This window comes from Trifolium pratense, linkage group LG4, assembly GCF_020283565.1.
Source record: "Trifolium pratense cultivar HEN17-A07 linkage group LG4, ARS_RC_1.1, whole genome shotgun sequence".
Lineage (NCBI taxonomy): Eukaryota > Viridiplantae > Streptophyta > Magnoliopsida > Fabales > Fabaceae > Trifolium > Trifolium pratense.
In genome coordinates, this window is record NC_060062.1 from 53,865,773 (window position 1) to 53,984,395 (window position 118,623).

Sequence of the window (118,623 nt, forward strand, 5' to 3'; positions counted from 1 at the left end):
GAATTAAATAAGTCAAGGTGTTATGTATTTGAAACTTGGTGTGTGCTGTTTATTTAGGTGTGATGTGTAATGTTTAACTTGATGTGGTGTATGTTGTTTAATTTGGTGTGGTGCAGAGCCGTCCCTAAGATTTTGTGTGCCCTATACAAGTTATCTCATTTATTTTATAAGTCATATAAAAATATATCATGTGAAAGAAAAGTTAAAGATTATACTTTTAATCGTTAAAATCTCTAATCCTCTTTGTATCCCTATTTGGTACTCTAGGTTTTAATTCTCAACAATCAAACGCTAGTAGTTACGATAATTTAACAAATTAGATTAAGTCCAATTCTTTGGCTCATGATCCCTTTTATCTAATAAAATACCCTAATTCCTTAGATGAAACTAATATTATCATAAGTGTTATTGAACGTTAAATTCTCAATCATATCAACTAATCCTTTATTCCTAAAGTGATTACGATTGATAAACAGTTAATTTAGTTTTAGTAATAAAACCTAGGATCAGTAGTGAATTACTTCTTGAAATCAATTTGATATTGGCCAAATAAAGAAAAACATTAAAAACGAAATTAACTGAATAACTATTAGTTTTGATTGTATAAATAAGAACATGTAGTTACATGGTTAAAATAGTTCTACAGAAAATCATCTACAATCCCTAATCTGATGAGATTAGTTACTCATAATAATAATTAACATAACAAAAGAGTTAAGAAAATTATACATGAATAACCGATGAAAAGCACGACGACTAAACCCTTTAATTTGGTTTCTTCTGTTACTCTCTCCAAGAAGTGATTCTATTCTCATCATAGCTGCTGCATTAATATACTAAAAAAAAGCCAAAATTGTGTCCCTATCATGACACCTTGTGTCCCTATGTAGTCTATTTTTAATGATGTGTCAGTATATGAGAGGTAGAACGCGTCCATGTCATATGCCTGGGCAGCAGCAAATCACGCCACTATTTGTATAGTGTAAGGGCGCGAGAAAAATAGAACATCCAGCCTTGATTTAGCTCAAAATCTTGCATTTTTCTAAGTCTTTTTCCTCCTTTGATCTTTAGTCTTCAACTCATTTAGATGTCAATTTCTTCGTAAAATCTTCTCTTTGACCATGTAATAATTCTAAAAACTAACTAAAATACTATAAAATAATATTTAAAAATACCCAAGTGACGGAATGTCATCATGTATACTGTTTAATTAGGTTTGGTGTATTGTATTGAGAACTTTAATTAGGTGGTTTATAGGATTCCTAGCCGCTGTCAGCTGCTGCTGGTTGAGTCCTTTAAAACCTTGCCTATTGATGTAAGCTTTGATTAATCTGTGAACTATATATGAATGTTTATTAATATTAATCTTTTCAAAATTTAATCAGAGAGTAGTTAAAGTTTGATTTCTGAAATTTATCTAAAAGTAACGAATATTAGACGTATTGACACGTCAACAATTTGTGAATATGAAACATCATACCCTAAACCCGACTTTTAGCATAAAAGCCCGAGCTCTATATCACATTTAAGGGATACTCACATCCAAATAAGATAGAGCAACATTTTATACGCCAACCAGCATAATGATTACAACATTTTATAAACACTCACCATAAACTGTCCAATTTAAAACGCTAGATCATGCTTCAAACACGACTCACCTCATCACATCAAATAAAATTCTACCTCCTGAGTTATCTCCTGAGTTAGTTGTAATGTCATCAAGTTATTGTTGTAATGTAAGGAATGAAGTTAGTTGGTTTGGTTATAACCAAATTTATATGAATGAAAGAATTTAGTTCTTTAACATAAAGGTACTAATATTTAGTTTGTATATTTTGCACTAAAATTCATGTGATTAATAGTAGTTTAAAATATCGACAATATATTGCATGAAAGGTACTTAGAATATTAACAATAGGCATTGACCACAAATGGTTCATTACACTTTTAGTGCTTACATCAAAATATACTCAATAGCACACTATTTTGGTGCATAATACATTAACTAAACAAATAACTACCCCATCACAACCCATTAAATAAGAATCAACAACAAAATAACAATAGAAAGAAAACAAAGAAAGCACATAAAACGTAGAGAAAACAAATGGTAGATGGACCTACCTCAGATTTTGAAGACGATTCAACCACACGTGTGTGAGCTTCAACAATTTTTCATCTAGGGTTTCACAACAGGAACACAAACATGATTTTAATTCTTCTTCTACGTTTCGATTGCGAGTCAGAAACACGATTCTTCAACACTCTTCGAAGATTTTGATTTTGATTTCTGGGATTGGGAAGATTGAGAAGTTTATCGCGCCATGGGTTCTGCGTTTTGTGTTTTATGGGTTCTGCGTTTTGTCTTTTAACAAGCAGATGGTGTTTAATATGATTTTTCTTTTTCTATGGGTTTAGAGCAACACCTTTGATTTGGAGAACGACAGCAAAAGAGAAATACCCACACATACCAACAAAAAACATCCCTTTGCCGGTAAAGCACGGATTATGCGACAGTGTTAGGCGGGTTAATAGAAAATTAGGTGCCTAAACATGTGAACACATGTATCTTGTTTTAATATATCACATATAAATGATAAGTCATTCCCGTGAGTTTAGCTCAGTTGGTAGGGATATCGCATATATTATGTATGAGCCGGAGTTCAAATCCCGACACTCCACTTATTCATCTTTAAGGTGGATCTTTTAGCCTTCTACTAGATAAAAAAATAAATTAATATGTAACCAATTAAATTAAATTAAAACATTCGGTGAATATATCCACCTTCTTCTCCGGCAGCGACAACTACAGTAGTTTGCTTTTCATGTTATCATGGGCCTTCCGCCCTTTCCACAACATTCTCAAAACTATCTTCCCGTTAACAACACATACAACTTCCTCCTCCTCTCTCTCTTCAACAACACTGTCAACACTCATGAGTGAATTTCTCAATTCCCAAATAAACCAACAAATCAACTTCTTCAAATTAAGCAATCTAAAATTGTCTACAACTTTACCACCCAAGAATTCATGGGAAATCTTCTTCAAATGAAAAAATTGAGATTGCAAAGAAAGGTGGTAAGATTTTGTTTGTGTGCAGGAAAAACAAATTTTACTATTTTTAAGAATAAAAGAACAAAAACTCATGATTCCAAATTCTTTCCCCAATGCAAAATGCTAAATGTAAGTCAAATATTTAGTGGAAAGCGTAACAATAACATATAGTTTGTTGAGAGAGAAATTCGTTAAATCGAAAGAAAAAAAATGATCTATTTGATAAAAAAAACAAATATTTGTTGAGATATTTATGTCAAATTAAAATTATCATTTAAAGATAAAAAGAAACAAATGTTTGTTGAGATATCCATCCAAATTAAACAATCATTTAAAAAATTTAAAATTAAAAAAAAATTGAGAATAAAGGTGGAGTTGACATGGGAAGGACCAGGGGTGCTAATATAATTTGGATGTCTAGTGTTTCTTTAATGTTTAAATGCTCTTAATAAATTTTAAAAAATATATATTAAAATCTTTTCCAATTTTTTTAATTAATTTAGGCAGTAAATTTTCTAATTAAAAATATATATTTAACACTTCTAATTTTGCTTAAAAATATTTAACGTATGTAATTACCTTATATTTATTAATATATTCAACACTTTTCTAGGACTTCTATTTTACCTTTTAGCAATAATAGGTGTAGAAGCTATTTTAATCATAAAGTTAGCAATAATAGCTTTAAAACTAAAATTAAAATTGTTTGGTAAATCTTACTTTTTTGATAATATATTTTAATTTTTCTTAAAATATAGAAGCCGTTTTTTTCTTACTAGAGCTTTTATAAATTGTTGTTTGACCTAGCTTCTTACTTCTTCAAACGATACTTTAGAAAACGTAAAATTATTAATAGCTAACAAATTATAAAATAGTTTCTTGCTCAAGAAATGAGAAACGATTTTTTTAAATGGTGAGAATTTTGGTCGTATTTTTTCTACGTTAGCATGAAACAACTAAGAAACAGTTTGATTATCTAAAAAATGGTGAGAAAACAACTACAAAAAATGGTGAGATAATCAAACTGTTTCTTAGTTGTTTCTAGGGCTGTCAAAATGGGTCGGGCTACCGGGCCGGCCCATTAGGCCTATATATTTTCACGGGCCGGGCTTCATAAATAGCGGGCCGGGCCTTATCGGGTCAGGCCTTATCGGATCAGGCTTTTTCATGGCCCGTCATGGGCCGGTCCACGGGCTTTTGGGCCGGCCCCTTAAAGAATTTTAAAAAAAATGTTAAAAAAAAACAAACTGAAATTTTGATTTTGAAACAAAAAGATATATTTTTTTTTAAGAAGAAACAAAAAAAAGATATTTTGACCCGTTAAGTTTGTTATTAGTAGGATAATTATCTTTTAAATTTAAAATAAGTTAGTTTTTATCTTTTTTAAATTTATTTTTCTATTGTAAGCTTATTTAAAGGCAAACATATTTAGAGTCAATTCAAGTTATAGTTTATCATAAAATTTTGACTAAACTCAAATGAATCCTCCATTATTTTTTAAGCATCCCAATCACAACGGTGGCTTCTGAATCTTCTTTTAGTATCGGAGGCCGTATCTTAAATAAGTATAGGAATTACTTACTCCCAAAAACTGTGCAAGCTCTCATTTGTACACGTAATTGGTTGCATGATTTTAAGGAAATCGGACCTTCTGGTAAGTTTAATTAATAATCTTTTTGTTTTATTTGCAATTTGCTTTTTAGTTGTTGACTTATCAAGTTATCGTGTATTATGAATTGCAGATATACCAGAAGTCGAGGAGATACCATTGTATGAAAAATCAAGTGTTCAAGAAGAGACTCAGGCCGAGAAGTTATTTAATTTATAATTTACGTTATGCATTTTAAATTGTTAGGTTAAAAGTTTAGTTTGTGATGTAAGCTTGAAATTTATTAGCTTTGAGGGTGCACTTTGTGAATTTATTATCTCTTGACTTTTGTGTGGATATTTTGCATTATTTATTATCTCATAAAATCATGATACCCATTTTATTTTATGGATACTAATTTGTGTGTCATTCATACATTTTAAAAAAAAAATTCTGCTTTTGTCAAAACAAAAAAAAACTGCTAAAAAATAAAATAAAATTAATGGGCCGGCCCATCGGGCCATGTAGGCTTTTGTTTATCGGGCCGGACATAACGGGCCGGGCCATAATGTTAACGGGCCGGGCCAGGCCCTTTAAATGTTCGGGCCCCCCGGGCCGGGCCAGACCAGGCCGGCCCATTTGACAGCTCTAGTTGTTTCATAATCCTAGTTAGCGAGTGAATCAATGTAAAAATCTTTTGGTTTTTCTTTGGGCCCGTTTGGAATAGTTTATTTTTAAACTTATACAAAAAAAAAAAAAAACTTATGCAAATAAATAAGTTTTTATGCCTTATTATAAGTTTGTTAAAGTAGTTTATGAAAAATAGCTTATAAAAATATAATTTTTATTAGTAAAAACTTATAAATTAACATAAAAACATTTTTTTTTTGCATGAGTTATTTTTCATAAGCTCAAAAATAAGCTATTTCAATCGTCCAATTATCTATGTGCATGTGCTTTTAACTTATCTTTCTTTTTAACGGTTTATTTGAAATGAGAATATCTGGAGAGGTAGTCTAGTTTAGCGGATATCAATATGGAAAGATAGTCTAGTGTGAACTGTGAATGTCGTAGATCATAATAGCAAAGATGCCATGCACCCATAAGCTATGCACAAAGAGAAGAAGTCAACCCCAGGTTATCAGTGAAACCACCAACAAAAAGTCACCTTTGTTATCCCTAAAGAAACCACCAACCTCGATTGCATACAATTAAAAATGTCTAGAGATGATAGCTGAAGCTGCATTCCAATAATGGAACTTAACCAAGACCAAATAGATAAAGCATAGATACAGTCAAAGAATAAATACATTGTGTTAACGTTGTTTCTTGTTGATTAAAACACAAAGAGCACATTGTTTGGTTCAATAGAGGGGGAGGGGAGGGGAGGGATTTTTATAGAGGGGGAGGGAGGGAAGGGGAGGAGAGGGGAAATTTTTAATTACATATGTGTTTGGTTCAAAAGAGGGAAGGGGAGGGGAGGAGAGGGATTTTAATTATAGATATGTTTGGTTCGCGAGGGGAGGGGAGGTATTTTAAACCTAATTTACCTTTTCATCCTTATAAACATAGAAGAGACTCCTGATTTTATAACATTCTGTGCAAATCGAACTATATATTCACAATAATTTCTTTAACTTTATGATCATCTAACAAAAAAAAATATAAAATTTTAAATTATCTATAAATACATGAAAATAATTTATTGATGATTATTAACATAAATTGCAACTGTACAATTTTTTTTTTTACAATAATTTATTGATGATTATTAACATAAATTATTGATAAAGTATAACAATTAACAATAATATATAATGTTTCAGTAATAATATATCATTAAAAAGAATGTAATAATAAAGGAGTATAATGTTTATAAAAAAAAAAAAAAAAGTTAAACAAGCAAAACGTTGCAAACGTGATGCAACGTAATAACAAACAAAATTAGTGTTGTATAAAAAACAAAATAAATGAAAATAGAAATAAAAAAATAAACAAAAAATTGTTGATGCCACGCAAAAGAAAAAAAAAATTATTCTGAAGAAATAAAATACGTAGCATGATGAATAATAAAGAGAGATAATTAATCTTTAAATTTTTAATAAGGATAGTTTTGGATTTCAGTACAAAATTAGGGATACTTTTAGGTGAATCTTCGGTACACATGTTATGTGGATGTGTACCGGTACACTGCTGATGTGGTTAACAAGTAATATAGTAATTAATGCAGATTTGCCAACAAAAAAAAATTAATGCAGATTTTGTTTCTTTATTAAGTTTTTTATATTAAACACTACTTTTTAATATTGGCAAATATATCCTTCCACAATAAATCAAATCATGCATCATATCTTTCAACTTATATATGATTTTCAACAAATTCAAATATTTTAATATTATTCTAATATCTTATAAATAATATTATTTTAGTATTTTGTATTTTCTTAAAAATTAAAATATGATTTTAATAACTTTTTTAATTATTCAAACAAAAAAAACTTTTAAAATTATTAATATGATATATCCAACTACGATTTTAATATTTCAATATTATTACCTTTCAATTTTTTTTAATATTATTAGTTTATAAAAATTAATATACATTTACCACCTAACCATTAGTGCATATAATTATTAAAAAATATTTATTTTTAGTAAAAAAAACTTAAATTTTTTAATATGTTTATATATTTATTGTAATATTGTTAATTTTTAGTGATTCGTTATATTTTACAGGGTTAAATAAGTTTGTTATCGATACAAAATTACTAAATTTATTTTTTCATCTTCATAAGAAAATGTCATGTTTTGATCCCCACAAAATGTTTATGCATGCAATTTTGGTCATGTTGTAAAGTTGATGTATATTTCTGATGATTTTGCAAATATGTATAGCTCATTATAAAAGGTTTGTCCAAAAGTTAGGAGCACAAAATTTGATTTCTAGGTCAAAATATTTGTTACTTTTATCTTGATATTTTGATTTACAAAATTCATATTTAATTCGTCTCATATTAAAAAATACTAAATTTTGTAAATGAACTTTTGAAATTGTTCTAGACATGCTTAATTGTCAAAATTTAAATTCATAAGTTATTGTTAGTCCAATTAAGTGATATTGAACGACTTGATTGAGAAAAATTGAATTCCTTAATAAAGTAAGTATAATTAGTTAAGTTTGCATATGAACTATGTTTCAAGTTGAAGGGTTTGATCTAAAAATTTTTATTTCTGTTGACACAATTGACATTATTAGTCGAGACTTAATAGTCATTTCATTTGAACTATGTTTTTTAAGTCATAGTTAATCTAACTAGTTGAGGTTGAATTGTTTGATTTCAGAATTTGAATTCTTAAGTGTTTCTCATTTCCACTTGGTCAAGTTGAATAGTGAGATTGAGAATGTTTGATCTCCTTAGTTCCTTTTAGTCTAATTGGTTGTGACTTAACAATCATTTCATAATAACTAGGTTTCTGGTGTAATAGTTCGTCCAACAATATGAGATTGAACTGTTAGCTAGAATGTTGAAATTCAACTTTTTAAGTGTTTATCATTTCAATTAGGTCAAGTTGAATAGATTAACTGTGATGAATTGATTCCCTATGTCACAATTGAGAAAATTAGTTGAGACTTAACACTCATTTCATATGAATTACGTTTCTTGAGTCATAGTTAATCTAACTAGTTGATGTTGAACTGTTACATTGTCGACATTTAAATTCTTAAGTGTTTTACATTTCAATTTGGTCAATTTATTTCTTTGGTTCTTATCGGTAGAATTGGTAGCAACTTAATAATCCTTTTCTGATAACTAGGTTTTTGATTCACAGGTAATCCAATTAGTTGACATCGAAATATTATATTGCTAAAAATTTAAATGTCATGGGTCTCGTTCCAATTAGGTGGTATTGAATTGTTTGAGAAAAAAATTAAAATCAAACACGTACAATATAACTGAAGTTGTCCTGTCAAGTCCCTTAAGTTTTAGCATATCAAACGCACCCTTAATCATGGTTGGTAGAATTACTTTTTTTTTTTTTTAAGAATCACACACTACATGAAAATCTCAATTTTCTAATAAAACTTGTTGAGGGATTAAGTAAAAAATATATATTTGAGAGTTTTCCAAAAAAAAACGGTACCGTATATATAATATTTGAGAGAGTTTTTAAAAAAATATATAACATTTGAGATATTTGAGAGTTTCTACCAAAATTACCCTTTATTACAAATATTTCTTCATCTCCCCTTCACTCCATCTACTTCGAAACAAACATATCCTAAAGGAAAATGTTACTCCATCCGATCCTATATATAAGAAAAAGTTTATTTTTTAGATTCATTGTAAAATTGATGTATCTAGATAACATTATAGTCTAGATACATCAACTTTACATTGAATTTAAAAATAAACTTTTTCTTATATATAGGATCAGAGGGGGTATTTAGTAAGAATTTTTTGATGCAAGAAAGAGACGAACGATACCCACAACCTAAAACAAAAAAACCAACCGCCGGAAATTGAAAAACCTTGAAATTGCATATATGAAACAAAAATATGAACTTTACAAGAAATTGAAAGAAATGCTTCAAAACGAGTGGTGCTATAAGTATAAAAAATAATAGAAATTGGTGAAAAGCAAAAAAAACACACATATTAAAACCCTTTTGTCAATTTCACAAAAAAAAAAAAACCCTTTTGTAAAAAAAAACCATTTTGAAATTTTTGTAAATTAAAAATCTCATCTCATCTAAAACATCTCATCTCTTTTTATTTTATTTTTTTTACAAAACATCTCTATTTATTTTGACAAAAGGCAATTTAGGAAATTTCTTTAATTTCCATTTTAAAATTTTTGTAAATTAAAAGAGTAATTTAGGAAATTTCTATTTAAAGATGTCTTGAAATGACATGTTAAATTATTATTACATGTGGACCAATTAAAATTATACACCTTAACAATGTACCGGTACACGTCCACATAAGATGTGTACCGGAGTGCTCACCATAATTTTATCAATGTAATTAAATTTATAATAACCTATCTCACCTTCCCTCCCCTCCAAATTCCCCCAATTTGGGGGGAAGCAAAAAGTTGCCATATGAGGGATTTTGCTCCCCTCCTCTCCCCTCCCCTCCAAAAAAATGAAACAAACACATAAAATCTAAAATATTCTCCCACCTCACCTCCCACCTCCCTTCCCCTCCCCCTCCCCTCCAAAACCCCTAACCAAACAAACAGGGGTTTGCAATGTGTAATGTTTGAACGGGAGGTTGGCCAAGAATCTGACCAAAAGTTGATGCAAGCACAGTTGCCTAATAACCAAGTGGAATTTTCCAAGATATCAGAGTGAGAATTTTTAATATTTCTCCAAATTAATGGAGGAGAAAATGTGATGAGAGATAGTTCCCCTCTTTGTATAACTCTACTTTTGAGCAGAAATATTGCCCAATCTTTTGAAGAATAAAAAAAACAAACTATTTTAAATTAAAATTAAAGTATTATCTTTTTAGCTCACCAAATACATGTAATAATATAATAAAGAGTGAATATCCATTTTCGTCCTTCACAAGTATCTGACGAGACAACTCAGTCCTTAACAAAAAAACTCAAATTCATTTCATTTCTATCATTTTGATACTGGAGATAAATTAGTCCCTCTATTAATATAACGATAATTTGTCTCCAGTATGAAAATGTTAGGGGCTAATTTAGTTTTTTTTATTAGGGATTGAGTATCTGTTTGGTTTAGCGTTTAGCAGCCATGGACGTGCGTTTGGAAAAGCAAACGTGATTTTGTGGTGTGGGAAGATGTTTGGCGATTAATTAAGAACGTGATTCTCCAATCCAAAATCAATTCTAGATGAAGCTGCCTTTTGTAGCTTTTGCGTCTGGCAAAATCAATTTTATGCTCCTCATTTGCTAATTTTCCTAATTTACCCATTTTCTTCGTTGTGTTTTCCGGCTTTAGTGTTAATTTGCTACAGTAGCTCTCTCTCAAGGATAGGAAAATTTCTCAACGCACCTCAACATTTCTCCCCCACTCCCTAGCGCACCTAAAAAAATTTGGAAAATACGTTCCGAACTGTTTTTTAGTGTAAAATTTACACTATAAAAAATTCGGAAAATGTTTTCCGAATTTTTTGGGGAGTGGGGGAGAAAGTGGGTGGGTGCGTTGAGAAATTTTCCAAGGATAGAGTTGACTATACTTTCAAAAAAAAAGAAGTTAGAGATAACTATGATTAATCGGGCTTAATTGACCCATCTGTTTAACCGCCAAGTCCAAAGCCCTGTCCTTAAATACAAAGTAAAACAATAATGATTTTTTTCTTTACTTTTTTGAGAAAAATAATTATTATTTTTTACTTTAAAATTATTTTTGTTAATTTATATTTATTAATCAATGGATGATATTTCTATTTATTAATTTTAAAAATTAAATAAAAATTATACAACATAAATTTCAATATATATATTTTTTTTTGGTACATAAATTTCAATATATATTTAAAATTGAATAAAAAAATTGATCTATATATATACACACATATTTTTTTTGAAGAAGCTATTCACATATGTTAAAACCCATTTTGGTCATTTACACACTCAAAAGCAATTTTGACACAAAATATCCAAACAACATCTTCATGCAAATCACTTCTGTTGTGAAGGTATCCAAACATAAATTACTTTACATTTAATTCACTTTTACTCAAAATCAATTTTCCAAAATCAATTCAGTCAAAATCAATTATCGTCACCGCTAAACCAAACATACACTGAATTGTCCAATCAAATTTTTTAGGAATCAAAATGAATTTTCACTCAACAATAAAACATATAATTTTATGATTATCAACTTTGTGTAAGTATTTTCCATAAAAAAAAAAAATAAAAAAAAAACTATGTGCAAGTATTAGTTCAAAATCAATTATTGATATATAATTTCAAATTTGTATTTAATATGATTTAAATTTTTGTATAGCATATAAATTTTGTATGTAATTTATATATTATATTTTTTTTAACAACCCATCCCATTTTTTTTCTTCATTAGTTTTATCTTCACTATTATACCTATTTGCAATTTTGCAAAGACTTTTTATTAGGTCAAGAACAAAGACTATTTTTATTTTACAAAAATGTTATTTAAACATAATTTTATAACAAAAATACAATAAAACTACATTTTTTAATTTTTTTAAATATTTTTTGCACGTTTCGACATCCATGTCTCTGACATTATAACATATCTATTTATTTTATATATGGATATGATTAAATATATATCAAAATAAAATCATGGTCGTTATCTACATACTCGAGTGATCAATCACATAAACTGATAAACAAAAAAATCACTAGTATATATAATAATCATCATGATCATATTCAATCTCGCCTATACCAAATGTACAAACCCAAATACAAAAAGAAAAAAACAAAGAGAACCAAATAAGATAAATAGATAGGAGTAAATAGAATTCCTAACACCCTAAACCATGAATTCAAAATATAAAAAATTTATTTATAGACCCTCATAGTTCTAAGCTAAGACCATGGAGACGAAGATTCCAGCAATAGCAGCAACAGACACAAAGGTATTAGAGATAGAGAATGCAGCTGATGGTGAGTCAGCTCCTGGTTGTCCCGGTGTAGCACCACCTGGGCCTGATGCTGGGCCATTTGGGCCTGTAGGTGCGGGTGGGGATGAAGTGTTTGGGCTTGGGGATGAAGGAGAGGGTGCTGGAGAAGTTGTTGAAGGAGAGGGTGTTGGTGATTTTGTGGAGGGTGATGGAGCTGGTGATAGTGATCCGGTAGGTGCTGGTGCTGGTGCTTGTGCTAGACATGATGTAGCCAAAAGCCCCAATATCACAAACAATTTGATTGCAACAAAACCCATGTTATATATGTTTTCTGAGATAGAAGAATGTTAATTAGAAATTTATAACTAATTAAGAAGGGATGGAGAGAATATATAAGATTGTGATTCCTCCAGATATATGGTTTGTTGGATAATTAAGTTTGTAATGTTCAAGTGCATAACTAGAGTATATATAGTGTACAATGTATATATGATATTGCTTGTGTGATGTAATTTTTGAGTGATAAACTGATAATGGGTCAAATACGTGTATAAAAAGAAAGAAGGGGTCAAATTATTTTATTGGAAAATGTTAAATAGTTTTCCGGTGTACTAATTAAACACATAAATGAGGAAATTTTATCTTGAAACTCGTGCATTCAATGCATTGAAAGTGTAAAAGTTGTTTTTATCAACGTTAACATTATGTTTTATTTATATTTTTAATATGTTTAACAAGTGCACCAGGTGCACCGCTTAACATTACCCTCATTTATTTCAATTTTTCCTTTGCAGGTGTTTGCAAGTTAGGTAATACGACAAGCTGTATATACGTACGGTTGATGACTCATGAGGTGTTGTTTGTTTGTACGTAACGCAGAATTTCCCCGTTTGGTATAACCGCGTTTAACCTTTCACACTTTGATTTTTCTACAAGTTGTTTCTAGATTAATATTTGCAGCATATTCAAATATTGATTTGTTCATGTAAAAGTTGTATGATCGGTGGATAAAGTCCAAACGCGGTTCCTTAACATGCCATTTCAAATTGCTGACTGCCGGATGTGGTCAGTTAACTGAATTAAGCAATAAGCTAACTTGTGTGATTTTTTTTTCTATTAATTTAAAGTGAATCATCTATAAGAGTGATCATCTATTTTATTTTCTCACAAAAAATACAGAGTTCATATTAGTTTCCGTGAGAAGAAAAAAAAAAAGTCTGCAACTTTGCAAAAATAAATCAGAAAAGTTAATCTGTGAATTATTTTGTACTATAACTAGTTTAAAGACCCGTGCATTCGCACGGGTCCATTGAATTTTATTTGATATTTAATGTAAAAAAATTATTTAAAATAAAATATTTAAAAATTTGTTATATAATATTGTTAAAATATAAGTGGAATTATTGTGTTAATTATTTCTTATAAACTTATTTATTTAATTTTTTTGTTTCAACGACAAATAAAATAATGGTTCCTTGTATATTTTTAATCAAAAATTAAAAATTTTATTAGAAATATTTAGGGTAATTTAATAAGTTTGATACTAAATAAATTTATTATAGAAATAATAATTTTATTATATTATTATTAACAGTTAGCAGTAAACTTTGTAGTAATATTGTTTATAAAAAAAATTGTTTATGTTTCTTTTCTTTTTTTTTATGAAAAAATTGTTTATATTTCTTTTTATTTCAGAGTATCGTTCTTTTTATTATTTCTATATTCCTATTTTTATGGGGTTTCTTCTTATTTTTTTCTATATTCTTTCTATATATTTTTTATTGACTAAAATTTCTATAATTTTTTTATTGTTTTTTCCTCTATTTTTATGTATAAATTATTCTGTTTTGTTCCTATCGATAATTTGTTTTGTTTCTATTTTTAAGCATATCATCTTTCTATATTTTTTAAAATTTTTTTTAGTGAAGGATATAAAACTTGCAATGGTTAAAAGTAATAAGGATAAATTAGTAACTTTAGTTATAATCGATTTTAATATATTAGTAATACATACATCAATGTGACATTGACTGTAAGTGGCACTATGAAAATGGATTATTTATTATTTAGTATATCGCTTATATTAAATCTTCTCTAATTTATTAAATTATAATAGATGATAAGACATTACAATATTACAATTGAATTTAAAGTAACAGAGAAGAAACAATAAATCTAATTTATAAAATGATATATAATATTTGGTATGTTATAGAACCAACGAACTAATTTGAATTTCCATCCCACATGGAAGATTGTTATTCTTGAAAAGGGAATCTCAATGGTTTTTACACCGCTTAGGATGGTTATCATTGGCTTAACCGTAACGAGTTTACTATCAATACAAATGAAATTTCTTGGAATTGGCTGTGGCACATTTCGGCGCCGGAAAAGATCAAGTTCTTTCTCTGGACAGCTCTACAAAATGCGCTCCCTACTAAATCAATGCTCTCTCACCGAGGAATGCTCCAAGATATCTTCTGCCCTAGGTGCAGCATGGACGAAGAGACAACGCTGCACTATTTAAGAGACTATGAATTCGTGAAGGGCTTATGGAAATCATTTGGATTCACAAACCAAACTTTCTTCCAAGAAAATAACTTATATAGCTGGTTGCGACATAATATCGATGGGTCATCTGTTTTCCCGTTTCTAGCTACAGTTTGGTGGTTATGGAGAGCAAGAAATCATATGTGCATGGAAAACAAGGTTATGTCTTACTTTACTCTCAGGATGTACATCAACAATTATGCACATCTTCGTAAAAAAAGCTTTTTCAATCTTAATGTGAATCTGGACACTCGAATGGTTCGCTGGAATGCTCAGGGGGTACAGGCATGATCTTGAGCGTTGATGGATGTAGTATCGGTAATCCTGGAGTTTCCGGTTTCGGAGGCTTGATTCAAAACTCGGATGGTGAGTGGGTACAAGGTTTTGCTGGTAATATAGGAATCTCAAATATCCTTCACGCGAAATTATTGGCAGTTTATCACGGTTTACCTTTGACTTGGGAGCTGGACATCAAAGAGCTTTGGTGCTATTCTGATTCTAAGACCATTATCAAGTTGTTAGCTGATCCTGTTAATGATTGGCACCACTATGCAGCTATTACAATATCAAGGATCTCCTTGCTAAGGATTGGAGGGTTAAAGTTGTTCACACCTTTCGAGAGGGCAACGTCTGTGTAAACTATTTAGCCAAACTTGGAGCACGAAACCCTGAAGTTTATTCTCCTATAGCTATTCCACCTAGTGGAATGAGTCTCCTCCTGCTAGCTTATGCTAGTGAGACTTTATTTTCTAGATAGTTTGTTCGTTGTTTGTTTTCGCTTTTCTTTCTCTCCTTGTACTAAAAAGAACCAAGAAACTAATTAAATCATTTGATACATAAAAATTTGAAGGTTCTTCGATCATGAACATACAAATAGTAATTATACTAGTTGGTTCTAACAACAATCAAAGAGCCATAAACATAAATAATATTGATAACTAAGCCATAAAAAAGAATAATTTACGCAACAATTGAACTAATATGCCAAAAATATACTTATTTTCAACACTCAATCAAAACATGCATAATCGTTGGAGCAAGTGTGGAAAATTGGAGGAAAATTGGTATAGATATAAATTCATGTGTTAAACTAATTGTGTAGTCTGAATTGAAAAAACTCATTTAAATTTCACATTGGAAGGAACAAAGGATTCATGGGTAACTTAAAGAGTTTGATTTAGTAGTATAAAGACATGTCTTAGATTTGGGAGGTCCTAGGTTTGAGCCGTGCTAATTCTCTTGGAGGGAAGCAAATATTATCTATGTAAATGCTCTAAGAACCATAAGGTCATCTAGGGGTGGACAAAGCCCGTAAATCCGGCCCAGTCCGTTGTACCCGAAAAATGAAAACCGAATTGGGTCGGATTTTGGCGGTTAAACGGGTTAACAGGTCCAAATCACGGGTTCCTTGACTACTGTCGGTCGGGTTCGGTCCAAGAATTTACACCTATGGGTATCCGAACCGACCCGTAATATAATTAATAGTACTAGAAATTCATGTGACGCTGCATAAGTAGACATGTGAGTAGGCTTTTGTTGAGTAATAATAGTTGTATATCACTACTTTCTCTCCTTGATTAGTGTTTCCGATTTTAAATATCATAAATTCAATAAATTGATTCTCTCTCTCCTTGTTGGCTTGTTCTCTCTCATTCTCAATTTTCAATTTCAATTCTCATCTCCAAAAACAAATACAGTTACACATCAAACTTCTTTCAAGCTTCAATGATCTAACAAGTTTGAAGTAGCAAAATTTTTCACAAGAAAGGGGGGATTGAATTGTGAACCTATTAAAATTTACCTTTTAAAAATATAACTCAACAGAAAACGTTAGAATGATCTCAGAAGGATCTGGTTAGCAGTAAAACTAATTCAAAGTGAATCGTGTGCTTAGTGTTTGCTCAAAATAAAAGATAAGGGAAGAGAGAATCAACACACAACAATTATACTGGTTCATCCCGAATAGTATGGGTTACGTCCAGTCCCTCACGCTCCGTGAGTATCCACTATAATCTTGAGATACTAGTAATCTCAAATTACAAACCTCCTTGATCTAAACCAAGATCAATAACCTTAAGCCCTTCAAGCTTAATATCTACCTCAGTCCTACAAACTAAGGTGTCACTCAATCAATAGTTACGTATTGACTTGAGCCAATCTTTTTACAATGAATTGTTCGGATCGCAAACTTTCAAATGAAGAGAAAATCAAGTTGAAAACCTAATAGAAGAATACACTCAGTTCACTCAATGATATACTGATCCAAGTATGTGATGTTAGAGAGCTGGAGTGAGAGTGGAAGAGTTTGATGACTTGTTCGAAAAAGACAAGTGTAGATCTTGAAATTTGTAGTTGAAACTCTTGAATCTTCAAAGCACCCAAGTGTGCTATTTATAGATGTTGTTTGTCCTTTGTTTCGTGGTCTCCAAGCAAGTTGGAGTGTTGCCAAAGACTAGCCGTTAGTCTTTTAAAAAATTAGATCAAATATTATTCGAATAATATTTGATGAGAGAGAATGTGCTTCTTGAGAATGTTCTTAAAATGATGATGTCATGAGGAGCGTGAGGTTGAGCATCTTTGAGCTATATGAACTTGTTCTCCAAGATTAAACATTGTTGAAGCCTTGGAGGATGAATTATAACAGCTGGATATAGTTGGAGAGAATCTTTCGATCAAGAGCAGGAAATTCGCTTGATTCTGGAACGTTCTTAGATTGTTTTCCCAGAGTATTTTCTGATTCTTGGCCTAGATCAAATAGAGAGGTATGCTTTGCTTGTTTTGTTTTCATGGGCATCAAGATATTCATGATGATCATATGATGATAGCTGGTCTTCTTATCCTTTTACTATTCATGTGTACTTGTAAAAGTACAAGTATCTTTTCCATTGTAGAACAAGGACACAGTAGTTTATTCTTTATGAAGTCCTTTGAGAAGTACCATTTCAAACTTGTTGTCTCCTTTTTCATTGGTCCATAAATGTCTTCAAATAATCTCTGAATAGAGCATGTGAGCTTGAGAAATAAATTGTCAAAGATATATTCATGTTTATTCCTTAAACATTACCAAATAGGAAACTTTCTTTTGCTATCATTTAATCTTTTCCTTAAATGACTTATATCCCTGTAGAGATTCTCTTCAATAAAGTCCTTTGCAAAAGTGCTTATTTGTCTCTTGTTCAGATGATATCAATTAAGTGCTTATTGTTAATGTATAGCTTTGCACGTGAGAAAAAGTGCAGACTGGAGAATGTTCTCTGATCATTCTCATAAACTTGCAGTTTCAATCAATTTAAGTGTAGTGGTATATAATAAATGAGCTTTTGTTCCTGTCTATATTAATCACTCAAAAGCACTTGTTAGATCACAAAAAGATCAGAATTCACTTAAAATATAATTAAGATGTTTGTTATCTTTAAAACATCAAATTAGGATTTTGCCTCAACAAAGTTCTCTCAGAGAAAAAAAATATATGCGGACCAACAAGTCTCATGAATCATCTCCATGAAGTTGATTTTTGCAAATGAAAGCCAGATCTAAGAAGCCACCGCATGTTTTCCCTCTCATTCCTCCTTCTCTCAATTGTGTTTAGTTGTAATTTTTATTTTATTTGTTCAGTTTTTAAAAGTTGTAATTTTTTGTGATGAATTTCTTGGTTTTCTCATTTCTTCTATTCTCTGATAATATTTTCTGGATTTTTTTTTTAAAGATCTATTTTGTCTGAAACCGCTTGAATCCACCCGTTAGACCCAAACCCGTTTAACCCGAATCCCAACAATGGTTCGATATGAACAACACTTCTTCACCCGTGGATTGGGGCGGTTTGAGGTTTTGGGCCCATACCGTACCGACCCAAACCGATCCGTTGTCCACCCCTAATTTGGACCGGGCACCATCCCCCACCCTAAATATTTTTCATAACAAAAAAAAAAAAAGATTTAGGGGTATCACTATTGATGCATCTAATAAAATAAGCAGCAACAACAACAACAACATGGTTAAACTAGCTATATGCATGAACTTGGTCTATTTAGATCGTGATGGAGGTAGCAAATATGAGTATATAAAAGGTTGATCAATCGTTGAATATAAGAAAATCTCTATTTCTTAGTAGAAAAAGCTTTAGCAATTTGAAATTCAACATCAAAATAATTAAAATCTGATAAATAATTATTTCACCAAGAAATTAAATTTATAATCATTATATTTTTTGAAAATTAAAAAATCTGAATCCGTCAAAAAAAGAAAGAAAATTAAAAAATCTCAAGAAAAGAATGTGATTGGTTAGGAGGAAACTCCAAGAGAAGAGTATAATATGGTTTTTAAGAATCCATAAAGTCCTTTCAATATTTTAAAATTTAAAAAATTTGTGTTATATTTTGGTAAAAAAAAATTGTGTTATAAATCCTTTAAAAATAAATACAATTATAATCTTTGAGATTATTTGTTTTTGCTTTTACAAAATAGTCTCTTAAAATCTCGATTGAATACACATAAGTTTCATAAATTGTTTGTAAAATATAAAATAAAATTCAAAAATGAAATAAAAATTCATAAATTTTACTCCCATGCCCTTGAAAGTTCATGGACGTAAAACAACCCATCCAATGTCTTCGCGCTAAAAAAAAGCGAACAGATTCAACTAATTCCATTTCTCTCTTACCCTTTCCTCACTCTTCCCAACCAAAAATTCTGTTTCCAAATTCCAACTCACAAATAAATAAATACCTAATCTAGAAACTTCACTTCCAAACGCGCTTTCACGCGCCGCCATAATCCACTTCGTATTCCGTTGAATTCAACACCATGGATCAACCGAAGCCGGAATCGGAAATCGTATCTCATATCGCGAACGGTGACTCCGCCGCAGTCAATGGATCTGGATCGGGATCAGGATCAGGATCTGGATCGGAATCGCAAGGTACAGTATCTTCGTCCGGTAGCTTGAAGAAATCGGTACATTGGAGTCCTGAATTGGTTACGGAAACGACATTTACGTCTTCTCCTCGAGGACAGCGTTCGACTTACTTCAATTCTTCTCCTTCTTTCAATCAATCTCCACCTCCGTTCAATGTCATGGGTTAGTATTCCGCTGATTTTGAATAATTGAATTTGATTTGCATGTGTATTGTTTTGTGTGTGATTGAATTTTGTTATTGATTGTGATCAGAGACGGTGGTGACTGTTCGTAATGTGCTTGGAAGATGGGGTAGGAAGGTGGGAGAGGCAACTCGAAAGGCCGAGACTCTTGCTGGAAATACTTGGCAGCATTGTACGTTTTCTGTTTGTGTTTAGTCCTTTGTTTATTGTTGTTACTCTGTTTCTTAGTTCTGAAGTAGATGTAAATTGAATGATACATTGGAGTAACCAATTAAGAAAATAATTATTAGAGTTGTACAAATTCAAGTATGATTGAGATTTTTATATGTATTTATTAGAAATGTTAACCAAGGCATTGGGCTCAATTAGCTAGGATGAATCGTTCAGGAATTTGATTCATGGTGGAAACAATTCTTAGTCAGACTTTACTTACCTCATGTCTGAACTCTGGATTACCGGGCCTCCATCCCTTGAGTATAAGATGATTAATACAAAATAAAAATAAAAATGTGCATTTGGTTTTTGTGATTACTGATTAAGGACCGCAACACGGTTCATCATATTGTGGGAATTAGTCTTTTTGCTAGACTCAGCTACCATTGGTCCCTTTATAGAAGAATGATCACATATTTATGATAAAATACTTGTCAGTAATAATGTGGTCCATAATTTTAAGGGGGTATATGTTAGTAATAATGCGGTCCATAATTTTAAGGGGGTCTATGATTTCTTGAGTTATTTTAACAGTGTTCAAATGTTCATGATCGTTTTAGTGATTTTCTATTTTGAGTTTTGGGTTGGTTTGGTCTATCCATATAAATGTTAGTGATGAATTCTCCAATGTTAGTGATCTTAGAAGCTGTTGTCTGATGTTGTATAACTTAATTGAACGTTTTCTTTGTGTCATCATTTTCTTTGTTTCCCGAGCATATTGTTTTGCTGTTTCTGTTTTACCAATCAATGAACTTGACGGATCTTCTTTGTCTTATATGCTTTTTTTTTGTCACTATCTCATTATCCACATGAATGTTCTGTATTAAATAACTGAAGCCTGCTTTTTATGTTACTTTGGTTTAAAGTGAAAACAAGCCCTAGTATGGCTGAAGCTGCTATGGGAAGAATTGCCCAGGGAACAAAGGTCCTGGCAGAAGGTGGATATGAGAAGATATTCCTTAGTACATTTGAGACTGTTCCAGACGAACGGCTTCAGAATTCTTTTGCATGTTATCTATCCACATCAGCTGGTCCTGTAATGGGAGTTTTGTATATATCCACAGCAAAGATTGCATATTCTAGTGACAATCCTATTTCGTACAAATCTGAGGACAGAACAGAATGGAGTTATTATAAGGTACATACTCGGTGCTCAATCATAGAAAAGGGCAAGAATTGGCATTACATCATGAAATGCTATTTTCCACGACAAAATTTTGGTGTAGTCTATCTGAGTGGCTTCATAATATTTATTTGAGCTGTTTTATGTTTAATTTAGTGTTAATGATGAGAAGTGTTATTAAGTTTGATCTTTTTTACTTCTTATTGATATGCATCGCAATATTAGGAAACATTAGTAGAGTTATTTTGTTTTAGGAAACATTAGACAATTAGTGTGGTTTTTAATTCAGTTGATTTGTGGATTACTCTTAAATAGTACTTTTTTTTAACCAACTCTTAAATAATACTTAAAAACTGAGAATATCTATTTATTTTCCTTCTTTATAAAATAATAATCCTAATTACCTTAATTTTTCTGTTTTCCAAAACTTGCAACAACTTATTTTTCACATCCACTTGCCTTCCGTTTATTAAAATGCAAAGCCAGTTAAAACAATTTCAGTTAAGCTGGCTGTATTACCAACATAAAGGCAGTCTTAATTCTGAGAATTAATGGAAAATGACTGGTTTTCCTACTATCTACCACTACCACTCATTTTATCAGGTGTAATTACCAATTTCAATCATTTATTGCTGTTAAACTCCTTCTCTCACTGTCACAGTATTTTCCCAAAGCACGTGGCCACCTCAAGGTGAAACCCGGATTAAAAGGAACTTATTATTAGAGATATAGTTGCCTCATTTAGTTGGCCAGCTTCCAGTTCAGTTGTAGAAAGGGTTAGTTGCTGTATAATTTGACAGGTATATGTTACTTTGTGGTAATTAGAGAAAATAAGGCATAGTCTATGAACTGAGGTTTTTTGGAGGTTAAAACCCTTGTAGTTCTGCATTTTGTTCTGTGATTAAGTAGATTATGCCCTAATTATTTGTAACTGTTAGCTTTTAGTTCATAGTTTGTCAAAGGGTTGTAAGTTCTAACAGCTTCTGTTAGATTTAGCCGGCTGTTTTAAGTCTTCTTCAACTGTACTGCTGACTCCATAAATGTAACAATTTGTCACCGAGTTCAATAGAATATGAAATACACCATTCTTCAAGGATTTCTCTCCTGCATTTTACTATCCTTTACTATATTTCTAGGATCATGCTCAGATGCTCCAATGTTATCTAGAGCTGGTGTTCTGGTATTGGCTTCCTCGGTAAATCAAGGTTCCTCAATTCTTTAGTCCGTTCCTTTATGTTTCCTCCACACATGCTCACATCAACTAATCTCACAAAAAACATTTCTCAATCTGGTCTCTCAAGGCACTCCAATGTATGCAACTTCTAGTGACGGATTATGGTGTTTCTGCTTCTGATTTACCCACTCTAACTGTTCATGTTACTACAACTGGTTTTTCAAATACAGTAGCCACTACATACAGTCTATGACATTGTAGGCTTGGACGTTCACATTCTACCCTAGTTTAATTTGTTTTCAAACTTTAAAATATGTCATTTCTAATAATAAAGGTGCTTGCAGTTTTGTACTGCATGCTGCATGGGCAAAGCACCTTGTTTTCTCCGTTGCTCCAGCTACTTAGTACTGCACAACCTCTTGAACTTATCAGTTATTTGCAGGGGGCCTGCACTTATGCTGGCATTCTCTGGTGGTTTTTCCTTATTGCATTTCCTTTATTGATGCCTTTTTGGGATCATTTATCTTATAATCTATCTCTACACACATCGCCACCAAAATGGGATCATTGAGTGCAAGCATTGACACACAATTAAAGCTTGCTTATCTTTCTTGACTCAAGCTTCCTTGCCCTTCAGATTTTTGGTACCATGCATTCCTCGCTATAGTTTTGTAGTTTAACTTACAAATCAATTCCCTAGTATATCTGGAACAATACATTCCTTACACAGGTTAACCTATCAATTTTTTTTTAGAAGGCCAGGTCTAACTATCAATTGATTCCCTATTACATCTGTAAAAGTTGATGTTTCCTTTGTTAATTTATTTCACAAGTCCCCTTACTATACCTTTCTATAGGTTGTTGTTGTGCACACTATCGTTATTTGTGTCCTAATCCTAATCATCACAAGTTAAAATGTTTATCCCCAAAATGGCAGGGTCAGGGTGTACAATTCTAAGGTTGTCTTGTTTAATAAATTTCGGTTCCCCTATTCTTCATAGGCTAGATTCACACCTCTTCCTCCATAGACCTCTGCTCTATCTCTATTTCTGTCCCTCATCCATTTCAGTTACAAGAACTGTTTGCTTTTGTAACTGATAGCAATTAGTTTTGTGTCTATTACAACTGTAACATCATTTAGTAGTTTTTGTTAAAGGAGAATGGAGTTACTTGAGTTCCAATTTTCTATTCCTAGGGAGAGGTTGCATGTGCTGCAAGCTTTCCACTGCTGTCATCACTGGCGGTTACAAACAATTAGGAGTTGGTTAGGAAGTAATGATTCTCTACTTTTATTTTCCTGTTATTGTGCACCTTGGCTTGAGCTATATATATCAGCCTTCTACCCAAATTACATTTCATGAATAAGAATGAGCTTTTGTTAATTCTTCTCCCTTCATTTCATTCATCTGCATTCTCCTGTTAGAGTTAGTTAGCTGTCTTCAGCTGTAATGCAAACTCTATTGATGTTAGAACTGACCACTGAAATTAGTAGAATATAAATAATGTTTCTCAGATTGCTCTCAGGTTTCTTACTTTCTCACAATTTTATTTTACGGTCTTGGTTGGATTCCTTCGGTAAGAAATTCAAATTACACAACACTGTCCCAATGACTTACGAAGTTTAAAAAGATTAATCCATGCTTAATTCTTACATGCTACTAACATATATTGCTCAGAACATGTTGCATAATAACATAACACTTACTCCTCTCTTTTTCATTTCAATTTTTGTGATCTAGAATAATATTGCATCAAGTGATATATTTCCCATTGATGTGGCATATTATGATGATTGCAGGTAGTCATTCCACTACATGAGCTAAAAGCAGTGAATCCTTCATGTAATAATGCTAATCCTGCTGAAAAGTACATCCAAGTGATCTCTGTCGACAATCATGAATTTTGGTTTATGGGCTTCTTGAACTATGATACCGCTGTTGGCTTCCTGCAAGATGCACTTCAAACAGGCAAAGTAATATTGTCAGAAGCATAGTCTGTTTATACATTCTAGTTTCAAACCAGCAAATATATGTCATGCCTTTATACTGTAGGCTTGGAATTGTTGATAAACCAGCTAATTTTTGGCATTTTTGTTGATATGAATTTACTGTAGGATTCATACCTCGGACCATTTATGGGGATCGATTGGAATAGTTAGAAAAATGGTGTCTGGATTTTCTCTGTTTCTCGTATTGTTGCGTCAGATTTGTAACGGAACTAGTTAGCAATTATAGTTGGTGAACTATTGTTTTCCTCTGTTTAAAGGTTCATAGCTTCATATTATGGATTGGTTTCATATTTTTATGGGAATCTTTTTCCAAAGAATTTTGTTGAGATGGAGTTTCACGCCAGAATTTAATTTCTTTTTTTGGGGTGGAAGGAAGGGAGACGTTTTTAATTAATAAGTGGTACTAATGACTATTTTACAACTGTTTCTTAGGGATTTAAACTTGATAATTTGAGGTTACAAATTACAATGCTAAACTATTACCACTAAGTTAGTATCTCAAGCGTGTGTAATGTGAGGATTATAGAAATTATGAATTTTTTCTTACTTTATATGTTTTTGTTTAACTAGCTCAATTAAATACGTCAAACTATAAAACAAAATACTCAGTAAATGTTACCAAAGTTCTCTGAAAATGGCCGTGTTTATTTCTCAGAAGTTTTAGGACTGTGACTGAGATTCTACTATTTGGCCATCCAGAAACAGCAATACTTATTACTTATTAAGAATACTGACAAACAAAATGCTTGGAAATCAAATGCATAGATATTTCTCAATTTTAGTCTTTTGATAACTTGATTATCCTTTATTAAAAGTATGAGATAAAAAGCTTTCAAAATTATCCTTTATGGGAAAAAGAAATTAAAAGAACTGGAAAATAGAGAGTAAAGAAACATTATTTTTATTGTGTATAATGATGTATGTCGTGGATGGTTCCCCCCCACCACCCATTTCTCTTCTCACTTAAAAAATTCCATTTTTTCCACTTGAAAAATACTTCGAGTTGACTTTCTCGAATTTTTTTGCCTTACTTTCGGGGGGGAGACGAGAAACATGGTGGGGGTGGTGGGAGAGAAACCATCTATGTTGTTGTTTTCTTAATTTTGAGTAAGACAAAAAAAAAAATCATTCTTGTTGGGTTTTTCTTTTACTTTGGTGTGGGTTTGGTTTGGTAAGGCTAAGCGGGTTCAATCAAACCTTACCCGCCTATTTTTTCTTTCTAGATATGTTTTCTGGACCGTGGTTCAATGTAGTCATAAATTTATCGATTACAGTGTAGTCGGTCACTTGTTGACCGTCCCATTAAGATCAAACGACTTAGATATAAAATATGATCTTAAAACTCGAGTCGTCTGATCAGACGGTACATATTTATTGACTGCATGTAGTCAACTTCACAGAATCCAAATCCATTTTTTTTAGTGAATTTCTCTCTCCTCCCCCGAAATCTCTCTCGTGTACCGTGAAAATTCAAAAATACTCCATTTGAGTTTTAGAACTCGAAATGTATCTTTTGAGTGTTCAATTTTTAGGACGCAAACTGCATGAATACAAAAAAACATGGTGCATAATACATGAACTTTTCATTTGAACATATTTAACAACATAGTACACCGACATAACATAAGAATCAACAACATAAATATAAATTAAAAATATCAATTAAACACAAATAAGATCATGGATCAGCTAAATTAATTACATCTTAATTGAGTTCAACTATGCACACCCCGATTTCATCAAAGGTCCCTTAAACAAATCAAATTTGAATATGGGTCCGTTTGGATTACCTTTATTTTTGACCTTATGCAAATAGATTATGCAATAAAAATTAGGTTTTATGTTGTTTTATTTTACAGTAGGTTTTATATTATTTTATAAGTTCACACTAATGAAAATTGTATTTTTATAAGCTATTTTATCAAAAACTACTTTGACAAACTTATAATAATACATAAAAATTTGCATAAACTATTTATACAAGCTCAAAAATAAGTTAATCCAAACGAATCATAGATATCATGAAGCACAAGAATTAAGTAAAGATAAAGATAAGTGTATTTAAAAACAAACAAGAAATTAACAGCCAGTAAAAGATAAGTAAATTAGTAAAAAAAAAACCTATAACTAACCACAATAAGTGGGTAAAAAAGAACAACTCTTACTAGTGTAAGTGTAACACAATCAAAGGTCAATTTTACCGGTGTCCTCGATTTCATAGTCAAACAAACTCAAACTTGTTCATTGTTTCCGTCGTCTCAGTCTTTTCTTTGTTCCTTCCGATCCTCCACCGTTCCTTCCTTCACTTCATCTCATACATTCCTTCCGATTTCACACTCTTTAATGGCTTCAATCTCTCACGCATTCACCACCACCAACAACAACCCTTCCCTTAATCTTCCTCACAACCGTTCCTCTTTACTCCGTCTCTCTTCTCACTCTTTCCCCCGTAGATTCTTCAACAATGTCCGCATCTTTGCACAACACACTAATTCTACTTCAACTTCCATTGATTTCAATGATCCTGATTGGAAAATCAAGTTTCAGCAAGATTTTGAGTCACGTTTTCGTCTTCCTCATATTACTGATATTTTCCCTGATACTCCTCCTATTCCTTCTACCTTTTGTCTCAAAATGAGGTTTCTTTCTTTTTTCAGTTAACTTGGATAACTTAATTATAATGAAATTTATTTATTATATGTTGTTGTAATGCATGTATTTTGTTTTTATAGAACCCCTATTGGTAAAGATATTCCAGGTCATTATTCATTGGATGAAGAGTGGCATGGTTACATTAATAACAATGATAGAGTGCTTCTTAAGGTATGATTGTTTATGTTCTTCTCTTAATTAATGTTGTTTTATGGGCCGGTTTCGATAAACAACTTATTTGCAGCTTATAGCAGTAGGGCTTATCATGATAAGTGCTTATGTATAAGCTATTTTTATAGCAAAAGATCAAATAAAGATCATTTTTTTTATATATGCTATTAAGCTAAGTTCTCCGAAACAGTCTCACAAAACTTATGTCGGTAGATAAGCTCAAACAAACCGATCCAAAGAGAGCCTAAGTTAAGTTTGTTAACAGTTAATTAGCTTAATCAACACATGTTGTTTTCAATAGTTTTTTGTGGAATTAGGAATTATCTTTATATGTTAGGACACACTACACTACTATTATTAGAAAAACCTAAGTTTTAGGTTGTTAAGAGATGTGACTTAATGCGTCAAAAAAACAAAGAAAGAAAAAGAGATGTGACTTAAATAGAGCTTATAGCGTAGACAATCATCATTCATCACCTTACAAGTTGGTTTTGTTGGATTGAAAACCTAAAAGATACCAAAGTTATCCTAGATCCGTGAAGTAGTGTATTAGGGGAAATTCAAGTCTCATATTGGTTAGAGATATGACGTAGTAGGGCTTGTAAATTTTAGACAATTGTCACCACTTGTATCGTCTATGCATGTGAGATGTATTGGGAATAACTCAAGTCTCACACCGACTAGAGATATGACTAAAAGAGGGCTGATAGATCTTTACACAATCCTTATCTTACAACTCAGTTTTGTTTGGTTGAGTTAAGCCAAAAACCTAAGAACTGTATAAGACTTCATCCTGAATTGAGAACTTAACATGTGCTTCGTGATTAAGATGCTTAAAAGACTTTACAAGATCATGATGTGATTCTGAATGCTGATTTTCTGTTTGTTTTGATCTTTCAGACAATAAACTATTCGTCGCCTAAATCTGCTGGTGCTGAGTGCATTGATCCCAATTGTACTTGGGTTGAACAATGGTAAAGCATTTGTTTCTGCAATTTTAAACATGAATATAGTGTTTGATTAAGCATATATCCGTCACTTATTAATGAAACTATTTTAGTGTTTGATTAAACATATATCAGTCAGTTATATATGATTGTTACTTAGAAGGTAGGTTTGAAATGCTGTTTAGAGAATGTATTTTTTCAACATTTGGTTGCTCATACTATAATTCTTAAAATGTCTTACTAAAATCACGCTGGATGTAATATTGGTGGTAAACCTCCTTCTTGGTTGATTGAATTCTGGCGTTGTTTAGTAATGTATAGATACAAATAAGAGAAGCCTTATTCCACTATCTTGATGAATAACTTTGTTCTATTGGGTTCTACCCCAAAACCTACAGGTCTTCTCTCTACATTCCGAAACCACCTAAGCCAAGTTTCCACTATCTTTTTCTATGATAGGTGCTACCTCAGCTCTCTCTAATGTTGTCATTTCTAACTTTATCATGTCTAGTCTAGTAGGGTTACCACATCCAACGCAACATCCTCATGTCCGCTACGCTTATTTTATTCTCGTGTTGGTTCTTTATTGCGCAACACTACATCCCATACGACATTGCCGGTCTTAATAAAATTTGTTGGACATTAGAGTGTGTTTATGCATAATCACCTTAGAGCTTCTTTAATAATTAACTTCTATTTCTAGGTTATAAGATAGTTGTGTTACTTTTATTTTCTGGTTTCAATATCCTAGTAAATATTATTTACATTTAAATGTTGTTTTTCGATTATTAGTTTATATGGTCTGAGTTTTCTGAAATCTTGGCAGGGTTCATCGAGCTGGGCCCCGGGAAAAAATATACTATAAACCAGAAGAAGTAAAGGCTGCAATTGTCACTTGTGGAGGGCTTTGCCCTGGTCTTAATGATGTCATCAGACAGGTTAGTTTTTTGTCAAGTTATTTTTCAGAAAGCTTTAACTTTTTCTTATAAAAGAGGGAACTCTAACATGTGCATTTGAAATAAAGTTAAGATAGGGAAAAGTCGTTGGAGAAAAGTAACACTCTAATTTGTACTTATTATATTTATTATTTTCTTGACTATTACTATTAGTCACCACTAAATTGTTTTGCAGAATAAAATGCTAATGTGTAAGCTATTGACCAACCGACTTGAAATTTATTTTTTGCTTTGATATAATCGTCTTTAATATGTTATTATGACGTGCAGATTGTAATCACACTTGAAATATATGGTGTAAAAAAGATAGTAGGGATTCCTTTTGGTTATCGAGGATTTTCTGACAAAGAATTGACAGAAGTTCCGGTAAGCTCGTGCATCCCTCCTTGCCGTTTTTGGTTTTACATCAGTTGATTATCTAAAGAAATAGTTTGTCGAACACGAGTTCCCAACGACCTCTTTAACTATAGTGTGCTATCATTCACAGCTTTCGAGGAAAGTAGTTCAGAATATTCATCTATCTGGGGGGAGCTTGTTGGGAGTTTCAAGAGGAGGACCTAGTGTCAGTGATATAGTGGATAGTTTGGAGGTAAGTGATTCTGATCGATCTAATCCATTAAAAACTACTTGATGATTTCATGGGATACATGCTGGTATTATATAATTTTGACTTATATTATCGTATTATTGATTTTCAGGAGAGAGGGATCAACATGCTTTTTGTATTGGGTGGAAATGGCACACATGCTGGTGCAAATGCAATTCATAATGAGGTTATTAATCCTCTAGACTTTTGATCTATTTCGAGTTTCTTGTGCAAAAAAATATGTTGGAATCATACTATTCATTGAAATTGATGAGATTTTTTATTTTTTCAGTGCTGCAAAAGACGGCTCAAGGTATCTGTCATTGGAGTACCGAAAACTATTGATAATGATATTCTATTGATGGATAAAACTTTTGGATTTGATACTGCCGTGGAAGAAGCACAAAGAGCAATAAATTCTGCATACATTGAGGTAAATTACATCATATTCTCTGTCACTCAACTCAGTGCAGTAATTGTTTCTATTCAGTTCACATTAAAATATTAGTGTTTCTTACCTCATTTTATTAGGCACACAGTGCATATCATGGAATTGGGGTTGTGAAGTTGATGGGCCGTAGTAGCGGGTTCATAGCAATGCAGGCTTCCCTATCTAGTGGACAGGTTGACGTATGTTTGATTCCTGAGGTATGTATGATAAAAATTAATCGGACGGTCTGACTTTCTTCATAGTAATGATAAACTGATACGAGTTTTGGCTGTGGTTCAAAGGTACCTTTCAATTTACATGGCCCTCATGGTGTATTGAGGCATCTTCAGTACCTTCTAGAAATGAAGGGATCCGCTGTAGTCTGTGTAGCAGAGGGAGCTGGACAGGTGATTTTCGATTTCTAATTAACAAATTAGCAAGTTGTAATTCATGTCATTACCTTACAATATTGTCAAATAGCGGTTATAGCGTAACGGAATTTCAACAAATTGCTATCGTTCTGCAATATGCTATTTAATACAAAATGTTTAATAGCAGCTATAGCACGGTAGAGTAGCAGAGTTTGAACAAACTACTGTTTTCTGCTATCCGCAATTGACAACAATGTTCTCTAGCAACCTTACCAAAAATTATTACTGAAATTTCTTTGAAGACTTTTACATTCAAACATAGAAACTGGCTAACGGATAATTTTTTTTGCAGAACTTACTTCAAAACACTAATGCTAAAGATGCATCAGGAAATATTGTATTTGGAGATATTGGTGTATATATTCAACAAGAGGTTTGTATTAATGGTTTATGGTGCTCAAAATAAACTAAGGTGGTTGATATATGATGATGGAATGTATGTACATTGTTGAATTTGACAACTTATGAAATGCTGGCAACTTTTGTATTTCAGACAAAAAAATATTTCAAGGAGATCGGTGTTCATGCTGATGTAAAATATATTGATCCTACATACATGATCCGTGCATGTCGAGCAAATGCATCAGATGGAATTTTATGCACTGTACTTGGACAAAATGCCGTTAGTCTCTCTCTTTCTCCCTTTTGTAATTGTTACGATGGCAACAAAGATATTTGAAACTGTGAAATTATGTCGATATTGATTCATTGCTATTGCATTGCAGGTTCATGGTGCATTTGCAGGATATAGCGGCATTTCAGTAGGCTTATGTAACACTCATTACGCTTACTTCCCAATCCCTGAAGTAATATTGCATCCCCGGTTGGTGGACCCTAACAGTCGAATGTGGCATCGTTGCTTAACTTCAACCGGCCAACCTGACTTCATCTGATAATTACTCTCCCTTTCCAATAAATTCAAGAGGTTTTCGATTTCAAACCTCCAAAGAGTATTATATTATAGGAAGATAGCTTCAAATTATGTCTAGCAAATTTGTCGAAACATTCATATGTGAAAATAATAGGAAGAAAAACATTTTTTCCTTGGAAAAATTGGTTATTTATTTGTATAGCATGGCAGTTTCATAGTACTGCCTTCTGGCATTCAAATCACCATTTTAGTTGTATCATCACCAAGCAATATATGCTTAATTTTGATTGATTTGTAACATTTATTTCTCCCATATTAAGGGCTAAATTTTAATGGAAGTACATATGCTCATGAACATGTGTAGTCTTTTGAAATTCATCAGTATAGTTTTTTTTTTTTTGTTAAGTAGCCTAGTGGCTAGAAATTTCACCTTTAAGATGGATAAGTGAGATGATCGGGGTTCGAACCCCGGTCCCCTGCATATATAATGTATTGTCCCTACCAACTGAGCTCAGCTCACGGGGACTTCATTAGTATAGTTTTTAGTGTATAAATAGATGCACATATTTTAAGAATTTGTGACATATGCTTTTATACAAGGGGACCAATCTTGAAATTCTTGCATGGATAACACCTCATTCTTATGCTCAACCAATTAAAACACTACACCACATTAAAACTAAAATAAATAAATAAATTAAAATCATCTCTTTTATTAACTAATCATTCTCCCCGTCAAAAAAAAACTAATCTCTCTCTCCCCGCTCCCCACTTTTTTCTACTTCTCCGTCTCAAAATAAATGACATAGTTGACTACTGTCATGTTTGCCAAGGTACAACTTTAATCGTTAATATCGTATATTATATTTTATTAAAAATTATATATTTTGAAAATATTCATCGAGACAAATCAAATAGCATCTCATATGTTAATTTTTGCATTTATATATTAACAGAAAAATATGGTCAAAGTAGATTAAATGAATAGTATACAAAGTGAAAAATAAATCATTTATTTTGGGACGGATGATGTATCTTTTCCCCTTTAAATCCTCTTTTTCTTTCCTTTTGTTTTTAATTAAATCAGTTGTTTGGTGAAGATTCGTAGAAAAAAGCCATTGCGGCACCGATCTTCTTCTTCTCTGCTGCTCTTCTATGTACTCTCAGTTTTTCGTTTCTATTTAATTTTGATTTTAAGAAAGGTTACTTATTTGATCTCACTCTTACAATTACAATGAAGGTTATTCATTTTGTGGATGTGATACAAATTGAAATATGGCGACGATTGATTCATGATGAGAAATTAAGGGATGTAGTTTTGTCAGAAAAAAATTAAAATTGATGGGGGCAGTGGTGATACTTAGTGGGTAGTTGGGTGCAATCATTTTTACTTTTGAGGGTTGTGTGATCGGTTAAAAATAAGGAAAATGCTTACTAGTGTCCGGACACTAGTTAAGGATCTAAACATGGTATAAAAGTTTTAGAACTTGTGTAATCTTACTTTTTTAAAAGTACAAATAATGTTCTTTTCAATGTAAAAGTTACGGTATCTGTAATTAGTGCCACGAGGTAATAGTTAAAAATAAAAATGACCCCTTCGTAAAGAGGAGATTGGTGAAAGAGAAAGGTAATAAAAAGAGGAGATTGGAGAAAAATAGAAGAAAGTGGGGAGAGCAGAGAAAGAGAATGTTAGTTAATACAAGAGATTATTTTAATTTATTTATTTATTTTAGTTTTAATGTGGTGTAGTATTTTAATTGGTTGAATGTAAGAATGAGGTGTTAAGGAAGTATCCATGTCGGAATTTTTCATGTAGATGCTTCCTTTATTTAATTTTTTTTGTTAGTAGCTTAGTAGTTAGACTCACACATTTAAATGTGGATAAATGTGGAATTCGGGTTTCGAACTCCAACCACTCCAATTATATGTGTACTAGCTACCATTTGAGCTGCACTTATGAGACAAAATAGAAAATTTTAATTTGTTTTTTATTTAACAATGTATGATATTTTGGCAACTTTTGTATTTCAGACAAAAAGGTCTTTCAGGGTATGTTTGGTTGTGAGAAGAAAATGAGAAAAGAGAAAAAAGGCGAGAGGGAGTTTGAGAAGAGAGAAACATGTGAGAAATAGAGTAGATTTAATGTGTTGTTTGGTATAAGAGAGAAATTATTATATTAATTCTGCTTATAAAAAAAATTATTAGATTCATTTTTATCATGTCCTCAAACATGTTCATTTAGTGTCGGTATTGAAAAATTCAATTAGGAAATCAATGAAGAAGATATTGTGGTGGGATGGGTGAAATAGAGAGGAGTCGGTGAAATAGAGATAGTATTTTATTTCTATGTTTTATTGTATTTTTGCCAATTTATATATGTACCATAGATTTAATATAACGGCCAAGAATAAAGCAGCTGAGGGTGTTGCAAGAAAATTTGGCAGCTGATGATCCAAATCGAAAAGCATGCAATTGTTGATTATTATGAGCATTTTGTATCACAAGTTCTTTATGGGTTGGGATTTAATTTCTATGGAGGAACCACTAATACTCTCAACCTTTCTTTATATATCTTGCCAACAAACTCTCTTTCATCTTATTTGGACTGAGATATGTCGACACAATGAAGAATAAACATCTATGTTTTAACAGACTTGACGATTGGTGAATTGTGGACTAGTATAGGTTTACCCAATTAAGAACACGTCCACGTCATAATATAGACTTGGTGATTAGTGGACTGTGGATTGATAAAGGTCAATCTGATGAAGAACAAACGTCCACGCCATAATAGACTTGATGTTTGGTGGATTATGGACTGAGATATGTCGATCCAATGAAGAATAAACATCTACGCCTTAACAAGCTCGACGTTTGGAGGATTGTGGACTAGTATGGATGATCATACCATATACACTCTACTACACTTTAACCATCCATATCACCTTGAGCTCCACCTTATTGTGTCTAACTCAGCTGACCATGAGCTTCACCTTCAGCATGCCTAGCTCAGCTTGACCATGAGCTCCACCTTCAGCATTTCTAGCTCAGCTACACCATGAGCTCCACCTCCAACATGCCTAGCTCAGCTCGACCATGAGCTCCACCTTTAGTATGTCTAGCTCAACTCGACCATGAGCTCCACCTGAATCATGCCTAACTTAGCTCGACCATGAGCTCCACATTCAGTTTTCCTAACTCAGCTCGACCATGAGCTTCACCTTCAACATGTCTAGCTCAGCTTGACCATCCATGACATGTTGAGATCAACTTTCATCATGACAAGCTCATGATGGTCATTTGGATCATGTTAAGCTTCACCCTTAGTTCGACTATGCAAGTAATTTAGACCTTGTCTTGGATTGACACACATTCTATACGAACATAGTAACGTGAACTAGTTGTTCTCCATCTCCATCTGATCTACATGGACAAGTGACGTGATCTGTGTGTGTTTCAACTCCACGTGACCTGTACGAACGAGCTGCATATATGAATATTAATGTCATAGCTTATTGGGCTTGGATATCCAAATCTTAGGAAAGACCCATTAGGTCAAGGAATGAATAACTATAAAAGGAGGCACTTAGTAAGGAAAAAGGAGGCATATATATCCATTTTATTGTAAGCAATGTATTAGTGTATTTGAACTGTAGTAGTACTCATGGAATCTCAAGAGCAACCCATCCATTATATTAATCTTGTATTTACATATCTGAACATTATTTCTCTCTCATTTTCTCACTTATCTATATGAAATATGTCTAAAGTTACTAAAATGTAGAGACACAGTTTGAAAATTTAAATTCCTTTAATTCATTGATGGCTTAATTGTATATTTAATCCCTTATGTTTATTTTAGGTTTTAATTTGGTCCATCAAGTTTAAAAAGTTTCAAGTTGGTCCTTTATGTTATTGATATCAACATAAGTTCGTTATTTTTGTTAAAATTTGAGTTAATTTCTTCTAACTTTTCGTTAAATTTTGAGTTAATTTCTTCTAAAACTTTCACATAATATCCTTCTAAGTTGTCCGTGTACGCAAATCTATTAGCCACATAGACGATTTAAACAAAAATTTGACGAAAATGACCAAAATGAAACGTTTTAAACGTAAGGGACCAAATTAAAACCTAAAATAAAGATAAAGACCAAATATGCAATTAAACCTTCATTCGTTGGATAAAGGTAAGGAAAAAGTATAAACTCAAGTTAGTCCTTTAAATTTTAGTAGTAGGAAATTGGCTACCATTTGAATGGTTTATAAATAAATGTAGAGAAATTTGTCCCCATAAACTAAGCTCAATTGATATGAACATCATATTATATATGTAGGAATCACAGTTTCAATCAAACACTTCATTTATTCACCTTGTTAAAGTATAATTCTGACTATCCATCTACCTTTTTTCTTTAAGAGAATTTGACTTCTTTAAAATAACTTTGTTATATATGTTTCCTGTGTATTTGTAATATGCACACTTAATGTAGTAATATGCAACAGTATTTGAAGTCAAGTGCATCCATTTTTTTATGATACATCCACTTATTTATTTTAAAAAGTAAATTTTTATCCATCAAATTACTCGATAAAAAAATATAAAATAAAATAATATGTCTTTCTCAATGGAAAAAGAAAACATGATTGACCGAAAAATTCTTGAATATGAATTTGGAAGATTCATAAATTGATTCTTCAACAACTATGGTGAAGATGAAAATTCAGAACACAAACTCCTAAGCAGAATCACATTCTTTTCTTTCATAAACAAATACGAAGCTCGTGATAACATTGTCATTCTGCCACGTCAATTAATCAAACTATATAAACTCAAAATTCCAAAACAAAATCAATAAAAAAATATAATAATTTCTCACAGTATACCAAAACCATAAGTAACTAGGTCCTAAAATTCAATCACAATTGGTAACAATCATAGCTAATTAATTAAATTGGAATTAATCTCTAAGCTAAACAACACATATCATAATCTTTAATTAAATCTAAAAATAAAATCTGTCTTAAAGAACATTCTTAACGTTCTTCATCATCATGGAAGTTAGAAATCCTTAAGCAACTTACGAACCTGTTCCAACGTAACAAACAGCACAACCGTAAAAGGTCCCTGCCTTGTAATCGTAGGAATAAAGCCCTTATAAAGAGCCATAGGACCCTCAGCACGAATAGTCTTCAAAGCACAATCAATGGCACCGGAGTAAGGTGGCGCCGATCCGGCCTCCACCTTCATATTCATCACTCTTGTCTTAATCACATCCACCGGATTAGATGCAACCGCCGCCACAAAACCTGCCGCAAAACTCGCTGTCACGTGGGTCCCTAGCCCATCCTTCATCCATCCCTTTTCCAATATCATTTCCTTAAATTCATCATATGACGCCAGCTGTGACGCCGTAACTAACATGGCGCGGTTAACCGTGAGAGATGAACCGCGCCATAAACTAGTAACTCCCTCGTCTTTTACCATCCTTGTGATGGCGTCGACAACGGACTTATAGTTTCTTCTCTGGGCTGACGGAAGTCTTCCGTCAGCCTGCATCCTAACCATTGCCACATCAGCTGGATTACCGACCATCGCGCCAATCCCACCGGCAAGCAGCCCCGCCGCAATTTTTCTCGTCAACGGCAAAGTACCGCCGGAATTGGGATCCGACCATTTTTTCTTGAGCATTTCATAGAGTCCCATCCGGGTGGTCGAATAAAGAACCTGGCGGAGGACGGTGGCGGAAACGCCGGAAAAAAGTGCAGTTACACCTTCTTGTTGAACTAATTTAACACCAACCGAAATTGGACCAACACGGGGTATCGCCGTCGCAGCAGATGACTGCGACGGAGGAACATAACCGTGTTGGAAAGCAAGTGCAGGTCGAATATTGGGTATATTGGGCTTTTGAGTATTTTCACCTTGTAATTGCATTCGAACCTTGATGAGATCAAGAGGGTGTGTAGAACACCCTGCAATGACAGAGGCTATGCCTCCTTCGACGAAACCCTTAACACCCATTACAGTTTTTGTGAAAAAGTCAGAAACTTTGAAAAAATCAAAGGAATTAAAGAGATGGGTTGGGTTTGATTTTGTCAAGAGAATTTATCGGGAATATATATTGTGAAAGAGAAATAATAACACACGTTTTGTTTTTTGTTTTAGTGATTTAGGGGAATGTAATGTAACGAAATTATAGGGAATCAAATTATAGGAAGATTGTAAGAGAGGACTAATTGGAATTTAGGTTGGGAATGAAGATCTATGAAACAAGATTTACTAACGTTAGGGGTATATGAGACATGTGACAGAAAGAAGAAACGTTGTTGGGACAAAAACGAGAAACATAAAAAGGTTTGTTTGTGTTGGAGTTACAACATTGGGTAAGGGGTTTTTTATAGCAGGTGTGTTTTAAAGGGAAAAGAATGATTGTGGAAGCTGGCACTGTCACGGTCACAAGCCACACACAAGTACACAACCACAAGGTAACAAAATAGAAATAATAAATTCTTTCAAAAAAAAAAATTAGAAATAATAAAAATATCTTTGTCAAATCTTGCACTAATTTGTTTTAAAAAATCAAATCTTGCACTAATATTTATTAAACGCGTGGTAGGACCTTCCAATTTTATTTTTGGTAATTTTGGATTTTTTTTTGGTTATAATGAAGCCAAAGAGGATCTAACCTAAAATCTCATGCATACCACCAAAATTTCTTACCACTAGCTTAAACATTCTCTTTTTAAAAATAAAGGTCTTACTAACGAGTACTCTTTAAGTATTTTATTTAAAAAAATTATTTATTTAAAAAATATCCAAAATAATTAAGTGTGAGTGAAAGACAAACGGACAATAAGTTGCGCCGCTAATCCTTTTTAAATGGCGATATTGCTATGCATGATCCTTTGAACTATTTTTAAAAGGTCAGCGGCATTTGGTGCTAGGAAGCCAAAAGTATCAAACGCGAATGGTGTATATAAAAACATGTTGATTGTCAGAACACGTTTTCTCATGTTTGGTCAGCGGCATTTAGTGCTAGGAAACTCCAATCAAGTCCACAAACATGTTGACTTCACAAATTTGCATAAAAAAATTCACAAAATACTATTTAAGATACTTAAAAGATTCATTAGCATTTTTTTAAAAATGAAATGGCTTAAACATTCTCCTATATATATATATATCATAAAATAAAATCATGCTATATAGTATTTGGGAGAAAGAAAAAAAACCATGTTATATAAATTTGATGAACTATCATGAATTTTGACTAATATATAATGTACTATTGGAATGTGTGTAGATTGTGTTGCTTGCATTATTTTAACTCCTATGGTGCATAATGAATTTCATTTTCTGAATTGGATATTATTCTAAAGTTCTTTAAAAAATGGAAAATCCCTGACACCAAATTCGTCTACCTGATAATAGGTTTAAGATGTGTAAACAAATAGTCAGATACTCAGGTTTGATTTGTTTGATTTTGTGTATTTCAAGCAAATTTGTGGCAGAAAAATCATACAAAACATATGTCTCAACTTTTTTTTTTCAAAAAAAATCGAACCTAAGACCTATAGCATACTACCCAAATCACTCACCACTGGACCGTCTAGTGACTTTAACATATGTCTCAACTTTGTCTCAAATTATTCCATCGATTTGTATGAAAAATATTCCACACAAAGTTCAAATGAGTTAGAGATCAACGCTACATAAAAATATTATTATAACCGTTTAAAAATCGTCAACTTCAAAGGTATTTTATCTATGTATTTTATTCATAAAAATTAAGCGACTACTTTTTTATCAAAAACTTCTTGAAAATCTGTTTGGTGTAGCTTCTCCTTTTATCGAATAAAAAGTTTGAAATAAGTTAGGTTAAACGTTACCTTATATTTGATGGAGTAATTTAGATTTGATGGAGTAATTTAGAGTAAGTTTTATCTAAAAAAAATTTGACAAAAGTTTTTTTTTTTTTGTCAAGTAGCCTAATGGCTAGAAATTCCACCCTTAAAGTGGGTCCAACCAATTGAGCCAAACTCATGCGACTTGACAAAAGTTTTATCTCAAATTTAAAAATCGAAATGGATTTAATATTTTTTTTTTTTGGTGTTTTTACAAGTGACGCAACACTTTTTTGTCAGGTGATTTTAAATCTGACAACATGTTGCAAATGTGCACATTAAAAATTAAAAATGACACCTAGCTGGATTTCACAATTTTTTATTAATTGGATGCATTTGACTTGATGAAAAGTCAATAGCGGTAGAGCCGTAAAAAAAGCCCCATATGAAAAGGTCCTTTTCTTTTCCAGCCCCAAAATATTAGGCCCCCATTAGTAAATTTGATTCTATTTCATATTAGGCCTCTTTAGTTTGACTCTGGTCCCTAGATCATCTTCAATTGTATAGTATCTATTAGGTACTTATGGTACTTATTAGGTACTATCATTAGAGTACCACCAATTTGAGTATATATTAGGTATCACTTCTAAAATAAGAACTCTCTCCTATTGGACCCATCTTATTTTTCATTAAAATATTCTTTTCATTGATCTACTTTATTTTATATATTCAATTTTAATTAATGAATATTTATAAAAAAAAAAACAATTTTTTTGGTACATCACAAAAACACAATATTTGAAATTATGTAATGTTATTTTAAATTATTTTTTAATTGTGTAATTCTTAAAATTATGTAATGTTATTTTAAATTATTTTTTAATTGTGTAATTCTTAAAATTTGGCAATATTATTTTAAATTAAATTTTGAATTTTAATTATTTTTTCGAATTATAAAAAAAATAGTACATATTAATTTTGTAATTTTATCATTCAATCAATTTATATTATAAAATAGATAATTAAATAATAAGTTATTGTAATGATGTGAGGTTATTGATGAGACCAATTTTAGAATTTTTTTTAAGAAGTGCCTCATTGGAGGGGTTGAGTACCTATTAGGTACTATTATTAAAAAATAATTAATTAGTGATGTGTCCATGTGAGACCCATTTAAATACTCAAAGTTGAAGTGCTCCATTGTGGATGATCTTATGAGGTTTATTATCGGCTCACAAAAATATAAAAACAAAGCAAAAATATAATATTAATTTTTTGAAATAAATTTTGAGAAAAACTTCTAAACTTTTTTTTAATAAAAAAATTCCGCAACTTTTTTTCTCGAGAAAAATGCCATAAATTTTTTCCCGGAAATTTTCCGAAACAAATTTTGAAATAAATTTCGAGAAAAACTTCGGTACTTTTTTGACAAAAAATTTCGGAACATTTTTTTTTTCAAGATAACTACAGAACCTTTTTCTCAAAAAAAATTCGAGGATTTTTTCCCGAAAACTTTCGGAAACTCTTTTCTCAAAAAAAAATTCGATGATTTTTCTCGAAAACTTTCCGAAACAGTTTTTTCTCGGGATAACTCAAAAAAAAATTCTCGAAAAAAGTTTGAGGATTTTTTTCTGAAAACATTCCGAAATTTCTCGAGATAACTCTAGAACTTTATTCTCGACAAAAAATCGAGAATTTTTTCCCAGAAACTTTCCGAAACTTTTTTTCCCGAAAAATTTCGATGATTGTTTTCAAAAACTTTTTTCTCGAAAAAATTTCAAAATTCGAGAATTTTTTCCCAGAAACTTTTTTTCTCGAAAAATTTCGATGATTTTTTTAAAAAAAAATTTTCTCATAAAAATTCAAAATTCGAACTGGCCGTATAATATGGGAGTTGGATTAAACGCAATAACCACTTGCGTGGGCAATTATTCACCGTAGCCGTTTGATATAAAATTAGTGACTAAAATTATTTATAGTTATTTTTTATTAATATGTAGTATAAACTTTCTGATTAAAGATTAATGGATGTATGTGTGAAACTGCATGTTGTTTTAATAGGAGTAAATTATATTCATGTGATATGTGTGTATATGATTAATTTATGCATGAGTATTAATTGAGAGTATTTACTTACTTATAAGAGGGAGGGGTCTTTAAATCCGTCCCTGTGTAGTCTACCAAATATTTTCATGTTAATTAATTATTACATATATATGGGTTGGGCATGAATACTTAAGAGAGGCTTATAGAATTATATCTGTTCAATATAAATGTCCTTTAAAATTGAATATTATTGGCATTTGGAATTGGAGGAAGAGATCATGGTCAAAATGAATAGAAAAATTGTGGTTGACACAACACAATAATACTAGCAATTTTTGAGAGAAGGAACTAGTAAACGTCCATTTGAGGGGATGAAATGCTATTCCTTGACTTTACTTTGCCACTAGAAATACGAAGAAAAGAAAAAGAAAAAAAAGAAGGACATCAACTTCACTACATCCAGAAAATAGACACATGCTTTGGTCAGAGCTGCAACTAGATGAATAGCTGGATAAAATATAAAGTGTTGATTGCAACTCTTCAATTGCCTCCGTAATTAACATAAAGTAAACCATGAATCCGTGGATAAGATAATACGATTCTTTTAGTTTAACTAATATTCTAGGTTTAATTCATCACTTACGGCGTTAAATATCTTAGAAATAATAAATTATCCAAATATATAGCTCCGTTGGTGAGTTGATTTATATTGGTAGGACTGATTCAAAAGAAAAAGTAGACGATAGAGAATTTGCAATTTTGAATTTTGTGGACAACACTTTGCAGCTTGTGGAAAAATCATGATGAAAAACAAGATAAACACGCGTATTTGTGGCGCGCGGAAACACCAAACCAAAAGATGTTTGATTTGTAAAATGTAATTACCGAACATAACAGTACATAATATTAATGTATTGAATAAATTTTATACTTTTTTTTTGTGCAAAAAAGTGCAGAAAGGAGCACCTTTAAAGCAGATTAACTAAAAAAATATAGAACAAAAAGAGAGATGGGAGACATAGTTTATCATATCTAATCCCTTATTTTTTAATAGATCAACCGCACCATTAGAAAATTTGCCTAATTTTTTCCTCAAATTTTACTCATACCCTCACTTATTCGAGGGGATTAAGTAAGATTTTCCTATAATTATTTAGAGATGATTTTTATGTCAACGTGATCTCACATCGAAGTGAAAAAGTTCTCTATTATTTTAGAAACGTTAAAGATACTTGCCACTCCAATTGGTTGATTGAAATTGCAATGAAAGGACGACAATCTTTGTAGAGACATGCAATGGATATTGTGTTGTCGCCCTACATACATTTGATGTTATTTGGTTGGAGAAATTTAGTCATATATGATATGATACTCCCTTGACATTATTAATGAAAGGATGACTTTGATTCATTATGCATGAGTCTTTATAAAAAAAATTAGCTTCAAGAGCTTTGATAAGCATGCCTTAATTTCTACCATTTTCATAATTTGTTCCCTTGAACAAGAGAGTTACACAAGTACAGTGTCACTCACTCCAATATAATCAATCATTATAGCCAAAGTGCTTACAATACAATGTGTTTGTTAACCGTAGAATCGCCTAAAGAGCACTCAAAGTATTGATAAGGCTTAATTAGTCAAAAGAGTCCTAGTCTTTAGCATTGTTTGTTAGCTGATTTTACTCAGGTTTGTTAGTCAAGTTTAGTCAAGCATTGTTTGTTAGCTGATTCTAGTCAGAGCAGTGACCTGAGAGATGGGTTCATAAGCAAATTTTGCCGCAACCTCCATACCAAAGTTCGACGGCGACTACGATCATCGGAGCAAGTAGAGATGGGATGACCGCAGTGCAAATAAAGAATCTGGATGAGATGAAGCTAAAGGATTTGAAGGCTAAGAATTACTTGTTTCAGTCAATTGACAAGTCAATTCTGAAGACGATCACGCAGAAGGAGACATCTAAACAGCTATGGGATTCCATGAAGTTGAAGTGTCGCAGAAATGCTCGAGTGAAGAGAGCACATCTCAATCGTCTACGCCGAGACTTTGAGGTCTTAGCAATGAAGCAGGGTGAATCGATCACTGATTATTTTGGTCGAGTAATGACGGTTGCAAATGACATGAGGAATTATGGGGAAGATGTGGATGATGTCAAGATCGTTGAGAAGATTTTGAGAACCCTCACTGATAAGTGGAACTACATTGTTTGTTCCATTGAGGAATCCAAGGATATAGATCAGCTATCAGTGGATGCCTTGCAAAGTTCTCTGCTCGTTCATGAGCAAAAGTTCAAAGTAAGTGGAGAAGATGAACATGCTTTGAAGGTAACTCATGAACAAAGCTATGGTGGAAGAGGACGAGGAAGAACTGCTTTCCGAGGAGGCCGGGGACAAGGCAGAGGCAGGAGTAGCCAACCAAGGAGTAAGGAAACGGTTGAATGTTAAAAGTGTCATAAGCTTGGACACTACCAGTATGAGTGCCAAGCAAATTATGCTGATTTGGAGGAATATGAAGAGATGGTGCTAATGGCGTATGTAGACACGTTTGGAGGGGATCGAGATGTTGTGTGGTATATTGACTCTGGGTGCAGCAATCGCATGTGTGGTGATTCATCACTCTTTTGTGAGTTAGAAGAAGGGTTCAACAAGGTCGTTAGATTGGGGAATTATGCAAGCATAAACGTTGTTGGAAAAGGAAGTGTTCGATTGGGGAATTATGCAAGCATGAACGTCGTACGAGATGTATATTATGTGCCTGGTTTGAAGAATAATCTTCTCAGTGTTGGGCAGCTGCAAGAAAGGGGTTTGGCTGTACTAATGCAGTCAAATGAATGTCGGATTTATCACCACACAAAAGGTTTGGTATTCCAAACCAACATGACAGCAAATCGAATGTTTGTGTTGTTATCAAGCACTCAATCAATCAAAAAAGAAAACAAGGAAGAGTGCTTCCAAGTAACCACTGAATACGTGACTCACCTTTGGTACCGAAGATTCGGTCATCTCAGCTACAAAGGGTTGAAGACTTTGCAAACAAAAGGCATGGGAGAGGCTTGCCAAGTTTCTCTGAGGGTGAAATTGTGTGCACAAATTGCTTGAAAGGGAAGCAACATCGTGATGTAATCTCAAGGAGGAGCACATGGAGAGCATCAGAAAATTTGGAACTTGTTCATGCTGATATTTGCGGTCCGATTTCTTCGTTTTCGGAGGGTAACAAAAGGTACTTCATTTGCTTTATTGATGACTATAGTAGGAAGGCATGGGTGTATTTTCTTGCTTATAAGTCAGATGCATTCACTACCTTTAAGCTATTTAAAGCTCTTGTTGAAAAAGAAATTGACTTGTCCATTAAATGTCTAAGAACTGATCGTGGAGGTGAATTCACATCAATTGAATTCAAGGAATATTGTAAAATGAATGGAATCAAGAGGCAATTAACTGCTGCATATACACTGCAGCAAAACGGAGTCGCCGAGCGGAAGAATAGAACCGTGATGAATATGGTGAGGAGCTTATTGGTTGAGAAAAATGCTGCAAGAAAATTCTGGGCAGAAGCGGTAAACTGGGCATTCTATGTTCTTAATAGATGTTCAATATCATCAGTGAAGGAAATGACACCAGTGGAAGCTTGTTGTGGGGTGAAGCCTTCAGTGTAACAGCCCGGGCCCCTTTTCTACGTATTTAGTAGGCAATCCCGGCTGTCACCTCACGATCTTCTCCACCCCCCTCTCTAGTGGAGTTTTTGCCTTTCGTGGGAATCGAACCATGTACCCTGGGGTTCAAGTACATGTTCAATCCATTCCCACTACCAATTGAGCTACTATCACAATTGGTAGTGGGAATGAATTGAACATGTACTTGAACCCCAGAGTACATGGTTCGATTCCCACGGAAGGCAAAAACTCCACTAGAGAGGGGGGTGGAGAAGGTCGTGAGGTAAAGCACCGGGATTGCCATGATGGGGCCCGGGGGCTGTTACAAAAAATGCGCCTTTTTTGTAGCAGCCCGGGCCCCTTTTCTACGTATTTAGTAGGCAATCCCGGTTGTCACCTCACGATCTTCTCCACCCCCCTCTCTAGTGGAGTTTTTGCCTTCCGTGGGAATCGACCCACGTACCCTGGGGTTCAAATACGTGTTCAATCCATTCCCACTACCAATTATTGGTAGTGGGAATGGATTGAACACGTATTTGAACCCCAGGGTACGTGGTTCGATTCCCACGGAAGGCAAAAACTCCACTAGAGAGGGGGGTGGAGAAGGTCGTGAGGTAAAGCACCGGGATTGCCATGATGGGGCCCGGGGGCTGTTACAAAAAAGGCGCCTTTTTTGTAACAGCCCGGGCCCCTTTTCTACGTATTTAGTAGGCAATCCCGGCTGTCACCTCACGATCTTCTCCACCCCCCTCTCTAGTGGAGTTTTTGCCTTTCATGGGAATCGAACCATGTACCCTGGGGTTCAAGTACATGTTCAATCCATTCCCACTACCAATTGAGCTACGTAGCCCAATTGGTAGTGGGAATGGATTGAACATGTACTTGAACCCCAGGGTACATGGTTCGATTCCCACGAAAGGCAAAAACTCCACTAGAGAGGGGGGTGGAGAAGATCGTGAGGTAAAGCACCGGGATTGCCATGATGGGGCCCGGGGGCTGTTACATTCAGTCGAGCACTTGAGAGTCTTTGGTTGTATAGCATACGCACATGTACCAGATGCTCGATGTAACACCCAAACCCGTTATTTAATTAACTCTGCCTTTATAAAATCTTTTTCGAAAATACGCAGCGGAAAAATTGAAAATCTGATTTATAAAGCGCTGGTTTGAATATCACAAACTTCATTCAAAGATAATACTAATACATTTGTCTAGTAAAATATTCGAATGAACTAAAAACAAAACCTCGCATCAAACGATGCGTTATTAGTTATACAAAACGGATACTTTTCAAATGAAAGCTTAAGACCAACAGAGTATACTAAGAGGACTACATGCATATACATATAAAAACCCCTTTTTCCCGTGTCTCAATCAGAGCAGAGCTTCACCATTGCACTCGGACGAGGCTAACACATAACCTGTCAACCTGGACCCCCAAAGGTCCAGCAATTAACACAAAGCAGAGAGTTAGAAAACATAAACATAAATATAAGTGTGAGTAGTATACTACACACTTCACACGCTATCATACATTTCTAACTCACGCACATACATCGTCAAATACGACTACCAATCAATCATTCATTTACAAACACACCAATCATATAGTTTCACGTCTTCTCGGACACTACCAAAGTGTTCATTTTATAGTCATGACGGACTCTACACTTGTTCATTTTATAGTCATGACGGACTCTACACTTGTTCATTTTATAGTCATGACGGACTCTACTCACATACCAAGTCATGGCAACAATCACAGTATTAAACAATTAGTAAATACCAAAGCTTAACACATACGGAAAACACATTACAATCCAATCAGATATTGTCACATAACAATTATCAAATACATGTGCATTTACCCTAATGCATCTAATGCCAATTATCCAATGTCATGTCATCCCTAGACACGACTAATGCATGTGGTACCAATTTACATTGTTCAGATTTCAGTCATGACGGACTGTTCAGATTATAGTCATGTACGGACTGTTCAGATTATAGTCATGCACGGACTGTTCAGATTATAGTCATGCACGGACTCTACCTCAGTTTTACATCATGCAGGATAAGCGTCTCACCAATGGTGGACCAAACCAGTTTTACATCATGTTGGATGCTGCTATTCACCCCATTTAAGATGAACCCAGTTTTACATCTTGTTGGATGCGTCGGAACTTACCGAACCACCTTATCTCCCTTGGATAAGCTCAATAACAGTTTTATATCATGTAGGATATGGTTATCATCAACCATCTCTCCCATAAAGAGGAGTCACACAGTTTTATATCATGTTTGGATATGGGCTCCAGATCTCGGATAACATAATCCCATCTTCGGCCACTTTTCATAAACATAAACCATTTTCATCAATTATTGGAATTCACATGATTCCCATAACACAATTATTCATGAATGCATGATTACTTTTAAACACATCAAATACATGACGCTATCTAGCTCGAAGCTATTCATTCACTGATGCGGAAACACAATTCCAACATCTAACACATTAGGATAACACAATATCCTATCACTCAAATCATAATTATTCACATGATAATTATCTGCATAACCATTTTTATACACATAAAGTTTCATTTACACTTATGTCATAAAACACACATCATTTCCTTAACATTGCAAATTAATGTTAAAACATAAACATAGTCACTTGAACTACAAGTCATTGCATACGCGTGCGAATCATATAACGATTAACAATAAGCATTAACAACATCAACATGTATCAACAAACATGTAAGGATACCCTTAAACCATGTTACAAGTGCCTAATTGCACTTAAAACAATTATCAAAACGTTGCTGTCACAGTGCTGTTCGCTAAGCGAATCCGTAGCGAACACGTAGCGAACCCGTAGCGAACACGTAGCGAACAGGTAGCGAACTACATCAGAGGGTTACAGGTACATGGCGAACAGGTAGCGAACCCGTAGCGAACACGTTCGCTGTAGCGAACAGGTAGCGAACCACACCAGAAAATATCTGTTCTTGAGTTTCTAAGGCGGTTTAACATGAAATCCACTCAAAAATTCATCCAAACATGTTATAAATTCGTATAAACAGCCATTCCAAACATATATGGTATCAAGGAACATTAATCATCTCTTCCAAACATCCAAATACCTCAAATAATCAAAATCATGCCAATTTCTTGGGTTTTAAGCAAGTTTAACAAAACATGCAAATCATTGATCAAACATCTACATATACCCACTTTCAACTCCCCAAAGTTGTTTACCTCATCTACCATGAGTTCACTACACATGTTAGGATCAAAAGAATCCAATTCCCATTAAGAAAATCACCCACAAAACCCACAAGAAAATAGAGTGGAAAGAGTTTGGGAATGGAGGAATCGACATCCTCCCCTCTTTCGAATCACTCACGAATATGTAATCTAACTCTCGTACCTTAGCTCGACGAATTCACAAGCTTGCTCTTCTCTTTCTCTCCCACGAGCTCCTCTCTTCCTCATGAGCTCCTTGCCCTAGCTAAGCTCTTGAACTTCTCATGGATTTGTAACTTATGAGACTATTCACCCAAACTTATGCTACTTATAGAGCTCCCATTGTTCTCATGGATCAAAGCCCACTTGGCTTAGGCCCAATGCCTATTCCACGCCCAAAGGCCCAAACAACATAACTTCTCGCTCATTAACTTACGTTCTCGCTAAATGATTATTCGCCGCTTAATAATTTAATTATAAATCACGCCCTCGCGTAATAAAATAATTAAATAACGAATACTAAATTTTGGGTCGTTACAACTCTACCCCCCTTAAAAGATTTTCGCCCTCGAAAATTACCCGACCAAAACACAACTCCGGATAAACTCCCTCATCCGACTTTCTAATTCCAACTTGCATTCTAACCAACGGGTTTTCCTTAGTCATAACACCTTAACCGATACGGTCTCTTACACAAACCCCGATTCAAAATCACACTTCTTCCGAATTCATACCAACAACACATACAAACTCCAAATCATACCAAGTTTGACAAAATCAGTCAATCCCAATCGACACAATCTCGTCTACTCATCAACAATAGATCAAGGACAGCTAATCCCTTGATTTGTCGATAGATAGTCAACAATCGTGATGATGGCATAAACCATTCTCATCAAACTACTTAAAACTTTCTCTTAACATCTTACGGTACTCGCAGCACCACTCCAAAACAAAACCACTTAACCCAAAATACTCCGAAAGACCCTTCCGTTGCATACTTCACAACTTTTCAAACTCCATAAGTTCTTGACTGCGTCGAATCTCACTCCAACCATTCATTCGGTAGCACAACTTCTACACTCATTTGTTGTCCAACTTCTCAAAGTTCTTAACACATTCCAAAAATATATTATCTCCAATCGTCAAATTCTTTTCCTTCGAAATTCCCAAATCGTTTCGTCGAACCCCATCATAACTGTTTTATTTTCCAAATAATCTCTTATCCAATTTCTGACTTCATTAACATGACCTTCCCGATATCATTTCCCGTCGAAATATTCTTATCCAAAATATTACCTTAAGTCACTCGTCGACTAACTATCATTTCATCGTCCATGATGAAGATATCCAAAATATTTTATTTCCTTACCACATAGTATTACTATACTACTCCAACATATACGATGTTCCCAACATCACTTAGTCTCCACCGACTTTTTCCATTCCATAAATAATTTTCCAATTGCTACAAAACATCTCTGATACTTACTTCAAGCATCACTTCCAAATTCTCAACACACATTTTCCAAACACAACAATCACTTATGTGTGAGATAGTCCTTTCCGCAAATTCTTACTTGACATAAGTCACTTTCTTACGTCTCTCTAATACTCGTGCTCGACACGTTTCCAAAGGCTAACCTTCTTATCCCTAAACATCCAAAGGTAACACTTCGCACTTAGTTTCTCAAATCCTTCCAAGAAATGACTACTCGGTTCAAACATACTCAACCTTTATAAATCCTTCCTAGGCTCTTCTTGATCACCTAGTAATTCTGTATTTAAATCTCAGCTACTAACAAAAGTTGATTTCCAAACAACCATGATCTCCGTCTTGTTGATTCCAACACAACTCTCATCAGATTCCTCTGAAAACTTTTCATCAACAAAGCTTCCATCTTTATCACTCTTCCTCCTCTTTGAGGATGAACCATCAAGTGAAAGACAACCAAACAATGGAACATTCTTGCTACGAGTTTCGCTAGAAACACCACCAGTCCCACTTATTGTAATCGGGTTTTCGGTTCCCTAACCACACCTTCCATCCTTGACATCAATCTCCCATTTAACTTAACCCTCAAGGTATCCACCATTCGCATACTCGTCGTATGATCACCACTTGGTTTTCTTACCCTTGACGCACACGTCTTCTCCGTTTCCCAGCAACGGTGTTCACTTAACATTCAATCTGCTCCATCGTTCCCCAATGGCCACATTCTCCCTACGGCTAAACAACTTCATTCCGACTCACTCCGAAATGATCATCTGATACTTCCTCCAAAGTATTCTCCAAATAAGAACTCCACTTCGAACAATGCTACTCAATCTTAAACAATCCACTTCAAGAACATCTCTATTCGTCCTTACTTCTCGCGTTCGAAACATCTTGGAGAGACAAAATCTTCTCCCCCACTTATCTCAAACCCACCTTTATACTTCCACTAGAACATCCGGTGCTCACACCTAACGGTTCTATCGTCTCTAAACATACTCTTCCTAAGAAGAAACTAGTATCGACATCGTTTACACGCATGTCGCATACAAGGGACAAAACCTAACCCACGATACCTAAACACTAACACAAATTCATGCAAGCATTCAAGTAACCTATACTTCTCAAAGTTAGGAAATCAAAACAACACAAGAAAAATGAACATTGCATAGCAATAATTCATATTCACATTCATTCTAGTCCTAGCAAACACAAGAAGACAAGAATTTCACATCTAATCAACTTAGGACAAGACATCAACAAAATAAAATTCTTGTCTAGCTCCCTCGCTTAGCAAACGCTAGCGAGCTCCCGGCGAGACAAGTCAAAACATTCACAGGACTTAGCAAGACTTAGCGAGACTCAGCGAGGTTCATTCTTCGCCTAGCGAGCACATCCAAAAATCTGGGTGCTCTGCTACGGTTTTGAACTTACGCTCACTAAACTCTCGTTTTCTCGACTCACTAATCCACAAAATCCAAAACTTCAAGCATATAACATCATTATAAACTTGAAAGCACAATTAGAATCATGCATCAACAATCACGACATAGAATTATGAGATCTTCATGTTTTTACTCATAAAACACATAGCAATTCAAATGCCTAGTAATCATCTAGCACATGTTATAAACAAACATATAACAACACATATTAGGATCTACTTACATCCTACTCCTTTCTCACTCTAGTGAAAAATTCATTTTCACTTACTCAAAAGGAATTAATCTTATGTTTTCAACAAAATCTTCATCACATGCAGTTTTACATCATGCTGGATCATCAACTATTAGCAATAAGCATCTACAAACCAAAAGTTCAAACCACACAAATTTTTTTTTTTAAAACTTTAAGCATAAAAATACTCAACCACTACTTGACTTGATAACTTATAACAATGATAAGTATCAATCGCATCAAGTACACACAACAAGAAAAGACAGACACAACTGGCACACACGCTTACTCGATCTGACTGCACAGACCGGCTCTGATTGACACATAACCTCACAGTCCGAAGACAACTGCTCTGATACCACTTTGTAACACCCAAACCCGTTATTTAATTAACTCTGCCTTTATAAAATCTTTTTCGAAAATACGCAGCGGAAAAATTGAAAATCTGATTTATAAAGCGCTGGTTTGAATATCACAAACTTCATTCAAAGATAATACTAATACATTTGTCTAGTAAAATATTCGAATGAACTAAAAACAAAACCTCGCATCAAACGATGCGTTATTAGTTATACAAAACGGATACTTTTCAAATGAAAGCTTAAGACCAACAGAGTATACTAAGAGGACTACATGCATATACATATAAAAACCCCTTTTTCCCGTGTCTCAATCAGAGCAGAGCTTCACCATTGCACTCGGACGAGGCTAACACATAACCTGTCAACCTGGACCCCCAAAGGTCCAGCAATTAACACAAAGCAGAGAGTTAGAAAACATAAACATAAATATAAGTGTGAGTAGTATACTACACACTTCACACGCTATCATACATTTCTAACTCACGCACATACATCGTCAAATACGACTACCAATCAATCATTCATTTACAAACACACCAATCATATAGTTTCACGTCTTCTCGGACACTACCAAAGTGTTCATTTTATAGTCATGACGGACTCTACACTTGTTCATTTTATAGTCATGACGGACTCTACACTTGTTCATTTTATAGTCATGACGGACTCTACTCACATACCAAGTCATGGCAACAATCACAGTATTAAACAATTAGTAAATACCAAAGCTTAACACATACGGAAAACACATTACAATCCAATCAGATATTGTCACATAACAATTATCAAATACATGTGCATTTACCCTAATGCATCTAATGCCAATTATCCAATGTCATGTCATCCCTAGACACGACTAATGCATGTGGTACCAATTTACATTGTTCAGATTTCAGTCATGACGGACTGTTCAGATTATAGTCATGTACGGACTGTTCAGATTATAGTCATGCACGGACTGTTCAGATTATAGTCATGCACGGACTCTACCTCAGTTTTACATCATGCAGGATAAGCGTCTCACCAATGGTGGACCAAACCAGTTTTACATCATGTTGGATGCTGCTATTCACCCCATTTAAGATGAACCCAGTTTTACATCTTGTTGGATGCGTCGGAACTTACCGAACCACCTTATCTCCCTTGGATAAGCTCAATAACAGTTTTATATCATGTAGGATATGGTTATCATCAACCATCTCTCCCATAAAGAGGAGTCACACAGTTTTATATCATGTTTGGATATGGGCTCCAGATCTCGGATAACATAATCCCATCTTCGGCCACTTTTCATAAACATAAACCATTTTCATCAATTATTGGAATTCACATGATTCCCATAACACAATTATTCATGAATGCATGATTACTTTTAAACACATCAAATACATGACGCTATCTAGCTCGAAGCTATTCATTCACTGATGCGGAAACACAATTCCAACATCTAACACATTAGGATAACACAATATCCTATCACTCAAATCATAATTATTCACATGATAATTATCTGCATAACCATTTTTATACACATAAAGTTTCATTTACACTTATGTCATAAAACACACATCATTTCCTTAACATTGCAAATTAATGTTAAAACATAAACATAGTCACTTGAACTACAAGTCATTGCATACGCGTGCGAATCATATAACGATTAACAATAAGCATTAACAACATCAACATGTATCAACAAACATGTAAGGATACCCTTAAACCATGTTACAAGTGCCTAATTGCACTTAAAACAATTATCAAAACGTTGCTGTCACAGTGCTGTTCGCTAAGCGAATCCGTAGCGAACACGTAGCGAACCCGTAGCGAACACGTAGCGAACAGGTAGCGAACTACATCAGAGGGTTACAGGTACATGGCGAACAGGTAGCGAACCCGTAGCGAACACGTTCGCTGTAGCGAACAGGTAGCGAACCACACCAGAAAATATCTGTTCTTGAGTTTCTAAGGCGGTTTAACATGAAATCCACTCAAAAATTCATCCAAACATGTTATAAATTCGTATAAACAGCCATTCCAAACATATATGGTATCAAGGAACATTAATCATCTCTTCCAAACATCCAAATACCTCAAATAATCAAAATCATGCCAATTTCTTGGGTTTTAAGCAAGTTTAACAAAACATGCAAATCATTGATCAAACATCTACATATACCCACTTTCAACTCCCCAAAGTTGTTTACCTCATCTACCATGAGTTCACTACACATGTTAGGATCAAAAGAATCCAATTCCCATTAAGAAAATCACCCACAAAACCCACAAGAAAATAGAGTGGAAAGAGTTTGGGAATGGAGGAATCGACATCCTCCCCTCTTTCGAATCACTCACGAATATGTAATCTAACTCTCGTACCTTAGCTCGACGAATTCACAAGCTTGCTCTTCTCTTTCTCTCCCACGAGCTCCTCTCTTCCTCATGAGCTCCTTGCCCTAGCTAAGCTCTTGAACTTCTCATGGATTTGTAACTTATGAGACTATTCACCCAAACTTATGCTACTTATAGAGCTCCCATTGTTCTCATGGATCAAAGCCCACTTGGCTTAGGCCCAATGCCTATTCCACGCCCAAAGGCCCAAACAACATAACTTCTCGCTCATTAACTTACGTTCTCGCTAAATGATTATTCGCCGCTTAATAATTTAATTATAAATCACGCCCTCGCGTAATAAAATAATTAAATAACGAATACTAAATTTTGGGTCGTTACACTCGACGAACAAAGCTTGAAGATAAAAGTCGTTGTTGTGTTATTTTTTGTGTAAGTGAAGAATCAAAGGCATACCGACTTTATGATCCTACCTCCAAGAGGATTATTATCAGCCGGGATGTCGTCTTTGAAGAAGACGGGCAATGGAATTGGGAGAAGAGATCTGAAGAAGATAACATGTTTGATACGGAATGGGAAGATGAGAAAAGTGAAGAAAGAGAGGAATCGAGTGATGTTAATGAAGAAGAAAATGCGGCTGATGTTAATGAAGAAGAAAATGCAGCTAATGGTAATGAAGAAGAAAATGCAGCTGAAGGTAATGAAGAGCACCAGGGTGGATGAATGATTATGTCTCTGGTGAAGGTCTTTCCGATGAAGAGGTATAAACTCAGTTAGTCTTGTTTGCTCATGTCGTTCATTCTGATCCTACTTCATTTGACGAAGCAGTAAAGGAAGTGAAATGGAGGGCAGCGATGGATGCAGAAATGAAATCAATTGAGAAGAATGGAACATGGGATCTCACGGAGCTGCCGAAAGAAGCGAGAAAAATAAGAGTCGAATGGGTGTATAAATCAAAGTTAAATGAGCTAGGAGAAGTAGAAAAATACAAGGCTCGCTTGGTCGCCAAAGGGTATGCTCATGAATATGGAGTTGATTATGAAGAAGTGTATGCTCCTGTAGCTCGTATGGACACGGTTTGAATGATTTTGGCACTTGCTGCACAAAGAGGTGTGTATTTCAGCTAGGCGTGAAGTCAGCCTTTCTTCATGGGAAATTAGCTGAGAATGTATACGTGGAGCAGCCAAGGGGTTATGAAATAAAGAATGAGGAGCATAAGGTATATAAGCTTAACAAAGCTTTGTACGGACTTAAGCAGGCACCGCGAGCATGGTTCAGCCGAATTGAATCATACTTTAGAAAGGAAGGCTTTGAGAAGGAGGACAGTGAGCAAACTTTGTTTACCAAAGTCAAACAAGGTAAACATTTGATCATTAGCTTATATATTGATGATTTAATTTATATCGGAGATGATGAAAAAATGATGTCTGAATTCAAAGAGTCCATGATGAAGGAATTTGATATGTCAGACTTGGGTAAGATGAGATATTTTCTTGGTATTGAGGTAGTCCAATTTGATGGCGGTGTTTTCATCAGTCAAACGAAGTATGTGACAAAAGTGTTGAGAAGATTTGGAATGGAGCATAGCAATCCTGTTGAAAATCCAATGGTGTCAGGATTTAAAATCTCCAAAGATGAAAATGGTGTTGAAATGGATGGTTCTTTTTTCAAGCAGCTGATTGGAAGCTTGATGTACTTGACTGCTACGAGGCCAAACATAATGTATGCGGTTAGGTTATTGAGCAGGTATATGTCAAGACCTACATAAGTTCATTATTCGGCGGCGAAGAGAATTTTACGTTACTTGCAAGGTACAACAAAGTTTGGCATTCTTTACAAAAGGGAAGGAAATTGTGAATTGATTGGATTTACTGATAGTGATTATGCTGGATCGGTGGAGGATAGAAGAAGTACTTCAGGTTATGTTTTTATGTTAAGCGGAGCTGCAGTAGCTTGGTCTTCTCGAAAGCAACCGATAGTAACATTGAGCATGACAGAAGCTGAATTTGTAGCAGTTGCTGGAAGTAGTTGTCAGGCAATATGGATGCAAAGGGTGCTGAAGAAGATAGGCTATAAGGGCAGTGAAAGTACTGTCATCTTTTTGTGACAACAGCTCAACAATTAAGTTGTCGAGGAACCCGGTGATGCATGGCAAGAGCAAGCACATTGATGTGCGTTATCATTTCTTAAGGGAGCTTGTGAATGATGGAGTTGTACAACTTCAGTTTTGTGGTACAAGGCATCAATTAGCAGACATCCTCACCAAACCGCTGAAATTGGAGTCATTTCGGTAGTTGAGATGGAAGCTTGGAGTCTGTGATTTTGCAGGAGTTAACTAGCTGCAAATGCAGTCTAGTTCAAGGGAGGGAATGATAAGGCTTAATTAGTCGAAAGAGTCATAGTCTTTAGCATTGTTTGTTAGCTGATTTTAGTCAAGTTTGTTAGTCAAGTTTGTTTCCTTATTTTTAGCTAGAACGTGGGTTGTAGCCTGTTACAACACATATGTTTTGCTTCTATTTATTTTTGCATTTCATGTTGAATAAATAAGTCATTCCCATAACAGTTACTTGCTTTCTCTATAGTTCTTATTGCATCTAACAAGTATAGCCCCATGAATTCTCTCTCTCTCTCTCTCTCTCTCTCTCTCTCTCTCTCTCTCTCTCTCTCTATATATATATATATATATATATATATATATAAAGTCAGGATTAAATAACACCGACTAGTTTGACACCAAATGTTACACCTCTCAATAACGTTTTAACCGATATAAATTTTATAAAATCCACCGTTGGATTAAAAGTTTATATCATATAGATCATTTGTGTAAAATTTCAGACAAATCCAAAATCATTTGATATGCTATTGCGACACATAAAGATTAACGACATATAAAAAAAGACACAAACCGTTAATTTATATGTATCTCAATAAAATATCAAATATAATAAATAAAAATTAGTGAGTGATTGTTTAAAAATTGTCATTCAAGCATAACTCTGTGGAGTGCTATTTTCGCTTAAATATATTTTAGTGATGTGTAACAAGTGTTCTTCCGCTGGAAAGGATTAATCCAATGGAAATCAAGACTAAAATATATTTATGTAGTTGGGTCCTGTAAACATTTTGAATTGAAAACAAAAGGAAGAGAAGTAATGTCTTGTTGTTTGTCCAATGGGATTGTCATATTTGTCTTATCATGCAATTTGCTATATTAGAAGCCACAAATATTTTGTTTGAATACAACTTTGCTTGAGATTTATTTCATATAAACTCTCAAATTGGTTTGGAAAAGATCATTAACATGAAATTAATCCTCAAATGATTATTATCTATGTTCTTCAAAGTAATACCATAGCAGTTTGGTCCCACTATCAATAACTTTTTGGTGTAGTAAAATAGTATTTCATTCAAGGACTAATTTGGTTTTATATTCTTTTGAATAGGGGTGTGCATGGTCGGATATTTTCAAAAACCAAACCATATACAAACCAAAACCACTTAAATGGATTAGGATTCATAACCATAATCACATTTTGCTACAAACCGGTTACATAACCGGTTATAAATTTGGTTATGGTTGCATAACCGGTTACTTTTAAAAAAATTGGTTTAAATTCAGTTATTTTCTTAAATCTGATTATTTATAAGTCCAAATTTAAAACTAGTTATTTCTTAGTTTAAAAATCAGTTTTTTTTTTTTACTAATAGTTTAAAAATCAGTTATTACTTGAAACTGGTTGTTTCTCTCTCAAAATTATTTTTTAAAACCAAATTTTACTGTAACAAGAGAAAACTCAAACTTTGAATTTAAAAAATGAATTAAACCAAAAGAAAATTAAATATATCTTTTTAATGACAATTTAAAGAAGAAAAAAAAGAAAAAAACTAGCTGGACTAAATTTTGCCAGGGATCTCCAAAGCCATGAATTATCGCAAAAGAAAAACAATTTGAACTTATCTTTATTCCTATTTTAATAGCTGGACTAATTTTTGGTTAGAATTATACTTTTTAAACAAAAAAAAAAAAAAAATTGATTTAAAAAACTAATAATATAAAAGTATGTTAGAACATTTAAATGCTCTAAATATCTTCCCTCTATCATAATGCATTGTTACTCAATTATGTTATCTTAATAATATTTGATCTGCTTTGTTCAGGTTCGTACCGGAGCAGCACAGGTCGAAGGAGGAATTCATGGGCTGGTTTCTTACGAAAAGAGATCCTTTTGAAGAATGAAACCATCATAAATGGTTGAAGACAAACAAGGTGATTCACATAATGATGTTGAGGTAGTTAAGGTTTAATTTTAGATTACTAGGACTATTTAATCTACCTGTAATTTATATGTTTATGTTCTTGTATATATAAATAGAACTATTATAAATAAACTTGATTTGATAAACTTAAATTGTTTCACAATGATTTGGTAAGATTTTTTTTCCATAGATAAAGTGACAATTATTATTTGAAATTCACACACATAACTGCAAGATATCATTATTAGTTGTTGTCATATATAAGTTTGATTTAACTTAAAATGTGACATAGAGCGAAGAAATGTTGCTTCTCAATAGTGATATAGAAGGGGAAGGATTTCAAGCAATTATTTGATTTATGCTTCAGACGCACGTATAGTTCATCGCCCGCTCAATCACCTCGTCCGTGCAAGACGCACGTACATTTGGGGGCTAGATATTATTATACCAAGAAGCCTTTAATGGTTATTGTTGTTGTGCTAAACGATGATGTTTATGCAAAGATTGTTTTGATCGTCGGCCAAAGGAAATTAGTTTTCAAGCCTTTCGCCCTTTAGTCTGGCCTCAGGCTTGGGGGCTGTGTACTGGGCGAGTTTCCTGGGCTCAATGGGCCCGCCACGGTCATGGTGCTAGAGGCCCAATAGGGCGCAGACTGCTCATCCCAAGTGGATATGGATGAGACCAAGTCATGAGCCAATGGGTATGCCCGTAATAATAGGAACACATGAAATTACTTCCTCTCTCATGATCTCCACATTCCCCTATATTCTCTCCTTGACTCCCTCAACTATCTAGCCCACTACTCTCATCAGACTTTTCTATATATAGGCCTATGGTCATTAAGCCTAGGAAACATTTTTCCTTCACTAAATTACTGATAAAATCTATTATCAGTACCTAGCACCCAGGTAGCCTATACTCATAGATAGAATATACCATATGACCGGTCATGACTAGAGACCTTCCCTGTCGAGTCATAACATCACCGGTCAAGTCTCATAACTTTAGCAAGAACAAGGCTTTTAATGTTTTTTTTAAAATAATTTTATAGACAAAATTGACCAATAAAAAATACATTTTATAACTAAATTAACTACTTTAAAATAAATGATCAAAATAACTAATTACTAATAAAATAAATTTTACATAAAAAGCAACTATTTTCATAAAGTTACATTTCTATTCACCATGACATTGGACTTAAGTGGTTAGTGTTTTCCCCATAAGACGGATCGTTTGGAAGAATCCGAGCTCAATTCTTAGTGGAACAATTTTTTGCCAAAATTTACATATCTCATAGACGAACTCTGAATTACCAGAGCTCCTTCCCTTAAAAACCAAAATGTAAATACTAAAAATAAAATCACATTTCTACTTAAACATTTATCTGTTTCCTACGGGTTTTTATTTTTCCATACACGTGTTTGTGTTGTGGTGTTCAATAATATCTGATTTGTTATTATAGAATAAACTGGATATATATTTAAAGCGCAATTTTGAAAACGTCAGCGTCGCTTTGGCCGAGTGGTTAAGGCGTGTGCCTGCTAAGTACATGGGGTTTCCCCGCGAGAGTTCGAATCTCTCAGGCGACGTTTTTGTTCAATTTTATTTTATTTTATTTTATTTTTTAAATTAAAAAAAAGTATAAATATTAATAATTGGGAAGTAGAGAAGAGCAATGGTGAGAGATGCATGTGGCAGCAACGATACCCAGCTATCATCATCACCGCATCTACGTTTCAGTCTTGGCCATAGCTAAGTTGAAAATAACGACGATGGCGAGTAGCAGCAGTAGAAATTCTTCAGGGGAATTCACGACAATCAAAGAGAGAATCAGTTTCGAGAAAGACATCAAGAAAAGCAAGTTCATCGCCATTGCTGGCTCCGTCTCTGACGACAAATCCGCCATGTCTTTCCTTTCTCAGGTCATTTTCCTCAATTCCTCCAATTTTTTATCACTATTTCATAACATGCTAGTTAATTATTTTGATCTTATTATTATTAGGTCCGGGATCCAAAGGCTACACACAATTGCTGGGCTTATAAGGTAACATAAATTCTGTTTTTTTTTTTTTTTATGGTGAAATGAAAATTGCTGCAAATGGTGTGAAATGATGATACTGATTTTGTGATTGTCAATTTATTAGCAAATTTCACCTTTTTAATGTATCTGGGCTGGACTTCTCTGGAGTGGTTCATGCTTCACTAGAGAGAATCGAACCTGAGACCTTAAGGAGGAGCACAACTTTTTTTAGCATCTAATTTTATAGCTTTAGGTTTATTATTTACCATATGCTCTAGTGCTGTTAATATGCTCTAAACTAGACTTCATAAATAAATGCTTCAAGTGTGTTGCATTCTTCATAATGCGTTCGCGTGTGATTTGTGTGTGAATGAATGACACAAACCCTTCATAGAAGGTGGGGAGAGGAGAGTGTGTACGAATGATGCTGAGCTAAATGTTATATTTTAATTTAATATTTACTTATTGAATAATGTTAATTTAGTGAGCCACCTCGTAGCCTTTAATGACACAAGTTTACGGAGGACTATTTTGACTGACATTATAATATCCAGGATGCATTTGCCAATTTGCAAAATTTTACAACTATTTTGATCTATGTTCACAATTTTAAAGACAAATTTTCCTATCCACTCTATTTTTAATAGGTCGAAACACTGAATAAGTGATGTGTATTTTGGAATTAAGAACCTCTGATAGTGTCCTCTACCAGAAATGCTCTTATTCTCAGACTCACAAGGTGTATCTTCACTGGTTGATTTTTGTTTTTGCGTTTGGATTGGAACACAGAAGAGGCATAAATACAATTTAAGCTAGAGAAACATAGTAGTGTATGATGTTACTAATGAGTTGCTACTACTTGTGCACACTTCTTATCTTATCAATTGTTCAACAGGTGGGGGATCAATATCGGTCCAATGATGATGGTGAACCTTCAGGTACGGCTGGGAAACCAATATATTCTGCTATTGCTACTTCAGGAATAGATAGAGTAATGGTGGTTGTGATCAGGTTAATACTTTAACAATCTTATTTTAACATATGTATATCAATGTCAATTAATTGAAGCTAGTGGCTTCTGGTAGTTTGCATCAGTTCCATATCGACTTTTTTAACCCTTGACAAAGTAACTTCCATGTGTTTTTGTGGATTGTTTCGTAGATTTTAAGGGTTAAGCAGTTCATCCTTTGATTTTGGATTTAGAACATGATATGTATTCTGATCTATATCGAAGTTCAGGTATTTTGGTGGTATCAAATTAGGCACTGGAGGATTGGTCAGGGCTTATGGAGGAGTTGCATCAGAATGTCTGAAGAATGCTCCGACTTGCCTTGTGAAAACAAAGGTGGTTCATTTCTTAACCTGTAATGCATCTTTGGTTTTGTCTATACCTAGAGTTTCACTTTCTTGAAGGTTTTTGGAACTAGTGTTACTCACAATGTGTGAATTTATGAATAAAATTATGAAATATGTAGGTACCAATGGGTGTCGAAGTTCCATTTGACTTACTTGGAGTGCTCTACCATCAGGTTTGTTCTTGAATATTTATATTGATAACTCCCTGATTATGATTATGAATATCCTTCTTATAGTGTGACTTGGGTAGGATAATAGAAGAGTCTGATGACAAGTTTGCGATTTTCTCAAAAATGTGTTACTTCGGATGTTTATATATTTAACTGTTATATTTAATGAATTGTACATCAGTTTTGAGCAGCAAAACTTGATTTCTTATATCCGTTCCTTGTTTTCCTGTCTGTCATGTCTGGATAGTGTTCTTATCTTTTGCTCATTAGGATTTGTTTGGAAGCGGACTTTAGAAGTGGAGGGAGAAAAGAGAAGGGGTTGTAATATTGTGATAAACCTTTCTCTTGGTTGGGCAATATCGGAGTTTTTAAAAATCATCCTTTATTGTTTTTTGAAGTCCCCCCAAATTGTTTGATTCTTTACATTTGAACAAGATAGCAGTCTAGCATCCCTTCCTTTTCTATCATAACTCCCAATCAAAGCCGAGAGATTTTCTGGTGGAATAACTCTAATTCAGTAATGTCTATATAACCTAGCTTCTGGTACTTGTGCCAATAGTATTTTAAGATGGTCAGAGTGTAACTGTATAAATATGGGTGTGTGTGTGTGTGTGTGTGTGTGTGTGTGTGTGTGTATGTGTATAAACAAATCTAAGTTGCAATGTCATTACCATTGTTGTCAAATAGCTGAGACAGTGGCACTATAGCATAGCAGATTTTGATGAATCTGCTAGCGACGCTATCCTAGTTTCTCTACACAGTTTCTGCTAGCTGATGCAGTGACGGAAAAAAATTTAGTGTTTGAAAATATTAAAATGAAGAATCTGCATGTGCCAAACATGACCTATTTCATAATAGAAAAAATGAAGAGTCAGTGAGTATTACTCTTATATTCATCGTATGTTAGGTAAACGTCCAATATGTAATCTATACTCTGCATTCATTGTCTTTTATATTTGTATGCAGTATGCCTTTTTAAATATATAATTGACTTATTTCAATTGCTATGTGGCTTCCGCTATTTTCCCACAACGCTCTGCTATTATTTTATTTTTTGTGTTCCGCTATTTTCCGCAATCTATTATTGATAATGCTAGTCATAATAACAACCGCTAGAATCTCTTTCTCTTATTGCAAAAGTTGTATGGTTATGTGTTTATGTTAAATGTGTACGCATCTTATGCTCGTTAATGTCATTTTCAGCTGCAATCTTTTAATGTTGAAGACATGAAGCAGGATTACGATACGGGTAAAGATGACATATCCATGGTTACTTTTAAAGTTGATTTTGACAAAGTTGAAAACTTGGAGGATACACTGAAAGCCAATTGTAGCCGAGAATTGAAGTTTTATAAGCACTGAGGCTTTGAATTATATTTTTCATTTAATATTTTTTCTCATGGTGGATGCAACTTCATTTGAAGATGTGATTAAGCACATGCTGTCTCGTACATATTAAAGTTTTGCATTATGTGCTGCTAATAGGACTAGTTTCCTGGTATGAAACCTTGTTTACACAATGGCTTTAGTAATTATTGTAATTTAGCAACTTTGTTAAACTATTTGTAAATTCAGTAGAAACTTTTACAAGAGAATATAATTGGGATGATGCTAATTGTCAACCATTCTTCTATTACATTCTTAAGATAAGATTGAGCGTCTGTAATTGATATGTTGCTTCTAAGTTTAAGTGTAACGGAATATTTCACCGTATTCTCGTTTCTTCTATTTTTTTAACCATAGTTGTCACCTTTCTTTTCTTCTTGGTCTATTAGAGAGTTGGTCTATTAGAGTGTACTTTAAGGTCAATTTTCTCCTATTACTCAATTAAATGTAACCTGGTCTTTTTGGGGTTTAATAGAAAAAATCTAAACACATTTTCCAAAATGCAACTTTTTTTGCAACTTAAGCTGAACAATACCTTGAGAATCAACATATATTGTTATAGTTATAAACGATATAGACGGCGCATTTGTTTTGTAGTTCTTCTTTTACTGGTCTTTGTTCGTCTTGTGTAGAGACTTGGTTTTTAATAATATATTTTCCGTTCAAAAAAAAAAATTATAAACGATATAGACGGTTGCAGTTAGTAACTTCACTTCAAAAGTAGATTGATGTCTTAAACAACATGCTTTTGGCATATGTTTTCCTCTACTTTCTGAAATTGAAAACTTGTTTAATTACCTAATGGATGGTATTTACAAAAATTATCCTCATTATCTAAACTAGATATGCAAAGAAAAAGCCTCTCATAAGCAGCCACCATCTTAGTAGCAGTGAACAATTGCAAACCTCTTTCCCTAGCAACTTGACCTTTGTTATTTAGAATTTCCCTTCCACCAACCCATGAATCATATAGTGCTTTCTTAAGAGAAATCACTGTTGGAGAAAATGTGTAACCCATTTCATTGCCAACAATTACAGACCCTACAATGCTTGCAAGTTTAGTAGCCATTACTGGCTTACCACTTAATATAGCTTCTAGAAGAGTGTGATCCAAACCTTGTGCTCTTAAAGTAGGGTTTACAAAAATATCAATAGCATTATAGAATGAAGCAAGGCCACCTTGTTCAAGGGGTCCTAAAACCAATACATTTGAACCAAGTTCTCTGTATCTTGCAGCCCAAGGTCCATCTCCAGCTACTAGAATCATACTATTCTCTATAAAAGTGTTGTTTTCTTCAATTATTTGCTTTAAGGCTTCAAACATCAAAGGGTGTCCCTTGTCTTTTACTAACCTCCCTGCTAGTCCTATCACCAATGACTTAGAATCTGGAACTCCATGTTTTTTCTTGAATTCATTTCCTTTGGAAATATCTGGCTTGAAAACTTGTTGATCAACACCGTTGAGAATAATATGAACCCTTTCTTCTGGAATCATGTAGACCCGCTTTAGGATATCACCGGCATGATCACTTGTCGCGACATGATGAGCGTAATTTGTGAAGAACTTGATCTCTTCAACAACTTTTATTGTTCTTTCTTTCATTGCATTTGTTTGTGATTCTTGGGGAGGTCTTAGAAGTTCTTGAATGATGTCGGAGTGAATAGTCTCGTATGCAATTCCATGCCATGTGACAGCTAAATTCGTGACATATCGAGATCGTGTGTACCTAAGGCCAACACTTTCGGTGTGAACAATGTCAAATGGTCTAATGGTTGAGTTTTGTAGTTGAAATTGCTCCCAAACTATGGCTTGGTCAAGGTAACCAGCAGGTGATGGTTTCGAGAAGTGAAAATGTAAATCGTCAATGATTGAATGGTTTGAGAAAGTGGGGGTTGTTGAAGTGGTGAATATATGAAGTTCATGGCCTCTTTTGGCAAGGGCAAGATGAAGTGTTAAAGCATGGCGTTCAAGTCCACCTGCATGAGATCTTTGTGGCCATTTCTTGACAAAAAGTGCAATCTTAAGCAATTTTGGAGGTGGGTTTGATGGAAAGATTAGATTGTTCCATGCTAAAGGATATGAAAGGAGATTAATTAATTGATTTTGATTTTGTAGTGTTGTTTGGTAAGGAAAAGGTGGATAGCATTGGCTACAACAATGAGTCCAAGAAAGGAATAAGATGATAGAGCAAATGGAAGAAATGGTGACAACGTAACAACATTTTTGAAAGCTAAATACATAACTTCGATCCTTTGCCATGGAATATAAGATGAGAATAAGGTTGTGGTAACTTAGTTTTGTGTAATTAGTTTTAAATACACTCAAAGGGAAACAAGAAAGTATAAATGAAGAAACCTATCACATGGTCTTTGGCTCTCAGCAAAAATAAAAAATAAAAAATATTGTTGACTTTGAGAATTGGATTTGCTTAAACGGCAAATTTGCTTCTCCAGTTGTCATTTTACAGCCATTGTCTATACAAAATTTTCCACATAAAAAAAATGTGTTTCTAGTTCCCAACAGTTTTAGCATGGGAAGGTACATAAATGAAAAGGAGAAAAAGGAGATATGTCGATCGAATTCGGGTGTTTCTAGCTTGTTCGCCTGTTTGAATTTGGAAAACATGGACAAAAATCAAGCTATTTTAATTAACTGTACAAGCAAAACTGCAGAAAAAATACAACAATATAATTACTACTAATTTACTAAATACATTAATGTTGGGTAACGATTACATTGTACACAGATTTTGCCTCTGCCAGAATAAAGCAAGCCTGATCGGGAATGCAATACAACTAAACCCAACCCCCCAAAGGGCAAGGTTTAGCATAGAAAACTTCACCAATACTAGTTAAAAACCATTCAGCTTTCAAGGGTCATGTTCTCACATCTTTTAGTGCACCCCCTTTTTCGAGTTCATTGACCAAATCTCTAAGAGATGGAACCTTAGAAGCCAAGGTTCTATATAATCTAGAATACCGTGCTCGAGTGCCATCTGCAGTCCTTGCTAGGGCAAGCAAGCTTAGAGCCTCAGGTAGTTCAGAAAATATTTGTTTCATTTCGTCCAAGCTAACATTTTCCAAAACAGAGGGCCTAGGGGCAACCCTCACAATTTCACCACCTTTAGGTTCTTGAACTCGAGCTTCAGCTTTAATGACTAGTTCTGAATTTGAGTTTGCTCCACATTTTATTATAAAAGGTGTGGCAGTGCCTGTGTTAAATTGTAGCACATTCCACTGTGCAACGTCAATTTCAGATCCGGTGCCTAGATCTGTTGATGGATTGCGACCATGAGATAGATCTTGATTGTGGTCATCTTCTTCAGGAATTGACTGTATCATAACAATAGAGGATTTAGGCATCACAAAAGAAATCAATCAAAATTATTTTTCATCAGTTAAGTCCCCGGTAGTTTACAAACTCAACTCTAGTCCCAAACATTAGAGCAAACAACTAGTATTGGTTTATTTCAGCAAAATCATGGTGATGATACTTTAAAGGGTATTACCAACTCGTAAACACCGGTGAAAGGAGGACGAGATGATTTACACAAAAAGAGAATACAGTAGACCTAACACTGCATACCTCAACCATGCTGCAAGCTTCAGAAATCTGGCTCTCAGCACATGGATGATCAATTTCAAGAAGTGAAGGCATCTGTTCTTTTAGTTCATTAAGAGAAGCGAGCAATGCTCTTTTCTTACTTTTGCTTAAGATGTTCACAGAAGATTGCCTGGTTATATCCTGTTTAAAAAATACCTAGAAATTATTGATATTATCCAGTAAGTTTACAAACTTACAAAAATGGATTTGCACAAATAATATTAGAACCTTGATCTGCTTTAATATTCCATCGAGTGAAATGAGAGATGCTAATCGTGCATCTTCAGCTGCAGTAGAAGGATTTGAGATAGGCGATCCCCCATTTTCCAATGTCAATAAAGCTACATCACTTCTCATTTGTTGCAGAATCTGATAGTAAAAAAAATGAAGGACTTGATATAAACCAATGATAATAAGAAACTCGTCTAAGAAAACAGTAGTGCACCAGTACCGATATTTAAATGATTGAAAAATCAGATATATATGTATATACCATATTCATAATTCAAATTCTTTATTATTTTTTCCCACTTAATAAAAAATCATATGACTTCAACCAAGAGGAAGTGGTATTTGGGAGGGGAACTAGGGAAGAAGCTCAAAATAAATCCATGTTGCAACATTGCCTATATGCACTCAACAGTGTGGGTTTTTGGTTCCTTGGCTATGCATTCCTATATTTTATGATATTCGAGTCTGTAATTCGTTTTATCCCAATTTTTCAGAACTAAAATTTCCAATTTCTTCCCTGTTTAATGGCAACCTTCATCTAGTAACTAAAGCAAAGACAAAGGCTTGAACTCAGTGCAGAAACTCATGACATATGCAAAGGTAAATTCATATAAAACGAGTACAGACAGCCATGCATATTAAAAAGTTGAAAAAACAAAGCACCTTCCTTCTTTTATGATCAACAGATTCTAGAGCTGAACGCAACTTGGATACTTGTGCTGCATCTTCAGCCTCTTCTGTTGCCAAGGTACCAGCAATATCCTGATTAAAAAAAAAAAGCACAGCTGGACATTATTTAAGGAGTATAACATCAGAAAATGCTCAAGTATTAAGAGGAATAACGGTAAAATGTTTCATTCTTTTTTCTTTCTATCGAAGGTATACACCCAATTAAACAAATAATAATGCAAATGTAACTCATGGATGGCAACAAGAGATGAATGCAACAAATTTAAAGAAAACAACTTTGTTAAATTCTACGCAGCTTTGGGAACTCAAAAGTACATTCATGTAAAAGATGTCAAACCAAGAAATTAAACCGTTGATTTGGACTGTTGTTATTGCATGATGAATGTGATAAACATGGTTTGTAAGCTATGAAGCCCATATACATACGATACAACACAGATACAATAAATATTTAAAAATCATGATGCAACACGGTCAAGATGCATTAAAAAAAAAAGTGCATTTGTGAGAGAGAGAGAGAGAGAGAGAGAGAGATAACATAAATGCACGATGTTTGTTAAGAGACGCTCACATTGCTAATTACTCGTTAACATATAAACAATCAGTAATCAGTTTCTGATGATCGCAATTTTACAAAAAATAAAAATAAAACTTGTCATAGTAACAAGTATACATATTTATATATCTTTTCCCCACGTATACCGGAATATTATTTTTTTACTATGAATGTGCAACAAAAACATACAATTTTGTGTCTATAGTTAGTAAGATGTGTCATCTCCAGATGACAACTGTGTTTTTAGTTGAGAAGAAGTATTGAAGATGTATTTGAGAAGTAATGGTGGAAATATTTTTAGAAAATTAAAATTCTTACAATTGGGAGTTAGACCTAACTCAACCTTACAAAACCGACTTGTAAGTTAAGGATTGCCTCTACTTATAAACTCATGTCCAGATCATCTCACATTCGATGTGAAACTTCTTAACACTCCCCGCATGCCCAACACTATTGGGCTTGATGCGTGGATATAAATGGTGGGTGGCCCGATAGCGGAAACCTGATAGCAGGTGGCCCAACAGATCTTGGAGAGGTTCCGATAACATCTTACAATTGGGAGTTGGGCCTAAATTAGCCCTACAAACCGGCTTATAAGGTGAGAATTCCATCTACTTATAAAAAATGTCCAAGCCATCCCACATTCGATGTGGGACTTCTTAAAAATAATTATCAGATGCTTTCTACATACATCGGTGTCGGATATGTGTCAGAAACACATACTTTTTTGTTTTTGAAGTTTTCCTCTAGTAATCAAGAAATTGAGATGTGACTTTATAGTCAATATATGCAGATCTAACATGAGGCGCACCTTTAAGTGTTGTAGCTGAGAAGTATATACACGTTTTGAATATTCAAATAATAGCTGGCCAAGGGCATCAGTGTGTGGAGGCAGAGCAGCACCAAGTCCAGCCATCCAACCATCCATAATCGCTGTTGAAAGAAGTTCTAACTGACCAGTTGACCCCCCAGACGCATCATTTCCAGAAACAGATAGAAAGTCAAAGCTCTCTGCAAGCCACGATCTAATTTGGCGCTGCAGCTCACCTGCCGGAGTATGTACAAAGAGTGCAGCAAGAGCCTTGTTACCTATTGCAAAACTTTTGGCTTCCTCAGTAATTTCTCTAAGCTTCCCACCAGTCACCTGCTGTCTCCAGATTTCCTGTGCAGTTTATTTCAAATTGTAAATAAAATAAGGTAAAAAGAAGAATCAACATGCAACAAAAGTTCTAAAAATTGATGTACTTTGTAGGTATTATACAAAAGAAACAAGACAATATGCAACCAAAGTCCCAAAAGCTAGCAAGAAATTTTCTTTAATTGTTAGGATGATAATATAATTATGTAAGATACGGACACCAAGAAATAATTAAAAAAGGCTATGTTCACGGAGTTTGAAAATAAATCATAGGAACTATTCTTTAATTCCTCAATAGTTTTTTACGCCTCATTAACTAAGCACTTCTTTAGTCGGAAAAGGCATAAAGATTTATATAATAATAATAATAATAATAATAATAATAATAATAATGATAATAATAATAATAATAATAATAATAATAATAATAATAATAATAAATTAATAGGTAATAGCAGCTACCTGATCAATCCCACGAATCTTCAACACAACGGATGAAAATTTGGACTTCTTTTCTGGCTTTAAATTCACTTTAAATCCCTGGATCTGCTCATCAACATATTGTACAGGGGACCTTCCAGGACTATTCCCTCGGCTGGAACTTCTACTGCGGCCTGCATTAGCCTTCTCAAGAAAGCACTCGACGGGCAAGACCTTCCAAATTAATGCAAGATTCACCAAATTAAAACAAGGTATGCCACTATACCGGATTAAACACCGCAAAATACAGTCAAAACCTTATGATATTTTTTTAAAGAGAAATCCAACAACCTCTACTTGTCATTACCTTAATTGATTGCAATTCCGGGGACCTTGCAAGTAAAGATCTTATATACAGAATTCTAACACGTGAAACAAGCATGGTGTCCATTACTCGCTTTGGTTCCATTTTCCTAATAAAAGAGAAAACAGCATCCCTGATTTCAGCAAGTATCTCATGTTCTCTAGAGGCACCAGCTTTGATGACAGCAGCCAGAACCTGCACCAATTTTAAATACAATCATAAAAGTCTAGCTGGAGATGAAGATTAAAAAACTGTCAGGATGGGAATTGGTGCAGCCATTTTACTAAGAGCCAGAGCAATCAATATCAATGAATTGGTGTCTTTACTTCAGTGTCTTTTGCAGACAAAATTATACCTACGACCTCTCTTTGATGCCCAATACACACTTTTCTATACCACCAGCATTCAAACAGTTTTTATTGGTTTTGGGATCAACGGGTTTTTTGAGTTAAACCTTTTTGGTTCCTAGTTCAATTAGTTAAACAGGCCAGTCTTGTTCAGTTTCGAAAACATGGTTACCGAATAGTTTAAGCTTTTAGGATAGTTGGGATATATACCCAAAAGCCTAATCTCATTATTTTCCCGAGGCTCGGGCCCGACACATTAAAGATTCAGAATATTATATAACTGGAAAGAACATATCTACAAATGCTATAATAAAGCTATTTTCAGCAAACTGAACCATCTTGATCTGGGTAAAAGTCATTCAGGGCATAAATAGATCACTGGTTCATACCAGCATCAAAAGCTTGTTTGCACCATCAGAAATGGCAGCATGACCTTCATATTGATCTGGGTCAAAGTCATTCAGGGCAGTAGTAAGATATTCACCCGCAGGGGTAGTCTTGACTATTTCAGAGCCAGATTTAACCAAAGCAACTGTTCCATCATTCTTAGCAGCAGCAGTCAAAGGTGAAGAAGGAGCATGTGTAGAATTTGCTACTTTGTTGTTGCTAGTGCCATTCCTAATTCAAGCCAATCAGAATACAGCCATTAATTATATACTGGAAACAAAAGGAAAATGCAAATCATCCAGGTAATAAAATAGATTCTACCTTGTCGTATTCTGAGGCTGAATATTTACTGATTCACGAGATAATGGACTTGATGGCTGAAAAGAAGGTGCCAACTTTAGCAAACCAGAAATACAGCACATAAGGATGACTATCAATATAAATAGTTAAACTTTCGATTGTATGAAGTTAACCAGGTATATAGTGAAACTTTCCTACCATAGGTGACCCAGTCACAGATGCTTTCTTCTCAGTCAATCTATCAAACAATTTCTCATTTTCTTCATGCAACCTCTGCAAAAATTCAAACATAAAATTGAGCACCTCACAAAAAAATAACAAATTACACTTGGCAAATCAAATCCAAAACATCTAAAGAATCCAAAATTTTAAGCTTATGATTCTTGGTTGCATATTTAGCTTTATTTTGTTCCGTTTCGTTCCAGATATGGTGCCACCAGGGCAATGAGCCAATCACTAAATCTATACTCATTTTTGTTCAATAGCTTTATTATCTATATTGTTTCTTTCATTTACAAGGTCATCATATGTACATCACTTTGCATCTATAAGATGTCATGTGCAGAGTGCTAAATAAATTATGTTTTTATAAAAACGAAACTTTCATATAAGCAAAAAATAAATAAAGTTGGAGATCAAAGAAGTAAAAAAAAATAACCATAATTTAATAGAGAAAAAAAATTGGTAGACTACTACTATCAGACACAACTGTAAAGCATAGCAGACCTCAATCAGAGCATCACGTTTCTTGAGTTCCTCTTCTAATTTTTTGGCTACCACGGTGCCATCTCCAGTTGTTCTGGAATCAGATAGAGCTGCAGACCCTGTCTCTGAAACAAACGTTGAACTACTTTTGCTGGATCCAAGTGCTTCGCTGAGCTCAGTTTCAAGGGTTCTGATTTTAACCTGGCTCGGAGACGAAAAGCAGAGAAGGTTACATAAATAAATCGGTCGACAAGAATGAAGAATGATGATCACATACATAATTACATCTAGGAGTAAAGTTTAACTCAATTTGTTTGCACTATAAATCAGATAATTCAGAAAAGGGTGTGACGGATAGTGTTCAAACTCCTCAATGAGATAAATATGTGTACAGTGAAGAGACCCAAACTGTGGCATAAGTGGTGCTCCTACAGCGGTTTTGCTAGGAAGGCCATTCGTGCATAAATTTGATGATATATAAGCTTGGCAGAAAGGAATACAAGCAACTAGAGAGAGAGAGAGAGAGAGAGAGAGAGAGAGAGCAAGAACAAAAGTTATGAAAAATGCAGAGTTGGGAGAAAATGTGAAGAATATAAGGTTCAATCATAATTATAAAAATGTAAGATAAAGCATCAAGTGAACAAAATTGATTTAGACTATTTGTTACATCCTGTCAGGAAACTGTAGTTATTAAAATAATAAGAAATTGGACTTATGCACACCATTAAGTTTGTGATGAACATTTCATGTACACAAAGAGAGAACCAACCTGCAAATTTTGGATGGTTGAATCTTGCTGTTGTATCTGCAATTTTTGATCTTGTTCTAACTGTAATAGCTGAGCAACTTGATTTCTAAGCTGAGTACTTTCTTCTTTCTCAATCTTATACTTATCTGAAAGCAAAATATGCTCTGACTGCAAGAGATAAAAGCAATAATATAGCTCACTGACAAGCCTGAAGCCTATACATTCAAAGCTAATAATAAAGTGTTGATAGAAGAGTATGAATGTATACAGATATTAGGGATCATTTTTCAACACACCATCTAAGTCTCTTGGGTAAACAAAGTACACATGCCATTCATCTTTGAGATCAATTCATAGAATTGGAAAAAAAGAGAATTGGAAAAAAGAGAATACATATAAAAGTTAATATCAGAAGAATAAAAATAGACAAAGCGACCTCCATCTTTTTCATAAGAAACAAAAGACAATCATTAGGATCAAGAAAGAATACTCATTAAATGCATCCACTTATATGAGGGAGAGGTGGATTTTTAGCTAACATAAATAAGGGTATAAAAGAAATTCTAATTATTAATACTCGTGATAACACTACTACCACTATCCCTTATTATAAAACCCTCCAACAAAGTTCACAGATAATAAGAAAAGTAGTTGTAGTAATAAATTGGTAAAAAATGTGTTACTTTTACATATTCACCCCTACACTATTGATATCATTATCATAAGATAGAGAGAACATTTTCCTTTTCCAATAGTAAATTAAATAGGGGCGTTTTTGTAAAGAAATCATTAATGAATGAAGAATTTTACTCTTATATTAAGGGATAGAGGGAGTATTACTAACTATGAACCTATATTCTCAAAAAATGTTGTACAAATGTTCTTGTTCTTCTAACATTTTGCAGCATGAAAAGAAAATAGCACGACTCAATGGATAAACACAAGTCAAGCATGCAATATTTTGAAGAAAAAATTTGTCAAACCACCAATAACCTGTTACTGCATAAATTGCCAAACCTTTAAATCGGTCTGCAATGCAGAGGAAACTTTCCATGCCTTTTGCACTTCATTGAAGAGTAAAACGCACTGATCATTAGCATCTTTAAGTGCTTGCTTGAGTCCCAGACCCTCTTGCTTTAGATCGTGAATTTCTTTTTCCTTCTCATACAACTCCTTACGGGCATCGCTGGCCTATAAAATCATGACAAAAACAATGCAGAATATAAATAAGGATGTTATAATCATCAAGTCCTAGTTTAAAATAGGCATCATTCTATCAAGTATCCACATGCAATTTTACCATAATAATAATAATAATAATAATAATAATAATAATAATAATAATAATAATAATAATAATAATAATAATAATAATAATGATAATGATAATGATGATGATGATGATAATAATAATAATAATATTAATATTAATAATAATAATAATAATAATAGTTATTATTATGGTTTTAAAATGATCCCATAAAAAAGTCATACAGATGGATAAAACAACATTAAATTTTTTTTTTTTGAAGAAGCTAAATTAGCCCACTCAAACTGGCACCAGAGAGAATTGAACCTCAGACCTCAAGAGGAGCACACTCCCATGTCCCAAGCCAATACCAATGCACCAACCCAAGTGGGTAAAACAACATTAAAATTAGAAATGGGAATGGGAACTTACAACATCTTTCCATTTTTTTATTGTATCTCGGTTTCCAAGACTTAAGACAGAATTTCGAGCTCTAGCAGAGAAATTGAGAGACATCAATGTTTCTGATAAATTTGAAACACTTGGACAGACATTCACAATCGTCAGAGTTTTTGAACTCCCACCTACACATCAAATAAGACACTTGAAATATATGCAAATGGAGTATATATAAGCAATTGTATTTATTAGTTTGTGTTGAGAAGGAAAAGAAATACGACAGGTGATGGAATCAATGTGTCTAAATTACAGACCAGAATCATAAATGCAAGGATTTACGGTGACCAAAACTTCCATAAGTACGTAATAGCACAGAATCATGACATTATTTCTTGTCAACAGATTTGAGGAACTCTCAATGACTTAGTGAAGACTGAAAATCTCCGTCAATTGGTCATTTGAAAAGACAAAAACTAGTGGTAATGTCCTGAGATATGAGCCATGTTTAGATAAACAGCTTAATTAAGCGCTTATAGCATAAGTGCTTATCATAAATTGCCTATGTATAAGCTATTTCTATAACAAAAGATAAAATAAAGTCAAATTGTTTTCATATAAGTTATAAGTTATTTTCATAAGCTATCTTAGAGAGTTTATGAAAATAAACTGAAAACAGCTCATGGACATGTCATAAGTTGTTTTCATAAGCTCTACCAAAGAGTCTCATGGTCTTATCCTTAACGAAATAGCAATCTATCTCAATGCGTTAGGTCCTTTCATAGAACACTGAACTTGAGAAGAAATGCAAGATAACTTAATTATCATAAATGATTTTCATCTACACAACACCCCCAAGCCTCAATTCTATCTACTGCTCTTATTCTCTTTTCTCTTTGTTCCTCCTTTGTTAGGGGTTAATGAACTCCTTTGACCCCATTTTGTTCTTCGTTTGACTTTCTTTCCCAATTTTGTGCACCCAATCTTCCTAGTATTTTGAAACTTTCGTCGGCTTCTCTTATACCTGAAGGACAACTTTGCTCCTATCTTCTGGCATTGGCATTTATGGTTTGTTGTTGCCAACTTGACCTTTCAATTCCAGATTGTTTACCGCCTCCGCTCTTGACTCGAATTACTTACTTGGCCTCTTCTTTGGGTGCTGCTCTGAATTCTTTATCAGTTTGTGCCCATGCCACAGGTTCCTGTTAGCTCTCTTATTGGATACTGTACAGCTTCTGAACTCACTATTGGCACCCCACAGGCACAGGAACAGCTTCAAGATCAGAGCACTGATACCAATTAATAGAACCCAGTATTGTATTAGAGAAAATCGGGAAGAATTCCCACGAATGCATAACAAAATAGCAGATACTTGAGGCTCTGGCCACCTCCCAAATTCCCAAAGGATGCAGCTATTTAAAACTGACTAGTTGATCGCCCTCTAACCCTTGCCTCTTATTTATATACTTCATTACCCACTTGCCACCTTATGGTAATTCCTAACCGACTAACTAATCGGGATTAACTATCACCTAACTAGCATCGTGATAGAAAGGCAAATTCTGTTTCTAATACATCATCATCTGATAACTCAAACACCAAATAGATGCTGAAACAAGTTCATAAATAGAAATAAGAAAATATCAATACCAAGTGAATCTGCTAGAAGTTTTGTCAGCACTGAATTTTCATAAGGAACAATATCCTTCTTTGATGTTAAAGAAAACAAAACATCTCCCAACCTGCAAAGACATTTCAAAAATGCCACAATGAGTTATACAATGAAATTTGACATGCAGAAATTGCCCAAAATTTCAATAAAAATTAAGACAGAAATGTGTGTGTGTAATTTTGATAATGAAGGGGGAAAATGCTTCAAAATTACATACGCCGAAAGTGACTTCATAACATGCAGCAAATCTGTGACACGCTCACCACTATCGTCTTCTGTTATTGAACCTTCACTTCCAGCCAAGTCAACCAGATAAAGTTTGCTATATGAATTCTCACCAGTGATCGAATTGTTATAAAATATGTGTATTGTGACAATCCTGACAAAGCAAAACATGAAATCCAGAGAGCTAAATTAGAGTATTTCCCTCGCTAGAAAACCAGCTACACATGCACACAATTATCAAAATTGTAACATCTACCAAAAACTTATACAACTATTTTTCTGATAGAATATCAGAGTGATACAGTACAAGAAAATATTAACCTTTTAAGATTCTGTCCTTAATATTTTCTTCTTCCCTATTGTTGAGTTACAAAAAGTATAAATGAAAATAAAGAGAAAAACTTAGCATTGTAATTACATCCCTCAAATAAATACTCAGCTGTCCATTTGATTGATCATTCCAGTTGCAATTGTAAAAGTATGCTATCAATATAAGTTTATCATGCAACTTAAAACATAATAAATAAAACCATGGTACAATATAACCATGGCCACACATGATGTGGGCAGAGAATTTAGACCATACAAATGAGATACGTTGATCTTTAATAAATCATTTCCCCGATTCTGAAAAGCAGTTTTTAGAACTGTAGAGAATTCCAAAGGGTTATCGACATTTTCCTGCACCAGTTCTACGGAACATTCAGCCGATCCAAAGCCGAGTTTTGGCATGTTTTTCCCTGACTCCAAAAGTAGATCCCTAGTCTGAAAGCACATAAAAGGGGTTTGCACAAAAAATTAATAAACACAAGTGAACTAAAAACCTGGATGCAAACCAGAGACATGACAAATGATGTGCATGGTAAGTGAAAGAGACCTGTTCATTATAAAGTTCACAAACTGTAACACAAAATTTATATTGAGAAGTGGAGGTTGTATCCAAGTTGGCTAAATCAAACAACTCCTCAAAACACCGAGCATATAAACCCCGATCATAGCTCGATCCTTCCTGTGAATAATCAATGAACATCAAAGAAGCAATTGATCAGACCAAACATTATTAAATGTAAAAAGAAATTAAAAATTAAAAATTTCAACAATTGGGCAGCCATTTCAATTTTTACAGAATACTGAATTTAAGACCCTCATCCAAAAAATTTATCAAGGGAAAGTGATCTGCACATGGGCCGCACACACACACACAGCAAAAAATATAGAGAGTAACCATAGTGTGTGTTTTTCCGGAATGGGTTTGACCATAGGCAAATATGGAAACATTATATCCATCCAAAGCTGACTGCACCAGTGGTTGGACATCACTGAATAACTCAGCTGCAAATAGAGCATAAAGGACTATATAAGTAAGCTGTATATTGAAGACTACTTTTCAGCTCAAAAAGGATAGTATTATAGTAATATACATAGAATAGAATCATTTTACCTTGTCCAACATGAGGACCATAAACTTTATCAAACTCATAATCTTTTTTTGGGTTAGCAAATGAATCATCACCAGTATTTACACGAATTGTGTGATCATCTGGAAAATCAACAACTGAAGGACCTTCATCTTCAAATAACGGCCTTGTCCGACAGAATATGCGAATGCTTCCTGCAAAAGATATTAATGGCTAGACAGATGTTTTCTGCTCACAAAGCTTAAAAAAAGCTTTAATAATAGGAAGGTTGAGTATTTAACTAGCTTCAGTTACAGTAGCTATAAATAAAACTATGTATAAAAAGTGTATTTTTGGGTGACAATAAAAAGTGGATATGAAGAAAGAAACTGCCCAATACTAAAGGAAAATTTATACAAAGTAATTACCTTTAGATGTCAATAAATCATTGAACAATCTCTTTTTCTCATTGATCAGTGGTGATATTCTTGCTTCAGTTTCAAGGGCAACTTGATCTGAAAGTCACAGTATGCCACAATTTCAAAATTTAACGACAGAAAGAGAAAACCAACAGTACAGTAACTACACGCACACACACACATGTACAACAGATTAAATTACAATGCCGATATCTTCCACCCTAACCATTTTGGTACCAAAATATTATTATTATTATTCATGTACTTCAAGAAACTAAATCCTAAACCTAAACCTACCACATTTATTGTGGTCACACAGATTAGACAGAGTTTAAAGAATAAGTCTCATGTTGTCACTGAAAGTAAGTAATCTAATAAAAAATAATAATTTATATGAAAACGTCAAATTTCAAAACCCACTACTAATATAGCATGAGGTAAGAGTCAATATGAATTAGTTTCTTACCTAACTTGCGGGTTTTCTCAGCAAGAACACCAAGATATCGTGTAACTCTATCAAGTTTTGCATTTGAATATTCTTGAAGCTCACTTGCTTCTTGTCTTAACTGCAAATAGTCGTCTCTAGCAAGCTGTGCAGAATATTCTATGTAATTGTTAACACGTAATTAAACCAAACAAAACAAATCAGCAAGAATACAACATAAAAAAAGTTACTCAACCCAGCAAGACTGGCCTGTAAGAATGTCCAAACTACCCAAACCCTTATGAACCCAATACATTCCTAAAATTCAAAAAAGAGATTTTCAATAAGTAATTTATATTTACTAGTAATACTGCAATTATTGATTACATTAAGAATCATGTCATTTAGCTTAAACATTTTAGATGCCATCTATGGTAAACAGATGAAAGTAAACTACTATAGCTATTTATTTTTTAAATGGCCGTATTTAGTAGAACCTGTTTTTATACAACAACAATTCATTCATTTTACATAATATGTACTATCACATCTTCCAAGTCTCCAATTTAGCTCTTGGTTTTATCCTAAATTCTCCTACACCGAATTCTTCTTCCTCATGTTATATTAGTCTAGAAAGCCTCCCCCAACACATCCTAGTCCTTAGTTCAAAACATTAACACCTCAAACCGCAAGAAAACTCCCACTCTATCATCTGCATTACAAAATGACCAAGAACGAAATCATTACAAGTCATAATATAGTCCTTAGTTCAAAATATTCCCACCTCAAACCGCAAGAAAAGTCCCTCTCTATCCTCTTCATTACTGAATGACCAAGAACTAAACAATTACAAGTCATAATAGAGTCTGTACACTTCATATTAAAAGCGTGTCATATTCAATCTCTTCTATTATCTTAAGTTATTATTACTAGTATCCGCATGTCAGTATCATGTCCGATGTCCGTGTTTGTGTCTCATCAAAATAGACATCCCAGCAAATTGACTATAGTTCACACAAGCAAATTGGAGTGTTTTGTTCAAGTGTGATGAGTTTGTGCCACGAAAATCTTCTTTCCCTCGAACACACAGATCAACACAGACATATCAAATGAGAGAAGATCTTATAACAAATTAAGTAATTAACACTGTAAGAAACTTAATTCAGTTCAAGACCGCATAACATAGTGCATTCAGGTTCTACAAAGCCTTCAAACTCATCTTGCAAACAACAGTACCTCACCTAACACCTTTACTCTCTCGAATTCACACATTGAAACTAGTCACACCTTAAACAACAAAGTAAAGCTAAAACGTCGTCGTTGCAAACCGAAGCAAAAAAAATCACTGAAACACTTGCCAAATTGAGAAGAAATTCAGAAAATGAAGAAGAAGAAGAAGCTACAATTGGAGATGAAAACAACGCATTACCTTAACTTTATCGTTTAACCGTTGAAGCTTAGAAGCTGTAGTGATTTTATGGTGCGGAAGAACCGATGAAGTCGAAATAGAGTATCTCCTTACTAACGGCGCATTAGGTTTCCGATCGTCGTGCTCTGACGGCGACGACGACGCCTGCGACGGCGAGGATGACTTCCATGGTTCAAAGCCGGTAACGTCCCAGCTCCAACGGTTTCGTTGCTCCGCCATTGGTCTCAGATTTCGTTTTTCTCTCTTTCAAATTTTGAAACGAGAGAAAGCGAAACCGAATGAATTATTATTATAAATATAAATGGAATATTTAATTTTTGAATTTAAAAAATGGAAATATAATAATAAATAAGAAGAGCTTTATGGTTGTTTTGTTATCATTACTTAGCTAGCTTGTTGATAATGAATGGAGGGAGAAGAGAAAAGATGGTGTTTGGTTTTTGGAGTGTGTAAAACGGTGTCGTTTTTAGTAAGAGTGTTTTTAATTTTAAAGTGTTGTTGGGCTTTTATGGCTCACATAATATTTTGCGTTTCTTGTTTTTTCACGCTTCGCTCTCAGCTTATATTAAATTAAATTAATTAAATTGTTGTGTTTTTTGAATTTTGAGATTTTTGAAAGATAAGGCAAAAACATGTGAAGGGTGAGTTTGTTCTTCTTGGTTCTTTCTTATACCTTCATCTTCACGTTAAATTCGTGTGTTTTTTATGTTAATGTTAACAGGCGAAGTGAAGGTGGATTTTTTGTGGAAGTACATTCTTGATTCTTCTTTGTTTTTTTTTTATATATAGTTGTGGAAGTATATTCTAATTATAGTCTATAATTTGAATATTATAATTTATAGAATTCAAAAAAGGAGTTAAATCAACACTAACTAAATACTTATAAAAATGAATATTATAAACATTTTATGTGAAGAATATTACAAACACTTTAATGTTATGTCTTTTTTTTTTAAGACAATGTTATGTTGTCATCTCTAAATTTTATTATAAATCTTAATCTTAATCTTATCTAAATCTAAATTTAATCTAAATCTAAATACTAATATACTATACATTTGAGGTTTATTTTATAAGTCTTCATTTAATTGTTAGGTACACATGGCACTCCTCACAATGAATATATGAAATTGCAATTAATTCGTTTAATAAAAAAGGAAACAATTCAAATTCAAATATTAATTTCCATATTAAAATTATTAATATTATTTCAAATTAGAATGATAACACCTTATGAAAAAAGAAATTATTAAAAAGGAATGCACCTTATTAAAAACAAAATGATTCACAATGAAATTAGAAAATCAATATCATACTAACATATAACATAAAATATAAATATTATTCATGATTTAGTCCAACAAATATTATTCATGATTGAATAAAAAAATTGATTTTTTTTCTTTATTCTTTTATTAAACAAAAAATCTTTACTAGACAAAATTTGAAATGATGCTTAAACTATTATTTCAAAGTTGACATTTGTAGATAATTAATTAATAATAATTATGTCATAAGGCAAGATATCATTCTATTTTTACACTTTTTTCTTGTTCAAGATTTTTACAAGTTTTTTCATTCATAAAGAGAAATATTTTTCTACCCAAATAGTAATATTTTGTCCCATAAGTGTAGCTCAAATGGTAACTACTAGGGACATTATTGGAGTAGTCGGGGTTCGAACCCCGGATTCCACATTTCTTCACATTTAAATGTGTGAGAGTCTAACCACTAGACTACTTAACAAATCCGAAACAATTTTGTGTGAAATGTGAGAAAAGTGAAAAAATAATATTGCTTTCAATTTTTATAGGAGAGCAAAATCGTCACTTCAAATGAATATGTTGGGATGAAGAGTTAAATGTAAGGATGAAAGAGATATTATTCTTATATAGATTGTTCTATATGTCAATTTCACTGCATATGCCATCTAGGATTCAGAATTATAAAGATGATATATCTCTGCAAGGAGAAAATTGTAATCAATGTATATGAATATGAGAGAAAAATAAGATTTACCAAGTAGTATAGTGAATTAAATTAAAAATCATACCTAAGAAAGAATATGATACAAAATTATAACACTTGATTGCATATTTGGTCTCTTACGTTTATTTTAAGTTTTAAGGTGGTCCTCTATGTTTAAAAAGTTTCAAGTTGGTCCCTTATGTTACTGATGTCAACATCAATTTGTTCTTTCCGTTAAATTGTGAGTTAATTTCGTTTAACTTGTCGTTAAATTTTGAGTTAATTTTATCTAAAACTTTCACGTGGCACCCTTCTAAGTTGTCCACGTATGCAAATCTGTTAGTCACGTGGACGATTTAAACAGAAATTTGATTAAAAGGACTAAAAGTTTTTTAAACGTAAATGACTAAATTAAAACTTAAAATAAACGGAAGTGACCGAACACAATTAAGCCAAATTATAAAGGTGCTGTATGTACAACAGTCAACAGCTATGATGGGGAGAATCCAAAAGCCTGGCAAAGAAAGATGGTAACTATTGAACTACATTCCTTCAACAAACAAAATTATTGAACTACATCAATACTTCTTTTGCATTTTTAATTAGCAACTTCACCCATAGTCCATGGCATTATTAAAGGGTTGTTGGAAACAAAAGAACAATCACAGAGGAAAATGGAGCCTCAAGAACAATTTGAGCATATAAAACCTCCAACATAGCCTCGGAATAATGAATGAACATAACTGAATTTCAACCATAGGGCAGCCATTTTGATTTATTTAGTCTTCTAGATAGACAACACTGAATTTGATAAGTTTTACAACAATATAAGTGATTAATACATTTCAAATAATTGGTTAATTACATTTAGTAGATAAGTAATAGATATATCCGATGTCAAAACTCATTAATCATAACGTAATCTACCAAACACAAATTTAAACGTGCTTAACCACAATTTTCACCTATTCAAACCTAAGGCCGATTAATTGATGATGAAAACAAAATACATAGAAGACTTAAAAATAGAATTGAAACGTAAAAACAACTTAAACAGACATATGCAAGGTTGAGCAAGGATTGTTCTGAGAACCCTTAGCATTGCAGCGTACCGTCTTAATTATATTTTCTGCCACAACATCAAGTGACCTTCTTTTCTCCTCACTAACATCTCCAAGCTGTACAATATCCAAAATCCTCTCGTTGGATTGACTTGATACTTTCTTCAATGCTGAAGCCAATGTGTATGTCAAAGCCGGACAAGTTCGGGTCCGGAGAGGAGACATAAAAGCATCATCAAATAGTCTTCCATATCTCCACATTTTTCTTTTGTGTTTCTCTAAGGGACTTGTTATAATTCCGACCATCTTGATCATAGCATTAATCTGTCGCTCATACTCTCTGATATTTAATATGGCCAAAAGTAGCTCAGTGTTACAATTTAACGCCTGACAAAGCTTCATAAATATTCTTACAACATGCAACCCGGTGTAAGCAAGATGTTCATCATATAAGAACCTTTTCATTTCAGAAAGAATTTCTTCATTTTCTTCACCTCCTCCACTCAGGTATAAAACTCGATATAGTGTGACCTTGCATATAGGGTGGATAGAGAAATTTGCCTTTAAAATTTTCAATGCATCTATATGTGGAGTTGGAAGTCTCACAGGACATGATACACCATAAAATTTTGGAAACATATTGCATATATGCGTGAATGCTCTCAGATAGTTCTCAGGAGACTTTGTGAACAGTCTAAATGTTGACGCAGCAATAAACGAGTAATACATAGCCTCTCTATCCAGATCTGTTGTCGCAGCAACATAAAATGGCTCTCTAACCCTAATCAGCAGATTGTCTGAAAGATCAGAAACATTCATATCTTCGAGTGATCCTAGGCCTAGTTCATGATCTGAAAAAACATATTCAACAGAACCCTTTGTTGGGCGACGCAGATTATATGCAAGGACAAAAAGGATTCCTATTGCCTTCTCAGAGAGGCCGGAGGATAACATAGGTATCACATATCTTCCAAGAGTGGCTAACTCAGCAGTTCCAATTCTAGGTAGTTGATATCCAGGTTCATGTAGCCATGAATCATCAGGAAAGTCAAAGAGGGGAGCCTTACATGTTGTGCCCTTAAAATAGATGTCTGAATAGCTTGCAATATCTGGAAGATCTCGGAATCTTTCATCTATGATTAATTTCCTATCTATAGACCTGTATTTCGCAATTTTCTCTTCCATCGGATCCACGGTCATGGGCGTTGTCTTCTGCATCCTTAATGGCGTATCAGACATCTAGACAGGTTACTCCGGGACCCCTTCTACCATTGAATTGTCACCCAAAAAAAAAAAATCAAAACCAATACGTTTTATTTGGAATAAACAGTCAATTTAGTCCCTAAACTATCACTCTCAAAAAATTTGTCCTTAAACTATCAAAAAATTTGCAGTATTAAAAAAACCATTAAAACTGAAAAATAAATTAATGATAATATATATATATGAAATTATGTAATGAAAATAAAATAATCCAATGAATAGCAACTTTGCATCACTATTTATTTCCCTATCAACATTACTCTTCTCACCTCAAATCCCTTTGTTTGTTTACTATTTTAGGATTTAAGGTTTTAATTTGATCTAAGTTGGAAGCTGAGTGTGTATATCAAGTATCAACCCACAAACATCAGAAACACAAACGATAAGAAGAAGAAGAAGAAGAAGAGAGAAGAACCTGATGCGCGCAAGGATGTCAGGTTGACGGCCAGAATCAGGAACGTTTTTGGCGGAGAGAAGAATCAAAGGGTTTGGTTGGATTATCCGGGTTAAAAGAAAATTTTAGTTTTCAAATAAGTAACAATTTTTTATCACTATTTTACCTTCAAATTGAATAAGTGAAGGATCCGAATTCAAATCTGGACTCCTATCTATTATTTATAATATATTAAAAATTGAATTATTATCGAAGTTATTATTTTATCCTTATTACTTTTAATCACGTTGCAAGTTTTATATATTTCATTGTAATTTCACTAAAAAAGAAGAAAAAAAAAATATATAAAATTATAGAAAGTTTAGTCAATAAAAAAAATTATAGAAAAAATAGGAAGAAGCCGCATAAAAATAGGAATATAGTTATTATTTTATCCTTATTACTTTTAATCACGTTGCAAGTTTTATATACTTCATTGTAATTTCACTAAAAAAGAAGGAAAAAATATATATAAAAATTATAGAAAGTTTAGTCAATAAAAAAAATTATACACAGGACCATTATTTGTGACTTATACATTAAAAATTGGATAATTTATCATTGATAATTATAATCAAATCTATTATTTTTATTCATTTAATAATTTTTTTAAAAAATAGCATAATAATTTTACTTATATTTTAACAATATTATATAACAAATTCTTAAATATTTTATTCTAAATAAATTTTCTAGCATAATATAATAACAAACTTAAATATTGAATAAAAGTCAATAACACGTGCGAATGCACGGGTCTTTAAACTAGTTAAACATTTCAAATAGTTCACTTAAAACCTATACCAAAAGTCATATCCAAAAATATTAGTCCCATTTTCGGCCAATAATTAATAGAAGGATCACCAACGATGAATTAGTTTAAGTGGTAAGAGTTTTGGTCCTCTTAAGCATGTGGTCAGGGGTTCGATTTTTGGCGCATGCGTTTAGAGAAAATTTGGAGTTTTTTTTTTTTTTTGAATCATTTTTTTTTTTGAATCAGGAGTAGTTTAAGATCGAGAGAATGTATTTACTTATGATTTTTTTTTTGAATAATTTTACTTATATTTTTCAATAGTAAGTTAATTTGGAGTATTTTTCTTTTAAAAAAAAATCACCATATCAAATTTTGTAAATAGTTTTATAGTGAACCAAGAAAATATGAAAAAAGTGTAATAAATATAAACGGAGGGAGTAATAATAGTAACATTTTCTGGTTTTAATCCATAATAGTTCTCATCCACCATTGGACCTTCACAGTCATCAATGAATATGATGATAGTTCCTCAGCCTCACATATTTCAACCACCACAACCTATAATCACTCTCCTCCTTCATGGGTAGGTCTTATGGTTGCAATTTGAATTCAGTTAGTTGATGGCAATGCCTACAACTTTCCCCAGTTTCATTGTTAGGTCTTAACTAACAACATGAGTCAGCTTCTTGGTATTATCTGCAACAAGTTACCTCATTGGCAAAATGTCCCAATGGTGACGAACACTAATACAAATAGGAAAATGCTAAACAGTGCCTCGGACACTGGTTAAACATTTAAAAATAGAATTTTGTCTCGAAATACTGCATTCAATACCGCAAAAGTATTAAAAGTTGTCTTTTCAATTTTTTTTTTTTGTTGTATGCTTAACAAGTGTCCGGGGCACTGTTCAGCGTAATCCACACTAATAAGGTCATAAGTTTAAACAATTAAAATTAATACTATAATCTCATTGGTAAAGTGTGACATGACAACCAATAAATATTGATTCAGTAGGAAGTTGATTTATACAGCGTAATGATTCTTTGGGAGACAATCTGTAAGTCCTCGTGAGCCCCTAAAACTGGCAAAAGTTAATATCCATAAGTCCAAATTTATGTACTGTGCATAAGTCAATAAGAACCATCAGATTGTAACTGATCAAAGACCAAAGCTCTGAGGGTGCATGATGCTATCTCTCTCTCTCTCTCGTCCAATTCCTTCATCGCTGTTACCGACGAAACCAACGAAACCCATCATCGCTGTAACCGCTGCAATCTCTTCAATCTTCTTCGCTCTCGCTATCTTCGTTTTCCAATCGAAATCTTACAAATCGATTCTCTTGAATCGAACGAAAACGAGAACGAATTGCAATTTCTGAGATGAATCGGAATCGGAATCGGAGTTTTGCAATTTCTGAGATGAATTGGAATCGGAGTTCGTGAGAGAGGGAGTGAGTTCGTGAGAGAAGGTGTGAGTTCGTGAGAGAAGGTGAAGAAGATGAACAGTGATCGCGGATGAACAGTGATCACGTTTTCACTGTTTCGCGTAAGAGAAGATGAACAGTGAATTTTCGTTACAATTATTCTGGAAACCATTGTACTGGTTAAATGGTTTCAGAGAGTTAAAAAGTGAAACCATTTGTATTATAAATTGGTTTTATGTGTTTATTGAAATCAATATTGTGTTTTTATGGTTTTAAAAATCCTGGAAACCATTATGCTGATTAAATGGTTTCAGAGAGTTAAAAAGTGAAACCATTTGTATTATAAAATGGTTTTATGTGTTTATTGAAATCAATATTGTGTTTTCATGGTTTTAAAAATACTGGAAACCATTATGCTGATTAAATGGTTTCAGAGAGTTAAAAAGTGAAACCATTTGTATTATAAAATGGTTTTATGTGTTTATTGAAATCAATATTGTGTTTTTATGGTTTTAAAAATCCTGGAAACCATTATGCTGATTAAATGGTTTCAGAGAGTTAAAAAGTGAAACCATTTGTATTATAAAATGGTTTTATGTGTTTATTGAAATCAATATTGTGTTTTTATGGTTTTAAAAATCCTGGAAACCATTATGCTGATTAAATGGTTTCAGAGAGTTAAAAAGTGAAACCATTTGTATTTTAAAATGGTTTTATGTGTTTATTGAAACCAATATTGTGTTTTTATGGTTTTAAAAATCCTGGAAACCATTATGCTGATTAAATGGTTTCAGAGAGTTAAAAAGTGAAACCATTTGTATTATAAAATGGTTTTATGTGTTTATTGAAATCAATATTGTGTTTTTATGGTTTTAAAAATCCTGGAAACCATTATGCTGATTAAATGGTTTCAGAGAGTTAAAAAGTGAAACCATTATTTTAGTTAAATAGTTTCATATGGGCATTAGTGTCAAGATGTTATACACTGAAACCATTGTTATTAAGTAAAACATCACATAACCATTTTACAAAACCATGCTACATAAAACAAAAAATCATATAAAGCAATTAGGGTTAGTTTAGTTGAAATTTTTTTGGATAGTATGCATGAGATATTGGATTCGATCATTTTTTTATTGTAAAGAAAAATCGATATATATATATATATATATATATGTATATATATATATATATATGTAATTAATGTATGAGATTTTATTTATATTGTGATTATGATTGATAAAACTTAAAATTAAATTGTATGTTTGACAAGTATGCTTTATATATACATGAACCATTCGTTATTATGTTGAGCTTCGAGGGGGTGTATGACGAAAATTAATTAAAAATGGATTTTTATAATATATACTTCAAAGGAACAAAAGTTATTATTTAATTGGAAATGGGGGGCGTGCTAGAAATTTGGGGGGGGGGTGCGCTAGAAGTTTGGAGGAGGGAAAAAAATTGGGGACGCGCTAAAAATTTAGGGGAGAAAAAAAAATTGGGGGGCTCACAAGAAATCTAGGGAAAAAAAGATTAAAAAAAAAAAACTGGGGGTGCGCTAAGCAAATGGGGGGGGGCGCAAGTAATGGGGTAGTATATGGGGGGCGCGCGAGTAATGGATTGTCTAATTTTGGGCTTGGGCTGATTTTTGGTGTAGGAAGTAAATATGGTGGGTGTAGGAAACAAGTTTATGCATGGTGCATAAGTTTGGGCTTATGCACCATAACCACACCCCCTAAAACTCATTCTGTACGACATTACAACAATGTTGTCATTGCAAATATTTGACAACAATGTTGTCATTGCAAACATTTTAAATTAGATTCTATAATTCAACAATCAAATTAGTTATATTTTTGACAAACAATGAAATTACTTCTTCGTGATTAATCCTTAGTGTTTATAGGCGCGCTTTTATTTGAACTTCCTCTCTTTTTTGGGATTAATTTGACCGACGCTTTAAGGAACCAACATTCGAGTTCAACTTTTTAGGAATATAAAGTTGATTATCCGAGAAACAAGTAATGTTGAAATACTGGAGGATCAATGTTTTGGATTTTGGTTAGACTTTTTTTTCTATGTTTGGTTTGAAACTCGCATTGTTTGCTTATGAAATTTACACATGTTTCATGCACTTTTAGTTTCTAATGTGATTTCTTTGCCAAATTATTTTGCACAGCAAACAATGATTTGTGTTTCATGTTCCATCTTACCGAGTAACAAGAGTCAACTTAACTATAGGAAGTTGCTTTGTAGCATGAAATGAAAGGATAAAATAACAGATTATATATATATATCTGGCATATTTTATTTTAATGATACACTAATAAGATAAGCAATTTTTTCCCTAGATACACATATTTGCGGATCCAAGTACAAGACATGACATGTAATATATACATATCCCGTGTTTGGTAAAAAATCAATGAAAACTACTGATGTTGTACTAAGCAGTCTTCGATTTGGCGAGGGCTTTCTTCCTCTGCGCAAGCATATATGAGTACATGTGAGGACTACCTGCATAGAATTGCGAAATTTTAATCAGTTTTGAAGTATAAGGTGAAATTAGAAATGAATGTTGGGAATAAGGACATTAGAAGTAAGAAAGATGCTTTGTTCATGCCTGGAACGTAGATTCCCAATGCAACGATTGAGAGGTAAAAGAAATCGAATGAAGAGTTCCATGTATTCGGCATCCGTAGGCAATACTTCTCGGATGCCTGAAAAACATACCAAGTCAATAACTTGAAATTTCATGTTCCTGATAAACAAGATTATCTAATAGTTCTACTAAGTAGAGTGAATCATAAGTCATAAACTAACAAGAAACAACTTTTTTATTTGCATGTTTCTGATAAGTCATAAACAACACACAATCACTAGGTTTAGAAAACCTTTTTGGATAAACAGGTTAACTAAGCATCAATCATATAAGTGCTTATGAATAAACTATTTTTCTAAACCAAAAGATAAAATGATGTTAACTTGTTTTCATATAAGTTATAAGCCGTTTTGATCCACAAAACTAACATAACTACTAATTACTTCCACTTGCCTATAAAAAGGTTGTTTGCATAAACTATCCTAAAGAGCATATGAAAATAATCTGAAAACAACTTATGGACATGTCATAAGTTGTTTCCATAAGTTCTCTCAAATCGTCTAACTAGTGCTTAAGGCTATAGATAAGCTCAAATAAGCCATTCCAAACAGTCCGTATAGGCAATTTTGTCATTTGATGTTCAAATTTTTTACCTTAATGAATGGCAAGGCAAGGTATATCAAACCAACTTCACTGCTTATGCCTGTTGGATACAAAACTAAGAATGAGCTATATCTGCAAAGGAAAATTTTTAGTCAATATAAGAGCAAAATAAGATTTACTCAGTACTATATTTCATGAAGAAGGATTTTTACACTAAAATTTCATACCTAAGCCACAAAAGCCATGATGGGGCAAATCCAAAAGCCTCCTTAAATCCGAAGAAAGAATAGCGAATAATCTGAAATTTTAACAATAAAGAAGATGATAACTATTACTTCTCGTGCATGTTCAATCAGTGACTTCATCCATAGTCCATGGCATTAAAAGGTTGTCAAAAACAAAAGAACAATTACAAGAGAAATTTAATGTTGTTTTTGTAGTTACTTTTGTATCTAGTACTATTGGAAAGTTAAGTATTAACACTACATGATATTGCTTTTTATCATTTCTTGAGAAAATGTAGGAAATGTTCTATGATTAATTGATAACTATTCTGTAACAAAAATTGGTAACTTATTTATTTTGGCTAATAGTATTAAACAAAACAAACAAATTGGAGTATCATACAGATGGAGTGAGCGAGTGCTAAATGAAAGGAAAAGAGCAATATCATGAAAAACTTGCCTCAGTGATAGACCAGCTGATTAGTAGGGAGCTCACAAGAACATGCGTCCGAATCTGTCATTCAAAGATGCGGCAAATTTTCAAACACAGAATGACAAAAACTTAAATTACATAACATAGACCCCAACAGAAAAATAAAGGCTTTTATTCCTCCTATTTTCCCTCATTCATGATTTTGGCCCGTTTATTTCTAAATCTATAATTTTGTCCCCCAATTTTAGACCTCAATTACTAAATCATCGAAATTCAGCCTCAAAACGCATAGGTGCGGGAAAGCCAGACAATTTGAAAAGTGAGGACCAACATTGCAGATTTAGAAATTGAGGAACCAAAATCGTAAATGAGTAAAAATAGAAGACCAAAAATGTAATTAAGCCGAAATAATAATAAAAAAAAAGTTAAAATTTGTGTTCACCTCAGGAAAACTCCACAAGATGCCCCAAACCAGAAACAACCTTGAACCTATCTGAGGCAATGTTGCTGTTATTGGAGACCTCACAAGTCCTTTAAAAATCCAAAAAATAAATTAGAAAAAGTAAAAACTTAAAAACAAAACTCTAACATCAAATGAAATCTACATTAAGCATTTAAGCAAGGGATTACTCACCAACTAAACCATGAAGAATCTAGCATACCATGCAATACAACAAGAGTTCCCAAAAAGACCAACAAAAAAAAACACACACACAGAAGAAACTTGAGATAAATACCCACAATTTTTTTGATAATAATCAAAGAAAATAAGCAAAAGGGTGTCTCCAAAAGTGATAAAAATCAAAACTTTTCAACTGAAATACCTCTAATACAGCAGCTGTTTGAGCAAAAAGCAAGGGTTTTTCAGCTGCAGAGTAAACATGCTCATGACCCTGTTCCTTCAATGTCTTCAAAACAAGATACAGAACTTGTAACCTGCACAAATTCGGATCTGAGATAACAAGAGGAAAATGCATACATACATGAGTGAACAAGTGAGTGTGTATACACATACCATCCAAATAAAACGGTCCAATTGTAAAGGGTAAGGTAGAGTCTTCTAATAGGTGAGACGAAAGCAGCCATTGAAGGGAGATCTAAGAGGGAGGAGAAACCAAAGAAAGGTTCAAAAATTGAGAAATTGAAGAGAAAAAGTTGTAATTGTAATTATGATGAGTGTTTGTGATATGATGATTGGGTTATATAATGAAATAGGGTAACATGGGATTGAGAGGTAGTACAGTAGCCCCAACTTTCAACAACTTTTAATTAAAAGAGTGATTTAATAAGAGAGTGCAAATAATAACAAGAAGATGTGGCATAGTTTGGTTGGGTAGTTGAACTCATCAACCACGTCATGTGCTGGTAATAATAACATACAGATTGAACAGGCCTAGGTATCAGTTATGGTCGTTTGCCAGACAAGAACAGTAGGGTTTGGTTTCATAAGTGTATCTACACTCCGGCTTTTATGGGAAAAATTTAAGTTGACTGATTTAGATTTGATTTTGAATTTTGAGTTTAATATGGAGTAGTATGTTAGAGTAAAATATTTTCACAGTAAAGTTTAATAGGAATTAATTATTTTTTTACATTTATATTAAGTTTAAATACACTTTTGATCCCCTATTTTCAAAAACATGAAGTTTTGGTCCTCCTATTTTAAAAATCAACTTTTTGGTCCCCAATTATAATTTTTTCAAAGTTTTGATCCTCATTCCATTTTGATGTCAATTTTGTTTATGTGGCTTTATTTTTTTTTTTGAAGAAGCTAAAATGAGATATATAATAACTAAAAATAGTCACCTCAGCACAAGGTGTGCCTAGATGAGCTACCAGAGTTTACAAAGAGACAGGGAGAAAAATATAAAGATCAAAATCATACAAGGCTCAAACATAACAAAGGACTCGACCACCAACTATGGTAGTTTAAAGCCAAAGTAGCATTCTTTGACTTCAACCACCTAAACGAAAATAATTTGATCTTGTCCACTAACTGAAGAGAAGTGCTAGTTGAGCCTCTGAACAATCTATGATTTCTTTCCGTCCATATGACCCATACACTCACAAGCCAAATAAGCTGCAAAAAAGACCGGCGTGCCCGAGAACCACCCAATGATGATGTGAAATGAACAAAGTGTTCCTGGATAGTACTGGAGTCCGTCAAAGAAATGTCGATCCACGTGCATACCAAAGCCCAAAGAGAACCAAAGAAACTACAAGAGATGAATAAATGATGAGCCGACTCTGCCTCCCCACAACCAGCTACGCACACCTGTGCTGAAGATGATATGATGCCTCGAATAACCAGGTTTGTCTTTGTAGATAACCTGTCACGAAGTAGACGCCACGCAAAGATGGATACCTTCAAAGGGATCTGAGGATGCCAAATAAGATGAGATGCATCATCCATAGTAACCGAATCACGAGCAGTCAAAAGCTGGTAAACTCCTCGAACAGTATAGCCTGTGTCAGGATCTGGCTGCCACTGCCACCTATCTGAGTGATGTGCCTGTAAAGAGATGTTAGCAAGTAAAAACTGACACTCCCTCAGCATGTCCTCCTCCCACGCCCTCAACTGCCTCCGCCAAACCCAAGCCATCCCATCCATCCCCCACCCTAACGAGAACATCTCGGCCACCGTAAGTAATTTGGTCTCTGATAAAGCAAACAGACGGCCAAATCGCTCACATAAAGGAGTCTCATCCACCCAGGGGTCAGTCCAAAAAAGAGTATCTAAACCATCCCCCACCTTCCTAACCACATTCTCCCTGAACCAACCTCCCCCTGACTCTGCAACACCATCCCGGATGCTCACTATCTCTCTCCACCACAAAGACCCTCGTCGCCCTCCATCTCTCAATCTCCCTCTCTCCACCCCATAACGAGCTGCCAACACACGAAACCACAACCCCTCTCGATCCACTAACATCCTCCAACACCACTTACCTAACAGTGCCACATTAAACTCCCGCAACTGCCGTACCCCCAAACCTCCATACTCTTTCCGTAAACAAATAGTTTTCCAATTTACCCAAGCTGTTTTCCTAAAATCCTCACACCCCCCCAAAAAAATTTAATTAAAAGAGATTCAATAGAGGAAATGATACCTGAAGGAGCTTTGAAGAAGGATAGAGCATAGACAGGTAGAGATGTCAAGACAGACTTAATCAAAACCAGACGACCACCAAAAGAAAGAAAGCGACTCTTCCACCCAGATAATCTATTCTTCAAACGTTCCAACACCGATTTCCAAAAGCCCAAGCGCCTCGAATCACCCCCAATAGGAAGACCCAGATAAAGAAAAGGAATTTTTCCCACTCTACAACATAAAACAGACGCAGCTTCGCCTAACCAGGATTCAGGAATATTCACCCCAACAAGCATACTTTTGTTAAAATTCACCTTTAAACCTGACATAGTCTCAAACAACACTAGTAACGCTCTCAGAGCCCGTACATTAGCCCAACTCTTCACCCCCATTAACAGAGTGTCATCAGCAAACTGTAAGTGCGACACCGAAATAGGGTCCGACTCCCCTAAACTATATCCCACAAATAAATTACGCGCTACCATAGCCTCCATCAACACATTTAACCCCTCCGCAGCCAAGAGGAAAAGAAAAGGAGACAATGGATCTCCTTGTCTAAGGCCTCTCTCAAGAGGGAATTCATCAGTTGGGCTACCATTGACCAGAATAGATGCTGTAGCCGTACCCACACACTCCTTAATCCACTTCCTCCACAAAGTAGGAAACAACATACTCTCCATAACCTTGTCCAAATAACTCCAATCCACCGAATCATAGGCCTTCTCGAAATCCACCTTGAAAAGCATAAGTTCCTTCTTAGATTTTCGAGCCTCATCCACAACCTCATTAGCTATAAGAATTCCATCCAGAATCTGCCTATCCTTAACAAACGTCGTCTGAGACTCCGATATCACACTTCCAATAACAAGACGTAACCGATTCGCGAGAACCTTCGCCAAAATTTTATAAATACTACTAACTAACGAAATCGGTCGAAAATCATTCAGCCGTTGAGGGCTATCAACCTTTGGGATCAGCGCAATAAAAGTAGAATTGATTCCTTTTGTCAGTTTTCCATTCCGATGAAAATCTGAAATAAAACGCATGACATCTCCACGCAACTCCGTCCAAAAATCCTTAAAGAAACCAAAATTTATCCCATCAGGCCCAGGACTTTTAAAACTATCACAGTCCCACACAACTGATTTCACCTCTGCTTCCGTAAAAGGTTTGATAAGGCTACTACACTCAAAATGGTTCAACCTCTTAAACTGAAGATTCTCCACTCCGGGTCTTTCCATATTTTGATTCTTAAAGTGAGACGCAAAATGCGAAAACACTGCCTGCCTGATCGGATTCACACCCTCCAAACTTACCCCATCCACTTGAATTACCGAAATAGCATTCCGTCGCCTACGTCCCGCCAAGACTGAATGGAAGTACTTAGTATTAGCGTCACCCTCCTTGAGCCACTGCGACCGCGACTGTTGCCAACTAATACTAGCATGCAAGCGAGACATCGAATGTATACCAGCAGTGACCCCATGAAGCTCAGCTAACTCTACTTCCGTCAACTCTTCCTCCTCCCCCTTCTGATCTAAAACCGACAAGCGCTCTTTCAAAGATTCAATTCTGCTAGGCAAATTCTGTGGCTTTATTATTAATGATGTGGCAGCGCTTAGTAGACAAATTTATAATACACGTCATTGTTAATTTTTTTTAATTAAATATTGAAATCTGGCACGCAGTGAACACAATGCTGCACAAGATGCTATAGCACACGTTGCAGCAAGACAGTCGCAGAACACAGTAAATAAATAAATAAATTGCAGAACAATAAATAAGACAGGAAATTGTTAACCCAGTTCAGTGCAACGTCACCTACTCTGGGGGATACCAATCCAGGAATGAATCCACTATAATAGCTCTAGTTCAAAGCCCTCGACCAACACCCGGTACTTGACTTATCACCTAGACACTACCCGTGCAATCCTATCTAAGAACCTCTTAGATAATGAGACCCCGTCCCAAATTCCCTCTAACAACACGTACTATGTTGCTGTCAATAATATTTGTAAGGATGGAGACACTCTCCTAGAAACTAGACAACACTCTTGCTTAAAAGCTTGTGAGTGAATCACACAAACTAACTCTGTGCTTAAAAGCTTAGGAGCAGCTTACAATAAACAACACAAACCCAGTCCTAAACTTGCATCAAAAACGATACAAGAAAGGCTCACAAAAACACACAACCTAAACCTTAAAAAAACACACGCTTTATGAAAGACAAGGTTTAGAATACATTAGTTGAATAGCTTGAGGCTTCACATATTTATAGTCTTCAATTGTCTTGATGGGCAAGTTAGGTCTTCAGACAAACACAGCTGTAGGAATTGCGGCCCAACCCTAAATTATTTCCAGAAATATAATTCATGTTGTACCAAACAAAAAAAACGCAAAAATATAATATAATTATATTTTTGTTTTAAATAATATTCCTTCAGCCGACATTAATAAAACTTGCTGAGCAAGGCTCGTTTTGCCCAGGCGCACGTGCTTGAATATATAATTGAAGCAAATCTTGACTCAGATTTGAAATAAAAATTCTGCACGAAAAACAGAGCTTCAGTATGCTGTACTATAATGCTACAGCATCTCAGTCCAGCATCTGGCTAGTTGGCTTTTGCAAAATGTAGCCAATCAAAACACCAACAAATATTTTTTTAAAAAAAATAAAAATTTAACGTGTTCAATATCTTCTTCATTGTGTTCATAATCTTCATCAGCACGTGTTCATTATTTTCACCAGTTTCATCAAAATCCCAAAAAATTTAAAAACACCGTTGTCAAAATTAATTAACTCAAACAAATCAAAATTATCTTCCATAAGCATTAAACATATTCATCATCTTCAAAAATCAAAATCCCTAAAATCTCAATATACCCTAAATTTATCAAATCTTGAAAATTTCCAAAATATTGATTCCTAACAAAACTGGTCGTGGTTGAACCAACCGAGGTACTGGCCGGTTCCTGGGTCAACTTGAACCTCCTGGTATTGTTCTGAAAACAAGGTTATAAAGTACAAGTAATTTAGAGAATTCATTAAAATTCTGAAAACTGTTTCCATCTTTTTATTCTTATTTTGATTAATTGTCCCTTACATCATGATGCTTTGCGGTTGTTGAGGCGTCTTGTCATCCATTATAAATTTGTCTACTATGCGTTGCCACATCATTATTAACAAAGCCACATAATCAAAATTGACTTCAAAACGGAATGGGGGATCAAAACTTTGAAAAAAATTAAAATTGGGGGACCAAAAAGTTGATTTTTAAAATAGGGGACCAAAACTTCATGTTTTTGAAAATAGGAGGATAAAAAATGCATTTAAGCCTTTATATTATTGAAAAGTGGAGTGTAATGGAGCAATTTGACGAAATATATGATTGTTATTGAATGTTCTATTTTTCAATTTTCATTGTCCATGCATGTCCCATTTTACCAAATACCATTGAATTTGAGAAAAATGAAAATTATCTCGCTTCGCCTGATTGTCTTGTCTGCATTTATGTGTTTTTAGTATCATTTTAAATGATTGATTGGATAAAATTATTAGCTTTTAATTTGTATAAAATGACTTAACAAATTTTAAAGGATAGAGGAAGTATAATTTTGAGCTATGGTCGGATGGCAAATGTGGACCATAATGGATAGACATGACAATAAAACTCATGTCCGTGGGTATCCGCCCAAACCCTATCTGTTTTAACTAAGTTTGAGTTTTCTCCGATTTCAAAAGACGGAGTTGGGGCGGGTAATGAGGACTTTGATACTCACCCTGAACCTGTGCCCGAACCCCGTTGGGATACTCAATTCCCATTGAATATGGGTTTGAAGTTATATTTTTTATCCCCGCTAAAAATTGGGATGAATTTTTTTTTTTTAAAGTGAAATTGGGATGAGTTTGGGAATCCCAAACTTTATGGGTTTGAGTTTGGATTTGGGAGGGAAAAATCATCACCGCCCTCATTGCCATGCCTAATAATGGACAATTTCTAAATCGTTAGATCAGAAAATTTCCATGCTTCTTATCCATTTCTCCTTCAATTTATGATGTGCCAAAGTGATTTTTCACCTCTCAACTTCTTAAAAACTGCCCATTTTTGTGTGTGACTCAACTACACATGTATCTAGAACGGTAGATTTTGACCACATAAATTTTCCATAAATGCACTTTCAGGCAATAAATTTAGTTTTTTTAATGTGTAGTACATCTAAAATAATACTAGGGGTCAATAAAATTGCTCTTTATTTGGTCAACTTTAAAAGCTTAGCCCATGTCTTATAGGGAAATTTTTTTTCTACCCCAACAATTGTCAATCTACCCCAACATTAATTTTGAATGGACGAATTTGCGCTCATATATAAACTAAACCCTGAAGAAAAAAATTTAGTTACCGGAACACTTTGAAAAAAGTGTTCTGATATGTAAATTTTTTTTTTTTACCTGAACACTTTGAAAAAAAGTGTGTAGGTATGTAAATTTTTTCCAAATTTATTTTGTTACCTACACACTGTGGAAAAAAGTGTTCAGGTATATAAAATTTTTCTAATTTTTTTTGTTACCTGAACACTTTGAAAAAAAGTGTGTAGGTATGTAAAAATTTTCCAAATTTATTTTGTTACCTACGCACTTTGAAAAAAAGTGTGTAGGTATGGAAAAAAATAGGCTATTTTTGGAAATTTTATATACCTGAACACTTTTTTCCAAAGTGTGTAGGTAACAAAATAAATTTGGAAAAATTTTACATACCTACACACTTTTTTTCAAAGTGTTCAGGTAAAAAAAAAATTAAAAAAATTTTACATACCTGAACACTTTTTTCCAAAGTGTGTAGGTAACAAAATAAATTTGGAAAAATTTTACATACCTACACACTTTTTTTCAAAGTGTTCAGGTAAAAAAAAATTTACGTATCAGAACACTTTTTTCCAAAGTGTACCGGTAACCAAATTTTTTTCTTCAGGGTTTTAGTTTATATACGAGAGCAAATTTGTCCATTCAAAATTAATGTTGGGGTAGATTGACAATTGTTGGGGTAGAAAAAAAAATTCCGTCTTATAGCTGTCTAACTGAGACAGCCCATTGGGTTTGGATTTTGACAACACTAGAGAAAGTCAATAGAGTAATATCTAATGAAAATTACTCTTTAGGCTCCCTGTGTTGCTGCCAAGCCCCCCAAAAATCCTAAAATATCCTAAATTTGGATCCAGTTTGGTTCGTAGCCAGTATCCGAAATGAATATAGTTCCTATATTGACGAAATTTTGTTCTCTGTTTCATTTGCTTGACGATGGTACTGCTTAACTAGGATATTGAATTTGGTCTAATAATTAAATGTTTGAAGTCTTCCAAGGAAGAGGGGACATTTCAATTTACAAATATTATGATTTGATCATGATTTTGTTTAGTATGAGATACCCAACTTTGTTTGATATGATCACATACTTATGTTCTTCAATATATAATAGAAATGTACTTGTGAAAGCAAATAAACAACTAGAAATTATTAGGCAGAGTTCATCAATAAAGGCTCTGTTGTATCTTCCTCAATAATACTAACAGAATCAGTATCAGTTTCTGTATTAGTTTCAGATTCAATATCATTAGAGTTGACTTCTAGGACTTATTGAATCATTTCATTAGAGTGTGTATTATGAGACTTGCTTCTCATGAAAGTGCGTATACTAGTTGTAATAGAAACTTAACATCCTTCAATCCATGAATGAATGAATGAAGAATCTCCCAACTTCACCACCACAATCACTCTCCTTCATATCCCACCAACTTACCACTCTTCAAACAACACTTCACAAATTGATAATTCAGGAGAGTAAATTTTCATTTTTACATTATTTGTAGACACGTTTGATTTTGGAGCATCGTTTGAATGGTGAAACTTTGGTGGATGGGAATTCATGGTAAAATTTCTTCAGCATGAATTCAATTCACGGTGAAGGTCTTTTGCTGCACAAATTCAATTCAGAACAGGGGGCCTGGAGCAATATAGGGGAGGGGGGGGGGGGGGGGGGGGGGGGGGGGGGGGGGGGGGGGGGGGGGGGGGGGGGGCTAAAGAGCAAGTTTCTCTCAATATTTTTAATTTTTAAATGAATTCAACAGAAAGTAAACCAATTCTTATCAATCTAATAAGAACAACGGACTTTCCTCAAATTTATAGTATTTTGTGGAACAACATCATTGAAAAAGAACTATACGTAGGATACAAATGAAATCCATATACAAACCAAAGAAAAAATGGTCATGCTTAAAAACTACATGACTTTTTCTTGCACAAATCCTAATCTTATTATTCCTCTAGCAACTATTCAGCTCCTTGAATGGTGATCTTATATCAGAAATTGCTTCAACTTTCTTTATCCTACTAGTAGGAGAAACTTGAATTATCATATTCTCTTTTACATCGAAAAAGCTTTCATCACCCTTTTTCATGTTCATTCCAGTACAATTAATCTCAAAAGATTGCTCCATGCTTCTCAACATGTCCATTAGTTGAGTGTCTGCAATAGAGAACTCAGAGATTCTATCAAATAACCCTTGAACAAAAGCCAACAAGTTTTCCTTTTCCAATGACAGTTTTGTTACATTTTCAACTAAATTTTCATTCTCCATTTTGAGTTTTCTTTCCACTGTACCATTTGCAATCACAATACTCTCCAATTCTCTTCTAATTGATTCTTGTTCCAACAAAACCACCTCTTGCTTGAGGCTTTCACCAACATCTACTTGTGCGAGAAGTGAAGCTTCTAGTTCTTTACGCGTCAAATGACTTTCTTCGAGATCATTCTTCAAACGTTCAACAATCGATTTCCATATTTGCAATTCAAATTCCATTTCGCTTCTTTCACCAATTTTCTCATCCAATTCATTGATGGCAATGTCTAAGGCTTCATGTGTTTCTCTAAATTGTTCCTTTGAATCAGATTTCATCTGCAAAAGCTTCTCTTCGAGGATCTGCTGACAGTTAGTTGATTCCTCCAGCATTTCCTTGTACCTATCCAGTTCATTTTGCAGTGAGTGCTGCAGTTCTTTGTTGGATCCATAGGACTCAATCTCCCTCATCTTACTCATCAAACACGCTGCTTTCTCGCATTCTTCAGTTAATTCTTTTTGAGCACTGATCAAAGCATCATCTCTCATCTCCAACTGCTTCATCAATTGAAAAATCTTCCCTTCTTTTTCTTTGTTGATTAGATCCATCTCATCTTTATAATTGGCAAGCTTTAATTGAGCCTCAGAAATTCCTTGTTTCAACACTAGCTGCATCACATACATTTCCTCATTCAAAAACCTCATCTCAACAGTTATCGAATGAGACGTTTCCAACTCCATTTGAAGCTCTTCCAATGCTGTAATTTTAGCTTCCAACTCAGACTGACAGCTATTAAGGTCTCCAGTCAATTGTTCTATCTGAGAGTTCCATTCGGCTTCTCTAGCCTTAAGAGTCAAGGCACACTCTTTATGTGTTTGTTCTAAATTTCTGAGTTTGGTCCTCAACTTCGACTGCGAATATGAAGCCCCTGCTTCTTGAATTTGAGCTTCCTGTAATTCTTTGAGTGACATCCTTAACTCTTGATTTTCTTGCTCTAGCTTCTCAGTTTGATACTTTGCTTCTTTAATACATGCCTCTTTTGTTTTCAGAGAATATCTCAACTCTGCAATATCTTTGTCGCGGTCGCAATCGAGCTGTAGTCTAGCACCCTGGTACTCACTACTGGCACTATCAAGCTGCAGCCTAAAATCTGAAACTTCAATTTCAAGTCGCTTTTTCTGACTTTCTACATGAGCAAGAGCTTGGTGACAAGTCTGTAACTGGTGTTGAAGATCTTCAGATATTCTGATCTGAGAGTCTAGTTTAGTTTGAAGTGAAGAAATCTCATCAAGCAATGTAGATTTTTCCATCTCCCACTCCTTCTTGCTAGACTTCAATTGGCCTTTAAGTTTTTCATACGCTTCCTCGAGATGTTTAAACTGTTCCTTCTTCCATTTTAATTGATCTTCCAACTTCACTTTTTCCTCCTCCAACTTCTGAAACATGTCATCTCTTTCACTTAGTTCTTTCGATAATTTCAATTTCATTTCTGTTTGCAAACCCTTCTTCTTCGAAACCGAGAGACAACTTTTCAGGCTTTCGATTTCTTTTCTGTATTCACAAATCTGTTGTTCTTGATTCTCTGCCTTGTCATTTGCTTCCTCTAAGGCCAATACCAACCCTCTTTTCTCATCTTCAAACTTTTTAATCTTTTCATTGAAATCCGCTCGAATTTTATCATTTGCAGCATTGAGATGTTTGATGATGGAGTCTTGTTCTTTCAAATTCCCTTTGAGATCTTTGTACAAACTCTTCGTCTCTGCGATTTCGTACGCCTTTTGAAGCAGTTCCTGATCCAACTTCTCAGATTTTATTTTTGCTTCTTGTGTTTGATTGACCTGTGCATTGAGGGACCTCTTCAAATTCTCAAGTGAATCTGTTTTTGCTCTTAATTCTGCTTTGAGTTTCTCAATCTCAACTTTAGCTTCATCTAGCACTTCACAAACCTTGTCCATTTCTTTTCACATAAGAAATACAAAAGAAATCTGTTTCCTTAGCAGTGTTCAAAACAAAATAAAACAATCAGTGTTGCTAAGAGATGTTAATAAAATGCCTCATTAGAGAATTTAACAAGACTATGTCCTAAAATTAATTAATTCATAAATAAGTTAGACTAATCATGTCTTTTGCAGCCAAATTAAGTATTTAAGTGGTATATAAACATCATTTGGAGTGAATTAGTGAAAGGTAACTTGTTACTCCATTATAAAAAATTGAGAGTACTTCCTAAGAAAAGTGTAAAATTATACGACGTTATCAATTACATCTCATTTAAGATAAAATTATAGACTTCAGTCTGTGTAAAAATAGCATCTATACTGATAATGATGAGAAAATAAAATAATCGAATGTAACCACATGTGTCGACATGGAATATCATAACCTAGAATGAAAAATGTTCAGCAGTATATAAAAAACTACTACTACTACTACTACTACTACTGTTACTTAGTTTTCTTAAATTATATAAAAGGAACCCTAAAATCATGATGAAAAAAGAAACTAGAAAAATTCAATTCCTACAAGACGCAAGATCCTCTTAAAGATTTTGAATGAATAAACAACAAGAAATCATGTAAAAATTAACATTTCTACACCAATTCTAAACTTAATTCAACCATGATAAATCATCGGATTGTATTATTTTTTCAATTTATCGAATTATTACATTACAAGAAATTGCAAGAAACAGAAAGAACATGTAAGAAATTGAAAATTGCGAACAAATCTGAAAAGAAAACAATGAAACGAGTTTGAAGAAGAAAGAAAGAAAATGAAGAAACTGACCTAATTTGAAGAACTGAAAGCAAGTAGTGTTGTTGCGTTGTGATTTGATCAGCGGAGATGGTGAAATGTGAATGGGAGAGAAGAAGAAGTTAGATGAATCGCAAGTTACCGTTAGAATGTATAACCGTTTTTCAGGGGAGAGAAAAGAGAGTAAGAGTATTATGCAGTTATTTTTTTGTAATGAATGAAAAACTAGCCGTTTAAAGGTTCAATCGGGTTAGAATATTTGAGCCCAGATTTTGTTCGGTTTTAGGCCCAACTAATCTTCTGGTTCTGGGGATAACCCAAACAAAAAGCAACCATCTCAATTTCTTGGTGATAAAACATTGTCTCAAGCCATTAAAGCAAAGACATTTTTCTAAAAAAAAGTTAATTTCCACATGTATATATCAATTACCAATACAAAAAATGCACAGTTTCTATTTTTTTTTCTTCTAAAAAATACACAACTATTATCAATTGGAAACACAAATTTTCTTTACTATATGTGTAATATAACAATAAAGTATATGATTTTCTAATGATTTATGTGAGTATTAGTTCAAAGTCAATTATTGATTACTTTAAGTCACTTGACACACATAGAGTATTATTTTAAAGTCTGTAATTTGATTTATAGATAATCAATTTTTTGTACGTAACCCCAGAAAAAAAATCTCAATTCCGCCACTAAGTCATACTCGATCATTTTAAATGGTGTAATAATCTATATTTAAGATTTTATCTATTTTATTTTTATTTATAATGTTTAATGTTAAGTATAATAAGAAATACAACATTCTTATATGACATGTATCTCTAGACAGTAATATAGATTATATATTAAACTTTTAATTAGGATATGAAAAATATTTTTTTTTAAGTAGTTTGGTGGTTAAAAATTCTACTTTTAAAGTGGACAAATAGGTATATAATACAAAGGTGGGAATAGGTTAGGCCAAGCTAGGCTTTGCTACTCTTGAGCATGATCTGTCAAAAAATCGAAGGTCTAAGCCTAGTCTGTGGCATATCATAGACTTATTTCTTAGGCCTCAATTTGACCTTTTGAAAGTCTGATGTGAAATATACTTATGAACTAATAAATCAATGTTCCTTTTGATATTTTAGAGAATTTGATTATATATGTCATCATATTTCAATTTTAGTTTATAATAATACATTTATATATATGTGAAAAACTAAGGTAGATTAGTAAACTTAAACTACTGAAAAAGTTAATAGATTTATAACTTAATCAAGATACAAATTTTAATATATAGATATTAACGGCACTAAAAATATTATTCATATTTAAGTAATAGGCCGACCTAGTAGGCCTAAAAGGCTTTTTTATTGGTCTGCAGTTTGACCATTTTAGCTAAATAAGCTTATAAAAAAACTTTGGCATGCTCTATTCAAATAAATAGATTGATCTGACCTAAACCTATGTAGGCTAGGCCATAGGCCTTGTAGATCGAACCGACCTATTCCCATTTCTACTGACAACTAAGTTAAACTTGAGGAAGTACTCCATCCGACTTTATTTATAAGCAAAAGTTAACAAATTTTTTTGGCCTTAAATATAAGCAAAAATTACCAAATTCAACTATATTAAATGCTATTGTTCTTAAAATATCTCTCATTAATTGTCTACTTTTTAAGATGATTACATTTTCCCAATGTAAATTTAATATATTGTAAATGATAGTTTAGTAAATACTCCATTCGATCCTATATATAAGAAAATGTTTACTTTTTAGATTCATTGTAAAGTTGATGTATCTAGATTATAATGTTGTCTAGATACATCAACTTTACAATGAATTTAAAAAACAAACTTCTTCTTATAAATGTGAAATTAGAGAATTTGGCTTATGTCGGAGTAGTACTTTGTTAGTGGAAGGAGATCATATTTTCTCAAAATCCAAGGTAATAAAGTACTCCTTCCGTCCCAAAATTTAAGTAAAAATGAGTCAAACAAACTTGATGTATTTGGTTTAAAATATGGACCAAATACATTCATTTTAGTTGATCAATTTTTTTCTATATTTTTGGACGAGGGAGTAATTAATTCCACATTCTTCAATGTCAATGTTGACTCATTTCCACGTGTCAACAACTTCAACTACACATGCATCGCATGATTGGATCAGTTTCTACGTCCACAGTAACACACTCCCTACTCTCCTCACTAGATCATCACCTATCATTCAATCTTAACCGTTGAATGTGACATCCTAAAAAAATGCCAAAAAAAAAAAAACGTCTTTAAAATTTAAAAGAAAAAGAAGTTTCAGTTTTCACGGTGTTTTCTTCGGTACACCTGAGGAAGAAGAAGATGATCATGAAATTGAACACTGATTTCTGACTGAGTCACCGAGTTAGGGTTCTAAACTCAACTCACTTTTTCTTACATTTTCACTTTCTATTTTTCTCCGGTCACTCTACTTCTTTTTTTTTTTCGGTTTTCCGGCGAGTTTTTTTTCTTCCGGTGATATCACAAGAAAATAATTTGATTATTTCATAATCTGAATCGGCTTCGGTTCTTTCAGTGAAATTAAAGTAGGCTTTGATTCGTTTTTTTTTTTTGGATATTTTTAAAAGTTGGTTAAAAAAGGATAAAAAATCCTAGTTTGGAAGTGTGATAATGAACTTTCCTGTGCAACTTTGAGGAGTTTCTTTGAATGTGATATGATATGTATTATGAAGAAACAATTTTTGGCAGTTATGAATATAACTATTTGGTTTAGTGCTTTTCTTCAATGTTAAAATGCAATGAAGCTAGGACAGATATCCGATTAGGTGTGTTTCGGTGCTAGACACGTGTCGATGTTTGACACTGACATGACTCTGACACTTATTATTATATTGAATTATGTCATTTTTTAGATAATTATCGGTGTCGACATGTCAATGTCCGTGTTGTGTCTATGTCTGTGTCCGTGCTTTGTAGATCAAATGTTCCTTTTCTATTAATTATAATGATTGTGTAAATTAAATTTAAAAATGAGCTACTGATTCTAGTTTAGATTAAGCAAAATTTGATGATCACTTGATTAGCAAGTAGTTTTTGGGGTTTGGCCTAATTTGTTGAGTTGATTTTGATATTTAAGGAAAATTATGAAAAATAATAAATTATTACTGCAACTTTTGAATCTTGGTTTTGCTTTTCCTTTTTCATAGACTAGGCTTTTATTAATTAATTTTTAATGCAATGATATTTATTTGGTTAAATTTATTTATATACCCATTTTTCCATTGATAGATTTCCTAATACAATGGTGTGGTGTCACTGGAACTGGCAGGAACCACTCACTCATCATTTCAACTCTTAATTGCTTTCTTCACCTTGAAGTTTGAGGCTTTTCCTCTCATTGATTCACAAAACTTCAAAAAAGAGCTTCACTTTTCAGTTGGATTTGGAAACATGGCTGTATCATTAAACCCTTTCTCATCATGGAACATGTGGGGTGGTAATGGGAGAAAAGAGAAAGAGCCAGCTTCAAATGGTTCTTCTTTGAATTCATCAACAACTTCTGAATGGACTCTTACTTTGAAGGAACATGAAGTGGTTAAGTTTCCTTTGGTGAAGGAAAACAAAAAGGTTCAATCACCATCACATAGGAAAGTTAGAAGGAAAAGAGAGGAAAATATGGAAGAGACAAGAATTGTTCCATCTGATGGTGGTGATTGGTGTTTCTTGTCTGGTTTTGAATCTGATGACTCAGATTGGTCTATTGGGTGGTTGGAACCTCTTGGTTCTGATTTTGAAAGCAATGATAATGATGATGAGGATCATTCTGGTGATGATAGTTTTGCTGTATTGGTTCCTTGTTATTCACCTGGTTGCAAGGAGGTTGAAGACTCAAACAATGTGCTTTTGAATGCCATTAAGAATCTCCCCAATGAATTTTCTTCTGGTATGACTTTTTATAATGAATTTTTTAGTTATGTTCTTCTTATTGTTTGGTTCTGTTCTGATCAAGAGGCTTATACTTATTATTGTTTGGTTCTGTTCTGATGAAGATGCTTATATAATTTCATCCTTGTCATATGAATTGTGATTTTTTTCCCCTTTGAATCAATGGACTTGTTATTTGAGTGAATGAACAATTTGATTATCGAATGTGTTAACTTATCACTATGGTTCCTGAATCAACCAAATTACGAAAACATCTTCAAATGTGTATCTTTGTTTTAGGTGGTATGGTTGTTGATTGTATATTTCGTTGATCAATTTAGTTCATCAAATTACTAAGAGAAGATACACCTAATGTTGTTTTTGTAATATTGATAAATTCAAGGACTATAGTGATAATGTCTCACATTTAGGCATGGATTTACTCTTGTTCTTTTTCTAGTTTCTATGACTTGTCTGGCTTCTTTTTTCTCCTCCTAGTGAATTATAACTATATTCAGATGTATATAATATAGGATAGGTCTCTAGTTGAAATTTTGGTTTGGCAATCAATTTTTTTTTTGGTACAATTTGGCAATCAATTTTTAAGTGTTGCTTTTATGATAGTGGGAAAGGTTATGCACTAAAGTAAGTTCATAATTTGACTTAAGAACCTCAATTCAATAATAAAGTTAATTTAACTAAAGGGATTGATTCCAAGCTTGGCAATGACATCTATATCGAATAGCATTACAATCTACACTTTTTTTCCTCTTATTTATTGCTTCTTTTTTGAGTTGCTTATCCTTTGTTGACAATTGAGCACAAGATCTACTGTTACAAAGGGATTTCAGATTGGTATTGTGGCACTGCAATTTTTTTAGTAATATAGTAAAATAGAATTAAATTATGAGATTAGACTAGATGAATGATGATACTATGTTAATCAGAAATGCTAAATAGATCCATCATTTTTTTTTTATAAGCAAGTAGATCCATCATTTATTTCCCTTCTTTGAACTATTATCTTTAAGGCTTTGTTAACAGTCTCACATCGGTTGTGAGTCTGGATATATCTTTATAAGTGAGGGCAATCATTCACCTTACAAGCATTGTACCATAGACTCCTCCACGATCTGTTGGCCGCTTGCTATCAAGTTTTTGATCAGGCCATCCACCATTTATATCTGCGCACCAAGCCCAATAGTGCTAAGCGCGATGACCTAAATATATGGAAATCACTCAAATTTTGATGACGACTAACATCACCACCTTTACGTAGAAGTTTAGGGTTCTCCACGTTCTTACGGCTGAAACAATGATCCCATTGGTGTTAATTCGACCAAAAAAAGAAGAGATAATGAATACGAGTTGAGTTCTGATTTCTGAGCCACGAATATTCACTTTCCTTGTATTTTGTCGAATCAGCACTGATTGGGCTACGTCTCAACCATAAGTTCAAGTGATATAATGAGCTTCTACTTATGGAGAGCGGTATTGTTCATTGTTGGAGGTTCAAACGATTTCCACACATCGATCCACCGTAGACTATATGCGGCACTACTCTACTCTAAATCTCACTTTTTAAGAGACTAGAATCTTATATGTTATTCATATATAATAATTTTGGAATTGTGATTGTTTATGCAGACGGAAAGAATTACATGGAAAAATGGTTGGCTTCTCTACAGAACTTTGGATCTTAGAAGAAAAAAAGAACTTCTTCACATGATTGATTGTCCTTGCTAACAAACTCCTACTAGTTATAAATAGCAAGTTAATGAAGAGTAGGATAAGAACCCTAGGAGCTGCAGGGAACCTCAAAAGCCTAATCTATTAGTAGTATTAATCAATTGTACATGCCACTTTCTCTATCTAGGTGTAGAAAATACAAAAGTTAGCTAACTCAAAAACCCAAAAAAAAATAAAAATAATTAAGCAGTTAAGTTTTTTAGTTGGGGAGGGCTATTAGAACTCTAATCATTGATCAACTAATGTACATTTGGAGACATTTTATCTTATTTATATTCATTACTGTTGCAATCAGAAGTTGGCATAAAAGAGTGGATTTTCTACTTTTGCAAAGTTACAAAGCAAAACTGATATATGCTAGTTTTCTTTATGTTCTACAATTGGGTTGGTTTTTCATTCCTTTTTTTACCTTAACTCATTTTATGTTCTCTGCACTTGTGGAATAATCTTTTTGTAAAACTGTGTGCCATATTAATGTTGTGTAATGGACCACATAAAACGCTAAAACCGTAGTGAAACTTAACTAGTTATGATTGTTGGTTGCACTTTGCAGACTGAAAGTGATTTGTAACAGAAGGTCATCCACAATGTGTTTTTTCTCAAAGTGGAAAGAAATCATCTTTGTGGAATCTCATCACATGTTTTTTCATCCTTTTTCACTGTTATATGGGCACCAAACGGTGGAACTGAGGTTATGTTAATCAAAGATGGACAATCAGTCTTAGCATAGAAAGTTTGGTCATGCGATAATGATGTTATGTGAGCATAAGGTTAATCCCAACTTTCTAAAAATATATAAAACAAAGCCTTGTAATTAAGAGGATTATTGAGTCTTGTTTATAAATCATATATATGTTTATCATCAATGCTTGTTAGAAATGAGGTTTACACTTTTTTCTTTCTTTTCTTTTTCTTTATTTCTTTATGGAAAGAGGTTCACTAATCACTTCTAAACTAGTAATATAATATTCCATTACATTGTCTAATATTAGCTATCAAATATACAATTTATATTTATTTTTTTATGATCCATTCATTTAATTATGTTATGGGCGGATTCCAGAAATCACTATATGGACCAGAATCACCACTGTTAGGTGGGCTGCGCCTACCTAAGGAAAACAAGCCCACATCGCCTAATGAGAAAGAGGCCCAATATACTTAAGTGGTTAAGCAAGTACGCCTCACTAACGGCTAGTACCCGAAGGTAGGCTTGGATTTGGTCATAAGATGACGTCAAGACCCAAGAGATAGGTCACATGGGATCAACCGCTCCATAGTGTTGGGACTCAATCCAATCCCCACTGAGATTCGCGTTTTTTTTTTTTTTGAATTGTGATGTTTATTCGAACTTGGCAAAAATAATCAATCTTACAATATGTCAACCGAAGAATTTTCCCAAATTTTAATAAATAAAAGTATCGCTATACTATTTCATCATGACACATGACATTTTCTTATTTCTACATTTTATAATTTTATGTCTATTTTTGGTTTATATTAAATGATATTTTTGTTTGAAAATTGAACTTTCGAATTTGATTCCTCAAAAAAAATAATTGACTATCAAATTTCCATAGTTATTTTCCCTGCATAGTTGGCAAAGTAGAAGAATGCCACGTGTACATGGCTAATTGGTTGTTCTTTATTTTTGAAAAAGGAGAGTTGGGACATCAAGTTCGGGCGAGGTTTACTCTCCTCCATGATGCCATAATTAGAACATGTTAGTTCTAACTTTCCTTATCCACACCAACCTTATATCAATTATTCTATTTGTTGGATAAGTCTTTTTTTTTTTGTCTAATTTTTTGTACTTGTTCTTTTCAACAATCTTGGTTCATGGAGTTCATGTCTTCCTATCTCTCTAGACATATAGAGAGATGAAATAGTTATAAGGGATAACAAAAGACAAGAGGAATAAGAAGAAGAATTTAAGAAAAAAGAACTAAACATGTTGCAAAGAGCTGCAAGTAATGCATATTCATGGTGGTGGGCCAGCCACATCAGAACAAAACAATCAAAATGGATGGAACAAAACCTCCAAGGTCATTTTCTTTTCTTCTCATCTTCTTGTTTGTATATATGTACTCCCTCAAACTATGCATATAAGTTTTGTAACATGTTGATATTAGAAACATGTAAAAAGAAATTATATTTCTTTGTCTTTTTGGTATAATTAAAGAGAATTGCCATTTCTTACGAACAAAAAAAAAATCACGAATAGAAAAATGACCAATAAGGGGGATCCGTATCATAACAAAATCGAGGATATGAATCCTCTTCGGTCATCTCATCTCGCTGATAGCTAAAACTGTACATATAGTTAAGTATTTTTTTCAAAATGGCTAGCTACAATAATCAGACACATTAAGTGTAGAAAAGAGGAGTATTGCGAGTTTGAATCTGCACCCCAATACATCAAATGTCACCGCAATATTTTATCATTTGAATTGCACTTACGAGAGTACATGGACATCAAAACATGTATTAAATTAATAGGATTGACTTTAAAATTGTCGTGTCAATCATGATGCATAGTTTTTTTCGTGACACTCAATATTTCTGAAATACAAATGGCTTTCTTTGTTTTCACATGCCAAAAACAAATAATTATATAAGCTTGAGCTTAGATATTAATAAGTTTAGAGGCTTTGTCTAATATGCACAAGCCTCTCAAGTGGTACATGGTGCACAAGTAGTGAATAACATTATAACGAATACAAATTTTACGAAATCTATCGTTAGATTAAAAGTTTATATCATATAGATCATCCATACAACTTGAAATCTGAGTCGTCTGATTATCATTGAATGGTCATGATTGGCTTACTGCAGTGACCTTGTGATATATTACAATTAGTTGTGATATAATTATGTGCCTGTCAAACTAAAATATACAAAAAATATATGCAGATATGGAGGAAAAGGTACAAGCTGTTTTAAAGCTCCTACAAGAAGAGGGCGACTCCTTTAAGAAAAAAGCAGAAATGTATTACAAAAGGAGACCAGAACTTATAATCTTTGTGGAAGAATCGTTCCGTGCATACCGATCTTTAGCAGATAGGTATGATCACTTATCAACAGAGTTACAAAATGCAAACAACACAATTGCTTCTGTATGTCCAGATAGAGTTCCTTATATGGATGAGGACGATGACGATGGATCACCAAGAACACCAAGAAAAATGCCAGGAGGGTTCAAACCGAATCTTCCATTTATGTCAAATGATTCAAATGTTTCAAATGTTCCGAATGTTCCGAAAGTTCCAAAGCCTCCACTCAAAGATTTAAAAAGTGTCATAACAACAGCAACAAAGAAACTCAGTGACAAGAAAGCATCTACAACAGCTTCTAAAGCTCCTAAATCAGGATTAAGTAGAAAGGAAGCAATTGAAGAGGTTGATAAGCTTCAGAAACAGATTCTAGCATTACAAACTGTGAAGGAATTTCTGAAAAGCTCTTATGATAATTCCATTGCAAAATATTGGGAAACAGAGGGGCAAATCACGAGTTTACAAGAGAGAGTTTCAAATTTGCAAGACGAACTTGGTGAAGGTGTTGTTAATGTTATTGACGACGAGGATGCTCGTCGTTTGATGGCACAACAGGCTCTTAAATCGTGTCAAGATGCGTTGGCGCAGTTGCAAGAGAAACAGGCTGTATCGCTTGATGAGACCAAAATTGAATCTAAAAGAGTAAAGGAAGTGAGGGAAAAGTTAAGTTCCTTCATGAATCAACTTGAATATAATCAAACCGATCAGCAAAAGCCGAGGCCAAAACGAGATGTAAAAGAAGTAATAGCATCAAAAGATTTGAGTGAAGATATTGATGAGACAATGACTCAGCAGAGACAAGAGTTACAGTTATTGCAAGAGAAGATTAAAGAACATTTTGAGGCTGACTCGTGTTCAGGTTTAAGCGTGACAGAAATGGCGGAAAAGATTGATGAGCTTGTTACCAAAGTAATCAGTTTAGAATCTTCAGTTTCTTCTCAGACAGCTTTGGTAAAGAATTTAAAAGATGAAACTGATGAACTCCATTCGTTGATTCGAATACTAGAAACGGAAAAGGAGAGTTTGATTAATGACAAAGTTAAATTGAACGAGAAACTGAGAGAAATGGATGAAAAAATGGTTGAATTACAAGATCTTAGCCAAGTTGCTCAAGATCAGAACAACAACCTTCAAACTCATTTCACCGAAGCACATTGTAGTCTCGATAATCTCTCAGAGAAAGTCCAAATGAAGAAGCCGGACGAGGAAGCTGTGGTGAGTGAAATATCACAAACAGAAAAGAATTCATCAAGAGAAGATGAACCAAAACATGCTGTTAAAGCACAAGATGCATTGAATCAAGACAAAGACTTATTGAAGGATGAAGCAAAGTCCAATAAGGCGACTTCTTTGGTAGAAGATGACCCAAAACAGGATGTTAAAGCACAAGATGCAATGAATCAAGACAAAGACATATTGAAAGATGATCCAAAGTCCAATAAGGCCACTTCTTTGGCAGAAGATGAACCAAAAAATGAAGTTAAAGCACAAGACGGATTTTTTTCTTTTTTTCTCAAAAAAAAAGATACATCGAATGATGATGCAAAGTCCAATAAGGCCACTTCTTTGGCAGAAGATGAACCAAAACAAGCACAAGATGTATTGAATCAAGACAAAGCCTTATTGAATGATGATGCTAAGTCCAATAAGGCCACTTCTAGGGAAGAAGATATTTTAAATCCAGATACTGAAAATAAAGCTAAGGTCACTGGTTCACAAACAAAAGAAGAACCAACCTCAGTGGAAACGAAATCTTCTGTAGAGTTGAAAGAAAGAGAAAAGACTCATGATATTAGCAGTAGCAATCAAATAAAATCAATTGATGCTGGAAATCATGAAAATGATTCTAAGGAAATTTCATCCGAGACAAAGAGTACTTCAAAAGGAGATTTTGATGAGGAAGCAATAACACGAGAAAAAAATGCATTGCTATTAGAGTATACTAACACTCTTAGGAATTATGAAGAAATGAAGAGCAAGCTTACTGAATTAGAGAAGAAAAGTCAAGATGCACTCTTTGAGTCATCTTTGCAGTTGAAAGAATTGAAGACTTCTAATGCTGTGAAAGATGAAGAGATTCGACTCTTACGTCAGAAACTAAGTATTTTGCAGAAAAGCTTAGAGGGAAAAGAAGAAATGCGAGAGTTACCACTACCGCAGCCACCAGAAAATAATGTTATGGAAGCAATGTTGAAGTTAGAAGAAGAAGAAGAAACGATTTCTGCTGTTGAACAGAAGTTTCGGATGGGAATCGACGAACTTCTAGAGGAGAATCTTGAATTCTGGATGAGATTCAGTGCTTCTTTCACTGAGATACAGAAATACGAAGCAACTACAAAAGATTTACTAGCCGAGGTAAAGAGAATCGAAGAAAAATGTAAATCAAACGAAGGAAGTAGTAGCGTAAAATATACATTGAAATCAGATGCAAGACCACTTTATAAACACCTTTCAGAGATACAAAATGAACTTACAATGTGGTTGGAAAACAGTGCAATGCTGAAGGAAGAACTTCAACAAAGATTCTCATCGTTGTGTGAAATCCAAGAAGAGATAACAACGGCATTGAAAACAAGTGCTGAAGATGATGATATCAAGTTCACAAGCTATAATGCTGCGAAATTTCAAGGCGAGGTTTTGAACATGAAACAAGAGAACCATAAAGTTGCTGATGAGCTTCAATCTGGGTTAGATCTTGTAACAACTCTTCAACTTGATGCTGAGAGAGCTCTTGCAAAGTTGAATGAAAGATTTGGATTGTCAAATTCTAAGAGAAGTCAGACGAGATCTTCGGATCCGAAGAACAATGTTCCTCTAAGGTCGTTTATCTTTGGAGTCAAACCAAAGAAACAAAAACAGTCTATCTTTTCATGCATGACACCTGCAATGAATAAGAAATATCGTGCTACGAAATGATAAAAATACCATAATGTAATTGTAAAGTTATATGCATACTACATTTCTTTAATTTTTTGCATCTGTTAAATTTTTTTATTGGTTTCATTAGGCAGTGTATGTATTGAGAGTGCAATTGGCTCTTTTACTTAAGGAGAGTGTATTTTCATTTTTATACTTTGTCTATAAATTGTAAGAAGTGTGATCAAAATGCATGTAGGGGCTTTAGATTGCCCTTTGTATTTTAAGCTATTTTTTTTTTAATGTACATCAGTAATTCCATTTTATGTTAGAAATGGTTTCTTCTAAGTACCAAACATCCCATGGTTGAAATTCTTAAAAAGGATTTCAAAATAATAATGGTTATAAAAGTATTAAATTTCAGTTTCTTTTTTAAGAAAATTTTCATGAATAACATTAATTCATAATGTTAGTGTTAGAATAAGAGATACAAACTAGAGAAATAAACAAAAAGAGGCTAGGGTTTACATTATAATACCAATTGCATAAGTTAAAATAAGGATTATAAGAGAATTTATAATAAGACCTAATGGACTCTAACTTACTAGTTACTAGTATAAAGGCCAAATAACTTAAGACTAATACTTTATTATCTAACAGTTAGTTGATTGAGAGGTATATTATTGAAATACAAAACTTATACAAAGTTCTTTAGACACTGTTTTTATTGTTCCTCACTTAAAATAGAGGATAATTGTAACACATTATTAGAAGATATGTAATATAAAAGAATCTGTCTCTTTGATTAACTGTATAATTTCTCATATAATTTTGTCTACGGAACATGTTTAAGCAATTCATTCAATCATTTAATCTTTCAAGACTCAAGGTGTGAGAACTGTTAACATAAAACATCATGAAACTTGTTAACATGATGTAAGAATTGTAGTTTTTGCCTTTGATTGACACAATAATGATCTTATATTAATTATTCTATAGGTAATTGTGATCCATTTAAAGGGTTGACATCTCTCGACAAATATTTTCTCTATACATACCGGTCAAAGATCGAACTTAGGACCAAATGATTAAGAGATCCAAATTTCTACCACTTGTGTCACATTAGTTGAATGAGAATATTTATGTTAAACTAAATGATTATTTTAAATAATCGGCTTAATCGCATATTTGGTCCATTATATTTATTTTAGTTTTAAATTTGGTCCCTTATGTTTTAAAAGTTTCAATTTGGTCACTTTCGTCAAATTTTTCTTTAAATCGTCTATATGGCTAATAGATTTACGTACGCAGACAACTTAGAAGGGTACTATGTGAAAGTTTTAGAAGAAAATAACTCAAAATTCAACGAAAAGTTAGAAGAAATTAACTCAAAATTTAACAAAAATGTCGAACTTATGTTGATATCAATAACATAAAGGACCAATTTGAACCTTTTTAAACTTAAAGACCAAATTGAAACCTAAAATAAACATAAGAGACTAAATATTCAATTAAGCCTAAAAAAATTAATATTAATAAAAAAAAGAGAATAAACGGATTTGACATCTATACCTATATATAATACTTTGTTTAGAAAGATCAACCCCTTAAATGAATCTCGTTTACCTCAAGGAGATTAGTCTCTTTGCGCGTGGAGAATACCTTTAGTTTATCGTAACATAAGACACATATAATGAGGGGGAGTCCCTAATATGGCCCTCTTTTCCTTGTTAAATGACCGGCAGTGGTGGGTTAAATTCACTTTTTCTATTTTTTTTCTTCACAAACACTCTAGTTGTACACACTCCTCCTCCTCCTCTTTCCCTTGTTGCTGAAACTGCTTTTCCACATTTCACTCATCGGTCTCCTCATTAAAAACTAGAGTCGGTTAAAAAAAAATCAGATTGAATAAATTGATTCGCTCTGAATCTTGACCAGTCACAACCTTCACAACCTTCACTGCCACCACCAATCCACCATCTCTAGTCACCTTACCAACGCCAATTCCGAACCACTTATTTATGGTGTTTTATATGTAATTCCTGAATCGACTACTAATCGGAGAAAACATTAACAACATCGTTAATTTTATTCTTTTTAATGAACCCGGTTCCAGATTTGGTACAAAGTTCATTATCACGAAGATGTTGCGGCGAGCTTGAAGGCATTAACGGTTGCGATAGTACCGTGTCGAGGTCTGGGTTTCTATTACTCATAAACACCTTGAAGCGCGTCATTGTTTAATGCCTTGTTTTAAATAGCGTTGCTGTGGAATCCCTTTTCTAGAGGGTTCAATTAGTCTAAAGGAGAATGAGCATTGTAAACCACCGTTTTTTATGATGATTTGAATTGGTTGAATTTGAATCACCATTGTGAATTTGAAGTACAAGATGCATTAGGAAAGCATTGGTTGGAAATTGGATGATTAATTGGTTTCTGGTTGCAAAAACTCAACAAGGAGAGAGGGATGAATTAAAGGAAGAAGAGGGATTTGGATTCTGTGCAGTTGACTGCACGCAGTCAGTAAATCTGGACCGTTCGATCAAGATCAGACGGCTCAGATTTTAATTATAAAATCTGATCTTAAACTTTGGACTGTCTGATCTTGATCAGACGGACTGGACGTAGCCGACTACACTGCAGTCACTAAATTCCTAACTGCACTGAACCCTAAAATAAGAAAAGTGAATTTAACCTACAACTGTCAGTTATTTAATAAGGACCATGGGTGGACCCCTAAAAAAAGAGGTCCATACTAGGGGCTCCCATAAAGAGGATACAAAAATTTTTATTCAAATTCACCATAACATAAAACATGTCTTTATAGCAATTTTTTTACATATGTTTGTATAATAGACACAGACATGCGCGGAACCGCTAATGCGACATAAAAAAACTTACTTTATATATACTAGCGGGCCAAGCAAGCGCATTTCACGCCTGCCAGTGTCTAACTTACGTAAAAAAAAAAAAATGTATTATGTTATGATGAGTTTGTTAATAGAAGAGTTTTGCTGCTAAAAAAATGTGTCTTATGTTTTGGTGAATTTGTTAATAAAATATTTTTGTTGTTACTAAAAAAAGCAAGGGTATTGTTGGTATTATGAAAAGTCCACCCAAAACTCATGTATCCTCTTTATATATAGTATATAGTATAAATAAATATAGATTCTATAAAACTAATTAATGCTATATATTTGAAAAATTAAAGTTTTTTTTTTTGTACATAACATATTAATTTTTTTTACATAATATATTAAATCTCTATAATGCACATAGCGAGATTCCCACAGAGTTCTATCGTGCATTTTCATAGAAATTGCTTAGGTGTCATTTAATTAAAAAGCTTGCTTACGTGACATTCAATTGAATTTTTTGTAACCCATTATTTAAGGAAAAGGGATCTTCTAAAAAAATGATTTAAGAAAGAGAATACAAAAAAATCTTCTAAAAAAAGATTTAAAAAAAAAGGAAAAAAATAATAATCTTTGTACCCAATAAAAAGAGATTTTTGTATCTCACAATTTTTTGGATTGATGGTTGGATATATACAAATTAATCTCATATATATAAGCTTATACAAAGTTATATTCTATTATATATACATAACTCATTCATGGGCACATCACAATTATTAAATTCATTCCTTATAATCCTTTTATTTTTCCTATAAATTTATGGTTTTTTATGGTTTTGTACTTATGTTTAGTTTTATAATCGAGCTTCAAAAATTTGTTTCTCCTTTTTTATTTATTTATAATCTCTATAATATACATAGCGAGATTCCCACGGAGCTCTATCGCGCACTC

The 118,623-nt window shown here is 33.6% G+C and overlaps 14 protein-coding genes and 1 non-coding gene across 20 annotated transcripts; 8 read left to right on the forward strand and 7 right to left on the reverse strand.

Annotated features, from left to right (window-relative positions):
• Positions 1 to 11,845: 11,845 nt before the first annotated feature.
• LOC123924490 lies at positions 11,846 to 12,690 on the forward strand. Its single transcript, XM_045977396.1, has one exon. It carries the CDS (start codon positions 12,209 to 12,211, stop codon positions 12,584 to 12,586), a length of 378 nt encoding a protein of 125 aa, XP_045833352.1. The 5' UTR covers positions 11,846 to 12,208; the 3' UTR covers positions 12,587 to 12,690.
• Positions 12,691 to 19,304: 6,614 nt separating this feature from the next.
• Positions 19,305 to 24,714, forward strand: LOC123924491 (GLABRA2 expression modulator-like). Of its 2 annotated transcripts, XM_045977397.1 has the most exons (5): positions 19,341 to 19,862; positions 19,953 to 20,054; positions 20,962 to 21,233; positions 24,191 to 24,364; positions 24,506 to 24,714. In XM_045977397.1, the coding sequence occupies exons 1-5, from the start codon at positions 19,589 to 19,591 to the stop codon at positions 24,548 to 24,550; spliced, it is 867 nt and encodes a 288-aa protein (XP_045833353.1). In that variant the 5' UTR covers positions 19,341 to 19,588; the 3' UTR covers positions 24,551 to 24,714. The 2 variants fall into 2 exon arrangements, with proteins under 2 accessions (XP_045833354.1, XP_045833353.1); XM_045977398.1 differs by having other exon boundaries at positions 19,305 to 19,862; positions 24,191 to 24,714.
• Positions 24,715 to 26,562: 1,848 nt separating this feature from the next.
• On the forward strand, positions 26,563 to 31,801 carry LOC123924493 (ATP-dependent 6-phosphofructokinase 5, chloroplastic-like). Its single transcript, XM_045977399.1, has 13 exons — positions 26,563 to 27,039; positions 27,133 to 27,223; positions 28,124 to 28,197; positions 28,997 to 29,108; positions 29,397 to 29,492; positions 29,614 to 29,715; positions 29,825 to 29,899; positions 30,005 to 30,145; positions 30,244 to 30,360; positions 30,445 to 30,549; positions 30,866 to 30,946; positions 31,067 to 31,195; positions 31,299 to 31,801. The coding sequence occupies exons 1-13, from the start codon at positions 26,744 to 26,746 to the stop codon at positions 31,464 to 31,466; spliced, it is 1,587 nt and encodes a 528-aa protein (XP_045833355.1). The 5' UTR covers positions 26,563 to 26,743; the 3' UTR covers positions 31,467 to 31,801.
• A 4,296-nt stretch (positions 31,802 to 36,097) lies between these two features.
• Positions 36,098 to 37,907, reverse strand: LOC123924494 (mitochondrial uncoupling protein 5-like). The gene has a single exon (XM_045977400.1). The coding sequence runs from the start codon at positions 37,464 to 37,466 to the stop codon at positions 36,504 to 36,506; it is 963 nt and encodes a 320-aa protein (XP_045833356.1). The 5' UTR covers positions 37,467 to 37,907; the 3' UTR covers positions 36,098 to 36,503.
• Positions 37,908 to 43,170: 5,263 nt separating this feature from the next.
• Positions 43,171 to 43,776, forward strand: LOC123922922. The gene has a single exon (XM_045975578.1). It carries the CDS (start codon positions 43,171 to 43,173, stop codon positions 43,774 to 43,776), a length of 606 nt encoding a protein of 201 aa, XP_045831534.1.
• A 16,116-nt stretch (positions 43,777 to 59,892) lies between these two features.
• On the forward strand, positions 59,893 to 59,974 carry TRNAS-GCU. The gene has a single exon. It is a non-coding gene; the product is annotated as a tRNA-Ser (tRNA).
• A 43-nt stretch (positions 59,975 to 60,017) lies between these two features.
• On the forward strand, positions 60,018 to 63,564 carry LOC123924495 (IMPACT family member in pol 5'region). Its single transcript, XM_045977401.1, has 6 exons — positions 60,018 to 60,307; positions 60,388 to 60,429; positions 61,301 to 61,416; positions 61,645 to 61,750; positions 61,881 to 61,934; positions 63,135 to 63,564. Exons 1-6 carry the CDS (start codon positions 60,071 to 60,073, stop codon positions 63,291 to 63,293), a joined length of 714 nt encoding a protein of 237 aa, XP_045833357.1. The 5' UTR covers positions 60,018 to 60,070; the 3' UTR covers positions 63,294 to 63,564.
• A 463-nt stretch (positions 63,565 to 64,027) lies between these two features.
• Positions 64,028 to 65,603, reverse strand: LOC123924497 (N-acetyl-alpha-D-glucosaminyl L-malate synthase). Its single transcript, XM_045977404.1, has one exon. The coding sequence runs from the start codon at positions 65,575 to 65,577 to the stop codon at positions 64,108 to 64,110; it is 1,470 nt and encodes a 489-aa protein (XP_045833360.1). The 5' UTR covers positions 65,578 to 65,603; the 3' UTR covers positions 64,028 to 64,107.
• A 339-nt stretch (positions 65,604 to 65,942) lies between these two features.
• Positions 65,943 to 80,639, reverse strand: LOC123924496 (kinesin-like protein KIN-14B). The gene is made up of 23 exons (XM_045977403.1): positions 80,019 to 80,639; positions 78,632 to 78,755; positions 78,175 to 78,261; positions 77,791 to 77,961; positions 77,575 to 77,681; positions 77,227 to 77,358; positions 76,936 to 77,114; positions 76,342 to 76,503; positions 76,103 to 76,194; positions 74,489 to 74,640; positions 73,825 to 73,998; positions 72,829 to 72,975; positions 72,081 to 72,260; positions 71,553 to 71,627; positions 71,376 to 71,431; positions 71,057 to 71,285; positions 70,324 to 70,515; positions 69,999 to 70,190; positions 69,210 to 69,560; positions 67,816 to 67,914; positions 67,150 to 67,290; positions 66,904 to 67,062; positions 65,943 to 66,650 (listed from the first exon to the last, which is right to left on the reverse strand). The coding sequence occupies exons 1-23, from the start codon at positions 80,235 to 80,237 to the stop codon at positions 66,195 to 66,197; spliced, it is 3,876 nt and encodes a 1,291-aa protein (XP_045833359.1). The 5' UTR covers positions 80,238 to 80,639; the 3' UTR covers positions 65,943 to 66,194.
• A 2,235-nt stretch (positions 80,640 to 82,874) lies between these two features.
• LOC123924498 lies at positions 82,875 to 84,874 on the reverse strand. 2 transcript variants are annotated; one of them, XM_045977406.1, is made up of 2 exons: positions 84,726 to 84,874; positions 82,875 to 84,309 (listed from the first exon to the last, which is right to left on the reverse strand). In XM_045977406.1, the coding sequence occupies exon 2, from the start codon at positions 84,284 to 84,286 to the stop codon at positions 83,036 to 83,038; it is 1,251 nt and encodes a 416-aa protein (XP_045833362.1). In that variant the 5' UTR covers positions 84,287 to 84,309; positions 84,726 to 84,874; the 3' UTR covers positions 82,875 to 83,035. The 2 variants fall into 2 exon arrangements, with proteins under 2 accessions (XP_045833362.1, XP_045833361.1); XM_045977405.1 differs by having other exon boundaries at positions 82,875 to 84,312.
• Positions 84,875 to 89,186: 4,312 nt separating this feature from the next.
• On the reverse strand, positions 89,187 to 92,167 carry LOC123924499 (very-long-chain (3R)-3-hydroxyacyl-CoA dehydratase PASTICCINO 2A). The gene is made up of 9 exons (XM_045977407.1): positions 91,801 to 92,167; positions 91,610 to 91,721; positions 91,420 to 91,438; positions 91,228 to 91,316; positions 90,813 to 90,866; positions 90,356 to 90,426; positions 90,179 to 90,260; positions 89,547 to 89,643; positions 89,187 to 89,440 (listed from the first exon to the last, which is right to left on the reverse strand). Exons 1-9 carry the CDS (start codon positions 91,869 to 91,871, stop codon positions 89,370 to 89,372), a joined length of 666 nt encoding a protein of 221 aa, XP_045833363.1. The 5' UTR covers positions 91,872 to 92,167; the 3' UTR covers positions 89,187 to 89,369.
• A 537-nt stretch (positions 92,168 to 92,704) lies between these two features.
• Positions 92,705 to 95,336, reverse strand: LOC123922923. Its single transcript, XM_045975579.1, has 4 exons — positions 94,321 to 95,336; positions 93,931 to 94,107; positions 92,854 to 93,862; positions 92,705 to 92,749 (listed from the first exon to the last, which is right to left on the reverse strand). Exons 1-4 carry the CDS (start codon positions 95,334 to 95,336, stop codon positions 92,705 to 92,707), a joined length of 2,247 nt encoding a protein of 748 aa, XP_045831535.1.
• Positions 95,337 to 99,960: 4,624 nt separating this feature from the next.
• On the reverse strand, positions 99,961 to 103,445 carry LOC123924500 (uncharacterized protein At4g38062-like). Of its 2 annotated transcripts, none has more exons than XM_045977409.1 (2): positions 103,277 to 103,445; positions 99,961 to 102,481 (listed from the first exon to the last, which is right to left on the reverse strand). In XM_045977409.1, the coding sequence occupies exon 2, from the start codon at positions 102,442 to 102,444 to the stop codon at positions 100,195 to 100,197; it is 2,250 nt and encodes a 749-aa protein (XP_045833365.1). In that variant the 5' UTR covers positions 102,445 to 102,481; positions 103,277 to 103,445; the 3' UTR covers positions 99,961 to 100,194. The 2 variants fall into 2 exon arrangements, with proteins under 2 accessions (XP_045833365.1, XP_045833364.1); XM_045977408.1 differs by having other exon boundaries at positions 99,967 to 102,474; positions 103,277 to 103,406.
• Positions 103,446 to 105,565: 2,120 nt separating this feature from the next.
• On the forward strand, positions 105,566 to 109,285 carry LOC123924501. 3 transcript variants are annotated; one of them, XM_045977412.1, is made up of 3 exons: positions 105,566 to 105,635; positions 106,561 to 107,175; positions 108,804 to 109,285. In XM_045977412.1, exons 2-3 carry the CDS (start codon positions 106,683 to 106,685, stop codon positions 108,857 to 108,859), a joined length of 549 nt encoding a protein of 182 aa, XP_045833368.1. In that variant the 5' UTR covers positions 105,566 to 105,635; positions 106,561 to 106,682; the 3' UTR covers positions 108,860 to 109,285. The 3 variants fall into 3 exon arrangements, with proteins under 3 accessions (XP_045833368.1, XP_045833367.1, XP_045833366.1); XM_045977411.1 differs by having other exon boundaries at positions 105,592 to 105,635; positions 106,521 to 107,175; XM_045977410.1 differs by lacking the exon at positions 105,566 to 105,635 and having other exon boundaries at positions 106,468 to 107,175.
• A 1,301-nt stretch (positions 109,286 to 110,586) lies between these two features.
• LOC123924503 (protein NETWORKED 2D-like) lies at positions 110,587 to 115,095 on the forward strand. The gene is made up of 2 exons (XM_045977413.1): positions 110,587 to 110,950; positions 111,819 to 115,095. The coding sequence occupies exons 1-2, from the start codon at positions 110,857 to 110,859 to the stop codon at positions 114,872 to 114,874; spliced, it is 3,150 nt and encodes a 1,049-aa protein (XP_045833369.1). The 5' UTR covers positions 110,587 to 110,856; the 3' UTR covers positions 114,875 to 115,095.
• Positions 115,096 to 118,623: the final 3,528 nt, after the last annotated feature.

Excerpts from the sequence above, each read along its gene's own strand:
- LOC123924491 (XM_045977397.1), top strand. The coding sequence starts at position 19,589 with ATGGATCAACCGAAGCCGGAATCGGAAATCGTATCTCATATCGCGAAC. Across the intron at positions 20,055-20,961 it reads TGGAAATACTTGGCAGCATT|TGAAAACAAGCCCTAGTATG; the intron begins GTACGTTTTCTG and ends TTTGGTTTAAAG. Across the intron at positions 24,365-24,505 it reads ATGCACTTCAAACAGGCAAA|GATTCATACCTCGGACCATT; the intron begins GTAATATTGTCA and ends AATTTACTGTAG.
- LOC123924494 (XM_045977400.1), bottom strand. The coding sequence starts at position 37,466 with ATGGGTGTTAAGGGTTTCGTCGAAGGAGGCATAGCCTCTGTCATTGCA.
- LOC123924493 (XM_045977399.1), top strand. The coding sequence starts at position 26,744 with ATGGCTTCAATCTCTCACGCATTCACCACCACCAACAACAACCCTTCC. Across the intron at positions 29,900-30,004 it reads CAAATGCAATTCATAATGAG|TGCTGCAAAAGACGGCTCAA; the intron begins GTTATTAATCCT and ends TTATTTTTTCAG. Across the intron at positions 30,550-30,865 it reads TAGCAGAGGGAGCTGGACAG|AACTTACTTCAAAACACTAA; the intron begins GTGATTTTCGAT and ends TTTTTTTTGCAG.
- LOC123924500 (XM_045977409.1), bottom strand. The coding sequence starts at position 102,444 with ATGGACAAGGTTTGTGAAGTGCTAGATGAAGCTAAAGTTGAGATTGAG.
- LOC123924501 (XM_045977412.1), top strand. The coding sequence starts at position 106,683 with ATGGCTGTATCATTAAACCCTTTCTCATCATGGAACATGTGGGGTGGT. Across the intron at positions 107,176-108,803 it reads CCCCAATGAATTTTCTTCTG|ACGGAAAGAATTACATGGAA; the intron begins GTATGACTTTTT and ends TTGTTTATGCAG.
- LOC123924503 (XM_045977413.1), top strand. The coding sequence starts at position 110,857 with ATGTTGCAAAGAGCTGCAAGTAATGCATATTCATGGTGGTGGGCCAGC. Across the intron at positions 110,951-111,818 it reads GATGGAACAAAACCTCCAAG|ATATGGAGGAAAAGGTACAA; the intron begins GTCATTTTCTTT and ends AAATATATGCAG.
- LOC123924495 (XM_045977401.1), top strand. The coding sequence starts at position 60,071 with ATGCATGTGGCAGCAACGATACCCAGCTATCATCATCACCGCATCTAC. Across the intron at positions 61,751-61,880 it reads CTTGCCTTGTGAAAACAAAG|GTACCAATGGGTGTCGAAGT; the intron begins GTGGTTCATTTC and ends TGAAATATGTAG. Across the intron at positions 61,935-63,134 it reads TTGGAGTGCTCTACCATCAG|CTGCAATCTTTTAATGTTGA; the intron begins GTTTGTTCTTGA and ends TGTCATTTTCAG.
- LOC123922922 (XM_045975578.1), top strand. The coding sequence starts at position 43,171 with ATGACCGCAGTGCAAATAAAGAATCTGGATGAGATGAAGCTAAAGGAT.
- LOC123924499 (XM_045977407.1), bottom strand. The coding sequence starts at position 91,871 with ATGGCTGCTTTCGTCTCACCTATTAGAAGACTCTACCTTACCCTTTAC. Across the intron at positions 90,867-91,227 it reads TCTTGTGGAGTTTTCCTGAG|ATTCGGACGCATGTTCTTGT; the intron begins GTGAACACAAAT and ends TTTGAATGACAG. Across the intron at positions 89,441-89,546 it reads ATTGGGAATCTACGTTCCAG|GTAGTCCTCACATGTACTCA; the intron begins GCATGAACAAAG and ends AATTCTATGCAG.
- LOC123922923 (XM_045975579.1), bottom strand. The coding sequence starts at position 95,336 with ATGTCTCGCTTGCATGCTAGTATTAGTTGGCAACAGTCGCGGTCGCAG. Across the intron at positions 93,863-93,930 it reads TCTGTCTTGACATCTCTACC|AATTTTTTTGGGGGGGTGTG; the intron begins TGTCTATGCTCT and ends CTCTTTTAATTA. Across the intron at positions 92,750-92,853 it reads TTTTGCAGCTTATTTGGCTT|GTGGTTGAAGTCAAAGAATG; the intron begins GTGAGTGTATGG and ends ATTTTCGTTTAG.
- LOC123924490 (XM_045977396.1), top strand. The coding sequence starts at position 12,209 with ATGGAGACGAAGATTCCAGCAATAGCAGCAACAGACACAAAGGTATTA.
- LOC123924497 (XM_045977404.1), bottom strand. The coding sequence starts at position 65,577 with ATGGCAAAGGATCGAAGTTATGTATTTAGCTTTCAAAAATGTTGTTAC.
- LOC123924498 (XM_045977406.1), bottom strand. The coding sequence starts at position 84,286 with ATGTCTGATACGCCATTAAGGATGCAGAAGACAACGCCCATGACCGTG.
- LOC123924496 (XM_045977403.1), bottom strand. The coding sequence starts at position 80,237 with ATGGCGGAGCAACGAAACCGTTGGAGCTGGGACGTTACCGGCTTTGAA. Across the intron at positions 71,432-71,552 it reads CTGTGACTGGGTCACCTATG|CCATCAAGTCCATTATCTCG; the intron begins GTAGGAAAGTTT and ends CCTTCTTTTCAG. Across the intron at positions 69,561-69,998 it reads AGATTCGTGGGATTGATCAG|GAAATCTGGAGACAGCAGGT; the intron begins GTAGCTGCTATT and ends TAAACTGCACAG.